The sequence below is a fragment of the Ictidomys tridecemlineatus genome, unplaced genomic scaffold (assembly GCF_052094955.1).
Source record: "Ictidomys tridecemlineatus isolate mIctTri1 unplaced genomic scaffold, mIctTri1.hap1 Scaffold_293, whole genome shotgun sequence".
In the NCBI taxonomy this organism is placed as follows: Eukaryota; Metazoa; Chordata; class Mammalia; order Rodentia; family Sciuridae; genus Ictidomys; species Ictidomys tridecemlineatus.
Genome location: NW_027522372.1, coordinates 6,166 through 150,344, shown reverse-complemented (window position 1 = coordinate 150,344; position 144,179 = coordinate 6,166). Strand labels below are relative to the sequence as shown.

At 35.9% G+C, this 144,179-nt stretch overlaps 1 long non-coding RNA gene, 1 other non-coding gene and 1 pseudogene across 2 annotated transcripts; 2 read left to right on the top strand and 1 right to left on the bottom strand.

Moving 5' to 3' along the window:
• The first annotated feature begins 33,832 nt into the window (after nucleotides 1-33,832).
• LOC144373187 (uncharacterized) lies at nucleotides 33,833-35,849 on the top strand. Its single transcript, XR_013432925.1, has 2 exons — nucleotides 33,833-34,111; nucleotides 35,737-35,849. It is a non-coding gene; the product is annotated as an uncharacterized LOC144373187 (long non-coding RNA).
• A 5,013-nt stretch (nucleotides 35,850-40,862) lies between these two features.
• On the bottom strand, nucleotides 40,863-123,749 carry LOC144373189 (transport and Golgi organization protein 1 homolog; annotated as a pseudogene).
• Nucleotides 72,933-73,039, top strand: LOC144373193 (U6 spliceosomal RNA). The gene has a single exon (XR_013432928.1). It is a non-coding gene; the product is annotated as a U6 spliceosomal RNA (small nuclear RNA).
• Nucleotides 123,750-144,179: the final 20,430 nt, after the last annotated feature.

The following is a 144,179-nucleotide window of genomic DNA, read 5'->3' as shown; positions in this document are numbered from 1 at the left end:
AAATAATAGAAATGTCTTTGGGGGTGGTTAAAAGAGTTGATAATTAAAGTTCACAAAGGATAGTAGATTCCTTATATATTTTTTTGAGAAAAGAAATATACTGTTTATTATTCATCTGAAATATCAGGTGCACTTTTAAAAATTTAAACTCTCTAAACATCTCAATAGCATCTTACCAATTTGGTGGCAGCAAAAGAAACACTAACAAAGACAAATATTTTGAAAAACATTTACAAAAATACATTGCACAAAGTCCTATCTGCATCTTTAAAAATAAATTAATATTCAAATGTCTCCTCCCCAACTCCCAAATTTAGTTTTATATAGGAAATTTGACTTATGTATATAACCTATAATATAGGAAACATCTGTACACATTTCACCCAACCAAGCTGCACAGGAGTAGTTTCCTTATATATTTTTGCACATTGTTGTTATAATCTTTATGAATAAAGATGACTGAGTAACTGGTTTAAATTGATTTTATTTTGTGCTGAAGTATTTCTGTGTTCTAGACTGACAATGAGCTCTTACACACTCTTGATCAGTAATAGCAATAGCAACAAAAATAGCGTGTGGAGCCATTGCCTGGCTTACTGATCTATTCACAGTGTAGAAGTTGGAATATGAAAATTTTCTTTCGTTTCACAAGTCGTGGTTTGAAGAAGCTCTTAATATGCAGTGTGTGTAGTTGACAAGGTTCTGTGTGTTTCACTGTAGGATGTTAATTCATTGAGTGAGAGGATATCTTACAGAGCTTTTCTGTGGGGCCTTCCCCAGTTTAAGCAGACAAAAGTTTTCAGTTTTGCTCAAATTTTGCTGACAGGACTAGTAATTGAGCAGAAGAAGAATCAGCAAACTAGTTTTGCTTGTCTTTTGAAGTTCTGTCCAGGAAACTGGATATTTAGAGAGGATACATTATATTAATTGAAAAAATGTGAAAAGTATAAAACTAAGCTTAATATGAGTGTTTGTGTCAGCTTTATATAGCCTGCAGTACTGAAAATCATATCAAGTACAGTTTAATTTGTCACATAATTCATAATTCTCTGTAACTTTATTGTGTCTTAGGTTAGAACTGAAGAAACAGTGTATAAAATTAAATGAATGAAATAACAAATTATGGTAGGATTTATTTTTCCCCCTAGTGAGCATTGTCTGTGCAATAGAAAATATAAACTGGAATGGCTGGGAAGGAAATGTGTTACATGTTTTCAGACACATTTGCTTTAACATGTGATGTGGTCTAAGTATTGGAATTGTACTGATGGCTGTGTGCATGCACTGAAAAAGTGACTTGGGTGTCTTCATGTTTAGTGCAGTTATTTTAATGGTCTGCTTAATGAAAAAAAAGTTGCTTCTTTTTGCTGATTTATACTGCAACAAGGTGTTATCTTTAAAAAATAGGTGTCTTAAATAATTTTTAGCTTAAAAAATGACCTGCTGTATATCTGGTCCTGTGTCTGTCATTTTGTGGATAACAAGTAAATATAAGACTGTGAAGAGATTGGTTTATTTATTTCAGCAAGGGAAATTTAAAAACAAGGTATATATTGCATATTAAAACACGTGGAAGTGAAAATCAGAGAAGAAATGAGGCATGTCCGAGTTAGAATCAACCAGAGCATCCGTAGTAGCCTGTTATGGCCTGAAGGCAGTGTAGATAGAATCTGTTGTAAAGCTTTGCTTCACCCAGCACCGTGTTCTTACCCTGGTGTGGTAACTGACCTGCCGACCTGACCTGCCTTCATTGCTGAACTGTTCTAACAGATAAGAACACAGGACTTTGGGCTCGCTCCCACCTCTCTCCTTCTCCTCTCCTTTTTTCTTGTGTGGAGAGCCTAGTATCTCCATGGAGCCACACAGGTGGGCCCTGCTGACTCTCCATCCTCCATCTCTCCCTTTCCTACATTCCTGCTGCTCAGAGTGGCCTTATGTAGAAGGTGAGACTTGAGCTGAGCAAAATAAATTTAGAGGAGTGGGAAAATGGAAGGTTGCTGCAGAGAGACTGTGCTCAGAGGCCAGCAGGTGCTGTCCCTGCAGGGGTGCTGGAGAGTCCTGAAATAAAGCCTGGGGAGATAGAAGTGGTGTGTTAGGATTAACGAGGAGTCTCTGGGAGCCACATGTGCGTTACAAGTGCTGCCAGGGATGCAGACATCATGGAACAGCAACAGGATCACTGACACCCTGTGAGGGCTGTGAGGAGACTGTCCAATTACATGACTTGGAAGAACAGCATTTTGTCATAGGAACTGTTTTATTTCTTACCACTGGGTTTGTTTTTAATCTTGTAGACATAGAATTGTCTAATTGACTTTGTTTCATTTTCAAATCAAATACAGTATTTAGGCCAAATTTTTCACCTGAAAGGAAGCTAATCTACATGCAGTTGTGGTGTGCATTTTTCTTAGACTCATTCCCAGTTCCATTTTATGATCTTACATTTGTTTTGTATTTCTTTTATTGCTTCCATCTTTAAACTCTTGTTATTTTGTGTTTTATTGGAGCTAACTTACCTCTTTTCTGAGCAAGAGAACTATAAATAAAATTACCATAACTGTGACATAATGATAATGTCTGTATTTTTATAGTGCCCTAAAATTTATGACAGCACTCATTTTATATTACCTCAGTTAGACTTTTCAGGCAAGCATTATTATGCCCATTTTAGAGTGGAGTAAAATAATGTTCAGATTAAGTGACTTTCCCCAGATCTTATCCTGTAATAAGCACTAAGTATATTGGGAAGTAAGTACAGGCTTTTGGACTAGCTGTTGCCTGGGCTGTATATTGGAGAGTGGAGGAAGGCAGGTTGGGGCATTTCTGTACAGAGCACTGAGTACCCTGCCCTGGTGGAAGAGTTTGCTTTCATTTGCTAGGCAGTAGGGAGTGTTGAAGTCTTTTGTTTTTGTTCTGGACAATGCTGCGACCAAAGCACTTATTCTAAAGTGTTTAACAGCTAGTTAGAGACAAAGAAAATATTAAAGTTTTGAGCTTTGGTTATCCAGAGAAGAATAGTGCTGTGAACAGATAGTTGTAAGGAAGCTGAGAATGGGTGCTTTTGGGGAAGCAAGGTAGGAATTTCATTTTAAATGTGTTGCTTGAGACATGATTGGATGGATCTTACTAGGTTTTAAGTTCCTTGAGAAAATTGAATTTTTTTAGTAAATTAAATGTGATAAGCATATGAGTACTAGCTAGGGAGATATGTGTTCATGCTGCTGCTGCTGTGTGGACTGAGTATTTTAATAAGTTCCAGACATCTTATTTTGACTCTGGTATTGACTTCTACAGTTATTTTTCCCAATAATAAGGTGGTCACAATACCAGTGTAGAAGGGATGCTGTGGGGAGTAGCCAACTGATGGTAGAAGCATTTTTAAAGCACCATAATAGTTCTTCTTACATGAGCACAAGAGTAAAATTAGCAGTTTTATTACTTGTGTTGCTGTAGAAGCTTAGAGGCTGGTGGAGCTTATACATTTCTGCTTGCAGCCAGCAGCCTGGGGAAAGGGGTGCACCCTCTTAGTGCTTTTCTGAAAACTGTGCAGTGTAAGCATTGCTTTGGAACAAATACAAACTCATCCTTGAGTTCAGGCTTTTCCTGCATTTTTAACCTTTTACTGCTTCCCTTATGGAACACAGCTCAATGATTCTGCTAAGGAAATCCCATCACGGACCCACCTCAAATATAGCATTTCTTTGAGCAGGGTTTATTCTTAGAAGATTCCCTAAAACTTCAAGACCTGTTTCAGGAGGGTGACTGTGTATTATTTTGAAGTTTTCTTGGGTCCTTCTTCCTATGCTCCTCCAAGATTGTCCCAATTTGAGACCTGTGACATGGCAGTATACCCACGTTTTGGCCTGGCTGTAATGTTTGGGGGCTCTGCTGTAATGTTTGGGATGTTCTGAGAATCTTTACTTGCACTGACCGCCATCCACCTTCCTGTGGAATGCTGGGTGTGAAAAGGGCACTGGGATTTGAGAGACCTGGGTTCTGTATCATTAATTAGTTGCATAGCTTTGGGACATTTCTCTATGGATTTTAAAAAAATGCATTTGTAAATTAAGGAGCTTGTCACGCTATTTATTTATTTGTTTATTTTATTTTTGGTGGTGCAGGGGATGAACCCAGGGCTTGCTTGCTGCCACTGAACCATATCCCCAGCCCCAGTATCAGACTTCAAGAAAAAGTAGAGCTTTTTTGATTGAAGTCCAGGGTAGGAGCAGGGGCAGTGTCCTTTCTCCACTTTTACATAGTAGCCCTGCCCTTCACAAGATCCTGAGGATACCTGTAGAGCAGGTTTTGAAAACTTTCTTATTTATCTTTTTTTTTGTGTGGGGGAGATGGTACCAGGGATTGAACTCAGGGACACTCAACCACTAAGCCACATCCCCATACTTTTTTATATTTTATTTAGAGATAGGGTCTCACTGAGTTGCTTAGCACCTTGCTTTTGCTGAGGCTGACTTTGAACTCATGATCCTCCTGACTCAGCCTCCCAAGCTACTGGGATTACAGGTGTATACCACCAGGCCCAGCTTTATTGTTTATCTTAAGGTACCTATTTATCCACATTCTATCTCTGCAAATAGCCAATTTTTTCAAGCCTGGATCCTGTCCTAACTCTGAATTTACTTCATTTGTGTTCATTTAGCTAATTCAGCATTTCATTATACATAGCCTTATTTTCTTCTCTGGTTAATTATATAAGTAAATCTTGTCTCAAGAACCTTGAGAGCAGAAACCTGCTTCTAGAGACAGAATAGGCATTTAGGGTTAGGGTTAGGTTGGGTTAGGGTTAGGGTTAGGGTTAGGGTAGTTAGGGTTAGGGTCGTTAGGGTTAGGGTTGTTAGGGTTAGGGTTAGGGTTGTTAGGGTGAGGGTGAGGGTTGTTAGGGTTAGGGTTGTTAGGGTTAGGGTTGTTAGGGTTAGGGTTAGAGTTGGGATTGGGGTTGGAGTGGTTAGGGTTAGGGGGTTAGGATTAGGGGGTTAGGGTTTAGGGTTGGGGTTGGGGTTAGGGTTTGGGGTTTAGGGTTAGGATTAGGGTGAGGGTAGGGTTTAGGGTTTAGGGTTAGGGGTTGGGGTTAGGGTTAGGGTTGGGTTAGGGTTAGGGTTTAGGGTTTTGGGTTAGTGTTGGGGGTTAGGGTTAGGTTTAGGGTTAGGGTTAGGGTTAGGGTTAGCATGTATTATGAATTTATTTCTTTTTATTGGTGAATTTACAGTATTAAATTGTATGGCTGTCTCATGTTTTATGTGCCTATTGACTCATTAGTTGGTTGATATTTGAATTTTGGTTATTATCAATAAAACTGCATTGAACATTCATGTCAATATTTTATGTGGACATATTCTTAATTTCTCTTGAATAAATACCTATAAGTAGAATTGCTGAGTCATATGTTCAGTTTGTAACTTTTTACAGTAGCTGTCAAATTTTCCAAATTGGGTGTACCATTTTATATCTCTACCAGCAGTATGAAGGGGTTTTCTGTTTCTCTGTATAGCAGCATTTATTATTATTTTTTTGATTGTAGCCATTATCAGTATACTTAACTATAGGTTTAATTTACATTTTTCTAATGTCTAATAATGTTGAATGTCTTTTCATATGCTTATTTTTCCCTCTGTAAATCTTGTTTGTGAAATGTCTGTTCAAATCTTTTACCTATTTTTTAAATTGAATTATCTCTTACCTATTGAGTTGTAGGTGTTCTTTACATTTATGTGGTGCTGAGGATCGAACCCAGTGCCTTGTGCATGCTAGGGGAGCACTCCACCACTAAGCCACAACCCCAGCCCTGATTATTAGTATTTAAACAGGAGTTGAAAGCTATACTTTTTTTTTCCTGACAAGAATCCTGCTTAGGGGCTGGGGCTGGAGCTTGGGCTTATTGGTAGAGTACTTGCCTAGCATGTGCAAGGCACTGGGTTCCATCCTCAGCACCACATAAAATAAATACATAAAATAAAAGGTATTGGTTCCAACTACAACTAAAAAAATAACAAAACAAAACTATTTAAAGAAAAAAAAAGAATCCTGCTTAGGTTGATAGCCACACTTAGCAAATTATATGTAGAAATATTAAAATAAAGAAACTATTACACTATAACTTCCCTGAACTCAGGGATGTATAGTTGACATTGTTAAGGGTGTATAGACCATGAATTCCTTTAAGAGTCCACATAGGTCAGCAAGAGTTTAAAAAAAAGAAAGCAAATCCAGAAATAGGACAATGGGCCATATTTATTTGTACCTTCTCCTGCATAAGAATTCATAAAACTGTGAGACTGTGAGTAAGTGAATGACATTTTAGGAAAATATATTGTGTGGTTTCCAGCTTTGGAAGCAAGTAAGTAAATGGATGAAAATTTGACTAACTCTCTTTTTTAATTGCCTTTTTCTAGTTAGCACTTGCTGACATTCCTACTCCTATACCTCAACCAAAATAGCAATCTTATTTTCAAAATCTTTTGCTAGCTTTTTTCTTGCATTTTTTTAGCATATACCATAAAACTCACTATTTTAATGTGTACAGTGAAGTGGTCTTTAATGTATTCACAGTGTGTTATAACCATCACTATTGTAATTCTTAAAAATTTCTCCTACTCCCAGAAGAAACTTCATACCTGGTGTCAATCATTCTAAATTTCTCCATATCCTGGCAACCACTCATCTGCTTTCTTTCTCTATGAATTTACCTTTCCTGGACATTTCATGTAAATGGAATCATATAACATGACCATTTACATCTGACTTCTTTTATATAGCATAATCTTTTTGAAGTTCATTCATACTGTAGCTAGCATATTATCTGAGTTTCATTCCTCTTTATGACTGAATAATATTCTACTGAATATATGTACCATGTTTTGTTCATCCATTAATTGATGGACATTTTGGTTGTATGACTTTTTGATTATTACAAATAATGCTGCTATAAACATTTGTGTACATGTGCTTTGTGCGAACATTTATTTTTAGTTTTTTGGATGTATCCATCTAGGAGTTGATGGAGCATACAATTCCTCTGTATTTAACTATATTAAACTTTTCCACAATGGCTGGCACCAATTTACATTCCCATCAGCAATGCATGAGGGTTCCAGTTTTTTTCCGTACTCTCCCTATGCCTATTATTTTCTTCATCTCTTTTTTTTAAAATTATCTCTATCTGCATGGGTGCTAAGTAATTATTTTATGATTATGATATGCATTTCCCTAATGTCTAATGATATTGAATATTTTTTCATGTGTTTATTGGCCATTTTTATATCTTGTTTAGAAACATGTCTAATCAAATACTGTGTCTAAAATTGGTCTTTTTTTCCCCTCTTTCTTCATAAGAGTAAATTTTTGCCTTTTACTGTCTCAGAAATAGCTTTGGATCTTCACTGTTGAGCTTGGACTAGCATCATAAATTCATCCTGGAAAACTCACTCAAGGCCTACCTGCCATTTTTAGATATGATGATAACTGGGCAAGCAGTATTTTCTGTTTTTGATTGGTGGATGGCTTTTCTTTATTTTCCATTAAAAATGTTTCAAAAGCATATTTTGATGGAGTTATTGTCATGGCTGTAATTTGGATTTGGGCAAATCTTATTGGGAAATTAATTATGACAGAATGATAACGTATCTATGGTTGATACTCTTATTGGTGCTCACTGGAAGTGTTAAAGTAGAATCTAGAAAAAATATTTATTGGTTGTTTATAGAAGAAATTAGTGCATAATAAAGAAAGTTGAATTATGTGCTTTTTGAGATTCTTTGCAGCTTTAAGATTCTGAAATTTGTCCCAGTGAAATGGTATGAAAAGTATCTTATTGCATCATTATTTTGTACAAACTTTTTTTTGTAAAAAGTTTGATTCTCAGGATAATGTAGATTTGCCTTGAAAATGTGGAATTACTTCAAAAAGAGAACGAAGTATTATGTACTTTATTGTTTTTAAGAGATTTAATTTATTTTACTTTGTTGCAGTTGAGATAGTTTGCTTTCAGTTCTTAAAAAAAAATGTTTTCTTACAGATTAGCAAGACATCTACAAAAAAAGGCCCAAGCTCAACACAACAATTCTGAATTCACAGAAGAGCAAAAGGTACCATCAAATAATATCTAGATATATTCAATTCCAAGTTTGTTCCGAGACACTTGGAAAAACAGAAGGATTGGGAATAAGTGCATTCCACCTTAATGCTTAACTCTGAATTTTCATAACTCTTTATGTATCACCTCTCAAAGCAAAAAAGAAAACACACACAAAACCCCCCAAACCAAAAAACAAATGGAAAAAAAATTAGGTCAAGTCAAGAACTTGGCATACAGACCTGTCAGCTAAATAAACATATAAGATTGCAAAATGTTTCACTACTGTTCTTTCTTCCTTGAATTAAAATTTTTGTATGTCAAGTTGATTCCCTGATAGAGATTATGTAAAAGGGGATACTTTAAAGTAACTTATTCTAAAAGAAGAGAAGAAATGGGAAGAAACAACACCCATTTTCTCCTGGCTCAGAGTAAGTAGTGTTAAGTCAATTTTTAATCTTGTAGATAGTGAAAAATATGTGTTAGTCTTCATCTCTTTTTTTTGAATAAATTTTATTTTTATTTATTTATTTATTTATTATTGGTTGTTCAAAACATTACAAAGCTCTTGACATTTCATATTTCATACATTAGATTCAAGTGGGTTATGAACTCCCATTTTTACCCCAAATACAGATTGCAGAATCACATTGGTTACACAGCCACAATTTTACATAATGCCCTATTAGTAACTGTTGTATTCTGCTACCTTTCCTATCCTCTACTATCCCCCTTTTCCTCATCTCTTAAGAAAAGGCAGTGTGAAAACCCTGGTGACCTAATTCAGTCTTATTAATACTTTTCTTTTTTTGCACAAGGGGAAATGGGAGTAATTTTTTGCATAACTTTTTAATTAAACTTAAGCAAGTTTTTAATCCATAGGCCTGTGTTTATTGATTCTTAGTTACAGGAGTTTGGGGAGAAAAAGCCCCCAGAGGGTTAGCCGTATTTCTTGCCCAAATATATTTGTATTTTTAAAATATTTAAAATCTACTTAAAAAAATTATGTTACTACAATTTGAAAGGGTGTTTTTCGTTTTTCCTTAGTAAGTGCTAATATCCACAATAGATTTAAGAGACTTAGGATGTTAGTCCTGGAAAATAATTATCACAAAGGAAATAGCTGATATGCTTAAGGAAAGGAACAAAGACTATACACTATCCCACTTCTGTAAGATTTGTGAAATCTATCTAGGAACTGATTAGGAAGTGATCAGCTGGCATCATTGAATTAAGACTTAAAATATCTAAATCTTGATGAATAGAATCTTAGATATCCAGGTACATAAATTAATAGTTAATAAAGTATGTTATGAATATGAAGACAATAAAAAATGTAAAAAAGTTTTAATGATCCCATATTTTAGTCACCTATTTGCCTTCAATTAGTTAGATTTCTCCAGCATTTGTTGCTCAGGAGTAGAACCTGTGAGCCACATGGCCTGAGATTAAAGTCTTTTGACCTCCTAAAACATTTTAAAATTACAAAACAAACAGGTTAATATCAAAAAATGAACCTTGTTAAGTGATGAGGAAAAAATTAACTTTTTCTTCATTTTCTTTATTATTCTGAGACTAGAGTTGTTGTTGATAATGCTATTGATTCTTTAATTTATAGCTGTCCAGCTTGTCTTTGGTTATAAAGACCCCCAGATCTTGTACTCCAAAAGATCCAGGAGGCTGCAGGACCTAGGGGAGAGAGCTGAGACCTAGAGTCAGAAGACTTAAGTCTTGCATCCTGGCTTTGGCTCTGGGCCTGGTTTTCCTTATATAAGAAATGAGAGATTAGAGAACTCTTAAGTGACTTTAAAAGGTCTTTCCTTCCTAAAACTCCAGTGACCTCTACCTGTGAAGTGGTCTGTACCTCCTCCTTTCCTGGAAGCCTGATTTCTGAGGAACATATTATTTATAATACCTGCCCAGGAGGCATTTCTGGCTGCCAGGTGTAACTGCAGACCATATCTAATTAAATTATATATAATTAAATTATATATAATTAAAATAATATATAATTAAATTATATATAATTAAATCATATCTAGACCTATCACGAAACCAAACTTGATTTAGAATTGGTTGTGGCATATTAGTTTAGAAGAGAATATATACTCATCTCTCTCCCACTTCTCAGCCCTTTGTCTTTTGATTCTCTTCTCTAAGATCTGCAAGGTGCTAGAAAAGGAATAATAATTTATTTAAAGAAGTATAGATCTCTTTTGTAAATTTTTTAAATTGTAGATGGACACTATATCTTTGTTTTATTTATTTTTTTTATGTGGTACTGAGGATCGAGCCCAGTGCCTCACACATGTGAGGCAAGTGTTCAACCACTGAGCTAAAATCCCAGTCCCTATAGATCTCTTATAAATAAAAATTCTTGATTTTAGTAACTGACAGTTAAAATTATCTTGGGATTTATAGCATTTTTTTTCCTACAGAAAACCATAGGCAAAATTGCAACATGCTTGGAATTGCGAAGTGCAGCTTTACAGATAAATGGATTTTTTTAAAGGAATTATTCTAAATTGTTCTGATAAGATATTAGACATTCATGCCCAAAGCAATATTATCTCAGAAGGGTTTATAACAATTGGAATTGATCAGTTGAACTCACACTTAAATGATTTAGTTCATACTTTGTAAACGGTAGAAATAAAAGATATGATTCTAATTTTTTCTGTTTCTATTAGCTTGAATATTCCAAAAATCAGTTTGGAACTTTTCATTTTCTACCTTTAAAACAAGAAATATATTTATTTTAAATATTTTATTCTTGCCATTTAAAAGACATAGGGTGCAGTGAAATCTTTGTAATGAAAAGATATAATATGCATATTTTAAATTTAGTCCACACAGTCCCAGGAAGAATTTAAACTGGAGGACCTGAAGAAGCTAGAACCAAGTAAGTTTTGTTTTATATTTTTTAGTGATATTCCTTTAGGAAGAGAGTTTTATCTGTTGTGAATATTAAGATTGTTTAGCACAGAAAGTTATTGGATTTATTTCTCTTATTTTTTGGTGCTTTTAAAATTCCTACAATATTTGTATTTTTAATTACCATTTGGATTTAATCTTTATTATAGAATATATATGTTGTACTTCATCTAAATATCCAAATTAACCTTTAATTTGTCTTAATGGCTTTAATAAGATTATAATTATTTTGATAAACATTTTCAGTAGAGTCCAGTAGAGAATATAAGGTTACAGTCATTAATGCCCATTCACATTACATGTTATTGAAAACTACAGTCTGAATGTTGGGAATGCATTACAAAGTGTTTTTTTGTTGTCTCCATTTTTTTCCCTTCTTCAAAATTTTAAAAAGTAAACAATTCCTTCAGTTATCTTGTTGGTTAGGATATTCCCAAATAAAGCCTTTCTGCTGTTTCAAATGATTGCTCTCTTAGTCTGCAGTATGGGCAAAGGCACAGTGTGAATAACTGAATGAATGTAAGTTAATGTAGCCTTTTTAAAAAAACTTTTTTAGTTGTAGACAGATACAATACCTTTATTTTATTTATTTGTTTTTATGTGGTGTTGAGGATCGAATCCAGTACCTCACACATGCAAGGCAAATGCTCTGCCAACTGAACTATAACCCAGCTCCTGTACTCTTTTTTTATTGAGATAAGATTGCACATCTCAGTGCATTTATGTGACTAGGGAAGAGTAGATTTTATTTATCCAACTAAGTAAGATTTTTAAGTAGGGAATCATAAAATCAAAGCATTTTCAAACAGAAAGGAGTCTCAGACTTGTGATCACATTCTCTATTGAGGAAAGAAATGAAATGATTTGTTTGTCCTGTTTCACTTCAATCTCCAGTAACTGAGCAGGGCCTAAATCTCAGAACATTTGTCAGTGTATCTCAGTTCACACTAGTGCAATCCTTTTAATGTAAACATGCTTTGAGTAAGAGATAAAATATTAATTTAAGAACTAAAGAGAGCCTTGCACAGTGGCGCATGCCTGTAATCACAGCCGCTCGGGAGGCTGAGGCAGAAGGATATCAAATTCAAAGCCAACCCTAGCAAAGCAAGGCACTAAGCAACTTAGTGAGACCCTGTCTCTAAATAAAATACAAAATAGGGCTGGGGATGTGGCTCAGTGGTCAAGTGCCCCTGAGTTTAATCCCAGTACCCCCTGCCAAAAAAGAACTAAATAGAATGTTCCTATAAATTCCACAAACTGCCAATATCTAATTCATTATAGCAATTCTAACAAAGACATATATTATTGAGATAGCTGAAATGTGATTGTATTGCAGATCCAGGATAGAAAAAGGATTCTCAGAGTATACTGAAGGGGATCTGATTTTCTGTTGTTTGGGTTGGAAAAGAGAAGTTAACAACAACAACAGACAACAACAAAGGAATGCATAGCAGATTTGTTGTGATTCTGGTGGCTTTTCCACAGTTTTAGATGATCATATTTCATTTCTTCAGAACACCATTCTTCTGAATATGGCAAGAATTCTGTCATTTTAATAGTTTTGGTTTCTTTATGTAATCCAGATCATAAAGTTTTGTTTTCTTTGTGGTTCTGGGGATCAAACCCATGACCTCACACATGCTAGGCAAGTATTTCACCACTGAGCTACATCTCCAGCCCTAGATCATAAGAGTTGGAGATGTTATAAGAGACACAACTTATATTCAGAAATAGTTCTTATGCCTATATCCAATGTATATAAGGATACTAATCAATGTAATATTTCTCACAAATTTTGGGGTTTTTTTGTACCTAAAACTTTATTTCTCAAAAGCATTAATAAATACTTTGTATAAGATTGAGATATAATTTATATAAAGCACAATTCACCAATTTAACGTATCATTCAATTTTTTAGTAAATTGGAAGAGTTATGCAGACATCACCACAATCAATTTTAGGACATTTTCATCACCACAAGAAGAAACCCTATTCCCATGAGCAGAGCAGTCATTCACTTCTTGCCATCCCCCTAAAATCCCTTCCAATTCCCAGCCCTAGGAAACCATTAGTTTGATTTCTGTCTATAAATTGTCCTATTGTAGACATTTTGTTTAAATGGACTCATATGATATATGATCTTTTATGACTGGCTATATATAAGATTATTTTGAGAAAAACACATTGATGGCTTTAAATAAAAGATTGCAACAGTTGTTTATATGGTGGTTCTACTGAAAATTATGTTTGTGTGTGAGTGTGTGTGTGTGTGTGTGTGTGTGTGTGTGAGAGAGAGAGAGAGAGAGAGAGAGAGAGAGAAGAGAGAGATGATGCAGGGGATTGAACTAAGGGCTTTGGGCATGTTAGACAAGTGCTTTACCATAAACTATGTCACCAGCCCTCAGTTTTTTATGATAAAAATTATTAGGATTTTGGCTTCTTATTCAGTCACTATTTCCTATTAGTTGTTTGTTTCCAAACAAAATTGAAGAATCTTATAGATACACAGAGTGGCCGTAAAGACTGTGGATGTTTATTTCATATATTTATTATCTCTTCTCTTCCTCTGAGCATACTCAAGTACTTCTATTGCCTCACAAGATCTTTCATTAATTGCCTTTTTTTTTTTTAGAATAGCATCTATATGCTAAGCACTCGAATCCTCTCAGTAACATTCTGCTAAGGACAACACTGACACTAGCTTGTAAATCCCAGGAATGAGTTTTAGGGTCACCTGGATCGGTTCTTTCACTATGCTGTTAGTAATACCTGTAGTGGTGCTGTACTACATTATTCCTAAGTACAGCTCTCCAGTTCAAATTCCTAAGAAATTATTGACCCGTGTATTAGTCAAAGATCAGGTTAAAATCTATTACTTTTTTGGCTTTTTAAAAAAGATTTGAAATAGAAATGGAAAGAGCATTTTGGAGATTCACTTTATTATACTTTATATAATGTTTTTCATTTGTACTTTTCCCTTCTTGATAGTTATCTTTTTAGATGATTTTAATTTGCTGTTGCTTCTCAAAGAAACATAAGTGAGTATTCTGTATTTCAGTAGGGTAGACTCTGTAATTTGGAATTTATCCAAGCAGGGCACTTGTTGTGAGTAAATTATTGAGTTGGAATTAAATATTTTCTACAAATTGGTATTTAGTAATATTTCAGATTAAGTATACTTATTCAAGCTTTCTTTTTAAAACGTTAAGCCTCTTCTAAGGAAAATAGTGAATTCTAACTTTTAATATGTTGAACTTAACTGGTTTCCTTTCTTTTAAAAAAAGTTTTTTTTTTTTTTTTAAATTTAATGCGTGTGTGTTGTGCTGGGGATCGAACCCAGGGCATTTCCCATATAAGGCAAATCCTCTACCACTGAGCTATATCACTAGCTCTTGGCTGGTTTATTAGGCTGATGTATTTTTTACTTGAACATTTTGAAATCTTTTAAATTCTGCTGAAAATACTAAAACTATGATTGTGAAAGTCTGAGCCATTTTTTCTTATGTTAATTGCAGTAATGTACTGCTGCTTACTCAAGCATATCTCCCCACCACCACCCTGCAAAATTCCCTTCTGTTAAGCCACCCTTCAAGGCTTCACAGAAATCCCACCTCTCCCTGAAAGCTTTCTCTGCTTTCTCTATAGAGGCATAATTAAACTCTGCCTCCTCTCCTGTATAGAATCATTTTAACTATCCATTGTCAGATTCTCACGTGTGTTATTTTCACTTGTATTTGTTTTAGTCCTCAAAGAGATTTGAATGAACTCTTCCCCCACCCCAGAGCCTATTGAATGCTTTAAGTGTAGTATGAACTTGGCAAGATTGTGTTGAGTTAAATAGATTTAAATGTTTTGAAGGAATCTTTTCCTATAATTTAAAAAATAACCTTTCAAAATTGAGGCAGCTGCCCATTTTCCTACCACAAAAATGAAACACGTCAGTCACCAAAAGCAAAATGCATTTTGATATTTGCCTGTGTGTCATCTTTTGAGGGTTAGCTTCAGGAGGTTGGTAGGTCTGTGCTCCAAGAGAAAGGCTGGGAGTGCTGAATTTTCCATGGTGGAGTAGCATCAGATGTCTGCCATGTAGTGATCCAAAGTGTGTAAGTCCTACCAAATCAGCCAATGAATCTCCAACCCATGACATGCTTCATACTTATGAAAATGTCTTTTGTAAAATTCAAGCTCCTCTTCAATTCCTCCTAAGACATCATTGCTAGTATTGGTAGAAAGAAAACTCTATGTAAAGTTTAAGCTATTTTAAAAGAACAATAGAATCTGTTATTCCATAGTTGTTGAAAATGTAAACCTATAATACAGTTATAGAAAGTAAAACAGAATTTGTTTTAAAGCTATTTAAATTTGTTCTAAAGCTATTCACATAAATTAAATGTTTCATAGTACTTTAACTTGTAAAAATAATATAACAAAGCTATTATTCTAAAGCAAATACTTCCTCTTCAGAGCTTTGATACCAAAGAAATGAAAATACTATTTAATTATTCTGTTACAATACAAATGCAAGATAACCACTGAGCCACATCCCCAGCCCTATTTTGTATTTTATTTAGAGACAGGGTCTCACTGAGTTGCTTATGCCTCACTTTTGCTGAGGCTGGCTTTGAACTCTTAATCCTCCTAAGCCTCTGGGATTACAGGTGTGCACTACCACACTCAGCCAAGATATTCTTAATAACCAAGATATTTTTCAACTTTTTTGTTTGTTTTTGACGTACTGGGGATTGAACCCAGGGGTGCTCTACCACTGAGCTATATTTCCAGTCCTTTTTATTTTTATTTTTTAAAACATTTTTAGTTGTAGATGGACACAATACCTTTATTTTATTTATTCATTTCATGTAGTGCTAAGGATTGAACCCATTGCCACATGTGCAAGGCAAGCACTCTACCACTGAACTACAACCCCAGCCCTTTTATTGTTTTATTTTTATTTTGAGACAGGGTCTCCCTACGTTGCTTAGGCAGATGAACTTCTAGTCCTCCTGACTCAGGCTTTTGGTACCTGGGATTACAGACACATGCCACCATAACAGGATCAGCTTTTAAAAATTATTGTTATATACATTTTTAATGGTTGATTTTTTTGCTCATTTCATTAAACTCTTATTACAATATGATCATTTCTGTGTGTTTGTTTCTGGTATGAGTGAGACATGATCTTTTTGTTACCTGCTCCCCATTCTTGGTATCTATTCCATTGTTGTGTAAGTGATCAATATTTATTAATATTACTTATTAATATTGAGTTGATTTAATAGTTTAGTAACAATGATCATGCAGAAGTATAGAAAAGATGTTCTTGTATTAAAAAATAAACAGTACTTCTTAGTGAGATAAGAAATATTAGGATTCTAGTCAACTAGATCAAAAAGGTCATGGAGAGAGTGAATGTCCATTTTAGATTTTCCCTTGCCATTTTGTATAAATTTATTTAGGCTGTAATTCTCTCAATAGCCTGTAAAGGAAGTAGCATTCTCATTTTAGAACTGGGGAGATTAGAGTATTTATGTAAATGTTCAAGTTATTGTTGTAATTGTAGGGCTAGGTTTTGGTTTAAACCTTCTACTTTGATCTCCTGCTGCTTCCCCTTTGCTTGTCAGACTTAAGTTCCCACAGTCCTTTCTGTGCCTTGAATAAGGCAAACTGTTTCCTACTTGGAACCTTTGTTGTTGCTCCAGCCTGTTCTTTAATACCTGGGAAGCCTTATGCTAGAGCCACTTATGGATGATTCCTCTCATCTCAGGTCTTGGCTCAAATGTCTTCTTACAGTTTAGTTTTGAAAGGCACCCTGTCTACCTTAGCTACTCTACCAGGTTCTCTCTGCTTTTACACAGCATCCTGCTTGTATCCTTCATACCACTAATCACATCTTACATTATCTTGTTTATTTGTTGGCATATTTATTGTCTACTTTTCCTTAGTAAGGTCTAAGGTCCAAATATGAGTTCTTGATTACTGTGTATCTTTAGCACCTAAAACAGTGATTGGAACATTGTGAGTACTCGGTATGCATTTGTTGAGAAGAAGAAAGAGATAAAGGATGAAGAAGAGCTAAAGGGAGAGAGAATAAGAGTGAGTAATGAGAATCTGGGTACAAGTTTCCAACTTCTTTCTCACTGTATGATTGACTCCTATTGGAATAAGTTATGTAATTACAACCTGTTCTTTTTGAATTTCCTTATTTAGGAACCCAATATGCCATACTCCTTTTAACTGAAATCTGTAAGACTCCAAAATTAAAGTCTGAGTAATTAGAGTAAAAACCATGGGTTGCCCAATTAATAATGCTAAATATTCACCTTGAAATAATTGCAGGTAGTCACTAGGAACCCATAAATTGGGAAATGAAACAATAAATTTCATAAAATACTTTTCCAGATACAGATAGAATTGTAGAACATCTGTCTGTAGGCTTACATGCCAGAAAGTAATCAACCAGGACACAATAGGTGATAGCATTATGTTGTTTGATGACTTCCCTGAGGAGAAAGTCTGCTGTGTGTGTGTGTGTGTATGTGTATGTGTGTGTACACACGTGTAATATATATATATATATATATATATATATATATATATATATATATATATACACAAACACACATATATATATATGCATGTATATATGTGTGCACACATATACAATAAATTTCATCATAAAAGGAATATTGGAATTATAACCTTGCTGCTACAAACCTTACCAGTGTGATAAGTATTGAGGGAAATCTATTTAGGATAAAGAATAAGATGTGATTATCTATTTCTCTTTAATTAGTCATCTTCAGTATCAATCTTTTAATTAAAATACTTCAGGAGAAGAGGTATTCTCTTTCACTGGTACCCCATATCACCTAGGACCGTGTACATTGGAGAACTATTTTATGGTTCATTTTCTATGAGGGCTCTGAGACTTTCCTTGGAGATCTTACAGTACTCTGAAAATACTGGTACCTGCAGTCCACTATGGACATTTTTATTTTGCTAAGACACTCAGTAGTCAATTGCAGAGTCTTAAAATGATAGTGAAGCTCGGAATTTAAAATACATATATTAATGTGTGCTTAATACACTATAAAATATGATTAAAAGTATCAATTTAAGATATAACATATAAGACTAACTAATATATAAGACTTACATGACATGTAAGACTAAGATATAAGACTAATGTTTGTCTATGTCTTTATTCTAGTCCTAAAAAATATTCTCACATATAATAAAGAATTTCCATTTGATGTTCAGCCTAGCCCATTAAGGTAAATAAATAAGCATCCATATTTTGTCTTCTGATTTTATTATCTATTTTATGCCTGTTTTTCAAATATTTCTGTATTTTTTTCCCTATCAAATTTGGTATTGGTGATATGACTGGTAGCAATGAGATGATTGACATTGACATTTATATCAACATCAACCTAATAATCAGCATCTTATCTGGGAAGTTAGTGGCTATGAGGGTTAGCTGGTGTATTAAGTGGAGTAGCTCACTAATTTTTCTGTCCTTTTTTATGTAGGAGAATTTTAGCCCCTGGTGAGGAAGATCATTTGGAATTTGAAGAAGATGAAGAAGAAGGTGGTGCTGGAGCAGGGTCTCCTAATTCTTTTCCTGCTAGAATGCCTGGTGGGTACAAAAAATGTACATTATATAATTCAAGGTCAGGTGTTTGGAACTTACTTTTGTACTTGTTAGTGGCGGGTAAAACATCTACAGGTTTGCCAATCTTAAGCAAATTATCATGGCCATTCTGTTAGTGGTAGCTATCGGTTTATTGTGAAAGTATCTTACTATTTGTGTCAGGGATCCTCAAAACATCCCATGTTTAGTGATTGGCTAGGAATACCCACAGGACTCAGCATATAGCTGTACTCACAGTTGTATTCTTCCCTGAGGAGAAAGTCTGCTGTATGTGTGTGTGTGTGTGTATGTGTATGTGTGTGTACACACGTGTAAATATATATATATATATATATATATATATATATATATATATATACACAAACACACATATATATATATGAGTCATTACAACAAGAAAACACAAGAACAAAATCAGCAAAGGGTAAAGGCACACAGGCAAATTCCAGAGGAAACCAAACTTCTAAGAGTCCTCTCCCAGCAGAGTCAAATATGTATTTGATTCTCTCAACATTCTTTCACACCTGTGAAATGAAAAAATATTGTCTATTGGGGAAGCACTGTAGAGATTCAGTGCACAAGACACTTATTGGGGTTAGCGTGAACCAAAACTACAGACTCCAGGAAGAAAGAAAGTGTTCAGCACAAACCATATTGTTTGCATGGACGGTTTAGGCACAGTGATCTTCTTAACAGGGCATGATGGGAATCCTGCTGAAATCCAGGTTCCCAGATGCTAGCCATAGACCAACATTGTAAGTAGGCTTTCTAGAGTAACTGTTTGCTATGTTAATTCTTTTCTTTATATATCTAGCTGTTCTTTAAATAATCATATATGATTGTGAAACCTGGACCTGGAGGAATAGATACTAAACAGTTGCCCTTAACAGGGAAATAAAGAATACATAGCAAGTCCTTTTTATTTTTGGAAGATCTTGACAAGGTTGTAAAATACCCTATTCAAGCACCCTGAGTAAATTATTTGCCTCTTCTACTTCTATACTTTCTTCTGTTCTTATACAGTGCACAGTTTTTACTTCTGATGAATTAGTTCATTTTTGGAAGTGTAGAAATAGCACTGTACTATGGTGATGCATTTTTTTAAAAGACTCTATGCTTTATGGTATAATTAAATATAATATACATATCATCCAGAAAACTTCATAATTAAAGTCATATTCCAGTAATTTAAATACTCTTTGGTAGAAGACGTTTGAAATATAAACAGTATAGGCTTAGACCAATAAGATACCTGCGCTTATGAGTCTAACATCTGCCAATCAGTAGTTAAGTGACTGTACTTAATTCTTTATAAAAGGAGATGTTGACAATGTCTAATTCATAGGGTTACTATGAAAATTAGGCACCACATACAAATCATTTGGCATTATACTTTTTATTTGCTGGGGTAGTGGTGGCTACTGTATTTTCATTATCACCTATAAATGATGCTAACAGTCCTACACCATAGGATTATTAGAAAAATTACAATCACTATAAAATGTTATTGTTAGTGTTTCTTTGGTACAAGGTAATTATTTCCAATCTGCTTGTCTTTATGAAGAAAGAGCTATATTTTACTTGTTATATTTGTAGGAAATTCAAGATTGCTGAGATGATGAGGTAAATAAATTTGCTAAAATTTTTCTGCATTTTTTATTTCCTTTTCAAACCACATGCTGTAATTGAAATAGATTCCAGTTCTATAAATTTCTGGGTTTGGTTATTTGTTCACTAGTTATACTTCTGTAGCAAACAAGATCTTTAAAGCAGATGATGTAAGTCATGAAATGGACAGGTCTTTATGGGGTTCAGGTTGCTGAGTTGAAAAGAAACTCTGTAAATTAAGTCTATTTGCTATGAAAGATTAAGCCCAAAGTAATTAGATTTTTTTATTCTGATATAGCATTTTGGTATTTTATTTCAGAGATACAGAAAGCTCACTAAACCTTTCTATTCCATGAATTATTTTCCTCAAAGTAAGAAAGAGTACATATAGTTCAATTGGCTATATTTGATTTTTGATCATATTTTCCAGGGCCTGTGTCATTATAAAATTGAAAATGTCATTGAAGGACAATTTGACCTTTAACTTAATTGTAGAATGGGAAAAAAATTGTTATACTGTGGACATCCAAGATTTCATTCGTGATAAGTCTGTTGTGTCTACATTATCATGGCAGGGTGCTTCTAAGAATTATAACATTTTTATTACCTTTATTTTATGTAATTTATATAATTGTAAGTTTGTTGTACTTTTTTTTTTGGTACTGAGGATTTAACACAGGGGTACTTTACCAGTGAGCCACATTCTCAGCCCTTTTTATTTTTTATTTTGAGACAGGATTTTACTTAGTTGCTTAGGGCCTCACTTAGTTGCTGAGATTAGTCTTAAACTTGGGATCCTCCTGCCTCAGCCTCCCAAGTCACCTGGATTCCAGGCTTGTGCTATAGCATCTAGCTTATTGTGATCTTTTTAAAAAAAGATTCATTAAGGTGTCCCTTACATATATAAAAGGCATCTTTTTTAATGTACAGCTTTATAAGTTTTGACAAACACACATGGTAAACACTACTACTGTTAAGCTAATGAGATAAAGTATAATATATGAATATGGTATGATCAAGAGTAGTTTATTCCCATTTAAAATCAAAAATGGATTTTTATCCAACCTTTCTTGAAAAGAATAAAAAATTGTTGAACCTTTCTTTGACATTATTATCATTTTCAAAGCCTTCAATTCTCATAAGACAGTAACTTTTTTGTACTGCTTTAAACACTAACTGGCTTAAGTCCAAATAGTAGTTTAATTTTCTTAAGGTAATCTCAGTAGATTTCATTTAAATAGAGGATAAAAATTTATAACCTATTATTTATTACCTGAAAATTTATTTATCATGTTGAATATTAAAGCTTCTAAATGATAAACCAAAGTAATACAAATTTAAAAAAAATAGCTGGCCAGGATTATATGCTTATAATCCTAGCTACTTGAGAAATTGAGGCAGGAGGATTGCAAGTTTGAGGCCAGTGGGGGCAACTTAGAGAGACTTTGTCTCAAAATAGAAAGAACTAGGGATGTAGCTCAGTGTTAGGGTGCTTGCCTCACCTGTGTGAAGCCCTACATTCATTTCCTAGTACCACATGCACAAATAGCCATGTCACAATTTTAGACAAAATTTAAAAAAACGTTTCTGAGTGACCTAAACATAAGCCTAGCAATCTCAACATTATTCTAGATTTGTATTGGTTATTCATCTTTTATATAGTCTTAGATATGTACAAAAAATGTTTTTTTGAAACTCAAAATGAAGAGTGAATCTTACTTCTTTAATATCAAACCTGTACTTGTTTCTTTCCTGCATAAATATTCAATTCTGAGTTGAACTTGAGAGTTAAGCAAATATGTATTTCATTTTCAGCTAAAGTGCAGTTTTTTTCTTACCCATGCATATAGGAAGTTGAAAACTGCAACAAAATATTCATTGCTGTTCCATGAATATTAGGGCATCCTTATTTCACAGAATTTCAGAATATATTTAGGGTTAAACAGTAAATACCACCAAAGTGTGCAGATAGACTCTGGCTCTCCGAGCACATCCTTTCTCTCAAAGTCTCAAATTCTCAGACTGAGCCAAACAGTCAGAGCCAGAGTCCCTCATCCAGTCATGTACTTATATTGAAAGGAAAGGAAAATACCATTCAATGTTATCTGGTAGTTCTCCTAGCTGTTTTTCAATAGTTTTAAGGCTTGTTAATATTCTATTACTCTCAAGCAGTTTTGAAAGATTTCTTTTTTATAATTTGTTTCTACATGTTTGTTTGTAGTACTGGGGATTGAAGTCAGGGATGCTCTACCACCTAGCTACATCCCCAGCTCTTTGATTTATTTTTTTATTTTGAAACAGGGTTTTGCTAAGTTGCCCACGCTGGCCTCTCTTGCCTTAACTTGCCAAGTTGTTGGGATTACAGGCATGCAGCACTATGTCTGGCTCAGTTTGTTTTGTTTTGTTTGTTTTGTTTTTTAATCCATGAATCTTGTCACTTGAAGTCAAAAGGTTTTCTCCAGAGCTTTGCAGAAATTGGTTCATAGGAAATGTCTATTGAGTAGGCTCTTCATCAAGGCTCTAAGCAACATCTGGCCTGCTTTTTGTTTCTTTTTTTTTTAAAGAGAGAGTGAGAGAGGAGAGAGAGAGAATTTTAATATTTATTTTTCAGTTATTGGCGGACACAACATCTTTGTTTGTATGTGGTGCTGAGGATCGAACCCGGGCCGCAGGCATGCCAGGCAAGCGCGCTACCGCTTGAGCCACATCCCCAGCCCCAGGCCTGCTTTTTCTTGAAAGTCCTCTGGCCACTCAAATTTTTTACCCAACACCTGTAGTAACTCTTCCTTGCATGCTAAATGGCATCTGTGTATGAAGCATATACCCACTGATTCATCTTAGGTTTTGTGAGAGTATTTATTATTTTTTTCCAGATATGATGGTGACACTTAAGAATTCAGCCATTATCCAAATCACATATTTCTGAACACAGAAAAATACATATTTCTAGTACCAGTCAATAAAGAAAATAAAAACAAGAATATACTCATATAACCTATATACAGACAACTTTAATAAAGTATAATTTTTGGCAGACCTAGAAATATTATTGTTTGAATGCTAATGACCGCTAGAATTTTTATCAAACTTTTAATATAATTTCAAAGTGAATAAACTTCTTATGATTTTACTCTTTATCTTGAAAGGTTGGAGCAGTTCCTCAACTACTAATCAGTTACCAACTAAAAGAAATTGTGCATGTGTTTTCATATTTTCACACAATTTGTATGTGTGTACAAATTGCAGATGTGCAGTACAAATTGCAAAAATTTTCTCTTGCTAGATTTTTAAGACCCATTTCATGTTTTATGCCATTTACAAAATGTTATGACCAAATAATGATTTGACAATACCATTATTTTAAATTATGTTAAAATTATCCCAAAATAATAGAAAATATTATTTTATATATATCCTTTTTATTGGATTTTAAAATTACAAAGAAATGTGCACTTAAAAAATGTGTGTGACAGACTTTGAATTGGTAGTATCAAACATCTGAATTTAATTGCAAGTATGATAAATCTAAAACAAAGAAGACATAAATATATAATCACACACATATGATAATGCTTAGTTTACATTTTAGATATCAGGTCCATCTCTGTCCTAAAAGTATGGACAACAAATTTTGTACTCCTTATTCATGACATTTAATTCACCAAGCACCAAGGCAAAATGAAGACTGACTCACCTCTTATTGAAGTAAATGCCTGTGACAAACATTTGTACAATATCATGTAAAAAGCAAATTCAAATCAGTGTTTTAAAAAAAATATAATCTTTGGTAATTTTCTTCTTTTAATGTTCTTACCTAGACAATAATGTACTATTTTGGAACAAAGACTGTCATGCCATTTCCAATTTTGGACTAGAAATTGTCCTTATGGTATGATATGAGATATAAACAATAGAAATTTTTAAAAAGCAAAAATAAAAAGTTGAAAGAAAAGAATGACTTCCTCTTCTGCATGTGAGGACAGGGCCTTAAGGATCCCACTGACCTTCATATCCATGTCACTCCAGACTCATCCTCGGGTTGGTGGTCCTTTTATTGTCTTATTCTCCATGATCTCTATGGCTACACAGAGACTATTGAATGTGAGGCCATCCTACTTGATACTTAGACCTTCATTTTTCTCAGCACCCTCTTGGAACAAAGAAGTTATGGGCGGGGGGGGGTGAGGGGCTTCAGATGTTCTCCCATTGTTTTTCTGTACCTGTTGCAGGTACAGTGGTGTTTCATTGCTCGGTCTGTGTCAGTGCTGTTGGGTGCCCAGCAGAGGCAGAGGCCTTACTTGCACAATTCCCTTTCCTCTCCACAGTGGCAGTGGCTGTAACATTCTTGGCTAGGTCAGATGCTTTTACACAGTTTTTAAAACATTCTTAAGCAAACTTGTCTATGTTTAACAAACAGCCATTTGGGGGATCCATAGCTACCTTCATAAATTGTTTTCCACAGATGAAGCACAATGAAATAGAGCAACTTAAGTTTTTACCCAAGTACCACCTGTTAATAAACAGTTTCCATCAACAAGATGGACTTTTTGGTATCCCCTATTACAGTAGTGTGGTAAAATGGTTCCAAACCTTCCAATTCATTGTCATTATTTTATCAGAGTTGTCTTTAGGTTTAGGCTTAGAATCTTCCTCTCACAGAAAATCACACTGAATTCAGTAATTCCTTCCAACTCTTTTTGACACCAGTGAGAGCATGCTTGCTCTGGTTGGTGCATAAGAGGTGGTTGGGGGCAGATAAGTCAGAAAAAGACGTGCTTTCTGTGTTCAGTACAACTTGGGGCTCACCAGCTACCAATGGCTTCCTTTGTCTTGCAGTAAAAACTGAAAGTGGAATTAACCAAATGAACACAGTCCTGCTGCTCACTGCTATATGAGTGTTAAAGACCTATCATATTGCTATCTGGGCTACTCAGTCTCTGTCCATTCCTGTGAATGTGCACTGCTCAGTGTACAAAGTTCAAATGTTACTATTTTTTAATCAATCCCTTACTTGGGAGTTCTTAGTGACAGCTCAATAACATCCCTGGGATGTTATTGAAAACTTGGTTTGGACAGCTGTAGCCATTTAGAGTTTTCCATATTTAAAAGTATGAGGCACAAATAGTGGCCTCACAAAAATGTCTATATTCTAATCCTGGGAACCTGTGACTGTTATGTTTACATGGCAAAAGGAACTTTGCAGAAGCTTGAGATGGGGAGGTTCTCCTGCAGTTCCTTTTAAGGCTTTAGGGACAATTAAAATAAAAATGTTAAAATGAGACATGATGGTTAAAAGCATGGACTCTGTAGCCAAACTGCTGTGTGATTATGGATAATTTGTTTTTCTATGCCTCACTTTTCACCTCTGAAAAATAGAACTAAACTATTGTTGTGAGGATTAGATGAGAGGAGTAGGATAGTATGTGGCACAACACAAATACTCACAAGTATTAGCTATTTCTTATTTACATAGCAGTTCCATGTGGAAGAACATTTCTTCTGATCTTTGCTCTAGATCTGAGAGCAGATGATCTAGCTGGAATAGCACAGTTTACACTGGATTGTGTGTAGTGATTTCTTTCTTATCCTTGTTAGTCTTCGAATTTTATGAATGTAGTTGACTTGTTCTCATATTACACTATGTAATTGGATATGTTAATTCTTCACTTAGAAATCTTCCTTTTAATGCATTGGCTCAATTTACAACTATCATGGTTCTATCTTTGATGCAAAAACATGCACCCTTTTTCATCTACCTGGGAGCTATAGATGGTATGGTATTATTCTAGTATTTGATCTTCTTTTATGTTTATTATTTCTTCACTCATTGATATAGATTCTCTAGCCATTTGTTTACTAGAGCATGATAACCTCTAGAACTGGAAATTCAGTCATTCATTCAATAAAATATTTCTTCAACAAAGATCTGTTTACTCCTTGTGCATACCACAAAAGGAACAGTTCCCACACCTTTCAGGATGCTTATTGTGTAGTCAGCAAGACAGAGCCAAAAGCACATGATTATGATTAGAGATGTGCACCAATGTCGTAGGTTGGCAAAAAAGAAGGGCTGAGGGAGTTCAATAAATCTGGCCAGATTTAGGACTCACTGAGTATGTAGGAGTTGACCATGTAGAGAGAGCACATCATAGAGCATTCTGAAACACCTTAAATAGGCACCTTTCTATGTAATCTATGATCTTAATCACAGTCAGCTTCCTTCATTATGGAACACAATGTTTGACATTCTACCTTGAATTAAACAAGAAATTCAGACTTGAAATCACTGCCTCCATATTAAATTATCTGAAGCATAATGATTACATTAAACCTTACTGTGTAGTCTCAGGCAAAAAGATTGTTGGTAAGGAATGTAGCATCAGCCCTACCATTTCAACTGAAAGATCTAGATAATGACAGCTTATAAAATTGACTCACCCCAAAGTAACAACAAGTTTAATATCAACTTGGCAAAAAATAATCTTAACATCAAAAAGACTTTTTGAAAGTTGTAAAGCAATCATCTTTTGAATGTCAAAACAGGTAGTAAAGAGGTAATACATAAAAGAGGTAACATTCTTGGGGGTTTTTGGGGGTGGGGTGGGGTGGGTTCTTTTTTGTCTTTTTTAGAACTGGGGTTCGATTCCAGGATTTTGCAAATGCAAGGCAGACACTTTGCCACTGAGCTACATCCCAACCCAACATTCTTAATGTATAAAGAAAAATTTTAATTGTAATAACCAAAGCAGAATACATGAGAGGAACAGACAATATGAGCAAGCGCGTGAGCGTGCACACACACACACACACACACACACACACACACACACATATTTTAAAAATACCCGTTAAACATATAAAAAGATACTCAACTTTATTTTTAATAAAAACATAAATTAAAGCTACTGTTGGAGAGTCTTAGGGGAAATAGATACTTATTAATCACTGGTGGGAATAGAAAAATGGTACAGTTCCTTTGGAGGGGAATTGAGCATTCTCTAACAACATATAAGTACATATTTTTTCCTTAGCAATCCCATTCCTGAGAATTTACTCTGAAGATGCACCCCCAAAATACAGGAAAAAGAGGGGAAAACATATGCATATACACAAGATTCTCTGTTTAGGTGTTTTTTATAATGATAAAAAGTTAGAAATAATGTAACTGCCAAATGAAGATTGACTGAATAAACATAGGATGCTGTGGAAAATAATTCAGAAAATCTCCCTGAACTAATGAGTGATTTTTCAAATTATTGTTAGCAGAATTTATCAAGGTAGTTCACATTAGCAGATTAAGGGGAAAGATTTCCTAAAGTTGTCAACAATGCAGAAAAAGTTTTCAGTTAAATTTGAAATACAGCCTTGATTTTAAACAATTCTTGGCAAAGAACAGAAAAACATCCTTAACTTGATAAAACATGGCTACATGACATTTACAGCCCAAAATCGTTTAATGATGAATTTGAACAAAACAAGATTATCTATTACTTCTTTTCATCAGCATTGTTTTGGAAGCCCTAGCTACTGCACTAGGACAAGAAAATGAAATATAAAAGGGGGGATGTTCTTTATTTGCATATTTATGAATATATAGAGAATATATGCAAAAACCTATTCATAACTCATTAATAAGATAATGAGGTTCCTGGATATAAAATCTGTACAGACAAATCAATTCTATCTCAAACAAGTAATAGTTGCTTAGAAAATGAACTATTATAATATTTATAGTAGTATTAAATAATATCAAGGACCTTATTATAAATTCAACAAAAGAAATATAAGAATTTTATGTAGAAAATAAACCTTTGTTGAAAAAATAAAACAATATCAAAAGAAAATGAAACTGGAGCCATCTTGAAATTAGAGAAAAAGATGGAAGAGTGACTTAATAATTGTTATGGTTTGTGAGATGTTGAATTATACATTCTCTTTTACTTTTTTCATTTCTCTCAATTGAATTGTTTATGAGAATGCATTTTATAAAAACAGTGAAGTCATTATTCTTTTTTTCATTTGTTCATAATAGTTATTCTTGACATTAGATTCATTTGGACTAATTATAAATGCATGGAATATAATTTGCTCCAATTCAGTCCCTTCACCCTCCTCATCCTCCCTCCCACTGTTCCCTTTCATCCACTTTACTGATCTATTTATTTACATTTTTAAAAATTAGTATCTTATAGATATTCAAAATGATGAGTTTCATTATAGTATATTCACATATGTGCATTGGAAAGTTAGTTTGGGTTCATTCCACAGTTTTTCCCTACCCACTCCCCATTCCCTTCTTTTTCTTTTATTGATTTTATTTTTTTTAATACACGACAATGGACAATTCTTATTACACATATAGAGCACAATTTTTTTATCTTTGTATAAAGTATGTTCACGCCAATTCACGTTATTCATGTACTTGGTTTTTTTTTTTTGCATTACAATTCTTATTACACATATATACCACAATTTTTCGTATCTCTCTATATAAAGTAGGTTGACACCCAATTTGTGTCTTCAGAAATGTTCTTTGGATAATGATGTCCATCACATTCATTAGGAGGCTAATCCCCTGCCTCCTTCCTTTCCCTCACTCCCCTCTTCCCTATCTAGAAGCCATCTATTCATCCCATGCTCCTCCTCCCTACCCTATTATGAGTCAGCCTCCTTATATCAGAGAAAACATTTGGCATTTGTTTTGGGGGGATTGACTAACTTCACTTAGCATTATCTTCTCCAATGCCATCCATTTACCTGCAAATGCCATGATTTTATTCTCTTTTAAAAACGTTCATAGTGTATATATGCCACATTTTTTAAAATCCATTCATCCACTTAAGGGCATGTAGGTTGGCTCCACAGTTTAGCTATTGTGAATTGTGCTGCTATAAACATTGATGTGGCTGTGTCCGTGTAGTATGTTGTTTTTAAGTCCTTTGGGTATAGTCCAAGGAGAGGAATAGCTTGGTCAAATGGTGGTTCCATTCCCAGATTTTCAAAGAATCTCCATACTGCTTTCCAGATTGGCTGCACCAATTTGCAGTCCCACCAGCAATGTATGAGTGTGCCTTTTTCCCCACATCCTCTCCAATACTTATTGTTGTTTGTCTTCATAATAGCTGCCAGTCTGACTGGAGTTGTATCTTAGTTTTGATTTGCATTTCTCTGATTGCTAGAGATGTTGAAAATTTTTTCATATATTTGTTGATTGATTGTATATCCTCTTCTGAGAAGTGTTTGTTCAAGTCCTTGGCCCATTTTTTGATTGGGTTACTTGTTTTTTCAGTGCTTAGCTTTTGAGTTCTTTATATACCCTAGAGATTAGTGCTCTATCTGATGTGTGAGGGGTAAAATTTTTCTCCCAGGATGTAGGCTCTCTGTTCACCTCACGGATTGTTTTCTTTTGCTGACAAAAAAACTTTTTAGTTTGAATCCATCCCATTTATTGATTCCTGGTTTTAATTCTTGTGCCATAGGGGTCTTATTAAGGAAGTTGTGGTCTAACCCACATGACGAAGTTTAGGGCCTACTTTTTTCTTCTATTAGATGAAGAGTCTCTGGCTTAATTCCTAGGTCCTTGATCCATTTTGAGTTAAGTTTTGTGCATGGTGAGAGTTATGAGTTTAATTTCATTTTGTTGCGTATGGATTTCCAGTTTTCCCAGCACCATTTGTTGAAAATGCTATCTTTTCTCCAGTGCATGTTTTTGGCACCTTTGTCTAAAATAAGATGATTGTAATTTTGTAGGTTAGTCTCTGTGTCCTCTATTCTGTACCATTGGCCTACCAGTCTGTTTTAGTGCTGAAACCATGCTGTTTTTGTTACTATTTCTGTGTAGTATAGTTTAAGGTCTCATATAGCAATACTCCCTGCTTCACTCTTCCTGCTAAGGATTTCTTTAGCTATTCTTGGTCTCTTATTTTTCCAGATGAATTTCATGATTGCTTTTTCTATTTATATGAGGAATGCCATTGAGATTTTGATTGGAATTGCATTAAATCTATATAGCACTTTTGGTAGTATGGTCATTTTGATAATATTAATTCTGCCTATCCAAGAGCAAGGTCGATCTTTCCAGAAATAGTAAATGAATTCAGCAAAGGAGCAGGATATAAATCAATACCAATAAATCAAAGGCATTTCTGTATATCAGTGACAAAGCCTCTGAGAAGGAAATGAGGAAAACTACTCCATTCACAATAACCTCAAAAAAAATGATACTTGAGAATCAATGAAAGAAGTCAAAGATCTATACAATGAAAACTACAGAACCCTAAAGAGAGAAATCAAAGAATATCTTAGAAGATGGAAAGATCTACACATTCCCTTCTTAAAAGGAGAAAGGGAGGAGGAGGGAGAGAGAGAGGGGGAAGGTGGGCAGGGTCAGATCAGAATATGATAGCCCAAAGGGTGAGGTTTTGGCCTGCTGAGAACTTCTAACTGAAGGAGATTGGAATCCCAAAAGCAACCTCAGCAGCAAAGCCTCTGCTCTCCTCCTGCCCTCCTGTCCATTCACCCTTCTCTCCCAAAGCCAGTCATAAAACCTAGAAAGCGCTCTCTCTCTCTTTCTCTTTCTCTTTCCTTCCCTCCCTGCTATTCCCTTACTGTCCCCCTACCCTCCCTTACCCCTCCCTTACAAACCCTCATTCCAGACAGGACCTGCCTTAGGTCCAGAAGGAAAGAAAGCTATACAGAGAGGCCAAGAAGAATCTGACCAGACAGGGCTTGCTGGGACCCTGGCAGCCTTTTACCATTAGCTCACACCCCCTTTTCCAGTCATTTCTACATGGCCATACATTCTTCATGGAACATAAACAAAAAAACAGGAGTTTTCCCTGGATCTGTAGGTCTTTATTTCTGAAGGCTTTTAGGTCAAATAAAATTCTATTAAATAATTGTTATGATTTTTAAAATGTAAAGATATATACTAGTTCATAAATTAGAAGAAGCAGTTTATAAAGATAGACTCTTTCTGAAACTCATCTGAATTTTTATTGCAGTTCCTGGACCTTTTATACAGCTATAGAATTAAGATACTGTATTAGTGGTAAGAGGATAAACAGTCCGGTAAGACAGAATAGAAAACTCAGAAAGTGATTGCCACATGATTTATGATTGAGGTGGGACTGCAGATCAGTGGTGGAAAATGTCAGTATTTTTAATGAGTAGTGCTGAGACAATTGAGTATTTATGTGAAATTGAATGAAATTAAAGCTCTTACTATACACTGTAGTCAATAATTCTATGTGACATATAGAATTAAGTGTGAATGGCAAAACTATGCTTTCAAGATAATACCTTTATGATTTTGGAGTGGGGTAAGTTTTCTTAAATATGACATAAAAAGCACTGATTGTAAAGGAAGATATTAAGAAATTTGAATATTACTAGCAGTAAGTATTTATCATAATCAGAAGACACCATGGCAGAGAAAAGTCATTCTTAACATTCAAAACTAACACTTGGTGTTAGAAGTTAGCAATGGTTGCTATCTTTTGGAAGAGTGAATTGGATAGGGTGGGGGGAAGGACACTCCCAGGAGGCTGATCATATCTTTCCTAGATCTGATACTAGTTATACAGGTGTATCCACTTTGTGGAAGTTCAGCAAACTGTACTAACAATTTGTGCATTTTAAAATGTATATGCTCTACTTCAACAAAAAGTCTTTATAAAGGAAAACTACTAAGAAGCTATTTGTAAAACATTTGTCCAGCAAAATAATAGAGACCTCCTACAGCTCAATAAGATAGACATCTCAATAGAAAATCGAGCAAAATAATTGAACACACTTCAGAAAAGAGGAAATCATACATTTGATTTATTCTAAAAGGTGCTCAACCTTATTAATCTTCAGAGGAATGCAAATTAAAATGATTGATCTCTTTATACCAAAATTGGCTAACATGAAGAATCTGAGAAAACAGTACCTAGTGAGGATGTGGAGCAATGGGAACACTACTGCACTTGGGCTAGGAATAAAAGTTGGCACAGCCACCTTGGGAAATGGATTGTCATTACATAGTAGGTATGGAGGTAACATGCCAGGTGACTTAGTGATTCCCCTGTTTCAGAAATGGGTGCTTATGGGCACTAGAAGATGTTAGAAGAGTATTTATAATAGCCTGTTAACTATATCCAAACACTTGAAGTAATTCAAATGTCTATCAACACAAGAATGTGTACATAAACTGTAGCATATTTATACAGCCATGTACTACATAATAGAATGAACTTTTCTGCAGAAAAATTCATATATGATATACATACATATGAATATATATGTATATATATAAATATAAATGTATACATATTCACATTTTTCATAAAATTTCAGAAGTGTTTCTTAACTTTCTGAAGTTCATCCCAGATGTCCAGGTACAAGCCCCTCTTCTAAAAGTACCCTCATTTGTCAATCAAAGAAGATGCATAAAAGGTATTATGCATATATTTAATGATATCAGCCTGAGCCCATTTAGGTTTGTTAATGCAACAGTGGAATGCAGCCTCCAGGCCTTCCTATTATTGCATTTGTCTGTATTGTCTTCATATTTGTTTAAATTAGAAAGTAATACATTTTTAACAGCACTGTTGAGGTACAATTTGCATTTCATAACATTTCCCTTCTGTAAGTATAAAATTCATCGATTTTTGACACCTCTATAGAGTTTTGCATCTGCCATCACTATACAAGTTCAGAACATTCCCATCACCTCCCAAAATTTCCTCAAGCCACATTTGCCATCAATCAAATGTGTATTTTCAAATGTAGTGTGTTGATTACTTCATGTATTTCAAATAACTCATCATTAAAAGTAGCATAATACATTGTTGAATAGAAACTTGAAAAACATCAACCAAAATCTTTTGTTAAGTGTATTTTGAGGTTCTGTATACATACTTGATTAAAATCAGCTTATTTGCATCTGTTCTCTATTGGTAGTTTCAAAAAAGGGAACATACTGAACAGTTGATTTCTTCCTTCATATGTTCTTGGTGGGTGAATGTTGTCATGTTGTTCTGGGTGGGTTTTAGTTTTAAAAATTTTAGTTGGTTTTGGAAAAAATGTTCAGTTATACAAATGGCCATTTTATATGTCAGTCTGTATAGTACTAATTTCTGAGGAAATAAATCATACAAAATAGAAGAATAGAAGTTAGACTATGTAGTTAAATTAAAACATAAATATCAAATTGTAAATTATTTTCTTTATTAGGAGTAACTAAAGAGAAGAATGTATTGATCAACTGTGATATTAAATGTCTCAGACTTTAGAACAGTATAACAAGTATTTTAAAAGCTTTTCTTGTCTTTGTTCTACCACTTCATATTAAGATGCTGAATATAATATAGAAGTACATATTGAATATAAATATTATGTGAGCATATTATACTATTATGTATCATTGGGCTTCCTCAAGTGATGTTTTTAACATACTTTTATTATACATACTATATACTATTATTATAGAAATTATTATTTCTGCTTAAAGGTGATTGTATGGTTGGGAAATGCAGATATATTATGTGTAAATTTAAATATTTTTCTAAAAAAGTATAACATCAGATGTTCATGAATTTTGGAAATAAAAATACATAATGCCTAGCTAGTTCCTAAGAGGTAGGCTATATCTTCTGTTTGTCAAAGTATTTACTCTGCATTATTGGTGGAGCTAACTTTTATTGAGGTTTCTCTGTTGCCAGGTACTTTATTACCAAGGTTGCCTTCAGAACCGGGAATGACATTACTCACTATCAGGATTGAGAAAATTGGTCTGAAAGACGCTGGACAGTGCATCGATCCCTATATTACAGTTAGTGTAAAGGGTAAATAACTGGCAAATTGCATTATGTTTTTTCTCATATGGGACAAAGTTTTTGACAGGGGATGATCTTGTATATGTGACAACTTACTTTAATGCATTCTATAATGAGGCAAAATCCTAGAAGAGATCATAACAGAACATAGTTTGAAAGACTTACAAAAAATATTTCCTACTTATACACTCACTTTTGCTTTTGAGTTTGTATAGATTTTTGCTCTTCAGATTCCATCTAAAGTGCAGACTAAACATACACATTGTCCTTAAAAGCAGCTACAGCCTTCAGGATGTAGATTAACAATAGCACCCCTCACCTTCTCCTACCCAGTCTATATTCATTTCTCTCCACAAAGCCCCATGTCCTGTTTTCCCATCTCTCCTGCTTCAACCCTTTCTTCTTCCTGTGCTACTGAGGTATCTACTTAGGTGAGTCCTACAGAGGCAGATGAAAATCAGGGGACAGGGAAGTAGGGTGCGTCCATAACATCCATGCCCTGAAAGCAATCCCGTGGGATGATGATGTGATTAAGGAATAAATTATACCATTTTACAGAAATAACTATAGTTAGTACAAACGGCTTATTTTAATCTATAGTTTTGTACCAAAGGAACAGATTGGTGCTGAAATTAAATGGAGGAACTTTTATCAATTGACCACAAAGAAAAACATTTATTTAAAGAACAGAATCCACAGCACTAATACTGGTACACTTTTAAATTCCGATGTTACCAGTTATCAAATATATAGTATACTGGAAAATATTTACATTGTTTGATAGGCCATTTGTAAAACTGCATACTCATTCAGAAAGTATACTTAAAACACAAAAATATTTAATGATGTTGTAAATGTTAAATTACCTTTGCATATGTTAAACTGAAATATTTTTATGTAAATATTTTTTAATTATTAAATGTACTAAATTGTTTTTGAGCTTTTTGAGACACATAAATGAATAACACATAAACACTGAGGAGTTATTAAATGAGTCCATGTTGCATTTGACTAAACTGAGATTTTAAAACCAGAAAATTAAAACTATATATAACGTACCATCTGGTTGTTGTAAATTCAGGGTATGTTGTAAACAGAATAACCAGAATTTAGATAATATATATGAAAAATTATTCATTAACAAAAGGGTTTTTGTTGGCTGTTCTCATCCATTTTTGGTTCTTACCAGGGAAATTATGATAAGGTTAGGTTTAAAGGCTTTTCTAAATAAGTCATACTTGATCAAAGTTAGAAATTGGTGGCAGAGCTCCATTGTGGCAAATTAAATACTCCAGATTTTTTATTTGCATAGAAAAATATAGTGGGCTATTCCCTAAAAAAACATGTTTGTTCTTTTTACCACTTTACTATGAAGATCAAGTTTTGTCCACTTGGCCATGTAAAGGCTTCCTTGTCCCCTTCATGAGGTCTCCTATCCAGTCTATATTCATTTCTCTCCACATACCCCATGAACTTCAACAACTGTCACATACTTTCTCACACCAAATAGGAATCTCTTAACCTGAGAATCTCCTCTCAGCTCTTTCCATGCCTCTTTAGGAACTGTAACCTTTGCAGTTTCTATATTTTCCGTCTGTATATGTGAATGCTCATAAGCAGAAACTTTTCTCCAGATCTGAATGGCATAGATTTAACTCCTGTGCAAGATACTCCTGTGGCTTCAAGAAAAGAAGATACATATGTTCATTTTAATGTGGACATTGAGCTCCAGAAGCATATTGAAAAATTAACCAAGGTTTGTAATTATCAGTTACTGACTTCTTAAGGACACAGTACTTATCTGGGTTTGTGTTCATAGTGTACGTCACATAGTTATGAATATTGACTTAAAGTCAAATCAATTTTTTTAAAATATGAGAATTAGCAGTTGCATTATCTAGTTGTGTAATAATGTGGTTAAATATTATTTGATAGGGAAGTTTTTCTCATAATACAGAGTTAAGGAAGCAGGTTCCCTAATAATTACCTTAAGTCCTTTTAGGAACCTAATGATTACTTTCTAACAGTTAAATTATTTTTTTTCTTTCAATAAGATGCATTGGGTAAAAAGATACTATAACTGGCAGTTAGTTTGTAAGAATATGGAAAGGACAATCTGGGCGTGGTTGTTTCAGGAGGGAGAGAAATGATATAAGGTAGAATTTTTTTTAAAGGAACTCTTTTAAATTTCTATTCTATCTAATATAGGTGCTTATTGAAACCATTTTTATAGGTACTGCTGAAACTTAAGTAACTTCTGTTTTTCTTGTGGTATTTAATATTTTATATTCTTTGGTAGTTTATGATTCTACCTGTGTACATAACTTACATTCTTGCTATACAATTTTGTTGTACTTTGTAGAATTAAATGATATGGAGAAATGTCACTCAGACATGCTAGTACCAGAGCTTGGAGTGACAGCCACAGTGAGTTATCAACAGTTGTGTCATCAGACTGTTTGACACGTTACTTTGTAAAATCATAGGCTTCTGGTGACACATAAGAAATGTGTGGTCTCTGGCTTATGTTGTTTGTTTTAATTCCTTAGGTGCAGCTATCTTCTTTGAATTCAAACACTACAAGCTTACAAAAAGGTTTACCAGCACCAAATGTTTTGCTTTCATGGAGATGGATGAGATTAAACCTGGGCCAACTGTAATAGAACTGTAAGTGATATACATATAGGATTCATACTGTTCTAATGGTTACTAGTTCATGTTTCTTCTTAGTCCCTCTTATCGAGAATGTAACATTGGAGTAGATCAATCATCAAAGTATTTTAAATCTATTGTGGTTACAGATACAAGAAACCCACTGACTTTAAAAGAAATTGCAGTTATTGACCAAGAAACCACTTTATCTTCATCTACATCAAACTTTGCACAAGGAATGATTCTGACATGAGTAATGTCTAATTTCTGTGAATTTTACCACTCAGTAGAAACCATCATAGCTCTGTGTAGCATATTCATCCTTCAGGAGGCAGGAAGTGAGCCGTACCTATAGGCCAGTGAGTCCATTGCAAAGCTGTACCACAGAACTAAAGTCCAGCACCTCATTGTTATGACTCCTTTGGATACAGGTTTATTGTAGATTTTGAAACTTGTTTTTACTTTCCTATTAATTGTGCAATTAATAGTCTGTTTCCTAATTTACCACTGTTCCTACCCTGCTTCCTGGAACAATACTGCTGTGGTAGGTATGCTCATCTTCAAACTTAATACAGCAATAAGAATGTGCTAGGATTTACACATTTGCTCACTTTTGCTCCAATATGGTCTTTTGATTTGAATTAACTTCAAACTTTTGAATTGAAGTGGGTAGGATAGTACCAGATTGCTTTGAAAGGAAATTGGATCAGTTATGGTCTGTCTTATAGGCTGTTCCTTAGAGCTGGCCTAAATTCACCCTCATCTGATAGTTCTACTTAGAAATAGTGTGCCTTGATCAGATCAATATCCTATATGGGAGTGTTCCCCAGATTGTAGCTGTGATTTTTTTTTCCAGATGACCAGATTGTTTTTCTGAAAGTGAGCACATTTTTAGTCATGTTGATTAGTTGTTCTACATCACATTGCTATTGTTTCTAGGGTTAACATTAATGATTCTAGGGTTAACATTAAAACCATCTCTCTCAGAATAATTACAAATTTTGGGGTGGGTTTACGTCTTCTAAATCATGTCATCTAAAAAATTGAGTCAGATGCTAATGAGATACTTTAGGAACAACTGCTGTTTTTCTGACAACTGATTGTGAAACTTTAAAACCTGCATACCTTGTCTTTATAAAAGTGATGAGTATGCAAAATCTGGAAAGATATTTTATTTTTTTAATATAGGTAGATATGACTGCCATTTATTTCCTATTTAGATATATTGACATTCATATAAAAATATGCAGGTCATTAGCCTATTATAATTTCACTATTTACATTACTTTTAACTTGATGAGACATAAATAAAACTTTCATAGTACACAAGGTGCATGTTTGATACACAGAACATAAAGATTTGTGAGGAGCTTTTTTATGGGTTACATGTAGAACCCACGTATTTTAATATTCACTATTTTAAATGAACAATGCATGAAGGGAATGCAATACTTGGCCTATTTTTAAACCAGTGTAAACCCTAATCATACCATCCGTTTGCTTTTTAAAACAAATAACAGTTGTTTTAGCCCTTGCACTTCAAGAGATCTAGTCTTTAATTTTTCAGTTGTCTGTTAGGTCAGTTTTGTTTACTAGATTCATAAAACTATATGAGCCTGAAAGAATTATCAACCAAATTTAGTCTTTTCTTTCATCTGGATTGGGTTAATTTCACAAGTGCAAAAATAGTTCAGTCTACAGTAGTTCTAGGAAATGAAGAATTTGCCTTAATAAAATGTTCACTCAACTGAAAACTCTGAGTAGTCAAAATTTCCAGACTGTAAACTTCTCAAGAGAAGGGCCTCATCTTCTCCATGTCATGTAAACTTTCCAAGGTGCTTGGCAGCACTCTGTACCCTGTGGAGTACTCAGTACCTTTTTGTTTGATGTTACTGATGTTTGATGTTGCTCCCTTAAAATCTGCTATTAAAATGTAGCAAAACGGATACATTGTTCTTTCTGTTCTCTCATACTATAAAACATGTATATCAAAGTGATAATTTTAAAAAAAACAAACCTTTTTTTTTGGCTGTAGATGGACACAGTACCTTTATATTTATATGTGGTGCTGAGGATCAAACCCAGTGCCTCACATGCATTCCCAGCCCCTCAAAGTGATAATTTATATGAAGAAACATTTAGCATCCTTCACATAAGAATGCTTTTTTTAACCTCTATTTATTTATGTGGTGCTGAGGATTAAACCCAGGGCCTTGCCTGTGCTAGGCAAGTACTCTACCACGGAGCCACAACCCCAGCTTCCACCAAAGAATGGGGTTATATGAAAAAAAAGAGGATGCTTTGTATGAATGTCTTTCATCAGCATTAAACAAACTTAAATTGAACATTGTCATCAGCTTAGCTTTAATTCAGACCTGAATGACCAAACCTCCCCCCCCTAAAAAAAGGTGATTTTATCTTGAAGCAGTTAACACAAAGCAATCTGTATCTCACAAATTAGTTGTTTAAATTTACTTTCTAGTGTGGGAGGGGATGAGTTACTGGACAATAATTACAACTATAGCAATAATACTTTCAGGTTGAAACACTACTGCTTCGCAAATGAAATGATTTTAGTAACTAAATTCAAACACAACTTGCTGGAGAGGACTTCTAAAACTTTTGAGATACAAAAGTATACTTGAATCAAGGGACAGTATGCTCTACACAACCTGTATATGGGCAGCTACCTTGGGCTTTGCTACAGAAGTGGTACAATCAATCAGATGGATGTAAGGAGAGGCAACTATGGGTGGGTTCAGAACTGCTCAGATAAAGTACGTAGAACGCATTATAACTTACTAATAGAATAAATACAAAAAAGGCTTTAGAGGGAAAACTACTGTTGCTTTGAATAAAATAATAAATCTGCCTTTTCTTGAAAATCTATCTTCCTAGCTGACATCACCTTTATTTAAATGCTATTTTAAAATTAGAAGTTAAGTAACTTCAGCATTGCCTTGTGTCCTGTAGAGGTTGAAAGATATATTCAAAATGTGTTTGTGACTTAAATTTTATTTTACATGGTTAAAAATGGCATAAGCTATTATATGGTTTTCCTCTTACACACAGCTGCTGCTTCTAATATTAAATGGAAGTTATGTAGATAGAATTTGAGTCCTTTAGGAAGAATTCATTTTTATTCTGAGTTATCTTCAGTAGTTTAGAGATTTTGTTTCACAGAGATTTTGTTTCACACTGAAGCTTTTGCCCCTATTTTGAGAATACTTAGGGGACATAAAAAAACAATGATATGTTATGTTCTAGGTTTCAACAATCCTATTACTTTCTAGAATTTAAAAGAATGGAAGAATATGGTCTAGCAGTAAACAAAAGTATCAGGCTTTTATAATTTTATTTAAATCTTAAACGTCTTAAAATGTACTGTTAAAATTGCCGTAATTAAAATTACAGTTCTGGAGAGCTAGTTCTTAGAAACATTGTTTTAAAGACAGTAGTTACAGATCCAGGACTTGCTTTAATTGTTTTTTAAATAAAATATGTTTGAGTATCTATCAAAAAAAAAGAATTTAATTCAGCCCGTAGTTGCTGAGTAAAGACATTATAAGCCTTAGAGTTTCATTCATTCTTAGAGGATTATACTTTTCTAATTTTTTTATCATATTCCTTGAAAATCAGTGGGAAGGTATGGGAAAGAGAAGAGTGTGTTGTGTACATTTTTAAAAAGAAATTTCCTTATTTTTTATAGACATAACATACCACCTTATATTTTACTGTTACAATGCAATAATGGCAAAAGCAGTAGCTCTTGCTACTAATGTAAACTCATTCTCAGAAAAGCATTCTCACATGGACAGTGGTTATAAAAAAGTACATGAATGTGCTACAAAAATAGAGCCACAAGACTTCTCACAAGTAAAAGAAATCCTCTGTAGAAGTCCACAGTTGACCAAGGTCCAGCCTCCTTAACAGTGAGCAACAGGGAATATGCTGCCAAGTCACTATCTTCAGTTCAGAGTGCGTTTACATGCTTCCCCAATGGCACAAAATCTCATGACGATCCAATGAATCAACAGACACTTGGGAAATATTAATAAACAATTTTTATGAACTATTACAATAAAGAACTTCAGCAAGAAGCAAAATGATGTTTATGATCTTTGAGTAAACATTTTTAGCCCAACAGTCTCTGCGACCAGATATTGAAAGAGAAAAAAAAAATCAAGCTTATAAAACACCATTTCTCTGTTATCAACTGGAATACACTAATAATAGGATAATGGAAATATATGTTCTTAAAGCATTTCCACAGGAAATGTCCATAATTATGACATTCTAAATCATTTAGCAATTGTATATGCTACATTAACTAAAACAAAGGTATTCCTTATTGCACATTTTTAAATTGGAAGGATACTCTAGCTTAAGTGGGGGATATTTAGGGGGAAAATATTTTGGCTCAAAATGTATACTGCGCCAAGGCAGCTTCATTCTGAAAACATAAACCATTTAAAATAAACTTTTATATTTTGAAGCCAATAATCCAATAATCCTTTAACTCTGACTAAGTGTCAGAGGTTAATTTTATGGGCCCTGTTTTTAAGGCCTGTGAACAGCCCTCACTACTCTTGAGAATTAGGTGGAGTTTCATCTTTAAAGCCTGAAGGCATTAAGTCTTTTGCAGCAGGTGGTGGCCCATAGTCTTGGGGACCATGAGTTGGAGGTGGTAATGGGGCACCAGGAATGAAGTACTCTCTTGGGCCAAATGAGCCTAAAGGTCTAAATGGTGCTGGTGCAGGTCCTGGAAAAAAATCACGAGGGTCAAAAGGCAAATCCCATTTTCCAGGTGTAACACCTGGTGCATATTCTCTGAAGCCTATTGGTGGACGCATACCAGGACCTGGAAAATAAAAAGGAAGTTATGTAAATACCAGAAATTTCTGAACTAGGGTGATTTCAAGTATGTTAATATAGTCTTTAATTTCTCCCAAGCCTAGAACATCAGCTGGTGAACATCCTGACTTGCCAGATGAGGCAAACTGAGATGGAACAAGTTTAGGTTATAGCCTTTGACCAACCAGCCATGAAGCAACATATTAAGGATTTAACATGGCTCTACCTAGCTCCAGGCTTGTCTTTTTTCTTTCCCTACTATATAATTGCAGAATTATTTCTATCTCACAAGAGCTCCATTTATATTTGGAAGTATTACCATGACAAGATGATAGATTATGAAATAAGAAGTTTACTACATCAAAGAAATTTTGATAAAAGGAAATCTCACTATCTATTACTGTATCCATTAAAAATTCATGAAGTATTTCAGCATGGACTTTACACATGCCATCAGAATCAAGGTGCACGCATGCCCTCCTGGAAAAGGCCTTCCACATCCACCTAATTAAACCAGGAACATTTATTAGGTCACTGTTAATTCCTCTTTAACACTTCCCTCTGACTTTTTTCAAGGTAAGGAGGGTTTGACTTTTCCTTTTCTATATTCTATAACCTACTGCTTATGCTTCCATTATGGGTGATTACAAACTTTATGTTATAGGATTTTCATATCTGTGACAAAATTTTAAGTTATGGCATGCGTCTCATCCACCTTTCCATCTATTGCAGTGCATATCAACAGATTTTCAACAAACATCTGCAGAAGTAATATTTCTGGCTTTTCTATATATAGCCCCTTATCCTTGTCTATGAGAGATAGCTATTGCCTATCTCAGTATAAGATTATGTAGTGTCCCATATGTCCCAGAAAACTGGAGGAAAAGTTAAAATGTACTCAGCTTTATCGTTTCATTGTTAAGACCTGAGATAGCAACCAACTGTTTTAGCAAGCAATAGAAGTGGAAGATGAATGTGATTTATAAGTCAATCACTACTTTTCAGATCATCATACCAAATGGTGGAGGAATTGGCCGAGGCCCAAAAGGCCCACCGAGCTGAAGTGGCGGTCCATACCAAATGGGAGGTGGTGGAGGCCGTCCCATCTGGGGTCCCATGAAGGGTACCCCTGAGAAAGGAGGGGGCCCTTTCATAGCCATATGAACCTGCAATTTAAGATTTGAAAGCAGTTAAAAGTTTTAAAATTCCTATGTATTAAGACAAAGTACCAATACCTATAAAAGCTAAAACCCAAAACCTGTCCAGAGAACACCATCAGTGCAACAAAACTCTACCCACCCCTCCTGTGTATTCCCACTGACAGCTTACAGAAGTTGGAAGGATGCCACAAGAGGGAGCAGTTTGTTACTGATTATATCTGCACAGGAAAGGGAAAGGCAAGAGGACTGGCAGGGGTTATTAACAGAGGTGATTTCTGACCAGTATGTCATGCTGTATTCACTACAATCTATTTCAAAGGGAGTCCCCCCATCCCCATCACTTCCCTTTCATCACAATAGCTCATTACTTCCATATTAAGAATGAACAGAATAAAATGAAAAATCCATTCTCTACTCATGTAATAATAGCTACTATTCTACTATATCTTCAGTAAGTCTTTCATATATTATTCAACCTCTGAGATCTTTAAGTAGACTGTCTTGTTTTAAATAAGAGGGAACAAAAGCAAATGGGATATCATAATTTGTTGAAGGCCACACTGCATATTAAAGAACTCAATCCCAGGTTTGCCTCCAAGCCATGCTTTTCCCACCTCTATTCCTCTCTAACAATGGGTCTTTTCTCTCTTTTAAATCTTCTACTACAAAGGGGTTTGGGGTCTTATCTAAGCTGCCCTTAGATTTCTCCAGAGATGTATATTCCTGGAATATATATACACTGGAACTTGAGAAGTATTTTCCATCACAGTGCTATATACACAAATTAGGAAGACAAGCCTTTAATATTTACTTTCATTTACTGTACACCATTTGAGATATTGATTTATCATTTCCTATGAGTAGTTGGTTTGAAACTAAACAATTAAAAATTTATTTTATTATAGAGCTGCAGAAGACCTACTAGATATAATAGCAACACAGTTACAAGAGAATACACTTATGTGAACAAATGAGACCATTTCTTGGGACTGGCTCAAGAGGTCATTTCAGATGATCATTGTTTCATGGAAAATCTGATACCAATCTAATTCAAATCACTCAAAATAGGGTTTGCACAAATGGAGGAATTCTTAAATAACATTCTTCCAAACAAAAATAAAAATGATGAACTATATAATTTATAATGAATTTACTTTGCCTTAGAACATTCAACACAAAACACCATATAAAGTTAGAGTGATAACTTTTCACATTCTGTAGTTCATTATAGTTGTACACACTTAAGCAACATTCCCAAGTTAAAGAGAAAAGTAAGCTCAATATTGCATGCAGTTTAAAGCAAACAAGATCAATGTCATGCTCTGAATATCCTTCCCATAAATGCACAGAATAAAACCCAATTCAGTTCTCAACCTCTAAGTACTTACTCCAACTGGATGCTCAGTCAAAGAAGTAAGGGTGGAGACTGAGGGGGTCTCAGGTTCTTGGGGAACAGTTTGCTTTTTAAAAAACAAATGGGATAGTACAAATAGAACACAAAGAAGGATAAAGCAAAGAGCAAGTACTGTAGGAAAGCTACATGTTCCTGCATGACCACATGATTCACAGTAACTACAGAACTTACCTTGCCCTCATTCGTCACCTTAGCTGGAGAAGAACTTCTGGAGCTGCTGTTCATGTGAGCTGGACCACATCCTGAGTCTGTTAGAGATCAAAGAATGGATTCAGACTATTCTAACATGAAAAGAATGAAAATCCTCCATCCACAATTACAGATTCTTTGAAATTACTTGGTCCCTTTACTAGAGGCAACGGGTTTCCCAGATGCCTCAGAAGACCAGTACGAGGTAAAGGTCCATCCATTGACCTTGGGAAAGAAAGATCAGAGCCCTTGTATGTATTTTTCAGAAGAAATAAACCACTGGTGGACAGGTCAGGGTTCAACAATAACTAGAAAGCAACATGAAAAATGGGTTGCCCAGGGGTTGGTGTCATAGCTCAGTTGTAGAGTGTTTGCCTAGCATGTGTGAGGCACTGGGTTTGATTCTCAGCACACATTTAAAAAATAAATAAAGATATCATGTCCACCTACAATTAAAAATATTTTTAAATGGGTTGCCCAATACGTAAATCACAATTTATGAAGAGACTTAAGTAAAATAAAGAACTGCCTTGGGTTGATAGAACAGGAGATTAATAAGTACTGGTCCTAAACTTTAAGCTATAGACTTAAAGTATGTGTAGGCTGGCTTTTCTTTAGTCTGTATAACCTGACTTCCAATCTTACCAAGACTACAGTCCTATTTAGAATTTGAAATAAGATTCAGTATTTCATGTTGGAAATATGTATGCTACATAAAGTTTAAGGCTACTTTTATAATATTTGGGAAAGGAACACCATAGAGATTTAATTTAAAGATAAAGGTTTACACTTCGCAGTGTAAAATTTAAAAGAAAAAAACAATACAGGGACCTCCAGGAAAAAAAATGCTTTCTATTCTAGAACAGATTTTCCAGAAAACATTCACTAAGATAAAGTAAGAAATTATCTTCTATATATTGTACAGGCCCAAATTCAATGTTTTCATTAGAATATTCAAAAGGGAAAAAAAAAAAACCTTGAAGCAGTTTACTATAAAGCAACATGTGAATGCTCACTAAATCCGTTTCTAGGCATATCTTTTTGATTAAGAGTAGCAGAAGGTGAAGAAGGGGAACATTCTCCACCACTCATGGGGGATGGACCAAAAGAGCCATTATGGCTCAGTGGACCTAAAGACAACAATGCCGTGTTACTACTTTAAGGCAGCCTTCTCCCTGACACCAACCCTCACCTCCTGCTTTAGCAAATCATTCAGATTATTTCATAACCATTACACACAGAAATAAAAAGTAATTTACATACATTCTGCACCAAGAAATAAAATAGCTCCTTTTACAAAGTGCCCCCTACCTCTCTGAGGAGGATTTTGTAAATCTGGTCTTCCCAGCATAGGTTTTACAATCCCGGGTTCATCTTGACGCACTGCGATCTTTTGGGTCATTTCCAATAGTCTTGAATATTGAGAAAGAATGGACTGAATTATGAAACAGCAATCTATAGATAATATCTAGCATAACCTTAAAACACTATAAAACATATAGGAAGATACCAAAATCACATACTTCTGTCTCAAATTAGCAACTTCCCTTTTCTCTTCAGCTATAGCTCTTTCTGCAGAACGAGCTTTGAGCTATTAAAGAGAAAATATTCAAATTCAGTTGCAGTAGGCTATGCACAAAATAAAGAAAAGGGGGAAAAAAATCTTACCCAATTATCATGAGCTTTCTTCTCATGCATAGCAATCTGAAAAAGACAATACATTAAAAAATATGTTTTTAGGGACTCATTATAATAGCCTATAATTGTCTGTATTAGATATCAAGAAATTCTGCAACTACAGGACAGTATTAATTACTACCTGGTTTTTAAACGAGTGCTTGGTTTTCTGTAATGCTTCTTCCATCTCTTCAATTCTCCGCCTAAGAATTACAACAATTGAATAACATTTGAAACATTTCTGACCATTTTCCCTTTATTCCATCAGCTATACTTTTAAAGACTTTATCATACATAAGAAAAACATTTCTATAGTTATATGAATCCAGTGTGATCAAAACTAATACTACAGGCCAGGTGCAATGCCACATGCCAGTAATCCCAATGATTGGGAAGCTGAGGCAGGAGGATCACAAGTTCGAGGTCAGTCTCAGCAATTAAGTGGGAACCTATGCAACTGAGACCCTGTCTCAAAGTAAAAAAAAAAGGTCTAAGGATGTAGCTTAGTAGTAAAGCACCAAAAATAAATAAATAAATAAATAAAATAAAATAAAGACCCAATACTAATAACTTCTTTATCATTTAATTGCTAGAGATTCTGAATGATAAATTATAATTTCCTTAACTGTTCATCAGTGTGTTCTCAAGTAATTCTGCTAGAAATATCTTCCTCCTTAAAACTTTTTTTTCTTTTTTTCAAATTATATCCATAAAAGATTTCCAAGGTCTATCAAATGCCACACTTTTGTGGGTCTTGATACATCACACAGCAAACTGATTTCTTAAAGAATTACTACAACATACAAAACCCCCAGAACTGTTTGCATTGACCAAGTTCCCTATGGTCTTGCCCATTGGGTATAAGTAAATTTTTGTTAACATTTTTCATTTGTAAAGTTGAAATTTATTTTTTCTCCTGTGTGAATTGAATGTATTCATATCCTCTCGTTATTTATACTTCCATGCTATTTTCTTCTATCTACATAATGTAAAAAAAGATTAAAAAAGAAAGCCACCACTAGTTTATTAGACATTGACACCCTCCTTTAGAAACTGAACTCACTTGTAATTTTTAACTTCCTGTACAGCGGAAACCACCTTTTCATCTGCAGCTGACAGCCGCTGCTCTTTTTCTAGTCTCTCATATTCTTCTTGGCTCACTTTCCTAAAATAAAGCCAGTTATCAAATCAAAAGTTTCTTTCTGTGAATATCACTTTTCACAATTCTATAAAATGCTTAGGCACATAAAATAGGAATTCAAACCTGCAATTTCGTAAATCAAACTCTGGCAAATCACTTACATTTTCTAATTTTTCCTCTTAATTCTCTATTTACCAGTAAATAAAATAAATGTGAAAACAACATGTGCCCCAAGGGCAAGTCTCCTGTGTGTAAGATAATAAAAACTCACTTTACTTCAATGTGGAAGATCAGGATTGATAAACCTAACATAATTAAACATATTAGGATAAAGCAAGGGATAATTCTTTTCTCGTTTCTGCCATGGGTAGGACACTAAGTATATCTTTGTCATGGAGGAACTCTTTTCTCAATCCAAGACTGGTACCATAATAAAGATATAGTCAATCAAAGAAAAAATCTTCTAGAATATGTCTTTTAGCTATGCAATTAGCCACAGAACATTTTTCACACTTTAGATATATATTTCAAAAGAATTGCAATTAAGCAAAAAGACAAATCTGCGTTTTGATAATGTCTGTCAACCAGAAAAAGAAGCCAAACTGACCCACCATCAGAGTATTATCTACTGACAAGTTTTAACTCTGATCATGAAACTCAAGATGTTCATCTACTGAGACAAAGGTAGCCACATTTAATGATTTTAAAAATACTATTTTCTGCTATCCTTGTACTACTTTAGCCATAGTTCCAATTCAAAAGATAATTAACTTGAAACTTAATTTTCCATAAATCAGAAGAACTATAGTAAAAAAGGATTATTGATACCAAATAGAAAAAGGGGATTATATATTCTTATATAGCTTCTCATTTAATTCTTCAGCAAGTATTTTATGAGTGGCTATAATATACTAGTTACCTTGTAAGATGCTAAAGAATAAAAGAGCTCACTGTTTCAGGTATAAATGATGCCTAAAGGAATAATAATTTTCCCCACTGGCTTAAGAAGGAATATGGAGAAAACTGAATCTTGAAGGACAGAGAGAATTTTGTTTCCAATTACCAAAGAGTTAGTCTGAGAGCACTAAGAACAATCGAAACATCTTTATAAGAATATAAAATTGTGTTTGAAAGGATACAAGCTAAAAAGGCAGTGAAGATATATGTATGTGGCCAAGATCCATTAGAAAAAAGAATCTCAGAATTACAAGTAAAGCTGGCACTTTAAGGTACTTTTCTCCTAGGTTTACCCACATATTGAAGATAACACAAAGATATAATGAGTCTGAACTAAGCCTTCATCAAATTCCTGGGCTTAGAGGAAAAAAGAAGTGTTTGGGGCTACAAATAAAGGGACCCTTAATAAAAGCCCTAGCCTTTGAGTTTAGATTAGAAAGTACTGCACACTTAAGTGATGAACAGGCAAAAAATCCAAAAGGAACAATACTGAAACATTGAAAAGACAAGTCATTTTTGAATTATCTTAATTGCTGACTAAGTTTGAAGTGACAATCTTACTCAAGTAACCTCAACACTTTTCTATAAGAAGATAACTTCATCTTAGTTCCTCAAATTTCATGTATAATTATCACAACAATGTTAGCCAATCAAAACTGACCAGGCACTCCATAAGACAAAATTCTGTGAGAAAAAATCCCACAGAAAAGGAAACCACCTAATGGGGTTAACCGCACATGTTTTAAAATCACTGTGCTTTATATAGTCAAAAAAGTAAAGTCAAGATTATGAATTTCAGGTCTGGGAATATAGTTTAGTTGGTAGAGTGCTGCCTTGCATGCACAAGGCTCTGAGTTCAAACCCCAGCACCACAAAAGAGGAAAAAAAAGATTATAAATTTTGTCAAAGGATTAGAAGCTATAAAACCGAGAAATAGTTGGGTGTGGTGACCTACATACAGTCGAAGATACTTGGAGGCAGAGGCAGAATGATGAGATTAAAGATAGCTTGGAAAGCAGTAAGACACTAGTCCCTTATGAGAAAGAGCAAGGAGTCTGGGGAGGTAGCTCAATAGTAGAGCACATGGCTCAAGGTCCTGCATTTGAGCTGTAGTACTGAAATAGGACTGGGGTTGTGGCTCAGTGGTGAAGCACGTGCCCCACATGTGTGGGGCACTGGGATCAGTCCTCAACACCACATAAAATAAATAAAATATTGTGTCGGGCTGGGGATGTGGCTCAAGCAGTAAGGCGCTCATCTGGCATGTGTGCAGCCCGGGTTCAATCCTCAGCACCACATACAAACAAAGATGTTGTGTCCGCCAAAAACTAAAAAATAAATATTAAAATTATCTTTCTCTCTCTCTTAAAAAAATCCTATAAAAAATAAAATAAAATATTATGTCCATCTACAACTAAAATAATATTTTAAACCCTGAACTTTTTAAAATCCTAAACTCAATGAATGATTTTAACAACAGATTTGGGAAGTAAAATAAATCCTACCGCTTTTAAGACAGGTCAGAAGAAAATATCCAGAAGAAGTAAATCCAGAATGTAGGAGGCAGGGGAAATCAAATTCTAATATGCATTATTATAATCAGAAGAGAGAATGAGGTAAAATCAACATTTAGAAAAAGACTCGAAAATTCAAGAAATGTTTAATGGTCCCAAGCAACATAACTGCAAGAGGAAAAAGTGGGTGGGGTGGAGAAAACTACACATAGGCACTTCCCAATACAACTGTTAAAAAAAGAGAGAAATGACTACAGGAACTAGGGGAGGGAGATAAGACCAAACAACAATGATAACGGACTCCTTAAAGAAAAAAAATTAAAACAGATGGTAATTAATTGGATATTTTCAAATTGCTAAAACTAAGTAACAGTCAAAATTCAGTAGCCAAAAGAAAGATCCTTTAAAAATGGAAACTGGTTTTAACTCTAATCATGAAGTTCATGTCAACCTAATACAGATTATAAAGGTAGCAATATTTAGTGGATAAAATACTATTCTCTGTTTATCCTTGTACTACTTTGATACACTAATCAAATCTATCATTAAAGGACAATGTTCAAATAGAATGAAAATAATTTCAACTAAGAAACCAACAGTGTAGAATGCAGAACTACAGAAACTTTAAATATGTGTATAAATTGAATGAATGTCTTGTGGAGTTCACAGTATATGAAGTACTAACATACGATGCCACAACAGTTATCTGATTCAGGAGCTACTTAAAGCCCATAAAAACAAGTAATAAACCTATTAATCTATGTCAGGTTTTTATTAAATCCAGAATATATACCAAGGCCTTTAAATTATGAGAAGATGAATAAAATTATAATTATATAATTATAATTCCATTATAATTTATGATTACATCAAGCTTATACAGGTGATGAGGAAAATAATTAAAAATATTTAAACTATTAAAAAGATACAAGGAAGAAAAAAAGAACAGGTCATCAAATAGAAAGCAAATTCTTCATAAACCACAGGCACATATTGACATGGACAGACTTATATTTTAGAAAGTCCACTCAAGCAGCTATAGAGAAAATTACTAAGAATTTGAAAATAAATTATATAAAAATATAAATAATGGAGAATGAAGACAGATGACCTAGGTTAGAAACAGAAAAGATGACACAGGCATGAACTAACATAGTACCTGGGGATGAGAAAAAAAGAGTACAAACCACAGATGATGACTGAATGAATTTTGGAGGAGTTGAGAAAAATAGTGCTACAATTTAACTGCATTACAAAGAAAATTAATTGCCATTTAGGTCATTCATATTACTAGTAGGGACAGAGAAAACAAGTGTTCTTTTGAAAAAAAAGTGATAAAATGAGAAATGTTTCTTTGAAACAGGCCAGGCATTTAGAACTGGCCTGAACAAAAATTTGAGATTCTAAAAAAGTCGCTTGGAGATCACAGAATTTTAGAAAAGTTAATGGAAAGGTTTCAATATTTAATGCATTAATTAGGCAACAGAAATCAAAACACCTAAAAATAGTTAGGTCTATAAGAAGGTCTGTCTTTGCTTTAACAAGATATATATATATATATATATATATATATATATATATATATATATATATATATCTTGTTAATAAATCAGGTGCAAACAAATAAAATCTGACACAAAAAAAACTATTTTTAGAGAATTCAAGTATTTTTTGTGGATTAAAAACTTCAAAGGAACTTCCAAAAAATAACTAGCTCCACACTGAGAAGATTAATATATAAATATATACTACAAACAAGTACTTCTGTAATCGTAACTCCTAAAATCCTTGCCACAGTTCAATTTTTAGTGTGAACATCTGAGATACTCAAGTCCAAAACTTGTACCATCAATAAGTAAACATTATTCCTTTTTGAAGTTTTTATTCTACTAAAACATGTCATTCCAAAACACTCAGTATTTTTAAAGGTCCAGAGTTAGAGATACAAGTTCAAAATATTAGAATTACATAACTGATCACAATGAAAGGAAATTAAAATAAATAGTGGGATCATAGAAAGGGTCTAGATCTTTGAGAGGTATTTCCACATCAGTGACTGTTAATACCAGTTTACCACTTCTTGCCTTCATATGAATTTGACAATTGATTACGATGTCCTCACAGCCTTAGTTTATGGTTCCAACTACCTCAGGACTCTTAAGACTGATGATGGAAAGAAAAATGCAACTTATAGGAAACAAAACACAAAGGAAAAAAGACAAATCTCTACTAGATAAAATTATCTGTTAGTTCACACAATGATAACAATAACAAACAATGGAAATCTTACTTTTTTAGTGCCATCTCATTTTGCTGGTAGAGTTCATTTAAAATCTCCACTTTCTGCCTAAGAGTTTTGCATTCCTCTTCCAGTCCAACTTTAGAAGACCGTAGTGAATTGCAGTCACTTTCTAATTTCTTTATTTGGTCTGTAAAGGATAAAACAGCTTATCTCTATATGTGTACAAGGACTTAAGAACTTGTTTGAGGGAGTAGTGCCAAGAAAAGTAAGAAGCATGAAAGCAAGAAGCCATTCTTTATCTTTCCAATAAATTTTTAAGTCTTTCCAACATGGCAATTTCTTCTCAAGAAGAACCCACCTTCTAGATTACATTTTGTGGACATCGAGGCTCTTAGCTTAAGTTGTAAAAGTTTTAGATCCTCTTCAACTACTGATATTGTAGTTTTTGTCTAAAAATTGCAGAAAAGAGAGGTATTCTTAAAAGTGAGGCACAGGAAGAATTCACAGGTACTATGGGACTCTTACAAAGAACTATACCTGAGAGACATCCATCATCTGCTTAATTTGATCTTTGATCTTCTCGTTCCGATCACCTAAAAAACAAAAGACTTTAGCTTTTTCTTTCCTTACTTTTAACTCTATATTCTCTTAACTTCCCTAAACTAAAGAATGATTGTGTTCAAACACTGGAAGAAAAAAATCAATTAAATAATTATACTGATTAGACTAATGACTTTTAAGAGAATTGCAAGCTTAGATTTAAAAAAAAAAAGAGAGAGGTGAATTTCAGACTGGGGTTGTGGCTCAGTGGTAGAGTGCTCACCTAGCATGTGTGAGGCACTGAGTTTGATCCTCAGCATAAAAATAAATAAAAGTACTGTGTCTGTCTTAAAAAAAAAAGGTGAATTTCTAGTTTGCACAACTAAAATGTTATCTATGCTATTCTTGTAAGATAAAAGCTTTTCTTCTCTCTCAGATCTATCCTCACCTGGGCAATAAGTGTCTTGTTTAGAAAGATTCAATCCTCTATTTTCTCCCTGAATCTACTACCAGGTGTGGTTTGAAATACTTGCTATGTAAGCAATATCCAACTTGGGAGAAAACATCTGGAAATATTTTCCTCATCAGTAAACACTGTTACACTCCCTCTCTAGCTTTCTGATAGTCTCTAGCCTCTGTTCTCACAGCCTTAGTTTATGGTTCCAACTGCCTCCGGACTGACTGTGGACCTTAATACCACAGAGCCATAGAGATGATGAGTATCAAAATCAAGTATCATCTGCATAAGTTAAGAAATAAATTTCTCTTACTGTACAATGTTCAATACTTAGAGGTATAGGATATGACTATTGTAGCTGCAGTGTACTTCCTAGTTTTCAATAGGATAGAAAAAGTCAGTGTTCTTCACATGCCTATTGCTACATTATACCCCAACAACCCACCTCTGCCAATGCAACAGACATATCTATAGATCCAGTGATATGTGTCTACAACCCTGAAGCTTAAGAAGAAATTAAGCCAGCTGAAACGTGGCATCTGTATACTTAATTAAAGACAGGAAAGCAAAAAAGGATTCAACCTCCCTGAGACTGATGTTACCTGCTAACTCTCCATTGGTTAATTCATCTGACTCATCTTGACTTTGATCCTCAGATTCAGATTCACATTGAAACCGATTCAACTGTGTGACGTGATCAGTCAAAGCCTAGAAAAGAAGCAAAAGGTTGGAAGACTCTCGATTTTAATTCAGAAGATTTCAGGAGAATTCATGAGATGAAACATGTATTTGGAGTATAAACTTACATTAATAGTATCATCTTTTTGACTAAGAGCTACTTGTAAATCTTTCTGGGTCTTCTCAAATGATTTCATTTGTTCACTGAGCTCAGCGTGTGATGTACTCCAGTCTTTTACTTCCTGCTGCAACTGAAAAGTCAAAACACATGAATTCCTATGGGTTAGGGAGGGGTTTCTGCACTGGATATATCAGGACTACAAGACTTAGACAAAGAAATAGAGAGCCATACTCCTCGGTGGCCTGCCTCAATCGAGGGGGTTGAGACCTTGGTTAAGGAAGAGGGCAGAGTGGCCCCAACTCTCACAGCTGCAGTAAGAACATCAGAGCTATCAGGAAGTTGACCCTGTTTATTGCATTCCCCAGAAAATTGCTGCCAATTCAAATAATTTATCTCCAGCAGGAATGGCTGGGCACATATGACTGTCTCCTAAATTTAGATTCCTTATCATGTAATCTTCCCTTGGCCGGTGAATCAGTAACTATTCAAAAGAGGATCATAAAATACTTAATTTTCTGGTTTAAAAAGTTTCTTTGAGGCTATGCAAGTTAATAACTGATTGACATTTGATAAGAAAAGCAATAATCCAAAAATCCAAAACAGATGGAGACCATATATATGCACTCAATTTGGGGAGCATTGTTTAAACTTTGCATATCTAGAAAAGGTCCTACATGAAAATTCCTTACCTCAGAAACAGATCCAAGAAAGATACAAGATAATGATATTCACTTCTCTAGTTTACATTATGTATGACATCAAATTTTCTTTACCTGCTCTTTCTCCTTCTTAAGCATGGTATTTTCTTTCTGAAGCTGACAGCATTTCAACTTCACCTTCTCTTCACGAAGCTTAGCTTCAGTAAGGAGAATTTGAAGCTAATGAAAAACACTACAGTTAGTGAATTAATTCCAAAGAAGAAACAAAGTTATACTTTCCCAAACAAGACATCATATAGTTCTCATTTTTTGCACATTTTAGCACACCTCAAATTTTTGGTCCGCAACAAAACTAAGATGTAGTACTAATATCCGTTAGCAATAGTTGGCAGCTTTACCTCTGAAAGTTCAGAAGTATTTACTGAAATGACATCTTTAAGCTTCTCTATAGATTTCTTATTTTCCATTATCTGCCAGGTGAAAACAGAACACAAAATATGCATTAGGATTTCAGTAGAAATACTGATATATATATATGTGTGTGTGTGTGTGTGTGTGTGTGTGTGTGTGTGTTTGTGTACGTACACATACATATATATTAAAAAAGATAAACACAACAAAATTTTTGTCAAGCCATCCCATTACATTTCAGGTAAATGCAGGGGATCCAGCTTTGGACTAAGCAAAAAATCAAGAACTGAAAGAGATGAGGGAAAATGAAGTCATAAATATTTCATGGCATCCACAACCTTACTGTTTATGAGATAACCAGAAAAAAAGTTCAAAGTATAGAAAATCATAATGCAATAAGTAAATAAAATGTTTTAAAGCATAGAAAATTAACTAATTAATTACTGTTTCAAGTAAACCAGTTCAAATTAGTAATTTTTTTTCTAGTGATAGAGAAAAAAATTTCCCAAGATCATTTTTAAAATTTTCTTATCTGAAGTAAAAAATGATAAAATTTAAGGAAGAATAGACTAATCTCACATACAGAAGAATTCCAAAAAAAATTATAAAGATACTTGCTCCTTAAGGAAGTGGACATAAATCTGCAATCTTTGTTTGCAATGCCTGGGATTGAATCCTGGGCCTCATGCATGCTAGGCAAGTGCTCTACCATGAGCTGCATCCTGAGCTTGTAGCTCTTCATACTTTAACTGTGGGCTGTGCATGGTAACTTCCAAAGAATACAATATGAAAAGGATTGGAAAGAATTTTTACAGTGGAGAAATCTGATAAATACTACCTCAGCTAGGTGATCAAGCTTACTTGGGGGTAGGATATTTCAGAACACACTCTCTACCATCTTTTGCAACTTTTATGTAATTACAGAAACTTATAGAAATTGAAAATAAAATATGTAAGTAAAAATTTTTTAAGTTGTTGTATCAGTACTTAAAAGTTCCACAAAATGGGCAGAAGTGGGTTCAACTTCCTTGACTCCTAATCTTACTTTAGTTAACAGCTGGACTAAGTTCAACTTAACCAATTTTACAAAATATTTCAAAAGCCAAATTGCAGTAATACTTAGCAGCAAAACTCTTACCAAGTCCTGATTCTTAGCTTTCTGTTCTCTCTCAGATTCTAACATAACATGAAGACTTTTAGCTCCCTCATCCAGAAGTTCTTTAGCTTTTTCAAGAAGCTTCATTTTATCCTGGAAAAAAAGGTGTCACGATTACTCACTCATTACATTTACTTTTGAGTTTAGAATGTAATTCCCCCCAAAGAAGGGATTTTTACCTTATAATTAGTTGCTTCATCAGAAAGAATCATATTTTGTTTCATGGTCTCTTGGACCTGTTTCTTTGATTCCTTCATCTATGTAAATAAAGCATTCAGAATTAAGATACACAAATTATAGTGCTACCATACAAGTTACTTCCAGACAAATGATCCTTTCCAGAAGAAATCAGTACTTAATACATATGACTGTTTAGAATTTGGGTGATTTGTAGGAAATAATGAAACAAAAATTTTAAAATATGATTTTTAAATTAAAACAGGTAGGAATGATTCAAGCTAGAACCAAGGGAGAAAGAAACAAAAAAATAATTATACCTTCTGTTCATAATTTGACAATTTCTGCATTAGTTCTTCATTTTCTTTCATGAAATTGTTCACCTTTTTGGAAATTTGCTGTTCATTGACTAAAAGGGGGAAATACACAAGATTATTACAATCACTAAATGAAATTCAATTACTCAATCTACTAAAAGCAAAGACATGTTATATGGTACTATGAGGAAATACTTCTTAGCATAACTATTATGCTTTTAAAAAGCAATCTATGCTTATTAGCAATAAGAGTATAAAAATTATTAGAATTTAAGAAAAATATAAGAACAATGATATTTTGCTGGGTGCAGTGGTGCACACCTGTAATCCCAGTGGCTCAGGAGGCTGAGCTAGAAGGATTCCAAGTTCAAAGCCAGCCTCAGCAAGAGCGAGACACTAAGCAACTAAGTGAGACTTGGTCTCTAAATATAGGGGGTTGGCGATGTGGCTCAGTAGAGTGCCCCAGAGTTCAATCCCAGGAACCCCTCCCATCCAAAATGATATTTCAATTTAAGCTTATTTCACAGATGGAAAATACAGTAAAGTGTTGTAGTTTGATATTCCCCCCTTCTCAAAACACTTTCTTTTCCGAAAATGGAATCATTTAATTCTTTGCAAAGAAAAACAGAAATGAAAACATACTGATTCACATTACCATTCTTCAAATTATCTACTCAATTACTTAATGCATGATTAAATCATTAGCATAGAAATACTCTTCAAATGTAATACATCTGCATTACATCAATATTCAAAGTTAATCTGCCCCAAATTAAAACTTATCATCATCTCCCTATCCACAATTTGTTCCTCCTCTTTATCTCCTATCTCAGAGTTGGAACCATCATCATCTACTCTATTATCCATGCTAGCAACCTAGGAATAGTAAAATTTTCAGGAGGTAAAAAAGATAATAGACATTAAAAGTCACTGTATCTACTTCTAACATACATAAAACACACATCAAACACCAATACAAAGGGTTATTACAAGTTTAAGAAACCTAAAAATTTACCTTGATATACTCTATCTTTTACCTAGAAGAGAGAAAAAAGATCAAATTTGATGTCAAACATCTGCTCAATAGAAACAGCATTCCTAAAACAACAGTCAGAATCATAACCAAGTGAGAATTTAATAACATTCTGGTTCAGGATAATAATTTATAGGATTAAAAATAAGTAAAGGTTAACAAGCCTTTTAAATTTAATTGGTAGTGATATTTCATAAATAGCCTCTGACATAAAAACACTAAGATATGTACCTTATTTCACAGCAAAGATGTGTGTATGTGTATGTGTGTGTGTGTGTGTGTGTGTGTGTGTACTCAAAATCATTTACTTGACAATTCTAAATAACCAGGATAAAGTCTAGAAACAATGACTATTCAAAAGAAATCTGAGGAAACAATATTAAATGCATAATCTTTGTACTAAGATATGCCACTTTCACTCACCAGAAAACATCTTAGAACTCCAATTTAAATTTGGCTATTGGCTGAATTTAGAAACTAAGAGGCTACATCATCTTATTTCTGCAAACCACTAAATATATAGCAAGAAATCTGAAAGGAAAGACTGCTTGAAGAAAATGCACAAGCAATAAGAGAAATGACAATTAACATATTCTGGAAAGGACAAAAACAATCGTTTCCAAAAAACAGCAATAAACTACCTGATAATAAAACCTAAGCAGAAATTTTTTTAAAACATCACTAAATTTCTTTGTAACTTAGCATATTACTTGTCCTTTCAAATGTTATAAATGGTGATGGGATATTCAGATGTGTCCACGGATCATCCAGGGGATCTTCGTAACAGGAAATTGCATTCAGAAAACTCCAACACAGAAAAAAATGAACATTTCTTTAATGTCATAGCCTTGCTAACCTTTTACTCAAAATGACAACAGAGGAAAATGGGAAGTAGCATAAAAGCAGTCATCTAAGGTAGGGAGACTAAAGTTTTAAAGTCAAATGCTGAAACTGAGGAGCAACAAGCTAGGAACCACATCCCACATAACCTAGTGAAAAGAGAAACAGGTACCAGGGTTCTTGAAATGAAAGAAACAAGAGAGAGAAATATAAAATGTTTTCATGTTTTTCCCTTCTCTTTATCCTTCTATTTCCTTTTTACTTTTAGCTGAGAAAAAGTTCAATGAGATTAGAAAATTCCTCACAGGAATCCAGGCAAACAATTCTTCTATTTAAGAAGGGAATACTTTTTAAGAGATTTTACACTCAATTGTACAAGGAGAGGAAACTTATCTTAACAATGATATGTCTGAAATAATTAAGAAATCAGAAAAAGAACACTCAGATTTGAAAAGATTTGTATCCAATGTTTTTGGCCTCTTTAACTGTTAGGCTTTTCATATGCAAAGTCCATTTACCTAAAATAATTTTCTTCCAATTATGTTAAATAACTATGAAACAGAATGACCTACAGTACAAACATAAGTATGTATAAGCGCATATATATATATATATGTGTGTATATATATACACACACATATATACACACACACACACACACACACACACACACTTATACATATATGTACACACATACACAGAGATAGACTAATTCTGCTCAGGAAAAAAAAAACCTTAATGAACAAAACATTTAATGGATTTTTGGACAACACATAATCTATACTTCCAAATAAAAAGGTATTTTCTGTACATATGATCAAATCATAAAATCTGGGAAAAATTTATATAAAAGACTGGAAAAATTATATCATCTCCTTTTTCTCATTTTACTGTATTTCTTTGCAGCATTTCCCCCTGTTTGTATGTTTATATTAACATACAGTTCATCAACATTTAAATCTTAGTTTCTGCTTTTTTTCCCACTTCACATTTAATTGTGAGCATTTTCTGTACCTCAAAGCTTTGAAATAAATAAATCTGCCTACTATTCCACTAATCGAACATACAATAACCCCTAAATGAATTATGTTGTGCTAAGTCTTCAATCTAATACACTGTTCCATTGAAAAACATTACCAAAATCTTCAAAGCATAGTTATTTCTTTAAGATAGATTACTAGACATATATGCTACATAAAAGGATATTTATCTAACCTATCCCATCTTTTATCCCACTTTTAAGACTTCTGATACATATGAAACTACTGGTCAGGATGGCTGTAAGAATTACCAGTTCTACCAACTGCACCCACACTAAATTATTTTATAATGTTAGTTTGACTTAAACCACTATTTTGTGTTTTAGCAATTGAAAAAGAAAAAAGGGGGGGGCAGTGACTATATAAAATAATCCTTGTGCTTATGTGCTAAGGTATAAGTAAGTTAATTTACTCACAAGAGCAGTTCTCCAAGAGAAAATGACAAAGGATACAATCCCAAAGAAAACAGTGAATACTACAGGCTTCCATGGTAGTCCATAAAAATCAGGCCCAGGTTGAGTATCATCAGGCAATGTAGTAAACAGCTTAAACAGACAAATTAGAAGAAATGGGAAACCTTAAATTTATAACAAAACAGTCACAAAGAATCAGCAATTCTAAACCAACTTCCTCATCCGAAATCCACCTCCTCAATATTTTCCAATAGCTTCTTCAAGAGAGAGGATACTGGCAGTCTCATATTTTTTGTTCGCTTCCAGTGTTTTCAAGTATAATGAATCTAAATACTTTTTAAAAATATTTATTTATGTATCTTTAGTTTTAGGGTGGACACATTGTTTTGTTTTTATATGGTGCTGAGGATCGAACCCAGTGCCTCATGTATGCTAGGCAAGCGCTCTACTGAACCACAACCCCAGCCCGAATCTAAATACTTTAAATTGAGCATACATTTCCAGTTTGTAACAGGCCCTATATCATCACATTGTCTAACACCTGGCTAGAATCCCTCTGGATCATTCTTTTCTCTTAGATAACCTGGTTTTTATAATTTAAAATATTCATTTAAGACAAAACTTAAATATATGAAAGAACTAATTAATTTTATGGCAACAAATAAAAACAATGACGATATATGTATAAGATTTTAAATCTTACTTCCATTCCACTCTTATATACAGATACGTGACATGTAATTTCAGACAACTCTTGAAAACTGGCTTAGATAAACTTCTCTGAATTTAACATCCTTCTATAAAATTCAGAGCCTAATTTTAAATGGTTGCTCAAAGGCAGTGCAGTAAACACCTGCCTACTCTTCCCTGTTTTCACCGCCCTCTACACGTAATAGGAGATAACTGTCACTTGGGCCCAATTCCCCAGCAGTCTCCTTAGGGAAAAGACCCGTAGTAACATTAGCTGTTTCGATTGTTGGCTGCATTTCAGAACATACCATGAGGTTGTCACCTCTATTCCGTCAAAAAAAAAGTGCAAGTGGGGAAAGCTCAAGTACACTCTCACCGGCCTTGCTTAACCATACAGTCACGTCCTGCCTGCCTTGGGCCTGACACACTCCATTTCTCCGTCGCCACGACAGTCAGTGCACCCACTCCGCCAGAACTCAGCCACCCGACAGGGGTCCCAGGAGCTCTGGGTCCCCCAGGGAAACAGTGACAGAAGGCACAGTGACAGGTACTGAGTCCATGGTGTAGGGACGGCTGAGTGGAAGCGACGCTTCCCTGCAGAACAGCACAGGACCCTCTCTTTCACCGTTTCCTACTTCAGTAGGACCCAGCGCAGGGGGCGGGTACTGGGAGTGAACTTTGCCTTCCTCCACCACAGGCGCTTTCCGCCCAAGGCACGTAAAACCCATCATCAGAGGAAGCCCCTGGGTGGACTGCAGTGAGCAGACAGAGGATGCTGAGGGGCATGGCGGCGAGCGGGAAGAACCAACTGCGGAGCCCAGCGGGGGACAGCGCCAGTAGAGCCAAGCGGAAGAGTCCAAATGAAAGGACTCCAGAAGGAAAGAAGCTCACCTGTCCCCGGAACTGGGAGAGGACCGGCGATTTAGAAGGCCCTGGAGGAAGCCAGGGAAACTAGCAGAAGGGGATTATAGGCAGAGACTAGGAAAAAGGAGAAAGTCAGGCCTCCCAGCCCCTCCCAGAGCAAAACCCTTTTGTCAACGTGTTGAGACACCAGGTACCTACCTGCCCCAAAAGTGCAGACAGAAGAGGAGAAGCTTCTCCTGCTCCCTTCTAAAAGACTACTGCTCGGACTGGGCTTTCCTTCCCTGCTCACTCTAGTCCTGTTACTTTCTCCAATTGTGGATGACACTCTTTTTAAAAAAGCCTAACCCTAAGGAATCATGTCATTATCACCCCACGCCGGTGGCTTCATTTCTGGATGCCACATTTTAAGGTTGCATGACTTGTGGAAAAGAACAGAATCATGAATAGCCCGAAAAGCACGTGCTAAAAATTGAAGAAACTGGGGACATTTAACTTGGGACATTTAACTTGGGGAGAAAATGAACATCTGTGGATCTTTAAAAATCTGTCGTCAAGTTGAATATAGTCAATTCAAAAGAACAAGAATAAGCAGGAAAGCACTGAAAAAGAAGAGCAATGAAGGGTACAGGGAGGGCAGACTATATAATTAATTCATGTACCCTCGTCCAAGCCCAGGAATACATAGAGATTGTGGGACAGAATAGAGAATCCAGAAACAGAACCAACTGGACATTTGGGGTACAATAAAAGTTAGTTTGGGGAAAATAGACTTTCTAATAAGTAGCGTTACCACATGGAAAATTATAAAATTGGATTTTTCTCTACTTATTCAAAAGATAAACTACAAATGGATAAGAAACATGAATGTAAAAATAGAAAATAAACAAGTACTAGAAAATATTAAGTGAAATTTTCTATGTATTATGAGTGGGCAAAACCTGCCTCATTGAAAAAATCTTTCCTGGCTGTATCTAAACCTGCTACACACACACACACACACACACACACACACACACACGCAGTTTGACAATGACAAACTGAGAAAAAATATTTGCAACATATTATTGTCCAAAGAATCATGTTCCTGAAATATAAAGAACATTATAAATAAAATGGCCAGCAAACCTATACAAAAATGGGCTGAAGAAATAAACAGATCTCAGGAAAAGAAATGCAAATAGCTATAACATATGGAAACATGCTCTGCTTAGCTCATAATGAACAAAATACAAATTAAACCACACCAAGACACCATTTCTCACTTGCATTGGCAAGATCCAAACGTTTGACAACATACTCAGTAGGTGAGAGAATGTGGGGGAATACAAATTCTCAGACACTGCTAATAAGTATACAAAATGATACAACCCTTATGAATGAGATTTGGCAACATCTCCCAAAACTGCTTATATATTTACCTATTAACTCAACAATCCCACTTTTTTTTTAACTTTTTCAGTGCTGGGGAAGGGTATCTTGGGCAAGTGCTCTACTGCTGAGCTATAGTCCACCAGCCCTAATTTCTAAAGATACTGGGAATACAACAACAAATGTTTAAAACTTGTATTTACAAAACTATGTTATTCAAGCATTAATTATAACAATACAAGATGGTCACAAAAGGCTGAAACAACCGTCATCAATGAAAGTTGTTGAATAAACCAAAGAAGAAAGAAAATAATTTTAAATACTGCTAAGAGCTGGTTTCCGGAATACATTTTTTAAAAATGAAGTAGAGAAAAATATTTATAGAATACTATTTGTATCTTAGAAAGTGAAAAAAGATGAATATATTATTTCTTATAGCTTTGAGGTAAAACTGACATGCAATAAATTACATGTATTTAAAGTGTGCAATTTGATGAATTTTAACATGAAATTATGAAATCACCATTATAATCAAGATAATATACACATCCTTTACTTCCAAAAATATTCTCATTCTCTAGGTAATTTTGCCCTTTGTCACCCTTCTTTCTTGCCCCCCATTTTCCCATTCCTCCAGCAAAATGTCTTATCTTAATAGATTGCTTTGTATTCCTCAAGTTTTATGTGTATGGGATAATATATTGTATTTTCTATGGCTTCTCCTATTCAGCATAATTTGAGATTCATCTACATCAGTTTATCTATCATCTATTTTTATTGCTGAGTAGCATTTCATTACATGTACATATCACAATTTGTCTATCATCTATTGATAGACATTTGGATTTTTTTCCAGTTTGGGGCTTTTACAAATAAAATAGCCAAGAACACTGATATAAAATTCCTCCTATTGCTATATAACTTATCTTTTCTTTGGAAAAGAATGGTTGGATATGACTGGTGTATGTTTACCTTTTTAAGAAGGTGATTCTACCACTTTATATCCCCACCAGATGTGTACCCATCCAGTTCCTCCATCTCTTCTCCAACCACTCAGCACAATTGTCTTTAATATTAGATATTTAATAAGTGTGTAGTGGTAACTCTTATGCTTCAAAATTGCATTTCCCTGATAATTATGTCAAGCATTTTTAATGTATTTACTATCTGTTTATCTTCTTTGATGAAGTGTTATTTTACAGGACTATATTTTTTTCTAATGCGTTCTAAGAGTTCTTCATATATCCTTGATGCAAGTCTTGATAAATGCTTTACAGTAATTTCCTCCCAGCTTGTGTTTTGTCTATTTCATTGACTTCAAAGTGTATTTTGAATTACAGAGGTTTTAGTTTGATGAATCCCACATTGTCAAATCCTTTTTAATGCTTTTGTTGTCAAATTTAAGAAATCTTTGCCAAACCTAAGTTCAACAAAAATTTTTCTCTTATTTTTTTTCCTAGAGGTTTTGTAGTTTTGAGTTTAATATTTAAGTCTGTGAGTTAATTCAGGTGTCTAATGCAAGGCATGGATCAGTTATTTTGCATATAAATATGCAGTAATTTCAGTACCATTTGCTGAAAAAACTTTCCATTCTCTACTTGTCTTTCCATCTTTGTCAATGACTGTTGCCATATATATTGTGTATCTATCTCTGAATTCTTGGCTCTGTTTCAATATGTTTTGTCTGCAATCCTGATTACTGTAGCTTTAGAATATTTTTTTTTCCTCTTCGTATGGTACTAGGGATTGAACACAGTACCTTGCATATGCTAGGCAAGTCCTCTACCACTGAGCTACATCCCCAGCCCTAGATTAAGTCTTGAAGCCACGTTGCAATCAGCTTGTCATTTTCTACAAAACTCTGCAGGGATTTTGATTGGAATAAGGTTGACTCTGGTGATTAAACTGGGATGAATGGACACCTTAGTCTTCTGACTCATAAATTAGGTATATCTCTCCATTTAGGTTCTCTTTAAATTCTATCAGCAATATTTTATAGTTTTTAATATATACATTTTAGTTTTTGCCACGTTTATGTTTAAATACTTCATATTTTTATTCTATTGTACATGGAAATCTTTAAAATTTCAATTTCTAATTATTCATTGTTAATATATAGAAAATATAATTGCTTTTAGATGTAAATTTTATCTGTCAACCTTACAATAGCTTTTTTCTAGATCATACCAGATTGTATCTATATATATTCATATATATATATGAATATATATAGATACAATCTATATATATTCATATATATATATCCTTTCCAATCTGAGTGCATTTTATTTCTTTTTCTTGCCTTAGTATACTAGCTATTTCCTTACTGCACCCCAGTACAATGCTGAATAGATGTAATGAGAGTAGACATCTCTGGTTTCTGATCTTGGGGAAAAGTATTCAATTATCAACCATTAAGTATGAGGTTAGCTGCATTTTTTCAGAGGATGTTTTAAGCTCCCTTCTATTCCTAGTTTGTTGTTTGTTTTTCTACATCAATAATCAATGCTGAGGGGCTGGGGTTGATACTCAGTGGTAGAGCACTTGCCTAGCATGTGTGAGGCAATGGGTTCAAATCTCAGCACCGCATATAAATAAGTGAATAAAATAAGTGTTAATCAACATCTAAAAAATTTTTTTAAATAATAATCAGGGCTGATTTTTTTTACATGTCGATGCGATTTATTGTCACCTACTTGTACATGCACACAAAATAACAATATAATTTGGCCAATATTACTCCCCAACATTTCCCCCCTCTGCTATATTTTTTAAATGCTTGTTTTGTATCTCTCGAGCTAAACACAAAGATTGTGCTTTTAGGTACATCAATGTGGTAAATTTCATTGATTTTCAAATGTTAAATAAATTTTGGATTCTTGACATAAATCCCCATCATCCGTCTAGTTTTTGTCTATGATGTATTTTCCTTTTACATATTGTTGTATTTGACTTAAATTTTTGTTTAGAATTTCTGTACAGATTCATTGGAGATCCCATGAGAGGTATGTGGTTTTCTTTTCTTATTATATCTTTGTCTTGGTTTGGTGTAGTGATAACACTGGATTCATAGGAGAAATATTTCCTTGCTTTAATATTCTACAAGGGTTTAGTATTAGTACTACTATTAGGAATTAGTATCATTTCTTCCTTACAGGTTTAATTGGATGACCAATAAAGCTATCTTGGTCTTATATTTTTTTCTTTGTAGAAAGGTTTTTACCTATACCTTCAATTTCTTTAATAGTCAACAAGGTTTATGAAATTGTCTGTTTTTCTTGAGTGAACTTTTGCAATTTGTGGCTTAAATAGAATTTCTTCATTTCATCTAAATTGTCAAGTTAATTAACATAAACTGTTCATAATATCCCCATTATCAGTCTAGTATCTGTGAAATCTGTAGTGATATCCCTTCTCTGATTGCGAATATTGGTAACCCGTGTCTCCTCTTTTATTTCCCTCACTAGATGTTGATCAATTTTATTCATCTTAAAGAACTAGCTTTGGGTTTCATTGATTTTCTCTTATTTTCCTTTTTTTAAAATTTTACTGACTTATGGTCTTTATTATATCTTTTTTTCTTGCTTACTTGGAGATTAACTTATTTTTCCTTTTCTAGTTTCTCAATAGTAGGAACTAAGTCAATGACTGGAGACTTATTTTTTAATAAACCTATCTTGGGCCTGGTAGTGCTATAAATTTTCCAATAACACTTTAGTGGCATTGCACAAATGGATATGTTGTTTTCAGTTTTATTCAACTCAAAATATGAATTTCTTCTCTGATTTATTTGACTCAAAAATTATTTAGCAGTGGGGGCTAAGGTTGTAGCTCAGTGGTAAAGTGCTTGCCTCACATGTGTGAGGCACTGGGTTCGATCCCCAACACCACATAAAAATAAATGTACTGTGTTGTTCATTTATACCATATATATATATATATATATATATATATATATATATATATATATATATATATGATAGATAGATACAGATATACATATAGATATAGATAGATAGCAGATAGCAGCCTGGCACTTAAGTTTTCAAATATTTGAGAATTTTCCAGATTTTTCCATTATTGATTTCTCATTTTATTGTGTTCAGAGAATAAGCTTTGCCTGACTTTGAATACTTTTATATTTACTGATAATTTTTTTAAGATCCAGAATATAGTTTATCTTGGTAAATGTTCCATGTGCACTAAGCTCCTTGGGGGTTTTCTATAAATGTCAATTAATTTCAAATGGATGGATTGATTATGTCATTCACACTTTCTACAACCTTACTTTTATTTTTCGTTTTCTGCCAATTGCTGAGGAGAGGATATTGAAATCTCTAAATGTAATCTATAGGATTCATCATTTTCCTCATAATTCTATCAATTTTGATACTTCATGTATTTTGAAGGTCTAATATTAAAAGTACAAGCATTTAGGTTTATTATATAATCTTGACTGATTCGTTTATCATTAGGAAATAACTTTCTTTAGTCCTGATGATATATTTTGCCCCACAACCTCTTTTGGTTTAATGTAGCTACTCCAGATTTCCTTTGACTAGTGTTTAACATGAGATACTTTTTCAATCATTTTAATTTTGACTTCTTTGTGCCTTTCTATTTACAGTGTTATTCCCTTAGACATCTATTTGGGTCTTGCTTCTTTAGGCAATATGACAATCTCTGTTTTTAACTGATGTATTTAGATACTTTCCACTTAATAGGATTACTGCCGTGCATAGGTGTAAGCTTAATATAATCTTCTATTTGTTCCTTCTGTTCTTTCTTCTTTTTCTTTTCTTTCTGTCTTCTTTTGCAGAAATACCACTATCGGTATTTTTAGTGATTCCTCTATTGGCTTATTAAGCTATAACTCTGTTTTCTAATCTTAGTACTTCAGGGTTTAGAATATACATCTTTAATTTGTCACAATCTACCTTCAGATGATACTATATTACTTCACATATTCAATAAGAACGTTACAATAGTTACTACCCTTCTGAGATTTATACTGTTGTCATGTATTTTACTTTACATGTTTTCTAAGTCCCATACTACACTGATATTTGTCTTTAAACAGTCAATGACTTTTTAAAATGTTCAAATAAGAAAAATTATTTTAAATATTTATGCACACAGTCACCATTTTCAGTGTTCTTTACTCCTTTATTCCATTATTTCCATCTGCTGTCTTGGTGCAAGTGTAGGTGAATTCTTTCAGCTTGTATGTCAGTACAAGTCTTCATTTTAGAAAGATATTTCACTGGGCATGATATTATCGGCCAACATTATTACTCTTCAAGTATATTAAAGGTATCACTCCACTATATTCTCTTATGCCTAATTTCTGACAAGAAATCTGATGTCATCCTTAGTTCTTCTCTACATAAATGTCTTCTCTAACTGCTAAGATTGCTCTTTATCACTGGTTTTGAGCAATTTATTTATGATATAATATACCTTGATATAGCTTTATTCATGCTTTTTGTACTCCAGTCCCATTTAATATCTTGGATCTGCAGATGTACAGTTTTCACAAATTTTTGGCCATCATTTCTTAAAATAATTTTCTGAATACCTCTCATAACTCAACTTGAAACTGTCCCACAGCTCACTGATGCTCTGGTTCACTTTTCTTTAACAGAAGAAATTTTCCCTGTTTCATTTGGGGTACTTCTCCTGCTATGTCCTCAAGTTCACTAACAATTTCATCACAATGCTTATTCTGGCATTAATCCCATCCACTGTGTTTATCATATATTTTCAACTCTAGAAGTCTGATTTTCTTAAAATATATCTTCTATATCTCTTTTTACCTTTTTAACACATGAAATATAGTAGTAATGACTTTTTAAAAAATGCCATTACCTCATTCTAACATCTCCGATAGTTCTCAGTTGGCTTTGATTTGATTCTTCTCCTCATCATTGTGGATTGTATTTTTCTTGCTTCTTTGCATGCCTGGTAAGCTTTGATTCGATGCCATACATTATGAATTACTATTCTTAATATTTCGTATACAATTAAATTACTGGAAACAATTTGATTCTCTTGGGTCTGAATATTTGTTAGGTATGACATAAATTGTAATAGTCAGTCCGAGGTAACACCCTTCTGATTATTCTACCCAACTTCCTTAGATAGTTTTTTCCAGGTGCTATTCTGGTCCCTGTGTTTAGACCTGTTCCTTCTAATCACTTAAGATGGTTTCTCTGACTTGCTAAGCAGTTTCATCACACTTATGTGCAGATCAATACCCTGCTGAACACTCAGAGAGCCTTTCACAGATTTCCAGAATTGTCTCTCAATGTAGCAACCTTCTTTTGGTACTCCACCCTGTGAATTCTAGTCACTTTGGTTTTCCTGGAATCTCAGCACCATCTCTCAATTCATGGTATCCTCTGGTTCTGCCTGACTTGCCCTTCTTTGTCATGGCTTGGGAATCTCTTAACATAGTAAAAGCTGGGGCAACTAAAGAGCTCATAGCATTTGTTCTTTATGTTTCCAGAATCATTCTTTGTTGCTTGATCTTCAATGTTACTGGATCTTAAAATTTTATATGTTTGTGGGGTTTTTTTTCATATTTATTTTAGTTGTTTCAGTTGGGAAGGTGAAGCCAGTACCTATATAAAGCTATCATAGCTAGATGTAAAAATCATTTGCTTTTCTTTTTCTTTTTATGGTGCTGGGGATTGAACACATGGCCTCATGTGTGGTAGGCAAGTGCTCTACCACTGAGCTGCATATCCCTTTTCTCATTTGCTTATTTTTTTAATAGCAGAATGCATAATGAAATAAATTTTAAAAGTTAACTATAAAAGAGAGTAATATCAGGGTAGACAGAACTGGGACAAAAGCTAGAGTTCTTTCAAAATCAGGCAGGAGAATCACAAGTTCAAAGCTAGCCTCAGCAACTTAGCAAGTCCCTATGCAACTTAGTGAGAACTATCTCTAAATAAAAAATAAAGAGCCTAGGTATGTGGCTCAGTGGATAGGAGCCCTGGGTTCAATCACCAGTACCAGAAAACAGAAACAACTTATTTTCACAAATTAACTTTGGCTCTTCTAAATATTTAAATAATTGTAAAATAAATAAAAAAATCTTTAAAAATTAACACCTAAATATTGAAAGCAAAAATGAAACAACCTGTGATATCATGTTGGTGACAAACCACAGAAATGAATTATTTCAAACATATCTTAGTGGGATATAGCTTAAAGACAAGAGAATTTCATTTCATTTCAGGAATACATTCCTGAAAGTATTTTAAACAACATAAATATAGTCGTGTGTTGCTTAATAATGGGAATAAATTCTGAGAAACACATCTTAGGCAATTTCAGTGTGTAAACATCATTGAGTATGCTTATACAAACCTAGAAAATATAGCCATTTCCACACGTAGGTATTCATATATGGTATATCATCGCTTTGGGGATAAAAACCTATAAGATATTATTATACTGAATTCTGTAGACAATTGTAACATTGTAAATGTTTATATATCTAAACATATCAAAACACAAAAAAGATTAAAAATACTAGGTGTCAAGAATTTTTTAGCTCCATTATTATGCACTAATGACCAAAATGTCATTAAGTGGCACAAGACTGTAAACGATTATATTTATGTCATTGAAAACTGGAACTCCAACATCAGAGAAAGAAAACACAAATCTAAGATAGATGAAGTGAAGTAAAATCTCTCTAACATCCTGAATTTTCATGGGAATTATCTAAATGACATGATCAAAAATCCCCACATATTTCTGAGCTTTGTTCACTAAAAAGGCTTACAAATGACAGTCAATTTGAGCAATAAGCAATCCTAGTACTTGGAATGTAGCCTCTAAATATCATTTCCTATTGAAAGAAACCAAAGTTCTTTTAGAGAAATAGTTCCTTCCAGGTCTGGACAGGGAATGTTTAAGATGAACTTGGAACATCTCATAGTTCAAAAGCAAGGGAAACAGGTAACAATGACCACTAGGTGGTGGCAAAGGGTCCCAGGAGCCAAGATAAAAAGGCTTCTACAAGGCAAAAGGGGGAGAAATTGAGCATCAGATAAGAAAAATTACTATTCCTAACTGGATTAAACACACCAAATATTTTTAAATGCATGACATCATATTGACTCTTAAATAAAAGTTAAAAAGATTTCAAAAGCCCCTTTGGGTATCATTTGATAATGCTAGAATAATACCTTACTATTCTGAAAAGTGTTTAAATGAAGAAAAGGAATCAAATGTTTATCTCCTGCCTTAACTATACAAACCGAATATCTGTGTAAAGAATAATCAATCATAGCCAGGCGCTGTGGCACACACTTGCAATCCCAGTAGCTTGGGAGGCTGAGGAGGGAAGATAGCAAGTTCAAAGTCAGCCTCAGCAAAAGTGAATTGCTAAAGCAACTCAGTGAGACCCTGTATATAAATAAAATACAAAATAGGGCTGAGGATATGGCTCACTAGCCAAGTGCCCCTGAGTTTAATCCCCAGTACCAAAAAAAAGAAAGAATAATCAATCATAAATTTTTATTTGTATAGGCATCCCAGCCTTTAAATGAAGAAAGAAAAATCCCAGCAATTCAGACCATTGCTATTTTGCAACCTGTAATATATTAGCAAATCTCACCAAGGTCACTGTTGACTAGTAGTCAACATCAAAGGAGAGGACATGCAGATATCAATGCAATATTTCCTATTAAATTTTCATAAAAAACAGAATTGAACCTAAACCTGACTACCAATTTCCAAGAAATATAAAGCAACAGAGAGAGGCTGAGGTTGTTAGCTCAGCACTTGCCTAGAATGCATGGAGCCCGAGGTTCAATCCCCAGCACCACCAAAAAAAAAGGCAATAGAGAAAACAGGTTAAATTGTTGTACCAGGGAGATGTCATTTATTCACTCAAACTACAATATATCCTAGAAGTCCCACAAACATATTTTTTTCAATTATTGCAAAAAGTTACAACAAAAGGAGAAATCAATAGAGAGTAACTTATATGAGACTTGTTCTCCCACTGAAAGCAACCAGAAAGTTGGAATATATATATTGGTACCAGGGATTGAACTCAGGAGCACATGATCACTGAGCCACATCCCCAGTCTCAGCCCCATTTTGTATTTTATTTAGAGACAGGGTCTCACTGAGTTACTTAGCACCTCACTTTTGGCTTTGAACTTGTGATCCTCCTGTCTCAGCCTCCCGAGCCACTAGGATTAAGGCATGTGCCATCATGCCCAGTCAAAAAAGATTTTTAAAGAGCTATTTTTCAGATAGAAAGCCACAAGGAACATGCAACTGTCACCCCTAAGAGCAGGAGAACAAATAGGTGAGCATTCTACCTGGAGGTACCCTCTAGACCTCAGTTTGAAAAGGGGAACACAAATGGGGCACAACAGTCTCACTGAGGAGAGAGAGACCAGAGTTCCAGGAGATTAAGCAGCCAAAAATATGTAGAGAAAACTACCAGAAACATGGGAGCCACAAAGAAAAAGAGTTCCAGAAATCTGCATGGAGGTGGTCTTCAGTCTGGGGCTACATTCTAAGCAGTACCTGTGAGGGCCAAGAACAACTATAAGCTAACCAATCCCACAGTTGGCACTGAGCTGGGAGAAGTCTGGATTCCAGCTAGCCAGAGAGAGTTGACGTACAAAAACAGTATGGTCAACAAGCTCATGAAGAAGTATTTGATCCTGGCATCATGGCACATATCTGTAATCCCAGCAATCAATCCCAGGTTGAGGCAGGAAGATCCCAAGTGTGAGGCTGGCAACTTATCAAGGGCCTAAGGAAGTTAGTGAGACCCTATCTCAAAAGAAAAAAAAAGTTCACTCAATATCATTAATTATCAGGAAATAAACTCACAAAGACATACCCACTAGAATGGCCCAAGTGCTAGTGAAGATGAAGTCAAGTGGAAGTCTCCTAAATTGCTGGTGGAAGTATAAAATGATTGTGGTCATTTTTTAGCATGGCTTGACAGTATCACATAAGACAAAAACATACATTAAACGTAGGAGGCAATTGCACTCCTAGATATGAGTCCACTTATAGTGGCATATATATGAAACAGTACTGTAGGAAAAATGAATCTATAGTTTTAAAAAAAAGTTATCAATGGTTGCCTGGAACAGGTGGTGAAGGCACTCACTGGGAAGGATCCCAAGGAAACCCCTTTTCTAGTGAAAAAAAAACCTGTTCTATATCTTTATTATGGTAGTTTTTACATGGGCATCTACATTTGTTAAAACTCAGAGTGTGCTTGCTTTGGCAGCACATATACTAAAATTGGAACAATACAGAAAAAATCAGCATAGTCCCCGAGCAAGGATGACACCCACATTTGTGAAGTATTCCATAGTTTTGTGGAACCAACCCTTCAGCAGATGAATGGATAAAGAAACTGTGGTACATATATGAAATGGAATATTACTTATAGCATTAAAAGAGAAAAAAATTATGGCATCTGCGGGTGAATGGGAATATCAGGTTAAGGGAAGTAAGCCAATCCCCAAAACCAAAAGCTGTATGTTCTCTCTGAACGTGGATGCTGACCCATAATGGGGGTGAGGTGGGTGGTAAGGGGCATGGAAAGAATGGAGGAACTTTGGGCAAAGGGGAGGTAGGACAGGTGAGGGGGCAGAGGGATAGGAAAGATGGTGGAATGAGATGAACCACATTACCCGAGGTACATGTAGGACTACACGTGTTGTGTACAACTAGGAAAAGTTTTGTTCCATTTATATACAATGAATTGAAATGCATTCTGCTATCATGTATAACCAACTAGAACAAATTTAAAAAACTCACTGATATTGGCTATCAAGGAATTACTGTTAAGTTGGGTGATGGCCCGTGGGTTCATTATACTATTCTCTATGCTTTTCTTTAAAGCTTTTCTAATTAAATTTATTTTTTAACTAGTACATAGAAACAAACATTATAATTATTGAAGTAGGTAACATGACATTTTGATGCATGTATACACTATGTAACGTTTAAATCAGTTAAATATATCTACCTCCTCAAACATCATTTCTTTATGGTAAAACTTTCACAATCTTTTTTTCTAGTATTCTAAAATATACAGTATGTTATGGTTACCTATAGTCCCCTACTATTCTCTCTGCTCTTATTTGAAAGTTTCCATGATAAAAATACTAAAAATAATTTTTAAATTAAGATATAACTTCAAATATTTAAAGGATTTCTATGTAGAAAAGAATTCAATTTTATAGAGGAAATCATGTGGAGGAAAATTTGGAGTCAATACAAGGATGAACTAGACAACAGAAGAACATATAGCCTTGTAAGAGAGTGACTCATGCTAGGAAATACTGGTGTACAGGCCTCATAACTATTCGTCAGGGCCACAGTAAAGAAAATAACAGCAATGAGTGAGAAACTAGACTAACAGCCTTCCAAGGTTTCTTCTAACACTAAGATTCTGCTAAGATTCCATTGATCAATGAATCTGATTGGTGCACATCTCCCAAACACATCAGAGCCTATTACTCTCCAGTCCTATCAGATATCATACTACTTGTTTAAGATTTTACATTGACTTGTTCATAATTTTTGCATATATTTGTTAAGTCCTTTTCTTAAGGCTTTCAAAAATCACAATCATACCTTACACCTGTTAGACTCTTTTAGTCCTTGCACAATGTCCTGTACATACTGGGCCATCAAAATGCCTTTTTGAAATCTCCTTTCAAATCAGTCTCCTAACATTGTGCCTCTTCTTTGCCACTCACGTCTATGTCTTACCTATCACCGTACAATCACTGACCATACCTGCACCACATTCATGTCCCCTGACCTAGACCTAGAGGAGGGCTCTGTGCATACCTAAAAAATATGAATAAAGAGATCCTTCCCATATCATGAGGCTGTTAACTTTCCAAGTGATGCTGATTCATTCTGATAATCAAATTATGACTGTAGAAGACTGCTTTAATCACTGGAAATATAATTATTCTAACTGCCTGGCTCGTACATACCCCTTACCCAGGTGGCTGCCACCATCATGAACAAACATGGAGCCAACTGAAAAATGATTTGTTTCTCCCCACCACATCTTTTCCACCCTGGTGGTCTTTCCTCCCCAGGTATTCATTGTCTTTATACCACCTTCTGACTGTCTACATGAGAATTAGGGCGTGTGTAGGGGTAAAACCCTTCAAAATGCCAGACACCTCACCAGACATTTTACCTTGTCAAATCATTTAATTCTTATGATTGGAGTAAGCATTATCTACATTTTTCAGATGAGGAAAACTTTTTTCAAAAGTTTAGTTATTTGCCCAAACGTCTAAATGATAACCTTGGGATTTGAAACCAGATCTACCTGGCTTCAAAATCTACACATTTTACAAGGAAAACAACAACATCATCTTTCTTACACAAGCCTTGAAATAACACAACCTACAGGAAACAACTTCAGTTGAGGAGGATTACTGTCACAATGGCCCTAGGACCATCTTATCCTCCAACCTCTAAAAGCTTTCTCATTCCTATAATTAAACTCTAAAAGTCCAATATCAACAAATACCAACAGGGGGGAGGTAAGTCCTAAAATGCTTAGATAAGCTTCTAGACAGATTAAATGTCTTGTTTGGATCATGATTTTCTTTAGAAAGATCAGCCTTAAGTGACTCTTTCTAAGAAACAGATCTAACCTAATTCCTTTCATTCTTAAAACTTTCTAAGGATCCCCACTATTAATGGTCTAATGCTACTTTGGCTCATGACTTCCTTTAAGATTTGCTGGCCTCTCCAACAGGCCCATCCCCCTCCAACTTCACACTTTACAACACCAACTATTCACATTCTCCTGCCCTCCCCAAATATCCTTTCTTCATGTTTCCATTTCTCTGAACACATTTCTTCTGACTGCCAGCTTCCCCCACCACCCCAGCCTGTCTAATCAACAACAAACCACATGTCAGACTCCTGTTTGCCCTTTGCCTGTGCTTCAAACACATCTCAACCACTTTCTGACCTTACTGATCACCCTTCCAACCATAATAAATGCATTTATGGACAATAATGTTCTACCATCGAATAAATACCTCTCTTTCTGCCATTATCTTACTGTGTTTCAAGTGAATGCTGTTATCTCCCTGCCAGAATGAAAGGTTCTGAGGGGAAGAACCAAGTTTTTACAGGTATGCCAATGTCCAGCCTTGATAGACAGCAAATCTTCCTCATGTGCTAAACCAAGTAGCCATTAAAGCCACACCCCTATGGCTTTTGTTTCAGGAGCTATCTACTCAAAGGGTCAAGAGTCATTTTCATAAAGACATTTTAAGTTTTTCACTTCATGACCAGAAGCCACTTAAGAACTAATAAATAATCAACATTCTAATTGAAGAAACTATGTCAAACTTACCATCTTAGACAAATAAAGCAAGAATGAATATAACAAGAAAAGTATGTTGTCCAAAAGGGTGGCATCTGATGGCTCTTCGACCTTTATCTCTAGTTGGTTTTCTGTATCAGCAGCATCAACAGGAGTACCTTCTGTTATAAGTAGCTCTAAAATTGAAAGGGGAAATTGCTATTTTATTTTATGCTATAGAATAAGAATTGTCTCTCTTCAGTTTCAATATTCATCGAGTGTTTCACTAAATATCTGAGTCACAGTGCCTGGAATATGTGGCTCTCCTAAAGACAATTAACACAACAGAGAAGAAAACTTCAAAATCCTAATTAGAGCTGTCAAACCCTTCAATTATAAAATGAACAATCTCCAGTCTACTCTCCACTACTTCCATGGCCATACAACTGCTACCAGAACAATAATTACTCAAGGAAAATTTTTACAACCAGAGATATATAGACAGGGTCACATTCAAAAAACATGGATTTAGTGCTGGTGAAACTTTGTGTTTAAAATTTTAGGAAAGCTGAAAGAGAGGGAGTCTTGGTTTGCAGATTTGCAGGTGGAATGGGCCAAGGCTTAACATAGTATCTGGCACCTGGCAGAGATACTCAACAATTATTTATTGAATGGACAGATGACAGCTATTTAAAAAGAACACAGTAGTACCAAGAGAGACTAAAGGGAATTGGGTACAGACCTGCATTGAGGCTCTGTGAATGAGGTAGAATTCCAGTTAGACCTGAGAGCTTGTAGGGGTGGAATTTCAGTATGAGTTACATGAGCCTGGGGTATGTTTGATTAAACAGCAGGAGTCCAGCATGCAGTTATTAAGAAGTTGGACCAGTTGCCTCTAAGGTCTTTCTCAACCCTGAGATTCTATTCACTACTATTTTTTTAAGCTTTTGCCTAATTTTTTTTTTAGTTTTTGATGGACCTTTATTTTATTTATTTGTATGCAGTGCTGAGAATCAAACTCAGTGCCTCATATGTTAGACAAGCACTCTACCACTAAGCTACAACCCCAGGCCCTCCATTCACTATTGGTCTATGAATTTGACTGCTGGTGAAGTCTGCCCCATTGGCTCAGCATCTCAGCACCTGAGACACATTAAATGACATTTGGGAAGATTTTACCTATTAAAGGTCATTGACATCATTTTGTGGTGGAACTTAAAAGGCCAGGGAAATAATTCATTCTTAATTTTGTAAGTCAAGTTTTCCCTATTCTTGAAAGTTTTGGAGCATGAAAATAACAAATCGTAATTGTGCATGATTCATTTTCATAACCTTATAGAGTTAAAGACAGTTCAGAAGTCAGTAGTGTTCATATATAGATGCAATGTCTTCTGGAAAATGGGAGAACTCATATGTTATTCCTTCTCAAATTAACTGAATCCCCCCTTGCTATGAGTTCTCCTACACTCTGTGTGTGCAGATGGTGGGGGGGAGGTTCAGATCAGTGCTGCCAAGCCCTGCACTGGTGCAGGATAATGCTTATAGCTATGCTTACAGACCAGAACCTTTAAAAACACAAAATACAGTAATTATGGCTTCATAGCACCATACTGGATGGATTAAAATAAACAATTAGTCATCATCTAATTTACTGATAAAATGAGAGTGAGCAACACAAAAGTAGAATGCTGTTGATGCCATTATTGGGGATTTTTTTGAAAAATTGTTTCTCATCTCCCACTGGATACTGTGCACTATGATGAAGTATTCGTAAGTGTCAATCTAAAATCGATTGCAGTTCTGTACTGTTTGCTGTAAGTATATAGTATAAAGATCTGGACCATTGACTGCATTTGAAAAAGTTTAATTACCATGTCCAGGAAGCAAGTCAAAACAGGACTTGAGCTATATTATATTCCATTTAGAAGAAAAGGGAAGAAAAACACAGAATTTATGAGACTATGAACAGTGATTATTCAAGCTAACTTGTACTAGGCCAGACTTTCCTGGAAGGCCTGCTAAACACAGATTGTGGGTCCCACCCCTAGAGTTTCTGGTGCTGTTGGTCTGGTTGAAAACTACAGTTTTAGAGCATAAGGCCTTTGAAGAAAAATATTTTAGTTGTAAATGGTTTACACAAGCTAGTCATACCTAAACATTTGCTTTTAGGTGAGTTACAGTCTCTGGCATATTTTTGATTTCTAGTCATCTTTATTCTTGCTTTTCTCTCACTTAAGATATTTTTTTTTTGAACTCACATGTACCTATATCACTCTCTGCTCTATTTCGTACCTTTGGCAACAAATATCCTTGAAAGCCTTCATTATGGTAATGCCTCTACTTTGTAGAGAAAAATTTGCAAGCTTTACCTGGGTCTACTTTCTCAGTATTTGGGATCTGAGACACTTCTGAAACACCCATGTCCTCAGTCACAGGTTGATTCAAGAGGCTGGGCTCTTCAGGATGGTTCATATTAAAATGATGACGCAGGAGGTTTGGCTCTTCATGAAGATTTCTATTAAGACGATTTGTGTTCTCTTTAGGAAAATCATCTTCATGGGGTGGCTGCATCTCTACAAGGGAGAAGAATGCATTGAGCCAGATGGATGACACTATCTACTCCCACTTAAGCCCAATGATCAGCACTCCCCCTCAGCACACAGTTCCAGATACCTCAACACTGCCCTCCATGTCCTGGCATGAGCCCATGAGAACAACTGGGCAAGGATACGGGAGGGTTAATTGTTTCCATCCCATTTAAAGGATGACTGAACTATACAGTCAAATTTATAAAGAAGCCTTTAATCCAAAGTATTTAATCCAAAGTATTTCATAAACAAATACATTTATGATAGAGGCTTCAATAACTTACCTTCCCTTGGCAAACCAACATACACTCACATGAATAAATGTGCAGAAGAGAATTCTGGTCCAGAACAAAAGTGCAAAATGTCTATTCTGCTCAGAAATAACAGGAACTCTTTCATCTACATGTGTGTGCTGGTCTCAATGAGCCAGTATAGAGAAGGGAATTCCATAAGTCTAGCTTGCTTAATGTGCCTTTCAAATATGTTCAAAGTAACCTAGGAGCCAAATGGTGAACCTATCTCCTTCCTGAGCTCAGGACATAGACCAATAGGATCCAGAGCAAAGATTATCTCTTTACAGGTTCATATTCTACCCTGAACATTCACTTGCACTTTGCATTCTTATCCAAAATATATCTGCTTTGATTAAATGTACAACTGTTTTCTTCCCCAAAAAACTTTCCTCCTTTCCCATTTCCATATCACCTCGTTCCTTGTCCATCATGTCTACCCTTTTGGCTGTGGTTTCAGTTTTCTTTAAAATCTTCCAAATTATACTCATTTCTTGTTTGTTTTCTTTGGTTTCTAGATAAGGATTGATTTCTTTTTTCAAAAGTTTATAAGCATCAGTCTTCTCCTGTTCATTTGAGACCTGAGAAATGTTGCTGGTTTTGTTTTTTTCACTTTCTGGCACTTTCAATTTATCTGGTAGTATTTCTTCAAAAAGTTCAAGTGAAGTTTGTTCACCCTGAGCATTATCTGTTTGACTATCTGCATGAGGATGGTTCTTCTGAGCCAAAAATTGTTCCTCAAGATCCACAGTGTTTTCTGAGAATGCACTTTCAATTTGTTGTGAGTTTGCTACTACTGGTTTAGGTTCAGGTTCAACATCCTGGGAGACTTCAGGAAATTGTCCCACTTTTTCTATAGCTTTCTCAGAATCTTCATTTGCAGAATCATATAATTCCAAAAATCCTAGAAGTTCTTCTACGTTATAATTATCAAAATCATCTCCTCCAACATCAAAACAAACAAAATCTTTCTCCTGTAAGGAAAAGAAAACCATTAATGTGTCAATAACAAAGTATCACAAAAGCAAACTCATCCACGCTCCCAAATTCAGGATTGGTTCTAAAGAATCTTTGAGGTCAACCACATTACCCTCCTCCAACCCCCACTGCCTAACTCCATCTATGGCTGAGTAAATCTGTCTTTTTCTAGACTACAGTGTTAGAAAGTCTATTCTTTCTTTCTTTCTTTTTTTAACATGGGTCATATTCTTTAAAAAGCATAATGAGTAAAAATGGTGACAATTTGGTCTCCAACTGCCTGACTCTTGGGTCTCTCTCAATTTGCTCTGAACATAAGTAGGGAAAGGCAAGGTATCACTTATAGGATCCTCCAGCTCTTAATATCTACACCTATGTTTCAGAAATTTAACTCTTAATCATTTGCTGAGGAGAAGCTGGAAGATCCTGCAGCATTGAGAAAAATGAATCAGTTTTAAAGTATCTTACTGAGATACAAGTACATTGGATGGAATAAAGAATGATATTAAGGAGGCTCCTCACATTATTATTACCACAAGAACAAACTGAAAACAAGATTCAACAAGGTATACACCTTTCTCTTCATCAGGGTTTCACAGTCACTAAGATCTCTCTCAAGATTATGTGTATATTATCTAGTCTTCCTTCTTGCTACTAGTAAGCAAATTGATATAAAAGGAGCCATAGTATGAATGGACATGTTTTTAAAAAAATTCCATTCCTAATTAAATCTTCGTAATATTCTGTGGGGGTTCCGGGGGTGGGGGAGGCAGTTCAATGTAGTAGGGATGAGTGATTTCCTCTCCTCATCACATGCATTTCTAAGCCATGAGGGATGCATGTAATGGGAAATACAATGAGAAGGCAGAGTTCAAAACAAATGAGTTCTCTGTAATCAGTGAACTGCTGTCACAGCTTAAATCCCAAGAACTCTCTTTACCAACAATGAAGTCCAACAAGCAACAGAAGTGATTTTATGGCCCCTGAGATTATAAAGAAATTTTAGGAACAGCAACAACAAACAGGATGACTTTATCCATTCAGTCCATCTAATCTAAGAACTGTCCTAGCCTAGCAGTTTGCATATTCTACAGCCACTACAAAGAGCTGCCCAAAGATGTTTCAGTGTTGGTGGGCATCAATTACTATACAATTTAAAACTCTAGAAAATAATCAGCTGAAGTGAGAATTCTAGAACACGAAATCCTTTCAGTCACAAAATCAATTTAAGTCAGAGCACCATACAGGAATGTTGTATAAAGGAAGCAGTTGGGGCCTTAAAAGATCCGAGACTGAACATCACCTGAAATGCTCAGGTCCCCTTTTCCAAATCTATAACATGACTATGATCCCATATATGACTAAGAATAAGAAACCTTTGTAAGTACATATTTCTAGCCTAGTATAAAAGTTAGAGTTTATTAATTTAACCTAAATATACTTAAAATGTCTAATAACTATCCAATGAGTTTTGCCTGTAAAATGAAATTATTTGCCTCTTAGAATATCTGTTTCAATATATTAGACAACTCTCAGATTATAATATAATCACCCTTGAATGCCTTTCAAACTTTTTTTTTTTACAGGTAGTCTGATTTCAAATGAAAATCTGACACACAAATGTTAGATTGCTCCCCAAACACATTATAAAACATTCAGAAGCAGTTAACTGAATATAACTGATGGATTTATAAGGCAGTTTACAATTGAGAACAAAAAAGAAATCCATAACTTACATCTGTTGGAATTTGTAGCTCTTCTTTAGTATGTTCACGAACTACCTTGATGAAATCTTTTGGAAAGTATCCAAACATACTGCCAACCTATAGTGCAAAAGAGACACATATCAAATAAATTCTGTACAAGGAATATAAATAAGAGATTTCTCAGAAGTGGCAGGAAATATACACATAATAGATAGGTATATGGTATAACCAAGAAAGAAAGTTGCTATAACAATTACACTGAGATTATTATTCCAAATAAAAATTAAGTACAGAACTATTAAAGCAACATTTCCAAACACTGAAGTTTTCTTTTTTACATTTAGCTTAATTCTCAACACAGAGCATATAAAGTTAAGACTTCTGAAGTAAATAAAAGATCTGCATAGAAGATTATTGGATACTATATGGTTAAAACTATGTAAATCAAAGCTGGTTATAAATGCAATTCCAAATAACCTCTAGCAAGAATTTACCTGTACATTTTGTAGCATTGCTCATAAACCAATATTTATGTCTTTCTTAACCAATACACAACAGTCATAAAAATTAATAAGTAAAAACAATACAAAAATCTCTAAAATGTATTACCACTATAGCAGATGTATTGATAGTATATGCTTTCCTAGCTTTGTCCAAATCTACTTTTACAAGTACTTGGGGAGTGCTGAGGGCCATTGTCAAGTAGGAATGAAGCTTCAAAATTTCCTTGCCAGCGTACCCCATGTTAAATGGATTTCGCTGTTGACATTACATGTAAGGTGACCTTGCTCAAGGACCAAGGCAGATCCGGGTTTAGAGCTGATCAGGTTTGAGTTAGTATCCCACTCCTTAGGGTGTTCCCGGTTTAAGACATAAGGAGTTTTAGGGAAGCTGGAGGTTGAAGATTATTGCTGCTGGGAGTAGGGCGTGCCTGCAGCCTGAGTTCCCGCTGAGTTCTCCTGGAGAAAAAGTTTTTAGGAGGTGAATTGTTTGGGAGATTGAATTGCCCCCGAACCTGTGTGGAGGCGGTGTGAGTCGGGAATAAAGAATTGCTGTTTGAATCTACAAGGCTGTTAGTGCCTCCTGATTCTGTGCCCAGCCAAGAATGCGGCATTATGGTGGCCCGTACGTGGGATGTCTGAAGCTTGGGGGTAAGTGAATTTGCTCGCTCCTGAAGGAGAGCAAAAAAATGGGTGACCATTTCAAAAAACAATGTGTTCTTGTTTTGATTTATTTTGTTTTCATTTCAAGTGGCCTGTTCCTAGAACTTTCTCAGGCAAACTAAGAAAAATGGTTGACTCAAGGTTTGAAGTTGTTCGCCTCCGAGGAAGAAAAATTGTTAGAGGAAGGAGGTACCCCAGTAAGACCAAGAAAAACTATGGCATATGTTGATACAATACAAAAATGTAGCCCATGGCTTTATAAAGATGAGTTATTAAGTATATCAATGGGACCATTATGGTATCCTGTAGAAGGATTTTTCTTCAACAAGAAAGAGATGACTAGTTCTGTTCACTATACTTGTCTTGGTTTTTACAGACAGCTGATTCATTTACAAAGCTAAAATGTTAAAATATCAACCACTAAATATGAAATCAAGTACTCTTTACTTATTAAGTTTCATAAGGTAATATATTTAAACATTATTTGTGTTTTCATAAATTGGCAAATGGAAAAATGTTTAATATTGCTTTGGTCTGTGTCTTTGCTGAAACAAGGTTACTAAGTGTTAAGATTCTATCATGTGTAATTTATATACAGAGAGTATAAGAAGTTTCAGCTGGGTTTCAATTACAGTATAACAGTAGCTTAAAAAACATGAAAGTATTTCATCTTATTAAAGTGGAGTAATTTTATAAGGGTTGTTTTAGAATGTGAATTTATAAAAAGGGTTAATGGTTAAAAAAGAGATATAAAAAGATTCAAGATGTGGAAATATATTTTAATATAAAAGGTTAAAGGAAAAAGAAATGTTTCTAGTTGAGATAATCTCTGTGTGGTAAAGTGAAAAGTTGTAAAATGCCATTTAAAAAAGATTTTGAGGAAACTAGATTCAATTTAAAAGCTTGAGAAAGGTAGAAAGAAAAAAAATGTATTTGTACATGGCAGATTGAGACAAAGCTTCTTAATGGAGTAAAAAAGAGCCTTTGGTTGAAGAACAGCCATGTAAACTAATATTAAGAATTTAAACAAAATCTAAGCCTCGTTTAAAAGAGTGAAGCTGTAGGTGGTGAAAAAGTACATTTAAAAGTACAGTATAGATGATAAATGAAATGCTTTAAAAGGTTAAATTGAGGGTTGTTGAGATACCTTCATGGCGGGAAAAAAGATTGCTTTACTCATCAAACTATTAAAATGTACTTATTAAACTAAAAAGAGGGAGATGAGATAATCTTTGTTTGGTAAAGTAAAAAGTTATAAAATGCCTAAGTACATTGCAAAAAGCTTTAAAAGGTTAAATTGAAGGTGGTTAAGATGCCTTCATGATGGAGGAAAAAAAATATAACCCATGAAAATGGGAAGATAATAAGATAAAAGATTTAGATAAAGAAGATTAAAAATTTGAAGTGGAAAACTTCAAAAACAGAAGTACAAAAAGGTAAAAAAAAAAGAGAAGATGTAGAAAGATAAAGATATAGGAAGATAAAAAGATGTAGAAAGACAAGAATTTTATACCCACAAAATAGGAAATGAAAGAAAACTAGGAGAGAAGGAAGCAACTAAGGGTAAATATAAAAACCTTAGAAGAAAACTAGAAGATAGAAATAAGATGGAAAATGGTTAAAAATGTCAAGTAAAGGTATTTCAGATAGAAAATACAAAGGGCTAAGACAACTATGGTTTCAAACCACATCTAAAAATTAAAAGGACTAAAGTAATTCTAAAAACTAAGGCAAAATGCTTTTGAAAGACTTAAATTTAAAAGGATCTTAAAGGGGTATATATCCCCCAAGATAAACTTAAAATAACCCTTTTTTTACTCTAAACTTTTAAAATTTGGATTCATCAGGACTTAATGCTGCGGAAAGACATATGTATCCAAAAAATGTACATAAGCCTAAGGTACTTTGGAAAGATATTCTAACAGGACATTGGAAAGCTCCTGACCCAGTGTTTGTCTGGAGTCGGGGTTCTGTTTTTGTGTTTCCACAGGGAGAACAGCAGCCGATTTAGATTCCAGAGACACTAACTAAAACAATTTCTACAGACCAAAAAGAAGATAATTTGACTCAAATCCATAACAGCTGATATACAGAGCTCCAGCTTGGCTATTCTTACATCTGCGACAGTGATTAACCAAGGTGCCTTTTTTCAATATCTATTTTATTATTGCATTTTTCCCACATCATAAAGTTCTATTTTATTTTTTGAGCTCATACAAACCTAGGTTAATGCTTTTCTGATCAGCTTTGTTTTTTGACTGTCTTTTATTTTTTGACTGTGGAGTTTTTAAACATTGTAATGGAGATTTTACCTAGGTAAAGCTACAAGGCTGTTATTATTGTCTTATGTGTTGTATGTTATGAGTGCACTGTTTTGTGTTGCATGTCAGTATGTGTGTATGTCCATATTTTTATATGAGGAGCGCTCATGAAAAAATGGATCCGAATTTTCTTTTTTTTTATTCACGTGATTTAAGTGGTTTAATCTAAATTAGGTAAACAGCTGTTAATGATTGTTTTCAAAGGTGGTGAACAGATCTGTTTGCTTACTATTGTTTTTAAAGGTGATTAACAGATCTGTTTGTTTACTTTCACTTTTCCTTTTCATTATATTTAATAATTCTGTTCAGGATAATGTCTCTTTAACATCATTGCCAGAATTCCCATCTCCATCCCAGTGCCAGTGAAGACTAAGAAAACCAAACTACAGCTTCTATGATAGCTATCACAGTAAACTGTATAAACTGATGCATCAATGAAAATAACTCAACAAGTAATGCTCAATCAAGGACTTGATTTACTTTGGGAGGAAATGGACATATTGATAGATTCTTCCGATTTGAACTGCTTGCAGAACTTGCTTGGACTATATATGAGTTGCATGCATTGTGAACTATCGTCTGGTACAGCGAATTGTGGTACTGCTGGCATATCCTTGCTGATGGTGTCACCAGTGATGCAATTTCCTTGCCAGCGCACCCCATGTTAATTGTGGTAATGCTGGCATCTTTGCTGATGGTGTCACCAGTGACACAATTTTTCCAAAGGAGCCGTCAATTGGCTTGGTGTCGTGGCATTTCTGTATCCTCCTCCCTTCTACTAGTGATGGTCTAAAATTTGGGGGCCAACAGAGGTGAGGCAAGAACCTCACCCCCCACTGGCACCAAGGTTAAATTTGGGGGCCAACAGAGGTGAGGCAAGAACCTCACCCCCCCCACACTGGTGCTTAGGCCTATCCACAAGCATGGCTGAATGCTGGACCGGTAGTCAGTGACGGGTTGATCTGGTTGCAGTGGATTCAACCCAAGACAGGAAACTGACGTCTAAAGGTCAGTTCTCCCATGACGGGTAAGAATCATATGTTGAATTGGACAACCTACCAGGCACGGTCCTTTAGCCACATTGCTTGTTGTTTAATTAATCAGAAGGGGGGAGAAAATTAATGCTGCAGTCTTGGCTGGGCACAGAATCAGGAGGCACTCACAGCCTTGTAGATTCAAACAGCAATTCTTTATTCCCGACTCACACCGCCTCCACACAGGTTCAGGGGCAATCCAATCTCCCAAACAATTCACCTCCTAAAAACTTTTTCTCCAGGAGAACTCAGGCTGCAGGCACGCCCTACTCCCAGCAGCGTAGGAGTAACCCTACTCCTACTCCAACTTCCCTAAAACTCCTTTTGTCTTAAACCGGGAACACCCTAAGGAGTGGGATACTTCCTCAAACCTGATCAGCTCTAAACCCGGATCTGCCTTGGTCCTTGAGCAAGGTCACCTTACATGCAATGTCAACAGCAAAATCCATTTAACATGGGGTACGCTGGCAAGGAAAATTTGAAGCGTCATTCCTACTTGACAATGGCCCTCAGCAGGGGAGAAAATAAAATTACAATATAATGCATATGAAACCACATATCAAGCTTCAGTTTCACCCAAAATAAATCCTCTGCAGAAAAGAACCCCATTTATTTTCAGCACCAACATTTAAATTATATGAAGTTACATAAAGTGTACAAAAGGTATATAAAGTTCCCCTTGAGAAAGACACTCCTATTACGAACTACTGACTAAAAGGAACAGAAGATTCTTGCCAATAATTAAAGGAAACTGATAGGCAAATCAAATGCCCAAAAAAGAAAATTAAATAAGGCATCTTATCACTACCTCTAAAATATCCCCATTCATGAATGTTCTTGTTATATCTAGAAACCATCTGAGAGCCAGTATTAGTGGTAGAATACTGCCATGAAGATTAGATAAGACGGATAAAGTCTGAGACTCTAGAAAACCAACCACATTGCAGAATGAAAACTGAAAACTCAAAAGGAGAATCATTTTGAAAACTAAAGAGTTTTTAATTTCTTAAGTATAACACTTATGACATGAGAGGCGAGTCTGAGGGGAAATACACTTTTCCCTTCTGATGAAAATTCTATTAAGGTTAAATTTGGAAAAGGGAAAGAAACCAGAGATGTATGGAGAAAGGGAACACATTTATCTCTTCTTAATCTGTGTCAAATGAGACCATAGATTATATAAAGCTCCATAATTACACACTGGGTGGTATCCCATTTCTTGTGATATGAAAAAAAAATGATGCAGAATCATGGAGGCTCATGACTGGAAATAATTTTTATATCTAATTTTGCTTCCATACATCATCCCTGCCAAGGTGCTGTTGATTTGATTTGTGGGTGGGGAGCCAAGAACTGCCACAAGAGAACAAATTCTGCATAAGCTACTATCAGAACAAATGTACTTAAGTGCCACTGCCCTGAAAGAAAATATTCAAAAGGAAGATGGATTAGACAGGGGTCCTTTCCTAACTGAGTTTTTCATTTTATAGGGAGCTAAGATAAAACACAACCTGACTGAAGGCAAAGAAGACAAATGAATGCCAGAGGAGCAATGCAAACAAGGTGCCACCGAAACACTCATCAGTCGGCAAAGATCCTTTCTGGCCAGGTGCTGAAAGCAGGGCTCCTCAGGAAGACAGGATGAGTGCTACCACCCAGAATGGCAAGAGTCCTAGGGATGAACAGAGTTAACAGGCTACAATGTGAGAGGAGAAAATGCAAATCAAGCCCATTTATCCAAAAGCTCAAAGAAGGAAAGAAAGACGACTACTACATGAAAAATGCCACTTAGGTACATGGAAAAACAGTTCCAAGTTTAAAGGTTACCAATCCTATTTGGTATACTTGAAAGAAACAATAGATGGTTCTTTATATGGAGTACTGCAACTGGGACTCTGTCTAAATATAAAGTTTGTACCTAGAGGCACCATGTTTCAAGATCATTCCCTAAGAGTCAGAAATGGCAACAAAATGAAACTAGTTTTCCATAGGGATTACTCTTATTTTCTGTCTTATTTTCTGCTGTGTAGTGTTTTATTTAGGGTGAGAACTTTCAAGGATGCAACCCGGAATGTCTCTAAACTGGAACATTCCTACAGTCATCAAAGACCCTTGCTACTATTTTACGTAAACAATCCACATATCACATTTTTTTAAATGAAAAAGACAATACTCATAAGCCACTAGGAGGACACTCCTAGTGAATCTCCCCATTTAAAATATCAAAGCATGATATAAACAATGTCATGTCTTTCATCAGAAGATCCATACAACTGGCTGGAAGTAGAACCCCTGGGGGAACCTTCAGGCATAGAATATAGGAAAAGCAGGAAATGGATGACCCAGAAGTTGCAAAAAAGAAAAAAAGGGGGGAAAAAAAGCACACAATGAACATAGTATTCTGCTTTTTTAGAGTAAAAACAGCACAAATGATTAGGTAAAATACACAAAAAAATCAACTTTAAATATGCATGCCTGAGTTACTATCTCAGACTTAATTTACAGGATTAACTCTAATGTCCATGAATCCTTCCCTTTTGAAGCAACAAAGCTAAGAATTGTCAGGTTTTCACCATGACGACCTTTATGATGTGTAGAGACTTCTGGAACTTGATGTGAGGGGTAGCAACCACAACCAGTTCAGTTCTGTTTCAGAAAGTCTCCTGACTTTCTATGCTGTGCCAGGCCTAAGGTGTGTTAGGAGCACAGGGCCTGGCAAAGAGGTCAGGTTAACTCTACAAAGACCCCAAGAAATCAGTCATTTAAATCTACACTGCTACCCATCAAAAGTAAGAATATAACACCTGTCAAACTTTTACTTACACTTCCGGCCCAAAGTTCTGGTGATACCTCTGCAAGTTTATAGTAGACATATACAGGGTCACCTTTTTTAAAATTAACAAAGCGACAATCTGGTCCTGTGAAATCTTCAACAGCTTCACCTCGATACATTAACACTGTATATGAACATTGAAAAAAGAAAAAACAAACATTAGGATTTGATTTTTCACAGTCCATATTGACTCATCAGGAAATATAAATCCCACTATGAACAAAAATCAAGTTTTTCCAGTACTCTCTGGAATCACTTTTAATTCACCTGCTCAAAGTATCTAAAATCCTTAGAGATTTTATTGCTATAAAATACAATATTCCCTGCAATTAGACGAGGGAAAAGGAAGCTTCTCTATTTTTCTCTGTGCTGAGAAATAAAAAGCAAAGTGGCTACCACCAACCATAGCTGGTTTCAGTGAAACTCTTGGTTCTTGCAGGCCTCAATTTTTTTTCTGTTTCATAATCATAGAAAGCTTCATTTTGCAAATATGTAAATCCAAGTGTAGACATGGACAGGCTTAAGTATGGCTTCATGCAGAGGTAATAGGGAAGAGGTTAGAATATCCAGGAACCCCCAAGGGGTTAATTAACTTGAACTAACTGCTAAAAGACATTACCTTTAAGTGGCTGCAAGTGCTACTATGCAGCTATAAACACTGTCAATTTCATTTGCAGCAGAGTTGCTGTCTCTGGGTTCAGGATCTGGGTAAATAACCAGGAAATATATTTTCTCTGAGCAAATATTGTTGACTATATCCAACATTAAGATTGTTTCAAAACATCCTCATTCGTATTTTTTTAATAAACAAAATCAAAAGTGGGTATCCTATCTGACAAGGAACAAGTTTAACCATGAGAAAAGGTCAGGCAATACCTTCATGCTTAAAATGCAGGACTAGGACCACAATTGATCTAGAAACTGGTAGAAGCAACATTTTTCTTTTGGTTGACCAAATAGACAGTTTCTGATTTAAGATGAAATGGACAATAGATGTATGTAAAAAGCACAAAGAAATGGATATAACACTTTTTCTAAAAGCCAATTAGCAGTAAAATACACAAGAATGTTTGTTTTATAAAAATATATGTCTGAGGAACAAACACAGATTTGGAGAGGGTAACTTGTTTTTTTGAAGCTAAAATAGGACTATTTTCAGAACTGTCAGCATCCTAATTCATATATAATTAAGAGGCCAAGTTGAAGGTGAGAGACACTTTAAGGTGGGGAATTCTCATCACAAGTGGAAATGGCAATGTTTCTCTTGTTCCCCCTTAGGTCATAGAGGATTTACAAATAAGTAATATATTAGGTGACAACATAATGCATACTATGGAGCACCTATTTAGTTCTTTTTTTTTTTTTTTGGAGCACTTATTTGGAAGGCACACAAGGACACCTTACATACACACCTCACTACTTCCTACAACACAACACAGACCCACCTGTTGTTTTTGGTCACATCTGTTTGGACACAGGCCATTTCTCAAGTTATGTTACCCCACTGAACCTAACCAATACCATGTCTTAGTACTGACGAAGCATCAGTGATGAGACTGTCCAGGTATCCCACGTAGGATAGCGCTCAATAGCAAAGAATAGCAAAAATGAAAGAAAATATCATGGCAGCTGCTTTGCTTCTCTGAGTGTTTATTTATTCCAGTCTTAGGGTTACCTCTAGGAACTTCTTAACATATATTGGAGACATCTTTTTTCTTTATTGGAGTGGAACAAACAATTCAAATTACAAAATTTGGTTTTGGTAACACCAATTTAGGCATAAAGAGCTCAATGGTAGACTTCTTGGCCTTTTTAGCATGAATATTTTAAAATATGTTCTGCTTACAATTTATGGACAACACAGTCATCAAGTTGCAAGGTTACTAGAAACCAAGCGGGAGTCCATAAGAAGTATTCTGGGCCAATAAATATATAGAGGAAAGAGGTTCCAACAACACTAGTGACTGAGTCTAAAACTGAATTGGCTTATAAAAATCTTGGAGTATTTTTTATTGTTATTGCAACAAACCTCTTCATCTGAATCTGAATGGCTACATCCTCCCCACTGCCCACCTCCAATCCAGGACTGGGAAGCAATTCTGTCCGCTTCCTGGGCACAGAAGAGGCTGCAGTTCCCAGGTGGCTGGTGCAGATCCTTGGCCTCTTTCAAAAGCAAAAGATTATTGGCCCACCTGCTACCCTACCTCAAATATGAAGGGAGGCTTCTATGCACAGAAATGACAGGATTGAAGCAGAGTCGGGGCCGAGACCTCGGAACACATTGCGTGCCTGGACTCGGTGCTCTTCCCAAGCCTAAACTCTAGTCCCTGTTAAAAGGCAAAACCAGCCCAATCCCCAGTGCAGCAAAAGGACGAAGGGGCCAGTGAGCCTTTCCCAAGGAGCCCCACCATCAGCCTGCCGCGGGAATTAGGGCCACCGAGCCCTGGAGAGCATCTGCCCTGATACTGCACCGGCCCAGGTCCCTGTAGAGGGGGCAGAAAAGCGCTCTGCTACAGCGTGGGCACAACCCCATCACACACTGAAATCCTAGGCGAATCCTGGAAGGGAATAAACTGAGAGCTGTCCCTGGGGAATCGTGTTTCCCAACCCCCGCCTCATTCAGTAGAGAAAAATAAAACGCTGGCAACAAGTGGGAGTTGAAGCCCCCCACAACCCGAGCGGGCTGGCTGGGGCGCCAGCAGAGCCAGAGGGGACACACGCAGGGTCCCGAGGCTCTGTCACTCCTGCTCCCCACCCGTCATCCTGCGACCCCCCTCACCCAGCCCTCCGGGCTGGGGACCGGGAGATTGGAGCCCCATGCGGCCCCAAAGAGCCACAGTGGAGACCCTAGGCTGCCCGCCCGCCTGCACACTCACTGCTGCATTCGTCGTCTGCACAGAGTTTGTGTTTCGACCAGCGCTGGCCGGTGCTCGGGTCCGGTTGGCCCGGCACTCGCCAGTTCGGCCGCAGAACGAACAGCCAGAAGAGCACCATGAACAGCCAGAAGACCAGCACCTGCGCCACAGCCATGTTGTGGTCACCTGGGTGAGCCGGTGGAGTAGGCTGCAGCGGGCGTCTGTGGAGATGGGGCTCAGGGGGCGTGTGGGTAGCCAAGCGAAGAGGGGTGGCGCCAGGGAAGGCTTAAGCCTTTCCCGGGTGACACTTCAGCAGGGATATCTGGGGGTCGGTCCACAGACTCTACTGGAGAACGCACGGAGCTGGAGCTCCGTCCTTCTCTAGTCCAGACCTTCTCCTCAACTGAAGACCTTCTCCTCTAGTCGCTGCCTTGGCAACTAGGTCTCTCCTTCTCGTCCAATCACCTGCCTTTGCTTCTGTGCCCTCACAAGCGACCGTCCACATGATTCTAGTAGTCACCCACCCACCCCCACCCCACCCACCCACCCACCCCCCGCCAACTGGTCCTTTCTGGCTTTCCTCAACGTCTCATTTCTGGTTCATCCTGAACTAACCCACTCCACCATCACTCCCATCCCCCATTCCTGGTCTGGTACCTCCTTTACTGAACTACCAAATCCCACCCCTGACTTGTCACAGCTAGTCTATGGTTCCAGGCTCCCTCCCCTTCAAATTCCTAGAGGTTCCTTGAAGCCCCACCCCAAGATCCTTCTGATTAGGAAAGGGGAAGGTGAATGGAACTGTGAGTGAGGGTGTAAACTGGAGACAGTGGCCTGCTTTTTTTTAAGGCGGGGACAGGTGGGGGCAGAGAGATGGACATTAGTCTTCAGGCTAAGATCTTGAGATTCTTATCTTTATCTGTAAGGGAAGAAATTATTTAATTCAAAAGCATATTTTTACCTCTCATTTTGTGCTACCATTCATGCCAGACGCTGGACAAAGCCCTAGCATGGTGTGGGAGTGGATGAAAATCAAAAGACAAGATATCTGGCCCTGGTCCAAAAAAGTCCACAACTTAGTGGGAACCAACTGACAAAACCGATTGTCAGAGAAGAAAGCTAGTAGCTAACATTTCTTGAATGCTTTCTTTATGTCCAGTTGTTATTCTAAAGGTTTTATACATATCAATTCATTTAATCTTCATAACAATAGTACCTTACAGTAGTAGTAGGTCCTATTCCAATCCTTATTTTAGAGTAAATTGAGGCAGTCACACATCCAGTGAGTAATGGAGCTAAGTATCAAGCCCAAGGAGTAGACTCCTTTTCATCACAACCTATCAACTAACAAGCAATTGTACTTTCTGACAAGAGGAGCAAAATCTGATTTAAATCATAATATAGCTGAATTACTGATATGTACAGTTAAGGGGGGAAAGGCACAAGCTAGCCAGCCCAAGGAAGAGTGTCTGCAATGCTCCCATCCTGGGTGGAGCCATTCTCGTTTGTCTGTGACCAAGGGCTTGTTACTATAGTCTCTGCTAAGGTTATTCATCAACCTCCAACAATGAACCCATCAGTTGTTTTCCAAATTAACTGAATCTTTAAAACTTAGAGAAAAGAATGTAGTCCACCATGTTCATAATGTTAAATAAAGAAAACGATGGGAAAAAAATGTGTGCACAAACATTTGTCTACAGGGCCATGAGAGGTCCCCGTTGGTCCAGTGTACTTCTGCGCTTTCTGGAGAACCAGTGGATCATACAGAGAAACTGTCTATCTGAGTCATTCTTCATTTCTTTTCTACCATGTATTTATTATGTTATAAAATGTATCTAGTAGGCATCTCTAACAACATGTTGAAAACTGAACTCATTTTTCTCTCAAAATCTGCTTTCAGTCTTCCCTATCTCAGAAATAAGAATGACAATTTAATTCCCATTATCCAGGTGCTCAAAGCCCAAAACTTACAAACCATCTTTTCTCTCACATTCCAACTCCAGTCCATTAGACAATATTATGTCTTTATTTTTATAATTTTATTGAGATATAGTTGACCTACAATAAATTGCACATTTAAGGTGTACGATTTGATAAGTTTTGACATGAATATACCCATGAGACTATCACCAAAATCAAAAAAGTATTTCATCCTTCTTTGTAATCCCTCCCCTCTCCTTTTCTGGGCTGTCTCCAAACATCTCCTGTCATCATAGATTGTTTTGCATTTTCTAGAATTTGATATAAATTATAAAGCATTTTATTTATTTATTTTTCTGACTTCCTTCTTTCCAAATAAGCATTTGAAACATGCCCAGAATCTGACCACTCCTCTGCATCTGCTAAGCCAATATACAGGCCAAACCCACATCATAAGTCACCTGAATGATTCCCATAGCCTTCTTCTGTCCTTGCTTCTGCCCTCATTTTCCCCAATATCTATTGTCCTGATGGCAACTAGAGTGATATTCTTAAATATAAATTTGATTGTGTCTCTCTGCTCAAAATCTTCCTATAGCTTCCCATTTCCAAATAAAAGGCAATGACTTTAGCCAGGCCTGGTCGTACTCATCTGTAATCCCAGCAGCTCAGGAGGCTGTCAGGAGGATCCTGAGTTCAAAGCCAGCCTCAGAAATGTAGTGAGTCCCTAAGCAACTCAGTGAGACCCTATCTCTAAATAAAATATTTTAAAAAGGACTGTGGGTGTTGCTCAGTGTTTAAGTGCCCCTGGGGGTTCAATCTCTGGTATCAGGAAAAAAAAAGGAAAAAAAGCCATGACTTTATTATGGATTGCCCTGCCTTATTATGGACTGTTCTTATTCAATGCGACTCCCCTCATCCTCTTCTCCCCATTTCCTAACATTCTTCTCTTGTCTGTTAGTTCCATTTAAATACACCAATCCCACCCCTGCTTCAGAGCATTTACACTTGCAACTTTGCCTCAACCTTAACTGCCCAAATCATCTAACTAGCTAACTACCCCCTCACTTTATCATGTCTCTGTAACAGTGGCATTTCATGTGATAAAGGCTTTTCCTGGCCATCCTACACAAAATAGAGCCTCTTGCCATGACTATCAAGCCCATTACCCTGCCTTTCTTTCTCTTCAGACTTGCCTTACCACTTTAGACTTCTCTTACCACTTGCCTTACATATGTTTATCCACTTGACTGCTCTGACCCAACCTCAAACACAATTTCCAACAGGAGCAGGAAATTAGTTGTTTTGTTCACTACTGTTACATCAGTGACTAGGGAAATGCCTAGAATGTATGAGAGAGTTAACAAATGATTTGTTGGATAAACTCATGGTTCCAATAATATTATAAATATACTACACTATTAACCTAAACACATATATTAACTATTAAGCCTCCATATATAAATAGTACTGAGAGGAAATAAGCTATGAGAACAAGGCATTTAAGGTCCACCTCTCAGCAGCATGCATCCTCAACTCCAGGAATGTACCCCTGAATGTGTTTGTTGAATAAAAACATACTTGTGTGGAGAGTAGTTGTTTGGTTACATAATACTGGAATATTTAAGTAGATCTTTTAAAACTAGTTTTAATTTTTTCTTATTTTTCTTATTATAGAATATGGTATGTTTAGATTTTTTCTTATTGTAGAATAGAAATTAATGATAATTCATTGGTGGAAAAATCAGAAGAGCAAAATGATCTAATTGCATATTACCTTCTTGATATTTACTTTGACTCATAATCAGATATACTTTTATATGCATAGTCAGTGCTTCCAGTTACTGAAGAACTAGCTGCTTAGTTTGTAGAGTTTTCAATACTTTGATTTATTAGTATTATTTTTTAAACTTATTGCCTTAAAGACATATTAACTAGTCTGGTGGATAATGAGAAGAAAATTTCTCAACTGGCCACAATAAGGTAGTGGTAGTTCTTTCTACCAGGATACATACAATTAGTGGATGAATCAGCATTCACTTTTACTCATAGCATTTAAATATGTGGCATTGATGTTTAACATGTTTAATATAAGGTTATATTAAAAACCTTCAGAAAAGGAACAGGATAGAATGTGGTGGTGATTGTTGGCATGGAGATAAATAATCTCAAGTGAATTATTCTTTAATACCTCAAAGGGAATTCTTACGGGGTAAGGGTTGAGTAATTGTTAAAGATAAATGTGACCAGTTTGGGTGGAGGGGACATAAAACTCTAAGATATGAAGGGTTCCTAATGTCAGAGTACAATCTAAATGAGACAAGAAAAACATATCTGAAACAAATAATTGGCAGCATAATAACATATACCATTGGAAATTTGTGAAGGCACTTGCCTAGGAGCATTCAGTAGGCCTACCGCTGCTGTTACCAGGAAGAACCTCATCTATTGTAAATGATGTGCCAGAGAATAGTGTTAAACATTTATGGAAGACTAAATTTCTCCAAGAGGGGCAACAGATTTACCCTCGCATATGAAACATTGGAAAAAAAAGTGGACAAAATACAAACAACAGTTCTCAGATATTAGATAATAAGCAGCATAAGAGTGACCTCTAAGATAAAGTTAGGCATGAGAGATGAGTGCTAGGATTATCCCAATTTACTCCCTGGAAAGAATTTTTCAGGCCACATCCAGAGAAGGGAAACTCAAATAGAAAATCTCCTGAGTTGAAGAGATGGATTTTAAAGTCTGAAAAGACTGATGCAGCTAAAAGTCCCAGAGCAGAATAAAGGAGACAGTAGAGAACTGCAGAGGCAGGGAGAGTGTGTACATGCACTAGCTCTCTAGACATCTATGGAGGGTTCCCCTGAAGTCTGCGGCTATGTAACAGTGGGCTCACATGTAAGGCCAGAGAAAGAACCTTCAGAAAGGAACAGAATGGAAGGTGGTGGTGATTGTTGGCATGCAGATCAATTTTTGTAATCACCAGCTAGAATGGAAAATCTATAATAAAAGGGCATCAAGTAACATAGTAAAAGGGACAAAATAGCCCAAGATTGAAGGTAACTCCTGTCTAGCAGAATCTTAAAAAGATAAAAATGTTTCCAAGATAGTTCAGAAAAAAAGCTGTACACAGCTCAAGAATATTTAAAAGAATGCAAAATGTTTCCAAGATACTTCAGCAAAAAGCTGTACACAGCTCAAGAATATTTAAAAGAATACAAAATATCCAGTACTGAACAAGGTAAATTCACAATGTTTGGAATCCAATAAAAATGTATGAGGCATGCAAAGAGCGAGGAAAATATAACCATGTTGAAAAGAAAATTAATAAAAATGATCACTAATTACACTGTGATAGAGTTATTATACAAGGACATTAATACAGTTGTATACCATATGTTCAAGATGCTATGGAAAAGCATAAGCATGTAAAGGAGAAAAAGAAGATATAAAAATGTCTGAATTAGATAAAATTAGATAAAATCAGATAAAACAATGGCTAAGGTGAAAATTACACTGAATGAGATTAACAGCAGATTCAACATTGAAGAAGTCAATATCAGCAAACTGAATATGCAGTGATAAAGACTCCAAAATCAAACACGGAGAAAGAGACTGAATTGAACAAAGCATCAGTATGCACAGCTTCAACCAGTCCAATATATATGTTATGGTAGTTCCTAAAAGAGGTGGGAAAAACACATTTGAAGAAATAATAAATAAAAATGTTCTATAACTGATGAACACTCAGATTCAAAAAGCTCAATGAATAAGAAAAATGATAAAGATGACACAAATTTACACTAAATGCTTAAAACCAGTGCTAAGAAAAAAATTGAAAAGCATCTACAGAAAACAGATACCATTATGTACAAAGGAGTGAAAGTAAAATGTCAAAATTCATTCAAGAACCATGCAAACCAGAAAAGAGTACATCAACATTTTCAAGTTCTGAAAGAAAAAAAACTGATATCCTAGAATTGCATTCCAAATGAAAATATATTTCAAAATGATATAGTCTTTAATGCAAAAGAATTAAGTTAAGCCCTACCCCACATAAAATTACCTCAAAATGGACCACAGACATAAATGTAAGAATTCAAAATGGACAACACATATATATGTAAGAACCAAAACTAAATGTAAGAAAGCATAGGTAAGTCTTGGGGTAGACAATGACTTTGTATTTAAGACACTAAAGGCCCAAGCACCAAAAGAAAAAATAATAAAGTAATGAACTTCATCAAATTTAAAACTTTTAAAGGCTACCATCGAAGAAAGTGAAAACACAATCATAGAAGAAAACATTTACAATTCATGTAGTTAGAATATAACTACCTAGAATATACAAGCAATTCTTATTGTTCAATATGAAAAGACAAATGGCAAGAAATTAGAATAGACATTTCTCCAAAGAAAATATTCAAAAGCAAATAAGCAAATGAAAGTATACCCAGCACCATTAGGGAAATGTACAACCTCAGTGAGATACTACTTCACATCTATCAAGATGGTTATAATCAAAAAGATAATAATAAGTTGGCAAGGATGTGGATCAATGGGAGCCCTCACACACTACTGGTAGGAATAGACTACAGACCTAAATGTAGCAGCTAAACCTATACAACTTCTGGAAGAAAATATAAAAAGCTGCTTGGCAGAGGCTTTTAAAACTAACTAGCTCTCTCTGCCTCATGCTCTTTTTTCCTCTCTCTCCTCAAAAACTTTGTCTCATGCTGGGCGTGGTGGTGCATACCTGTAATACCAGTGGCTCAAAAGGCTGAGGCAGGGGGATTGCAAGTTCAAAGCCAGCCTCAGCAAAAGTGAGGCACTAAGCAACTCAGTGAGACCCTGTCTCTAAATAAAATACTAAATAGGACTGGGGATGTGGCTCAGTGGTGGTATGACCCTGAGTTCAATCCCCAGTACCAAAAACAACAACAACAACAAACTTTGTCTATTGTATATTCATTGTTATGGAAATGGAAAGGTAAGCTGACAGACTAGGAAAAAGTATTGGCAAAACATATCTCTCTCAAGAGAATGATATCTAGGATATACAAATGATTCTTACAACTTATTAATAAGAAAAATCACCCAATTTGAAAAGATGGGCAGAAGACTTTTTTTCTTCACCAAAGTAGACACAAATATGGTGAATGTGCACATGAAAGGATATCCAACATAAGTTGAAATGTAAATCAAAACTGCAATGTTATTACACATACAGTAGGATGGACAAAATTTAAGACTCATCATAACAAATGTTGACAAAGATGAAGACTATGGTATCTCTCTTAGAACTGCAGACTATAACATGTAGTATAAACAATGGCACAAACTGTTAGAAAACTGTTTGGCAGTTGCTTTAAAAATTAAATCACATCTGTCGAGATATTTACTCCAGAGAAATAAAAGCATACATCCACACTGAGACTTGTGCACAACTATTCATGGTGGTTTTATTTGTAATAGTCAAAAAATCCCCAATGTTGGACTGTGGGAACATGTCTGTCTTACATGCCTCAGAACCCTTATACTCATATTAACCATATAGTAGACATTTGATTACTAACTATTACATGAATGTAGAGATTGATTTTTTTACTGTTAATAGAGCTTCTCTTTTATTAAATATAACAGACAAAAGAAAATCACGTATAGCACAATGAATTATCACAAAGTAAACATATCCACTGAACCCTAACCCAGGTCAAGAAATTGGACATCAAATGCACTTTCATGAGCCCTTTCTCATTGCTCCCCTAATTATTCCCTCCACTCCCCCAGAGTTAGGCACTATTTTAACTTCTAATAACAAGGATTAGTTTTGGCTGTTTTGTTACTTTATACAGTGTAATCATACACATGTGTTCTTTGGTATGTGGCTTTTTTAGCTCCATATGTATTTTTATAAGATTTATCCAAGTTGTTGAATGTGAATGTACTTCTTATTTTCATTGCTTAATAATTTTCCACTGTATAAATATAACCTGGTTTACTTAAAAAAAATCCCCAATGTATATCAATAGGAAAATAGATAATAAATTTTGGAAACATACTTAGCAAGAATAAAGAACTATTGATAATAGCAAAAACAGGGAGATTCTGAATGAAATAAACTAGACAAAAAGTAATATGTATTGAAAATTCTTTTTTTTTTGTACTCCCTAGTACAAATATCCAGGGGTGCTCTACTGCTGAGCTACATCCCCAGCCCTTTTTATTTTATTTATTCATTTATTATTAATTTTTTTTGCTATCAGAGATGAAACTCTTGGGAACTAAACCACTGGGCCACATCCCCAGCCCTCTTTTGTATTTTATTTAGAGATAGGTCCCAATGAGTTACTCAGGGCTTCATTAAGTTGCTAAGGTTGGCTTTGAAATCCCAATTCTCCTGTTTCACAATTCTGAGCCACTGGGATTACAGATGTGTGCCACCATGCCCAGTTTAGTTTTTATTTTGAAACAGAGTCTGGCTCAGTTCCCCAAGTTTACCTCAAACTTGCGATCCTCCAGCCTCAGCCTCCTGAATATCTGGGATTACAGACTCTGCCACCACCTTCCAGCAGATTCAGTTATATTTAAAGGTAGAAAGTTATAAACCAGGTGAATCCTAGTAAAGGTCTTAGTAGAAAAATAAAATAATAGCACTATGCTTGGTCACAATATGGTAAGTCAGAAAATGACAAGAAATATCCATTTTCTGTGAGGTTGACCAGAACAGTATCATTTCTCAATGGATTTCAAAGGGTCTCCTTCCTTCTTTCCCCCCCGCCCGCCCACCTTTCTTTCTTTCCTTCCTTCCCGCCCTCCCTTCCTTCCTTCCTTCCTTCCTTCCTGAGTTTTGGCGTGTGTGTGTGTATGTGTGTGTGTGTGTACATCATCCTCTGTGCCAATGTAAGAGATTTAGGCAATGGATCAACCTTTACACCTGTGCCAAAGGACCCCAATCTTGGATCTATCTCCAAGGGTGGAGGTGACTCTAGATCCTCATTATACTCTCGAGAATGGGAACTCCTAAATTATAAACAGGTCTTTCTTGGTAACACCAGTTTCTTCCTTGGTAAAAGTTACTGTAGTGGGAGGGTGGCAAGGGCCCTACCCTGCCACAAAATAAATACTAAAATGTATTTTGGTACAAATTGTAAACACTAAAGAGTTAAAAGTAAGAGATGAGTCTTGGGATTTGAGCTAGACCTGGATGAGTACATAGGATTCAGATTCTAAAAAGAGAATAAAAGGCAAGTGAATTAAACAGCATAAAAGACTCAGCAGAAAAAAGTATGTTTAAAGGACAGTAAGGACACCTCATTTTGCTAAGAGGAAAGGATTCTATAAAGGATGACATATTTGTGTGCTTAGGTCAGATTATGAAATTCCTTGAAAATCAAGCATAAGGATTTAGACTTAATAGAATAAAAATGCATAAAATATTTATTGGACTTTAAGTAAAGGGATCATATAACTTAAGTGGAATTTAAACAAGTATCTTGTCCTTAAATCCAGGGAAGATGGAGGTTTAGGCTGGGCATGATGAGTAGGGCACAATTAAAAAGTCATGTCGAACTGTACTGTACTAATGGAAGTGAGTCATATACAAGGCAAGGTCTTCTGCCAGCATCTACTGTTTGTCTAGCCCTGACAAATATTATTCCACTTTCAACTGTACAAAGAAAGAAACTCAAACATCTGAAATTGCCACTAATATATGGCATGTATATGAGTTCCTGTTTCTGGTTCTGCCTAATTTACCTTGGCATTCTTTTCACGGAGGTCAAATATTTGGTGTGTTGAAATAAATGCAGAACAGACATTGGTGACTTGTGGCCTGCACATCTCAATTTCCACAGTGCACTGTTGGGCTTTATCCATTTAGTTTTCAGAAATATAAATTACTTCCTTACCAGAACAACAGCAGAAGTAAGGAATACAGCCAAAAGGATTGTAGTCAGAAGTCTAATTGTGTGACTATAGGCAAATCATTAACTTTTCTGAGTCTCAGATATTTCATCTATACAAATATGGGTCAAAGTTAAAATTTTATAATTCATTTTTAAAGAAGAAATAGAGATAATATATGAAAGATTGCCCATTTATGTGGTTTAAATAATTAAACAGCAAAATCCTGGCGGTTACAGCCAATATAGACAATTGACAAAGCAACAAAAGTCTTGGCAATAAATGCTTTCATTACTAAGGAGACATTTTTAGATAGTTCCTACTCTGGAAACTGTTCTCTTCTCACTGAAACAAAGTAAGGCTGATAACATCCTCCCAAAGTGTGCTTGGAAGATCACAAGCACCTCTTGGAGGAGACAGGGAGAGTGGAGGAGAAAATATGTTCTTCCGGATAACATATAGTCTACCAGAGCATACACCGAAGCAAAGCAAACCCTCCTGAATCTTCAGCATTTTAACTGATGCATGCAGTATAAAATTAGAAACAGGACCATAAACACTATTATGAAGACTGTACTCAGTGGGGGACACTGAACAAACATATATGGGAAAGTAAGTTCTCTGTGATTAGTATGAAAGCTCAGTCTTACCCAAATCCACATGAAATTTGAAATGGTTTGGAATACATAAGAAGATCAGTGAATGACATCAAACCCAAATGATGAAATAGAGAATCTGAACATGATCTTTCTCTTATTTCTCACTGATCCCTTAGAACCACCAATAGAAATATAATATTAACTCTACATGTAAATTAAATTTTCTAGAAGTCATATTTTAAAAAATAAGACAGATGAGCTTCATTTAATAACACATTTTACATAATTCAATATATTTAAAATGTCATCCTTTTAACTTGTAATCAAAATAAAAATATAACTGTTATTTTACATTCTTCATAATAAGTCTTTGATATCTGACTTATGGCACATCTCAGTTCAAACTGGGCACATTTAAAGACAGTCGCAGCATAAGAAAGTAGGTATTGTAAATTAACACCAGGCCATATCATATACTTGCACTTATTTTAAAGAAAAGCCACATTTAATAGTATGTTTTAGGTTTTAAAATATTTTTGGCCAACCTCTCTTGGTACTTACGCAGAAGTGAGAAAAGATGATTGAAGGTATCTCAACATCCCTCTTTTTTTTTCACTCAGAGGTTAAGATTTCTGTTGCAATAGCTAGGGATTGCATTGTCATTTTAGATGAATCTCAAGTCTATAATCAAAAAGTATAAGTCATCATTAGGTTCCTATACTTGTCATTCTTTTATTATTTTTCATTGTTATCTTAAATATATTTACTTCTTGACAAACATAAAGAAATAAAGAATTATATTTAAATGGATAATAAAAAAATTTGACTGCATAAAATCCCTTTTCGTTTTAGGTAGACCTACTGGTACAAACAAGTCACCTGGGTGGTCTATTTTTCTTTGGTAACAGGGATTGAACTCAAGGGCTCTAGACCACTGAGTCACATCTCCAGCCCTATTTTGTATTTTATTTAGAGATAAGGTCTCACTGAATTGTTTAGGGCCTTACTTTTGCTGAAGCTGGCTTTGAACTCATGATCCTCCTGCCTCAGCCTCCAGAGCCACTGGGATTACAGGCATGCAGCACTGCACCTGGCACCTGCTCTGTTCTCTTACTTAACTGCAACTGTGTTTTCCTTGGTAGATTACTTCTTTGCACCAGGGTTTCTTGATAGAACTCTATTGGTACTTTGGTTTGGACTGTTCCTACTAGCTGAAGGTTATATACTATCTATGGGCCTGGCCAAAAAATGTTAGTAGTTTCCTCAGTGATGGTGAAACAACAACAAAATGCCCCCAGGCATTTCTAAACTTCTCTTGATAAGACTAGTATTACTCTCCCAGTTTGAGAGTCACTTGCAGAGTTAGTTAAACTCTGATCAATTAACAAAGCACCTTTAGTTGTAAGTATCCTATATTTTGTAGTTTGCAAGTATTCTGTATTTTGTAATTTCTCTTATCAGCTAAAAAGAAAGAAGTATAAAATCAACATTTAAGGCCGGGCTTCATGATGCGCACTGTAATCCCAGTGGCTCTGGAGGCTGAGGCAGGAGGATATTGAGTTCAAAGTCACCCTCAGCAATTTAGCAAGGCCTTAAGTAATTTATGGATTTCCTACGTCAAAATAAAAAAATATATAAAAAAAGGGCTGGTGATGTGGATCAGTGGTTAAGCACCTAGATTCAATCCCCTGTGCCCATCCTCCACAAATCAACATTTTAAAAACCAGAATCACTAAAACATCAAAGAAACTCAAGGTCCTTGTAAACACAACTGACTTTGCTTCAAAGGATTTTTGCTTTTTGTTTTCCACTTCAAGTTAACACTACCTTTAAAAAAAAATCACATTTTTTAATTTATTTTTTCTGACCTCTAAGAGGGATCTTACATTATTCTACTTCCCTTTCCAAGACTATTCCCTCTTTTGCACTGTGTAATCTTGAATTTAAATCTGAATTAGTTGCATTGATTTTCCCTTGTGTTAATAGTCAAATTATGATACAATTTGAATTATTGAAATGCATATGGAGGGGTTTCTTTTCTTATTTTTAATGAAAACTCATATCTTTAAAATTAGCACCTAGGGGACTATAGATGGAGACTTAATATGTAGAGTCATCAACATGATAATTGTAATTAAATAAACACAAATCAGTTCATGATAGCTGATTTCATTTACTATTATAATCAGCTTTCTCCTGTATAAAACAGCACAATTAGTCCTAAATTGACATTCACTAATTGTATATTAGAGTTTCAAGGAAAACAATGAAGAGTTAGTGACTATCATAATGATTGAGATGTGTTTTGACATGAGTAATTATTATTATTTTTAAGATGGGGGTCTTGCTATTTTGCCTAACCTGATCTCCAACTCCTGGACTTAAGCAATCCTCCTGGTTTGGCCTTCTGAGTAGTTAGGACTACAAGTCACCATACCAGCCCAGTAATTATTGTTTAGTAGATCTCTTTTTGGACACTAAAATCACTACTAATATGATTGTATATGTTTGAAATTGGTTTTATGAGCAACATACAGATGTGATGCAATTCCCATCAAAATACCCACAAATTAGTGTGAATATACTTTGTATACAAAGAGAAATATGAAAAATTGTGCTCTATATATGTAATATAAATTGTAATGCATTCTGTTGTCATATATAAATTTAAAATAATAATAATAATAATAAATGTCATTTTTCCAGACCTAGAAAAAACAGTCCTGAAATCCATTTGGAAGAATAAAATATTCAGAATAGCCAAAACAATTCTAATTCAATAAGCAAGCTGGAGGCATCATCACAATACCTGACTTCAAATTATACTACAAAGCTATTGAAATAACCACTGCATGGCTCTGTCATAAAACCAGATACATAGACCAATGGGAAAGAAGAGAGGACACAGAAAAAGATCCAACACAGTTAACAGTCATCTGATTCTTGACAAAGATGCCAAAAATATATTGGGAGAAAAGACATGCTTTAAACAAATGGTGCCAGGAAAATTGGTTATCTATATGTAGACAAATAAGACTAGACCCTGTACAAACTTGAAAGAGATCAAAAGCCCAGGAATTAGACCAGAAACTATGCAAATCCTTGGAAGAAAATATAGGTTTGAGACTCCAGCATATAGGTACAGGCAATGACTTTCTTATTAGAACTCCTAAAGCTCAGAAAATAATGACAAAAGTTAATAAACAGAATGGCATCAAATTAAAAAGCTTCTGCACAGCAAAGGAAACAATTAGTAACATGAAGAAAGAACCTACGGAATGGGAGAAAATATATTTGCTAACTACTCTTTTTTTAAAAAAAAAGAGAGAGAGACAATTTTTTAATATTTATTTTTTAGTTTTCGGCGGACACAACATCTTTGTTTGTATGTGGTGCTGAGGGTTGAACCTGCACTGCATGCATGCCAGGCGAGCGTGCTACCGCTTGAGCCACATGCCCAGCCCTGCTAACTACTCTTTGACACAGGATTAATATCCAGACTATATAAGAAACTTTAAAAAACTTAATACCAAAACCTCAAATAACCTAGCTTAATTGGGCAAATGAATTAAACAGATTCTTCTCAAAAGAAGAAATAAGAATGGACAACAAATCTATGAAAATGTTCAACATCATTAGCAATTAGGGAAATGCAAATCAAAACTACAGTGAGCTTTCATCTCACTCTACTCAGAATAGCAGCCACCAAGAATATGAATAATATGGGGCTGGGGTTGTGGCTCAACAGCAGATTGCTGGGGCTGGGGATGTGGCTCAGGTGGTAGCGCGCCCGTCTGGCATGCGCGCGGCCCAGGTTCGATCCTCAGCACCACAAACAAACAAAGATGTTGTGTCTGCCGAAAACTAAGAAATAAAAAAAAAAATGTTAAAATTCTCTCTCTCTCTCTCTCTCTCTCTCTCTCCCCCCCCCCGCCCTTTAAAAAAAAAACAGCAGATTGCTTGTCTAGCACGTTCGAGGCCCTGGGTTTGATCCTCAGCACCACATTAAAAATAAATACATAAAAATAAAGGTATTGTGTCCAACTACTTAAAAAAAAGAATATGAACAATAATAAATGCTAGAGAAAATGTGGAGAAGAAGGGACACTTTTTTCTCTGTTGATAGGATTGTAAATGAATATAACCACTATTGAAATCAGTATGGAGGTTCCTCAAAAGACTAGGCAGGAAACCACCATATAACCCAGCTATACAACTAATCAATGTTTATCCTAAAGAATTAAAGTCATAATACTAGAGTAGTAATGCATACCCATGTTTATAGCAGCACAATTCACAGTTGCCAAACTATGGAACCAAACTAGGTGCTTATCAAGGATGAATAAATAAAGAAAATGTGGCATATACACACAATGGAGCTTTATTCAGCCATAAAGATGAATTATGTCATTTGCTGGAAAACAGATGAAACTTGAGAACATTCTGTTACACAAAATAAGCTAAGCTCATAAGATCAAGGGAGCATATGTTTTCTCTCGGATGTGGAAGCAAGAGAGGAAAAAGGAAAAGAAAGTGAAAATCAAAAGGAGATCAGTAGATTGTAGCAAAGGGACCAGGAGATGGAGGAGTGAAGGGAAAATACTAGGGAATGATATAGGCCAAACTGGAGTGTTATATTGTGCATGTGGAAATATGTAACAACAAATACTGCCATGATTTACAACTATAATGTATCAACAAAAAAATGGAGAAAATAAAAGAAAGCAAACAAAAGAACAGAATTGCTTTCATGTATGCATGTATGTATGTATGTATACAGCCTAGCCAAACATCTATTGTGAGCATAAACATTAATACTCTGGAACAGTGATGATCCTGACACTGTTTTTTTTTTAATTGTTCTCTTTATTCCTTTTTTCCCTCCCTCCCTCCCTTCCTTCCTTCCTTCTTTCATTCTTTCCCCCCTCTCTCTCTCTCTCCCTCCCTCACTCTCCTCTCTCTTCTCTCCCCTCCCTCCCCCCTCTCTCTCTCTTATTTCCCAGGCTGGCCTAAACTCCTAGGCTCAAGTAATCTTCCTGCCTCAGCTTTCTGAGTAGTTGTGACTGTTGGAGCACACCACGATGTCCAACAATAACACTTGCTTTTGTAAACAAAGTTTTATTAGAACACAGAAACTTATTTACCCACAGTCTAGGCTGTTTTGTGCTACACTGGCACTTGAGTGGCAATGAAGACTTGCCTACAAAGTCTAATATATTTATTATCAGTCTCTTTTCAGGAAAAGTTTGTTGACCCCTGATTAGATTATAGATTAAAGTCAGCAGAATAAATACATAAACATTTCTTTTCTTATGACTAAAATTGGCTGTATGAAATGAGATAAATGATCTATTAAATGCCAAGATAAAAGTCTCTTCCCTATAGAAAGTGTGTATTCAGGACTAGAAATCTTGGCACTGTGTCATGTCAAATGTAGGAAAAAACCTGGCAGTTCATTTTGATGAGACTTAATAAATTTCTTTTCCAGGGCATTTTGAGGTTTATCTAAACTTTGTAGATAATACAGGGAAGAACATTTTAATCTGCAAATAGATTATGTTCATTATTAGTTTGTAATCATTTCACAACTATCATATAATATTAAAGCATCATAAGAGACTGCCTATCATAATAGAAACTTTTATGACTCTAGCCATTAACATGTATTTTTCTAGTTATTGTAGACTCATACTTTTAAGCTAGTGCTATTAGTAAAATATATGATTATTTAATTCTGATTGCCTTACTAATTTTGACCAGTTTATTTTTCAGATATCCATTTTGGGGTTTACTCTTTCAATTAATTTTTCGTTCCATGGACAATGAAATTGTTGTTGAGTATATAAGATGTTGCAGTTTCTATGTAAGTTGACCTAAGTGTCTACCACTATTGATTGGCAAAGATATAAGTAAGTTAGTATTTTTACTTGAAACTGTTATAGATCTAATGTACTTGATTTGTTTTCCTGACACAAAAGAGTATAAAACTAGAAAAACTAAACATTTTCAGGTATTAATTTCAGACATGACTGTAGGCCTGCTGCACAAAACACAATTAGGGAGATGAAGCTCAAGTAAGATGGTGGTCATACTGAGTTAAGGAGAAAATTATCAAAGTGCAAGATTATCATAGTGGTTGGAATTTTGTGGACAAGAATGTCTGAGCTATTTATGGTGGGTGCAATGTAATTATGTGTGTGTTAGAGAGAGAATACTAAAAGCCTGGAGGAAATTCATTTTTGATATGAATGTACCAGATGAGACTCTTTAAGGCTTAGCAGAGTTTGACTACTATAAAGGAGACTGAAGATGATGCTAAATGGCAATGTTGGAAGAAATGGTTTCCAGCAGAGTCAGGTTGCAGCAGCTTCATTAATATATCAGGTACTTAATTAAGAGTTCAGGAATAAACCTTAGCAAAAAGAACCACACACAAAAGAGTAAAGGAAAAATGGTAGACCTAAATTTGAAATCAAAATTGATACATGCTGAAAATGTATGTGGCAGCCAGAAAGAAAAAAGGAAAAGAAAGGTGTGTGTGTGTGAAAGGAATCTGACGACAATCAAAGGGAGATCAGTAGAATAGAGGAAAGGGATCAGGGGAGAGAGGAAAGCAGGCAAAAGAGAAATACTCGAGAATGATATTGGCTAAGTTTTATCACTATATTGTACATATGTATGAAAACATAACAACAAATCCCACCATTATGTACAAGTATAATGCACCATGAAATATGGAAATAAAGAAAAATACCAAACCTAGTGAGGTGAGGTGGAATATGCTTATAATCCCAGTGACTCAGGTAGATGAAGCAAGAGGATCACGAGCTCAAAGCCAGCCTTAGTAAATCGAGGTGCTAAAGCAGCTCAGCAAGACCCTGTCTCTCAATAAAATACAAAACAGGTCTGGGGATGTGGCTCAGTAATTGAGTACCCTGAGTTCAATCTCTGTTACCAAATAATAATAATAATAATAATAATAATAATAATAATAATAATAATAATAATACCAAATCTAATATGATCAAAACAATTCACCAGTAATTAGCCTGCATGACACATAAAACAGAATATCCTTTATAGGAAGACAATATAATCCAGACTTCCTATGATGTATCATCTATAAATGACCAGAATATAATTTAAATTTTTTTTTTTTTTGGTACCAGGGATTGAACCCAGGGGTGCTTAACCATTGAGCCACAACCTCAGCCCTTTTTTGCATTTTATTTAGATATAGGCTCTCATTGAGTTGCTAAGTGCATCCCTTAGTTGCTGAGGCTAGCTTTGAACTCTTTTTTTTTTTAACAATTTCAATTTTTAATAATGGAAACATTTTGCTATTCCAGAAAAAATTTCAGGGGAGAAAAATCTTCCCTATAAAAATAAACTCATCAAAATTATAAATATTATAACTTTTTTACTTCTGCAATTTAAAATGCTCCCCTGCAATACCACCCCTTCATATAACACCTTTCCTGTACCATCACATTTTGAAGAGAAAACAGTATTACAGCAAAGCTCAGTTTTAATTTAACGTAACATTTGTAAAATGACTTTTTAAAATCTTTGGCCTTCAGAGCCCTTATTCTTATTTTACAACATTAAAAATGCTGCTGTAGTAACCAGTGTTTGGGAGAGAATATCACTCTTCTAGAACCATGAACAGACAGAATTTTAATACAGTAACTTCCAAATTGTAACTTGTAGTGCACATGACAGGGAGGTTTGGATAAACACAGAGGAGAATATGCCTATTTCAGACAATCTACTTCAAGTAAAAAAAAAAAAAAAAGAATTCACAGATACCCATCAGCTACTACTTCAGGTTCTAACAGTGTCATGAATCTGAGAAACAAATGCTTCACAAACTATAAATTTACTGGGATGAGTAATTAAAAGACCAGGTGGTTGATAACAGTATATTCAAACCCAATCCACAGTCTGAATAGAAAAACCAGTATTAAAATCATGAAGGCATTCCCTGAACAACAAAGGCCAAATGTTGGGTGACAATGTCACTAAAACCTCATTGACGCACTAAAAAGAAGTTACATGCAAAATTAAACAATGTGTGCCATGCATAATTTATTAGCTTTGAACTCTTGATCCTCCTGCCTTAGCCTCCTGAGTCGATGGGATTATAGGCATGTAGAATATCATTAAATTTTGCCAGAATGCAAAGAAGATAGAAAAATGAGAACCACAAGAGAAAATGTCACATATAAAAAAAGTTCCGTGAACTGACAGGATTAGCAGAAAAAAAATTTAAAAAGTTTTTATAACTAATTTCAAGGAATTAAAGAAAAGCTTAATCATAATGAATAAGTAGATATGGGTGTCAACATATAAATGAAAATTTTTTTAAAAAAGAAATAAAAAGTATAGTATTTGAAATGAAAAATTCATGAAACAAATCTATCATCAGATTATATAGTGCAAAAACAGCAAAAAGTTAACTTGGAGATAGACCAATAAAAATTATCTGGTCTAAAAATCAGAAAGAAAAAAAATAGAGACTTGGTTACTATCAGGACAAAGTGACCTAACATACATATAATTAGATTTCTAGAAGAATAGAGGCATAAATTGTACAGAAAAAATATTTAAGACAATGATGGCTAAAATTATCTCAAATTAACAAAAAAGATGTTAACAGATTTAGGAAACTCAGTGAATACTAAAGTTAGTTACAAAGCAAATCACATCTAGATGCATCAGAGTCAACTGTAAATAATCAATTAGGAGGAAAAAGGTCTTGAAGGCAATTAGAAAAAAGTGGTGTGTTACGCATAGGTAAAAATGACTAAAATGATAGCTGACTTCTTATCAGAAATGAGAGATTTAAGTTAACGGAAAGGTTTAAGGTGCTAGAAGACAAAAACTGCTAATCCAGGATAAGTACTCTTCAAAACTGAAAGCAGAATAGACATTTTCAAATAAATAAAAAGTAAGAAAATTCAATACCAATAGATCTCTACTATTAACAATGCTAAAAGAACCTCTTCAGGATAAAAGGAGATGATCCATCAGGTAGAAACAGATGCACTGTGTGTTTTAGTTTACTGTGTAATAAACTTAATGTTTTAAAATAAAAATTCTTTGTTATTTCTCCTTATTCTATGATTTGGCTTTACGTAACCTGATGGGTCCTTTGTCTAGGTATTTATTAGTGCTTATGTGGTTTCCTTTAGCAGGGATTGTTTAACCAAAGGTAGAACTGACAAAATAGCTTTGTTTACATGTCTGCTAGCTCAACTGGTTGGGTCAGGCTTATCTCCTCAAATGCTTTTAGTCATTCAGTCATTCTAAAATTTTTTATTTGTTGATTAGATTTCTAGAGGATAAAAGTAGAAGGTATATACCTTCCCAAGGTGTTAGGTCTAGGATTGGCATGGCATCACTTTCACCAAAAATATATTTTGTTCATTAAAACAAGACAAAAGACCAGCCCAGACTCAGTGGGTGGGAAAATAGATATTACTTCATAATGAGAGAAGCAACATGATACAGGAATGTGGAGAATTTGGGGTAGATATTTTTAAAGACAATGCACCATAAACAGAAATGAAAAGTAGTAGAAATACTAAAATGTAGGTAAATATAAAAGGCAATATGTATACATATTTATTCTTTTAATTTCTTGGAAACATGACTAAGGTAAAAAACATAGGGTATACAGCTGTAATATGTATGACGACAAAGCACAAAGGACTTGGGGAGATGTGAGAAAGTATCACAATTTAAATTATGAAAACTGTGATAAATTAAAGAATGCATTTCATAATTTCTGGAAACATTGCTAAAACAATAATGTAAAGCAATAAAGCTAAACGCTAATGGATAAATTAAATAAAATTTAATTTTTATTTAATGTAATTTTATTTAATTACATTAAATAAAAATATGAATAGAACGAAAACAAGAAATAGATAAAAATACATCATGAATAGTAAGCCAAGAAGAATGTAGAGGCTATACTAACATCAGATGAATTTAATTCAAGATAAAGAGTTTTATAAGAGATAAGAAAGACATTTCATAATACCATAATGTGTTTTTAAGAACACAGAAACATGACACCATACAACCAAACATTTATATGCCCCAAATATATGAAAGCTGACAAAACTGAAGAGACAAATCTATACTTTGAATTTTTAACACCCTTTTAACAACTGATAGTAACACTATAAAAAAAAATCACTAATGATACACAAGAGTCTGAACCACCTTAACCTTATTGACATTGACTGACAATGCCCAACAACTCCAGAATATATATTCTTTTCTAGTCCTCATGGAAACTTGCAAGATAGGTTATATTCTTGGCAAAAAATTTTAAATATTGAATTTCAGTTTTTTTGCTGATCACAGTAGAAATAAATGGGGTATTCTTTAATAAAACTGGTCATTAAATAAAAGCCCTACAAATCATCAATAAACAGTGTTTTAGTTATCTATTGTTATATTTTTAAAAATTCCAAAATTTAGTGGCTTTAAAAAATAACCATTTGCCGGGAGTGGTGGTGCACACCTGTAATTCCAGTGGCTCAGGAGGCTGAGGTAGGAGGATCGAGAGTTCAAAGCCAGCCTCAGTAATGGCGAGGCACTAAGCAACTCAGTGACACCCTGTCTCTAAATAAAATACAAAATAGGGCTAGGGATGTGGCTCAGTGGTCGAGAGCCTCAGAGTTCAATCTCCACTACCAAACAAACAACCATTTTATTTCTCATAATTTTGTAAGTCAAGACTTTAACCAAGGTTCTGCTCCAGTGTCACCTAGGCTCACCCATACAGCACACGCCTGATTTAGACTACAAGGTCTGAGATGGCTTTGTATGTCCGGAACTAAGGTGCTGACTGTTGGCTTTATGTAGTCTCCCTTTCCATGTGGTCTTTCATATGTCAGGGGCTTTCTTCAAATGGACTCTCCCTCCAGCAAGATAGCCTGGGCTTCTTTACAGTGTGGCACAGGGTACCACAGAGAAGAAAAAATGAGTGTGTGCCTTTAAAGGATACAGTCAGTCCTTCCTCAAGTCTCAATCTTGGGTAGGATCTTGGTCCATGCATTTTGGGGTAATTTATAGTTGGATGACATTTTAATCTACATTACTATGTGAAATGTCTTTGTTTTCATGATTTCATTTTTGCTACATTGTTTCTTTTCCATACAATTAACTACAATATAGGATAATCTATTGATGATAATGTCTCTTCAATTGGTTGTGTGAAGCTTGCTCTATAATAATTTATATAGAAAAAACTTATGGGAATAATATTCTCTAAATGACAATTTCCTGATTTAAAAACATATAATTTGTAGCCAGTACAATAGTGCATGCCTATAATCCTAGCTACTCAGGAGGTTGACAAGTAGGAGAATGGTAAGTTTGAGGAGAGCCTGGGCAACTTGGTGAGACTCTGTCTCAAGAAAAATAAAAACAAAACAAACATTAATGACTGCAGATGTAGCTCAGTGGTAGAGCACTCCTCAGTTCAATCCTCAGTGCTGGGGGTTAAAAAAGGTCATTCATCACCATACTAAGACACTCCTTAGAGAAAAGTAATTGCAAGAACATTGTTCTCCTTCCTTGAGATATGTTTTTTTTTTTCTAGATTGGAATCTAGAAAGCCTTTTGTGTGCTTTGTGCTCTCATTATTGTTATGTGGCTTTTTAAATCTTGTTCATGCCATTAAATGTAATATCAGATTTTGGGGGTTTTTTGGTGGTGCTGGGGATTGAACCCAGAGCCTTGTGCGTGTGAGGCAAGTACTCTTCCAACTAAGCTATATCCCCAGCCCCAGTGGATTTTTTTTTTGGAGGGGAATCTCTTCTCAACACATTTTGTGCCAGATTGTACTTGAGAAAGGGAAGTGATATGTACAGCATGGAACGATATTAGTTTCTGATTTTCCCACTTTTTAAAATCTTTTTAAAAAAATATATATTTTTAATTCTAATTTGTTATATATGACAGCAGAATGCACTATAATTCATATTACACATATGGTACACAATTTTTCATATCTCTGGTTGTATACAGAGTCACATCAGTTGTGTCTTTTTTGAAGAGAGAGAGAGAGAGGGGGGGGGAGAGGGAGAGGGAGAGGGAGAGGGAGGGAGGAAGGGGAGAGAGAGATTTTTAAATATTTATTTTTTAGTTCTCGGCGGACACAACATCTTTTTTTGTATGTGGTGTTGAGCATCGAACCCGGGCTGCATGCATGCCAGGCAAGCGCGCTACTGCTTGAGCCACATCCCCAGCCCCTAGTTGTGTCTTTATATGTGTACTTAGGGTAATGATGGTAATCTCATTCCACTGTCTTTTCTATCTACTATTTAGATGTATTTGAGAACTTTAAGAAAAATCAGAAATACTCTTTCCTATTTTCATGAAATCATGAATTTTTAGCCATATAAAATCTGTCCTGATGGGTTTTGGTTATATTTTTATACCTCATGAAAAGAGAAGAAATGTTTGCCAGGACAAGCCTCCAAACTGGAAGCTAATAGCCATGTTATCTTGTGTGCTTTCTTCCTCCACATCATCACTTAGGTTTGAGTGAGGCCAAGAACTAATGACACAAAGAACAGAAGGAACTTTTCTTGTGATTACTGTATATTGTTTAAAGACAGCAAATAATCAACTATTTGTAGCATTTTGAAAAATCCACATATAAATTTATACTAGACTTTAAAATTTCTTCTTTGATACTCTGGTTCTACTCAAATGGTCCACTCTCAGAGGGGAAATTCAGAGAATCCTGGGAGAGTCATTATTTCTGAAGTCATAGTTATGAACAAAATCCTTTCTTGCAAAGACTTTCAAGCTGCCTCCCTTTAGCTTTCACTCATTAGTGCTGGTTGATACCTGATGGTATTTAAAAAAAAAATCTGATCCTTATCTCACACATCCCTCTCACAAATATTGTAGAAGTACATTGTGATCCCACGAATCTTTGTCCATGGCCATCTTTCCCAGAATTCCCCAACTGTCTCTCATTTCACAGGGTTTAATCAACCTCCTTCCATCCTATTTCATATAAAGTAATCAACATTCCTTATAAAAGCTGACAGCACTTGGGTCCCCAGAACAATCCTTGTTGAGAAGGAAAAAAAGAAATTCATGACCAAATAGTAGAGAAGGCAGCCGAGTCACTTAAAAGCTAAAATTGTAATAAAAGAGAAAAGAATGATCAAGGAACCAATTAAAAGACTATTCATGTATTTTTCTCCTAAGAACCATCAGCCATGCTTCCATTTGCACAGGACGTTGGAAAGCGAAGCAAAATCCAAAGGACCACCAGGAAAAGTAACATCTTACTCCCCTAGTCCAGCTGCTGACCCCTCTCCACAATCTCTATTTGCAATGGAAATCTTACACCTTCTGGATGAGACCAAATGATGTAAATCGCTGGCCAAACAAATGAAAAGGCAGCAGCCTATTGTTAGTTCCTGGTTCACTTCCATTAACCAGTACCGGCTCAAGGGGCGGGCAACTCCATTTCCACCTTCAAAGGAGGAGTTGGGCGGGGCTAGGTTTTGCGCATGCTCCCAAGGCAGGTTTCTGGGCATGCTCACCTTACCATATAACTGTGCTTTTTAAAAAACTTGGCATTAAAGACAAAGCAACCTTACTTTATACTTAATTGTGAATGGGCTGCTCTAACTACTCCTCTTTCATATTCATTTGTTATTTTTAACCATGCTTTATGTCTTCACTCTGTTTCGAAGAGGCAGCTGGAGCCCACAGGTCTAGACCCTCATCTGGGTCCTGCCAGAGGAACCATCTACCACAAAGAGAATCAAGACAGTCATCGAAGACAACATTCCAAATTTTTATCCAAGTAGAGAATCCAACAGTTAAACTGTCTGCAAAAATGTAATTTTTTTTGTAGGTAGACTGAGATATATAATTATCTTTCTGAAAACACTGCAATTTTATTTTGTTCTAGTAAATAAAGTCAATCTAGATGAGTACAGAAAAGGGTGGAAACTTGGTACTAAGGTAATCAAATACAACTTAAAAATATGACCACACACATCTATTTTTTCTCTCACCCAAAACAGCTAAAGGACAATACACAGATTTCTAAAAAGATATATGAGGCAATGGTAGATGAAACAGTGCACGAATTCTTTGAAAGATAAAAAGTGGATAAGAAGAGGACAACAGATTCAAAAGAGCTGTGGAACCAAAACACTGGTATCTAGCTGGGGCTGACTGCAGGAACTGAAACCCTTTCAGTTCTCCAAAAACTCAGATGCACAAGCACAGGCACCACAGTATGGAGGAACTGAGAGGATCCGCACACCAAACACCAAGAGCACCATGTGCCCTCAGCTCCCTGTCTTTCCAATTTAAACCACCAATTTCACTGTAATGGTATAGGACTCGTCTTAGGATACAATGAGTTGTCCAGTGAAATCTTCAAATCTGACTCCCCCAGTGCAAAAGCTGGCTTGCCAACCAGTGCTGTTGGCATGAGGCCCAAAGGCCACCCACCTGTTCACAACAGAGCTGCCTGTCAGCTTTGGGGAATTTCACCAGCACGATGATCAGAGGACACCAGATGTTTCAGATAAACTGCTAACAAGAACGAGAGACTCCAAAACAAAACTTTTAAAAAGAGGAGGAAGAAGGAAAAGCAAATAGAGGAAAAAGAGATAATACAGTGGGCAGGGTAACACTTTCTGAAAAGATATAATATATATCCTCCCTGAGATATATTTTAAAAAGCTATAATAAATGTCCTCGGGGAGGATATTATATCCTTGAAATGGGAATAGGATACGATTAAAACAACAAGCTGAGAACAAGAAAAAGTTCTTGAAGAATATAAATTCCTTTTAAGAAGGGAATGTGTTGATCTTTCCATCTTCTAAGATCTTCTTTGGTTTCTCTCTTTAGGGTTCTGTAGTTTTCATTGTATAGATCTTTGACTTCTTTCATTGATTCTCAAGTATCATTTTTTTTTTTAGGTTATTGTGAATGGAGTAGTTTTCCTTCCTTCTCAGAGGCTTTGTCACTGATATACAGAAATACCTTTGATTTATGGGTATTGATTTATATCCTGCTCCTTTGCTGAATTCATTTACTATTTCTGGAAAGATTGACCTTGTTCTTGGATAGGCAGAATTAATATTATCAAAATGACCATACTACCAAAAGCGCTATATAGATTTAATGCAATTCCAATCAAAATCTCAATGGCATTCCTCATATAAATAGAAAAAGCAATCATGAAATTCATCTGGAAAAATAAGAGACCAAGAATAGCTAAAGAAATCCTTAGCAGGAAGAGTGAAGCAGGGAGTATAGCTCTATGAGACCTTAAACTATACTACACAGAAATAGTAACAAAAACAGCATGGTTTCAGCACTAAAACAGACTGGTAGACCAATGGTACAGAATAGAGGACACAGAGACTAACCCACAAAATTACAATCATCTTATTTTAGACAAAGGTGCCAAAAACATGCACTGGAGAAAAGATAGCATTTTCAACAAATGGTGCTGGGAAAACTGGAAATCCGTATGCTACAAAATGAAATTAAACTCATAACTCTCACCATGCACAAAACTTAACTCAAAATGAATCAAGGACCTAGGAATTAAGCCAGAGACTCTTCGTCTAATAGAAGAAAAAAGTAGGCCCTAAACTTCATCATGTGGGTTAGGCCACAACTTCCTTAATAAGACCCCAATGGCAAAAGAATTAAAACCAGGAATCAATAAATGGGATGGATTCAAACTAAAAAGTTTTTTTGTCAGCAAAAGAAAACAATCCGTGAGGTGAACAGAGAGCCTACATCCTGGGAGAAAATTTTTACCCCTCACACATCAGATATAGCACTAATCTCTAGGGTATATAAAAAACCTCAAAAGCTAAACACCAAAAAAAAAATAACCCAATCAATAAATGGGCCAAGGACCTGAACAGACACTTCTCAGAAGATAATATACAATCAGTCAACAAATACATGAAAAAATGTTCATCATTACTAGCTATTAGAGAAATGCAAATCAAAACCACTCTAAGATTTCATCTCACTCGTCAGAATGGCAGCTATTATGGATACAAACCACAATAAGTGTTGGCGAGGATGTGGGAGAAAAAGGCACTCATACACTGCTAATAGGACTGCAAATTGGTGCAGCCAATATGGAAAGCAGTATGGAGATTACTTGGAAAATTGAGAATGGAACCACCATCTGACCCAGCTGTCCATATCCTCAATCTATATCCAAAGGACTTAAAAACAGTATACTACAGGACACAGATGCATCAATGTTTACAGCAGCACAATTCACAATAGCTAAACTGTGGGACCAACCTAGATGCCCTTCAATAGATGAATGGATTAAAAACTGTGGGGGGTGTGTGTGTATGTGTGTGTGTATGTATACACACACATACACACACACACACATACAATGGAATATTACTCAGCAATAGAAGAAAATAAAATCATGGCATTTGCAGGTAAATGGATGGAGTTAGAAAAGATAATGCTAAGTTAGCCAATCCCAAAAAACCAAATGCTGAATGTTTTATTTGATATAAGGAGGCTGATTCATAGTGGGATAGAGTGGGAGATGGGAGGAACAACAAGCTCTAGATAGGGCAGAGGGGTTGGAGGGGAAGGGAGGAGGCATGAGGTTATTAATGATGGTGGAATGTGATAATTATTATCCAAAGTAAAGGTTTGAATACAGGAACTGGGTGTGAATATACTGTGTATGCAATCAGAGATATGAAAAATTGTGCTCTATATGTATAAGAATTATAATGCTTTCTGCTGTCATATATGAATAAAAATTTTTAAAAAAGGTCAGTAAAACCCTCTCACACCAGCCCATATTGACTCCCTCTTGCTGATACAGGAGAACAGTCATTTTAAAAATAATCATGAGGAAAAAAAAAAACCTTTCAAGTCTGAAATTCAAATATTTCAGAACAGAAAATGGACAAAAACATAAATATTGGGGCTAGGGTTGTAGTTCAGTGGCAGAGTGCTTACTCAGCATGTGTGAGGCACTGGGCTCGATCCTTAGCCACCACATTAAAAAAAATAAAATAAGGGCATGCTGTCTATCTACAACTATATATATATATATATATATATATATATATATAGAGAGAGAGAGAGAGAGAGAGAGAGAGAGAGAGAAGGGGGGGGACACCAAATTTGAGAAAAAAGAAAAAGGAAGACAAAATGATCTCCTACACCTCATGGGTCTTTTTTTTTAATATGTATTTTTTTAGTTGAAGTTGGACACAATGCCTTTATTTTTACTTTTGTTTTTATGTGGTGCTGAGGATTGAACCCAGGCCCTTGCACGTGCGAGGTGAGTGCTCTACCGCTGAGCCACCACCCCAGCCCCCCACCTCATGGGTCTTAAACGACCTGAAGCACATGACATAGTCAGTACTGTTGATGAACACAATAAATGTCCATAAATATCAGTTGCAATTTAAAAAACATTCTACTATTGAGAAGAGGAATCACTGTGCAAAGCACCACCATAAAGATAGGAGGTTTACCAAATAAACTCCAGAGAAGATGTCTGCATCAAGGGAGAAAAGGTTCAAATTTAATCCTTGAGACTGACAGGACCATAAACATTAATATCATCACTTGGATTCAAAGTCCAGCTTCAAGGGAACAAGGATTACTCTGGTAGTTCTTGGACCAGGAAGCCTTAAGAATGTCATCAGATGACTACAGGGCTGGGTAGGAAAGAAAGGTCCCAGAGCAGGACACAGGACTTCCCGTGGGGACGCATTTCACTCACACCCTACCTTGAGGTGATGAAGTCACTGGCTCACCTAACCCCAACTCACTTCCTTCCTCCTGTTCTCTGATCCCTCCTCCAGCTGCAGGCAGGGCATCAGAGGCCCACTGGCTATTCTCTGTCTCTCCCAGGATGGACTCCAGGTCTACCTCCTCCAGGGTGCTCCCCTCAGAGGACAGCAGTTTATCCAAGCCAAATTTCAGTATGTCACTCAACTTGAATGAAGAAAACGAGAGATCCAGTTAGTTCTCATGAAAACACAGATGAGGATGTGTGACTTGCTAAGTGTCTAAATGATACCAGGTAATTCTTTCCCTGATGGACTTTCTTCTCTTCCATCACAAATGACACCTGCCAGGCTGTTTTGAAGTTGGATGAGGAATAAGCAGAGAGGTGATAAATGATGATCAGAGATGTTGACTTTGACAATTATTTACAATACCAAAAAAAATTTGGGCCTCCAATTTTTTTGAGGAGTGGGGGCAGATAAAATGATTCCAGCATCTTCTATAGCACTTCTCACCAGCATTTTTTACAGGCACTTCCAGCAGTCCTGAGAGAACTCAGAGAACCTGTTGGCTACCTTCTTACCTCTCCCACTGCCAAACTCTTATAAAGAGAAGGTGCCACTGAATACCTCATCTCACCATGAGCTGCCACCTGTCCTTGCCAAGCCGCTTTGCTACTACAGTGGTTTATGGGACCCACTTTGGCAAAACCATAACCACCCTGATCACCAGACCCAAAAGCCCTTTCTCAATTTCAATCTCCCTGGATAGTCCTGTGGCACTCCCCATCCTGCCCTCTTGCTCCCCCTAGGGGATATACTCAGCCTACTTCCTATGGCTACAGGAACCAGAATCTTAGATAGTGTTACCTGGCTTTCATTTGCTACTTGCAACTCTCCACCTCCCTAAATACTATCTCTTAGGAATTCTGAACCAATTGGGATCCACATCATGGGACTTCATTTTCATTTTGCCCTTTTAGATTTGGTTAATTATCTCTAGATTGCCTATTCTGTAACTTAGAAACTTTAGCTTGAAAATACCCGAGATGAAAACTATGACAAAAACTAAGCAAAACCATACCTGTTATATTTATATTTAACTTTGGTGTACATATATATAACCAAGCCATTTGGCTTTGGCATTTAGTACCCAAAACAGAAGAAAGCCAAGTATTTATGATGAGGCTCAGTCCATACTGGGACCCTTCCCTCTTCCACTCCTTGGACTATGTCTCCTGGCTTCCCTCGCTAATGCTCACTCACAACATGTCTTTAAGGAACTACCCATTTTTTAAATGAAAACCACTTTATTATAGTAACTAAGAGCATGTAGTTGGAAGTTAAAGAGTGCTCGGATTAGAGTCATGAATCTGATGTTTGGAAAATTTCTTAAGATGGAGGTAAAGACAACATCTATCTCATTTTTTTGTTATTCTTCTTCTAAAACAACTGGAAAAAGTGCACGTCACACAATGCTTAGCACACAGTAAGCATTCAATAAGTGTTCACCGCATCTTTATCTGTTCTCTGTTTCTGTTGTGTTCTCCTTCTAAAACAAGGAACCTGCTTTCCTTTTTCAGGACTTCACTGCTCTATACTGCTTAGATTTATCAAACCAGAACCACGTCTTTTACTATTAGATTCTTTTAATAACTTAAAAAAATGTCCTGCTGTATTTTGAGACAAGGCAGTGAGTTATCACCCTTGTTCCTGGCAACCATAAATAACTCACAGTCTGGTGGGGAGGAAAGAATCAAGACAGAACCAGAGTGTGATTTCTTGCCATGGCTTGGGCAGGAAGTCCCACCGAGGTCCTCTCCACCAGCCCATAGTTTGTACTGGCCCCAGGATCTGGTCCCATGGCAGAGTTTTTGCCTGTGCATTTCACAATGATGTGCTAGCAGCCAATGCCACAGGGAAACCCCTGACTGAATGCCTGGAGCTCCCTCCACTGGGGAAGCATCTCCTCTAACTCCTGACGCCTGTGCCTTCACAACAGCCCATGATGAGCTCCTCTCCCAAGGTCCTGTGAAGAAGTATATTTAGACACCTACAGTGTACACGCACCTCTCTCTCAAGCTTTCACCTTCCATTTGAAATTGCCTCTTCAATAGTGTGAAAATAAAATGCACAGCCTGCCCTGCCACCATGACAGATGAGCATGCAGAAGACTCAAAACACAAAAGGCCAAAGACTCCAGTTACTCTCTAAGATAAACTAAAGTCAAGCAAACAAACAAAACCTAGGGTTCTTCTTTCGAGTTCTAGTACCCCCAAATCTGTGACCCTTTCCTGCAGGTGAGTGACTCCCTAACAAAAACAGCACCTTTCCTGTCTGCAATGCTGATGTGTAAAGATACAGATGTGAGAAAACTGCCATTTTTAAACTCATGCTTGGGCTAGTTGTAAATTTGATGATTCTGCTTGTAATACTGTGTAATTTTTTCCCTTTCATATACCTCTTGAATTTTTTGTTTGATAAGCTGATCCTTTTAAAGCCTGGTTTTTCTTGCAAATTTTTCTAATTCCTTTATTTTCTGAGTCTCCCTCTAACAATAATGTATATTGATTTTTACTACAAATTCTGTTGACTAAAGCCTACATTATCTTCATCTTTCTAATTTCTATCCCTGTCTTCCTACTTTCTACTCTCATCTTTCAGGCTTAAAGACTTAAAGCCATCTTGGAACTTGCTCTCTCACACTGCCTGCCTCAAAACAATAGCCAACTCCTGTCATTTCTCTGCAGTTTCCTACAGCAGACTTTCCCACAGCTACTACCTTTTCTCAGACATTTATTACTCTCTTCATGCTTGAATCATACTAGATACTAGGGGTTGATCTCTCTGCATCTAATCCCTCAGAAGGACTTTGGGTATATTATAATATAGGTTCAATTTTATCTCAAAGGCTGCTGCTAAGGAATAACTCTAAACCTCCTACCAAAAGAGAGCTCTCTAGGATATTCTAAGCCAGCAATTGACTCCCATCTAATTTTTCCTTCTTCAACAAATTAACTCTAGTGCTTTCATCCCTATATCCTATGGCATAATTTTGAATTCCTAATCTTGTTCACTCATCTCTGAGTATGGAATGAGTACTGTAAGTCACTACTCAAAGCGTCTGGGATTAAGGAGGAGCTATGGAACTAATCATCACTGATTAAAAAAAAAAAGGAAGAAAAAAAAAGAACTTAAACAAATTCTCTCTGAGGTAACTCGTGGCACACTCATCTTTAGAAGGCATAAAGAGATTAGATCCTTGATGTTCAGTTACATGCTCAAAGTCATACATCCAGTAAGGGATAAGATGTGAATTTCAATCCAAGTTAGATGGTTCAAAGCGTATTCTCTTTATTCTATTTTCTCTGCCTTTAAATGCCACCCTCATTTTTAGCTTGTATGGCACCTTGCATGTAGTTAGGTACTGAGAGGGTAAGAATTAGGCCAATGAAAAAAATGTGTAATTTGCAACAATGGGTGGTTAATGCTGGTCCTTTTTATTTGCATTCTCATCCAAAGATAGTACTGGTTATAAATCATGAGACTCTAAAAGGAACACATTTTACCTGGAGGTCAGGATCAGCCAAAGGTTTCTGGGCTCCCAGAGTAAAATGGTCTCTTTCTATGATCGTGTTGGTGAGCTGCAGTTTGGAGGCTGCTTTCCTATAAACTATTTCTTCCACAGTGTCTCGGCCAATCAGCCGGATCACTTTCACAGCCCTGTACGGGAGTCAAATGAGAGCAGTGTTAGAAGTCTGCAAAGCTGGGGAAAAAAGCATGCCAGGAAAATACACCCAAAAGGAAGCAAAACCAAATGCCACATTCAGGAAACAATGAAAAGGACACTGCTCATTGGGACCTGAGCATTTGTTAGAGAAATCTGGCCTCAACTTCTTCCTGAACTTTTTCCCAAAACAGAAAGAGAAAGGAAGATGAAGTGACCACTATTGGGCCTTCATCTGTAGCCAGGATAACCCCTGGCAGGCATGTTACCTCAAGTCAAAGGGTAGCTGAACACAACTTTGTTTCCTCTTTGTGATACTGGGAACCCAACCCAGGAGAGCTTTACCATGAAGTTATAATCCTAGCCTTAAAAAAAAAAAAAGTTTTGAGACAGGGTTTAGGTAAGTTGCAAGGTTGGCTTTAAACTTGATCTTCCTGCTTGAGTCTCCCATGCTGATAATGATTACAGGCATGTGCACCCACTGGCTTTAACTTCATTTTTAAACTGAATTAGGATCTAACGTGAGAAACATGAACTAAATAAATTCTAAGTTTCTTCTAATCATTTTGGAATTTAACTGTTCTTTTCAACAAAGTGAGTCTGAACTGATCATGGGACCACTGATCCCCCAACATTGCTCTACAAGCCAGCAGCACAACGGGGTTCAAACCCAGTGGACTCTAACTCCAACGTGGCACTGTTGTCAGCACTACACGGTCCACCTTCCTCCCCAATCCACAGCTGCAAGCCAACAGAGCAGAAAGGTGCCAATGACTAACTCACTCACTTGTTCTGGCCAATTCAGTGAGCTCTGGCAGCTGCCCGAAAGTCATTTTGAGGATTAAAATCACTGTCAGAAAAAATAACAGTATCTTCTGCTTTTAAGTTCATGCCAACTCCACCTGAAAACCATACAAAAAATGAGCATGATCAGCAACACACAAATAAGGAACTAGAAAACACACAAGGCAGGACTGGGTCCTACTGAAAATCTGAAATCAGTCCAACTGACTGGTTTCATCCTTCAAACTGAAATTTCTGCCCCAAACTTCAGGTTTTGACCACCCTACAGTGGTCAAAAGTGCTACCTCACCTTTCATTGCATGAACTGGGAAAATTTAATTATCAAATATAACAGAATGAGAGGTAAGCAGAAGAAAAGGATGCTTAAGTTAATTGCATTAAGACATTTAATATTTGTTTGAAAACCTTGATTGGATTTTGCTTCAAACAGTCTGTGAATAAGGACACAAGTTCTTTCAGAAAACAGCTCCAAAAATAAGAGGTCTGGGGGCTGCAGTTGTAGCTCATACAATATGATAGGTCCTAGCTTAAGTAAGTTCTCTCGACTTTGTGATCTTTCATCCAATTTTAAAAAAATTACAGAAATATCTTAGATGCCAAGGGCAAGGGTGGGAAAAAACAGAAGGTGTTAGACTCTAAGGGGGAAAGGGGTAGATTCTCGACTTTCTTCAAAGGAATTCTCAAGAAATTTTATTCTAAGAAGAAACTAGGAAGAAAGGAGAAAAAGGCACAGGTGGAAAACAGTTTGATTTTTTTTTCCTGAAAGGGTAGGTGTATCGGGAAGCCTATGGGCACACAGTTTCAGGGAAGGGAAGAACCAGTCTCACATCATACCATGGGAAGACGCTGAGAGCTAAGGTTCTAGAAGGAAACTAGAGAGTTCCCACTGGTCTTTGACTAGGTTCTGAACACACACCCATTTTCTTCTTATTTTTCCATTAAAATGGTGAAATGTTTCATTTGTAAATGGCAAACACAGTAAAATGTTTGCTTTGGCATATGAGGGAAGAAAACTTCATTTGACAAAGAAAAGAAAATACTTTCAAAATGCTTTGAGATTTAATTAGCAAGTGACCTCACTCAGCACAGCACAGTCATTTGTCAGAAGCTTCCCTGGCTGTCCTTCCCCACCCCATCGCCACCCCTCCAATGCACACACTCTGTGTTATAGTGTGTTTTATGTTACCGAAAGGGCTCTTATATATAAATGTTTCCTTTCAAATACAAATAACTCTGACATGGTTACAGATGTTTAGTTTCCAATTAGCAGTAACCCTACACTCAAGAATGCCCCTCCTTTTGCTCCTGACCTTTTGCAAATGATGATTTCCCAAAGGAATCTGGCATCCATACAGGAGAAAGAATGGAAAGTGGGAAAAGTGCCAGAACTTTCTGCTTTCAGATACCCTATACTAGGGTACTCTCTAAACCCCATAACCAGGTTAAAAAGCAAAACAGAACTGCTCAAAAGGTAATGTAATTGCCAAAGAAGAAAGAAGCCATTTTTTAAAGTAATATTTAATTAAATGACATTAATTATAAAGCAATGATTAAATGTAATTTCAAATTTCCTTCTAGTACAAATTGTTTAAATGGAAGGTTAGATGATAGTTGGATTTACATATATATATATATACACTAAGCAAAAACACATTTCCAGGTTACCATTTTGCAAGCTATTGAGAGGAGGGAGCTGGAGTAGTGAGAAAATTTAGAACCTGTGACTACCAGGATAAAAAATTGGAACATCTGGGTTTTCACTCTGCTTTGGACACTGAGTTTTTTGAGTTGGCAAGTCCCAGTAACCTCTGAGTCTCAGTCCAGTTGAGAGGCGTGCAGTAATCTACATCCAGCCCTTTGATGTGCTCTCCAGGAAGCGCTCCAAGAAGGTACTTTGGAAACACAAAGTTGTTTCGATGCACTGTGCCCATGGCTTGCCAAGTGCTCACACTGCTGAACTGCTGGCCTCTAGGTAGCCCCAAAGAGAGATTTAAAATCATGGGGTAATTCTACACTGTTTTAAAAAGATATGATAATAAACTGATGACATGAAGACAAACAGGTTCTTTCTTTGTCCTCTATTAACAATGATGAAGAAGAGTTTCCAGCCTCTGTTTGTGCTGCACTGCTGGGGGTTGAACTCAGGACCTCACACCTGCCAGGCAAGTGCCACTGAGCTATATCCCCTGCCCATCTACAGCCTTTCTGAAAAAAAGAATACCCTCCATCTCCCAGACTCCACTTCTTCTGTAAAGTAAAGCAAACAAATTGAGGTCTTGAAGGTCTTATAAACTTTTATCATTGTCTGAAAATCATTTCCTCAATAGCCCTGTGTGTACTCTAAGACCGTTCTGGGCATCTACAAAGCCTACAAGACATGCAGATACTAATGCCTTTCAACTTCTAGTCTCTCACTCCAATAAATTCATTCCATGTTCACTTTATGTATTTATTTAAGATGTGGTTTTGCTATGTTGCCCAGTTTGGCCTTGACCTTCTGGGCTCAAGTGATCCTCTTGCCTCTAGCTGGGAACACAGGCCTGTGCAACCACACCTGGCCCAATGTTCATTTTAATCACATATTTGTTATCCTGGCATTGTGTGACAAGAAAAATGATGTATTTTTAATTACAATACTTGTATTCTGCAATTGTATAGTTCTTGGCAGTTTATGAGATGCCTGTATACCTGTAATCTCTTTACTATTCAACATTCCTGTAGGACAAGAGGGAGTTAACAGGTGAAAAATAAGATAAAACTCAGGAAGGTTAGGTAGACCCCCTGCCAGGATGTGTAAGCAGCAGTGACCAGGACAGAATTGTGATCCATGGCTCCAAGGGAGAGTTCCTTGGCTACCCTAAGCTGTTGTTCACAACAGGAAGTTAAGGAAGCATAAAAGTATCTACCAGATATAAAAACACACGCTCATGCCAGGGGCAGTGGCACTCATCTATAATCCCAGCAGCTTGGGAGGCTGAGGCAGGAGGATCCAAGTTCAAAGCCAGCCTCATCAACAGCAAGGGACTAAGCAACTCAGTGAGACCCTGTCTCTAAATAAAATACAAAATAGGGCTGGGGATGTGACTCAGTGGTCGAGTGCCCCTGAGTTCAATCCACCTTCCCAAACACATACACACACATTCATTTACAAGAATATGGAAAATCTCCAAATAAGTTCAGTTTTTTATAAACATTTTCAGGATTATGAAAACACACTGGAGCCTAATATAAACTATGGACTTCCTCAAAAGAGAGACTTATGAACATGTATATGTACACACACACACACACACACACACACACACACACACACATACACACACACACACACACACACACACACTTTCCCATATAGTTTATCCAGGTCAAGAATCCCCAGATTCTTTGGCACACACTGGATGGCCACACAGTGTGGCAGTCAGGTGTGTGCTCTATTTCATGTGATGTAAAAATGGAATTAGGACACTGCTCACGGGGAACCACTAGCTCAGGGAATACATGCTGGTCACAAATCTGTGGTACCCACAGAGACACACATGCTATGGAGAAGGATAACAAAGGGAAGTGGGAGAGAGAGTTGGAATGGCTTTCTGGAGGAGAGAGTACCAAGGTATATATCATCCTTCCAACCTTTGTACCTAACACTTCAGATACCAGGCAAGTTTAGAATGCAGTATTCTGAGCACAGGAGAACTATTCTGCCGAGACCATTCTAATTTCCCCTTTCACAGGGCGCAGCGGAGTACTTATAAGGTGTTTCCCCTGGTACATTCACCCTTTGAATTGTTCCTTTCCTAAAGAATTCAAAGGTTAAGTGGCTGCAGAGCACCAAAAGTGTTTCTGCCCACCCAACCTATAGGGAGATCCGCTAAGTACCCACAGCAACCTCAGTCTTTGAAAGTCTTAGTTGGTTTCAGGCTCTAGCCAATATCCTCTTCGACTCTTCCTCACTAACATAATTATTAATGCTCCCCTGGTTCCTCCTTAATCCAAGACCCTACCTCCAGTGCTGAGCTTTGATTTTTAGGCTATACTCTCTATATAGTAGAGGTCCCCAAAGTTCAGATGATGATGGACAGGAGCCCCGACTTAATCAAAGTTAGCACTTTGGGAGCTGAGCTGAGTTCAAATAAGCTGTGTCTGACTACCCTCACGATACCTACTGAGGGAATTCAAGAATGCCTGACCATTAATATTTCTCATATGGTATGGCTGCCTGGTTTTGGAAAATGGTCACCCACTGGCAACCCACAATTGGGATTACCCTTTTGCTGAAGGTAGGGTAAGACTAAGCAGCCTCCTGGTCATACTGCTCATTTTGGTTTTTGTTTGTTTTTTAAAAAAACTTTCTTCCTATATTTATTTTGTCAAGCCAACTACCATTTAATCTGTAATTCCCTGAACACTTGCAATGAATGTCCTTTCACCCTTGCATCCTTGGGAAACATCTCATCTGAACTCTGCTAAGGAATGACCTCAGAGTCAATCACTGTGCAGGTACTGCACTTGAACAGTTGGCTTTCAGAGCAGGGGAGGACTCATCTGCCTTTCCCACAGTATCCCTCGGGCCATCATGTCTACTAGAATGAAATGATCTTGAGAGCAGAAACAGGATCTTCATAGAGCACACAGGAAAGGAGTCAAGAACATGTTCTGGAATCCAGCAGACCTAAGTTTAAATCCAAGTCCTACCACTTACTACTGTGTGACCCTGTACAAGCGAGTAAACTTTCTAAATTCTTCATATACCACATAGGGCCTTGTAAAAATTAAATGAGATAAAGCATGTAAAACACAATGCCTATCAGACAGTGATCAAAAAGTGGTAGCTATTATCAAATCTAGTAAGGGGAATAATGTGAAAACTTAAAACCTCCATTAACATATATACACTCTCTCTATTTTTCTCCAGTGTTCTGTCTCAACAACTGTCCAGGAAACAGCCCTGCCTGTACCAAAGAGGCTCTTCATGCTTACTACACCTACCCTTCTCCCTCCTCACCAAATGAGCTGCAACAAGGGGCAGGAAGCTGGGGTTTCTTTGGCACCTACTGACTATTCTCTGGGTTTAGAGTCCAAATCTATTTTCTGTTGATTCTGGTGATATTCCACCAGACTTCTTTTTCATGTGGTTTAAATCTTGTATTGAGGAAAGCATGTGCTTTTAAAAGCCTGTGTATATACATATACATGTATAAAAAAGAGAAATACTAAAAAAAAATAAGTTTGTATCTAGTGAATGTGAAAAGGCAGTCATTCTCTGTGTTTTGGTACTATTAACCATGTTGCAATTCCGGGCATCCCTAAAACCATTCTCTGCATTCTTGGAGAATACAGCAATGGTCAAGGTTGCCAGATTCTCTACTTGTCCTTCCTAGACCCATTTTCAAGTCATCAAAAGATCTACCACCACCTGAACTAATTGCTCCTTTCCTGTAACTCAAAAAAGTTGCATTTACTGTAATTGTGCACTCTGCACAGCTCATGAATTTCCTTATTTAAATATATTTCTTAGAAAAGCAGTGGGTTCAGGACTTTTCAAGTTTGATTTTCTAAAGTCCTTCATTTGGGTATTAAGGGGAAAGTAAGAACAGTAGAGAGTACTGAGCTAAAAACTGTACATCTCCAGAAGTCTGGGTGGAAAGCCTTCTAGATCTAACAAACAAAATAAAGCAAAAATTATTATGCTTTTGGGGCTGGGATTGTGTCTCAGTGGTAGAGCTCTTGCCTAGCACAGGCGGGACCTGGGTTCAATCCCCAGCACCACATAAAAATAAAGGCATTGTGTTGTGTCCATCTACACCTAAAAAAATAAATATTAAAAAACAAAACAAAACAAAAAAAAACCTATTATGCTTTTGAGGTAGAATGTTTAGTGTAAATCTCTGGACCTACCAAGTAGCTCAAAAGCAATACTGCTCTTTAAAAATTAAGACTCTTCATCATGTTAAAACCTTTCTAAAGTATACTTTTATGGCAGTGACATTTTATGCTGACAATAATAAGCCATGATAGAATATTTTAAAACTTCAGTGCATGACCAATTGGGACAAGCTAAACAGCAGCCTGGGCCTTAGCAGATGCATGATTTTGAGGCCACCTTCACTCTGGCTCTCAGTTACCAAGGCTTTTGTCCAGGCTGATCTGCCACAGAATATAAATTCTAGGCTATGAAAATGGGAGCTGCCAGGAGCTGGGGAGTGGTTTCCATCACCTTGATATATCTCTCTCTTTTTTAAAAATTAATTAATTTATTTTAATTGGATATATATGACAGAAGAATGCATTTGGATTCATTGTACACAATTGCAACACAACTTCACATTTCTATGGTTATACATAATGTAGCAAGAACTGGGCACAGCACTCAGCCACATAATGTGGCAAGGACACAAGGTCACAGAGATAATGGCTGCTAGCATTCATGCCATTCCTTTTAGTACAAGAAGATAAAGTAAGGGAATTTTTCCACCAAAGAAAGGGAAAGGTTTACAGTGTGGTAGTTATTTTTAAAAGCTTTTGGAAGAATGTGCTTTAATTATTTAGAATTACAGCCAGGGGTTGGGGGTGTAGCTCAGGAGGTAGAGCACTTGCCTAGTATGTGCAAGGCCATGGGTTTAATCCCCAGTATGGGGGCTGGATAAAAAGCCACAAAACAGAATTACAACCAGGTATAGTGAAACATACCTGTAATCCTATCTATTCAGGAGAATTATGCAGGAGGATAGCAAATTCAAGAGCAGCTGAGGGAACATAGAGAAACCTGTCTCAAGCTCAGTGGAAGAGCACTTGCCTAGTATGCCAAGGCTCTGGTTTCAATCCCCAGTACCCACTCCACACACAGAAAATCAGAATTACTAATATTCCTTCTCCTCCTTCTTCTTCCTTTTTCTTTGTGCAGAATTGGGAATTGAACCCAGGGGCACTCTACCACTGAGCTGCATCCCCAACACTTTTTGTTGTGTTGTTATTGTTGTTTTGCAGTAAGGGAGATTGAACCCAGGTGTGTCTTACCTCTGAGCTACTACCCTGCTCCTTTTTACTTTATATTTTGAGACAAGATCTCACCAAATAGCCCAGGTTGGCCTCGTACTTGTGAACTTCCCACCTCAACCTCCAGAGATCCTGAGATTATAGGCATGTGCCTAGCATGATGCCCACTGTGTCAAATATTTCTTAAATAAATGAAAGGATGCATGATTTCTGTATATTAATCCCTTATTACTTATTCTTATCAAAACAGAGATGAAGTATGAAAATTATGTTTCATTTAAATTTTTCATCATTTTTTGCCTAGACAACAACAAATGCAATTTTGAAAATAAATCCATTGGTTATCATGGGGTGATACTTTTAAGTATTTTATCCCACTTTTATACTCAGATAAACCCTATACAACAAGTAAACAACATTATATAAATATATGTTGGTTTTTCACTTTAGTGGGAACATGTACAAAATGATGAGTCCAAATAAAACATAACCACAACCAAATAAAAGGCCTTATACTGATTGCTTTCTGTCATGACTGTGGATGTGGAATCCTTTACAAGCAATTTAGCCCACTAATTCCAATGGTTAGAATTCGTATTTGCAGACCCCATTCACAATGAATTGACAGCCTAAATATGTTTTCTACCAATCCAATTAGTCTTCAACAAAACAAAGCCTTACAGCTTTATAAAGTACTACCTTTTAAAAGGCAAATCAGTCACAGGACTTTGAGCCAAAGGCATCCACCAAATTGTAATCTTTCTTCAAAATATAGAACCCATATCATACTGGGCTAGGTTCCACAAAGGATTTGGCAATGTCCCCTGCTGTCCTCTATCATCATTGATCACTTCAGGTCAAATTACCCTTCAGTCACTTGAAGTATCATATTTATTTAGAGAGAAGTTCAAAATGCCTGAATAAAAATCTTTAATATTTTTAATGACAAGCAAAGATAAACATAGGTCAGAATCTTCATGGGCTTAGGAAAAAATAATAAGTCATCAGCTTTAAGGGACTATTTTGGTCATGTGAAACCTTCTCATGAAGCAGAAACACATGGTTCACTTTGTGTCTCTTTTAAGTGAGATTACTTTTGAAAGATCCTAAAATTAAAATATTAGTATCTAACAATGTAGCCAGAGGCAAGTTACATAATGTCCTCTCATATTCCCTTCTGTAAAAGGTTATTTTAGGAGAAGTGATCTCTACAGTTTCCTTCAATAACAAGATCCTATAAATCAATGGGCATTTAAACAGTCCAGGCAGATGGCTATCTTTTTTTTTTTTATTCTCACATATCTTCATGGTCTCTCTTGACTTGTTCCATTGCTTAATCTCATAATAATATTGATGCTGATAATAAAAATTTTATGCCTAACACTAACCATACTCAATCTCCTTATAGTTGGAGCCAACATCCTCCAGTTTGGGCAATCTGTGGAGTTGGAGAACAAATGACCAGTGTTTTCTACATACAGGAAAACCTTTCATTAGCTCTACTGGAATCCTGTCATTAAAGCACCCCTGACTCTTCCCATCCAAGGGCCACAACAACCCAAGTCCTTTAATCACAGAAAACCTCCTCTCTAGAATCTAGTTAATTATTTTACCTCTACAGAGAGTTGAATTAATCTGTCCAATACCATCAGCAAAAACAATGATTGGTGCTACTGCTGGATGAGAGAAATTTGAGAATTTCTTTTAATATGATTGCTCTGTAGAGATTGCAATTGTTTTTGCTGAAGTTAATTAATGCCCCGAATGACCTTCCTCATATTTCGTAGCAACACTTCAAGCTAAAATCAGAAAGAATGACTTTTTAAAAATCATAAAGTACAGGAAAAGTCTTGAAAAATCCCAAGAAATTGCACTTTTTTTTTTGCCTGGAAAAAATAGCACAAAAAAGCAAGGGATACTAAGATGTTAGCAAGAGACCCATCCCAGGGAAGATATCTTCTCTCAAATGAAAACTTCAGTTAGGTAAACTGAGTCATACTTCTGCATGCCTACAGTATCCCAAATAGACTACAGCCAGCCCTTTTTAAAATAAGTCCAGGGAAAGTTTTACATCCTCCTTTGGTTGACCCATGCCCATGTTTAGACTGCCACAGTCAAAAAGTACTTCCTTCTGTGTAAGTAGACTCCTTCTTGCTATAATTTAATTTTGTTTTTCTGGTTCTACATGCCAGAGAAATAAATGAATCTATGCCTAAAAGACTTGGTCCCAGAATACACTCAAAATAACAAAACAAACAACTCAGTTAAAAAAAATGGGTCAGGGGCTGGGGATGTGGCTCAAGCGGTAGCATGCTCACCTGGCATGCGTGCGGCCCGGGTTCAATCCTCAGCACCACATACCAACAAAGATGTTGTGTCCACCGAGAACTGAAAAATAAATAGTAAAAATTCTCTCTCTCTCTCTCCTCTCTCACTCTCTCTTTAAAAAAATGGGTCAAAGCTCTGAACAGACACTTCAACAAAGAAGATATATGGATGGCACATAAACACATGTAAAAGATGCTCAAGATCCCCAGTTGTTTGGGAAGTTCAAATTAATACCCCAAGTAGACATAACTACATACTCACTAGAAAGGCTAAAATGAAAAACATCGAGCACACGAAGTGTTGGCTAGGACATGGAACAACTGGAACTCTCATACTCTGTTGGTGGGAATGTAAAATAATACAATCACCTTGGAAAACAAATTGTTCAATTTCTTAAAAAGTTAAACATACACCAACCATATAGTTCACCCATTCCGCTTCTGTATGTTTACTCTAGAGAAATGAAAGCACGTCTAGAATATGACTTGTACATGAAATCTTGATAGCAACTCATTTATAATGGTCCCAAATTGGATACAAGATAAATGTCTAAAATGGTTGAGTACATAAATAAACAGTTGAGTACATAAATAAATATATGGTAGATCAATATGATGGAATTCTATTTGATGATAAAAAGGAAAAAAATTCATGGGTACGTGTAACAAATGGCTGAATCTCAAAATAATTAGGCTGAGTGAAAAAGTCAGACAAAATAGAATGCGTACTGTATGATTTAATTTACATGAAATACAAAGAAGTGCAAATTAACTTAGAGTGACAGAACCTGGAACAGCCAATGCCAGCAATGGAGTGGCTGTGTAAGGACTACAAAGGGTGAAGGATATGTTCACTATCTTGACGATGGTGATGGTTTTAGGTTGTATATAAACTTATCAAACTATACATTTTAAACATGTGCAGTGTATGTCAGACCTCACTGAAACTGTTCTTAAAGAAAATCCTATCATATCCACTAGAAAAGTTGAGGTATAATCCTGTCTTCTTTTCTCTTCTCTTCCTCTAGCCCTATCTCTGGAACATCCTGTCTTCTCTCCCTCAGATTAAACAAGTCCAGTTATTTCTTTTAAACTTTTCCAACCAGAATTAACTTTTCCTTGTGCTCTCTTAAAAAATCAAATCAATAAATACTTAAGTCCTAATAATCACATAAGAACTAAAAACCAAAAATGTTTTTAGGACAATGTTCTGAAGCTTCCACATGCTCTCTTCTAGACAATCTCAGAGAGATTAAGTAACTTGCCCAAGCTCATAAAGGAAGTGAGTGAACAAGCTGGATTCAAAGTCAGGTGCCTCTAACTCAAAAGCCTACACTAGGAGCTGGGGTTGTGGCTTAGCGGTAGAGCGCCCGCCTAGTACATGTGAGGCCCTGGTTTCCATCCTTAGCACCACACAAAAATAAATAAATAAAATAAAGGTATTATGTACAACTAAAGAAAGAAAGAAAAAAAAAGCCTACACTAATATTGAAACTGATGCACTCCAATTCTAAGTCATTTTTACCATCAAAGAATTGAGCAATAATATATATTAAAAGAAATTCAGCTGTATTACTTTTAAGTGTACATACAACTCAAATTATTCAACCAAGAGATGCCAAATCTGATGGACCGTCTTCAATAAACTAATCTGCATTTGGTGGTACAATTTTCCATGTGAGCTATTAAGGTAAAACAGATTTTCTCTTCTTCTTGAGTAGATTAAACCAGTTTTATATATTAAATACCCCCCAAAGTTGCCTTTTCCATAGCAAAAAGGTAACTTTGATTCAAACCAGTTTGAATCATCCCAAATTCTGAAAAAAACAAGCCAAATCAGTGACTGTCCTCACTGGATATAGTCCAAATGAATGCACAATGGAAACAGCTGTGCAAAGTCCAAAGATGAAACAAAAATGAGCACACACACGTACCCTGCCACTAATTTAAAATGTACTAGTGTTACAAGTATACAGTTTCAGTGGTGGTGTTATCTTTGTTCAGAAGCATGGTACATTATTGTAAAGCTGAAGCTATCTAGCATTTAATTAGGTTACTAATTATGGGGAGACTCATATTACCTTCAAGTCTTTTCCTGGATTGTGACCATGCCTTAATGTATTAATTTCATGATGACTATATTTTAAGATGGGGCACATTTAAATGCAGAGTACTGGTCACATTCTCCAAAATGTCCACATGATAAGATTTTAGCTATGTATAGTTTGAGACATTTATTAGAAAAAAATCACTGTTAATGTTCACTCCTAATTTTCATAGTCAAGAGATATTTTACATTGCATTTTAAGTATAAGTTAGCATTTCACAGTCTTCACCCAAAGTATACAAATATCAACAGAAACAAAAAAATCATTAAGTGACATTCTGTATTTCCATTTGTGTCCAATCAACTAATAAATTCAGCCTTAATGCACTATCATCTTACTCCCTAGCTCTCCTTTATGCCTATCAGAAATAAAATAAAGTCAGTGTAAAATGTATGAGTCATTATTCTTCAGTCATGCCAAAGCCATAACCTTTAACCTAAGATTACAAATAAAGTGCTATGTGTGAAATTCAATACTGTTTAACTTTGGGGTGTTGAGGTCTAATAAATATAACATTTCGGAAGAAAATTAAAACATTCTGGATCAATTCCATTCATTTTCATGATTTCCTCAGTAGATTTCTACGGCTTTGACTAAGCTTGCTAGTGTGCAGATCTGGGATAAACTGATGAAGTTTGGCATCATTTAGTTTATAATCTGTATCACCAGTTAGTACAAGGCACAGAAATGTTCATTCCCCTATGCACTTCAAAGTACTTCATTTATTATCTAAACAGTTATTCTGACAAAACCATTAGTCAAGAAGAAAGTAAAGATATATTATTTTTTAAACGATGCAACTTTCACACCAGACTCCTTTAACCACCCGTGCTATTTCTGGCAAAGTTTTTATTTCCTAAAGAATACATCCCCTGTCGCCATTCCAATTTTTTCTTGCCTATGAAAAGGCCAGGGCTTGTTTTTAATTAGTTTTCACTCAAAGTGAGCTTTTATATATTTCAAGATTTACCTTAACTTTTCCCTAAGTCCCTCATTTTTCTAGCCTCTTCTAAGGAAATACTAAATTTAAATATGAGCAAGCGCCTGCAAAAATCAAATTGACTTTATCAGCTAACTTCAAGTGATGACAGCAATGAACCAGAAGACATGCACACAAGGTAAAAACAAGACACTTTACATTGGAGCTCTGAGCGAGGGCTTTTGGAGTTAATAAGTACTAAGTTTCATGATTTAGAATGAGGTATATTCTCTTATTCGCTTTTTCTTTCTTTTATTCTTCAAATTCGTACTGCAGGTATATTACCAGATAACATGCTTGTAGGATTTTGTCTTATGAAAAACACAATGTTCTGGTCTTCAGAAGCCCACATCACCAGTGAGCTGAGAGGGTGGGTTGAATTATGTCCATAGTCTTGTTAGCAAAGATGGGTTGGGCTGCAGACCAAACCGAATAAAACAACATGAGGTCAGATATGAACTTGTTTAGTAAAGAAACATAACTTTGTCAACCATTTTAGCCATTTTTAGGAATACAGTTCAGTGGCATCAAGTATATTTACTAAAACTACCAAGTAGTATTACTTTAGATTCAACTGGACTCCAGCCTCAATGTCTGGATATACAGTCAATCACTGCTTGATGCTCATGGCTTCACAGAGATAAATGCCATTCTATTTCCAGGTAACCTCATCAATATTCAGAGCCAGAGCTCAATCAGCACAGTATAGTTGTCTACTGAGGTGAGGAATAGGCTGCCCAAACCAAGCATTTGTCTATTTCCTTCCAGATGAAGATAGAAACTTTGATCTTCTCTTCCTTGCCATTAAGCAAAGAAGGAACCCACTATTTCCTGACCTTTGGGAGTTTTGCAAACTTCAGACTGCAGTTCAGAACACAGACAAGAAACTGTCCAAGAAAAACATGCCCCAAATGAACAGGATATAAACAAAGCTGTAATGAGGTAATTAATGGTAGGGATTTGACTCCCCTCACTTTGCTTCTCTGATAACAATCTGGCATTTTATCAGCATCCTCTTTATCTGGAAGGATTCACTATGTTCTGCTGCCTGGAACTATTCTGGGAGGGGACAAAGACATGCTTTCATCTTGGAAAGGAAATGGAACTACATCTAGAAGGGGTAAGGAAGAGTCAAAGCCGTAAAAAGACCTCCAAGTCTTTGTTTGACAGAAGGGAGAAGTAAATGGAAAATAGGATGCCCTGTTTCCCTGAAAGCATAGAAGCAAGTTCTAATGGGAAAGAAGTCACAGAGTCCTCAGCCAGGCCACAAGAGTGATGACTGTGCTTCCCGCCTTCGTTCCAATTCTGCACCTTCTCCCCATAGTCATCTAATTATCTTTCTTTGAAAACCAAAGAAACTTAAACTAATTTATATCATGGCATAAGTGACTATAATAACATAAAAGTCATTTACCTCCCACTGTGATGTCCATTTTCTTAGAAGGGATGAAATCCAAATACTAAAAGAATAAAAGTCTACCTGGGTCTTTAAGACCTGGCTTAAGATGAAGGCTGCATTTGAGATATCTGGGTGGGGAGAGGGCACTGCCTAAGATTTCTCAAGTCATTTCACACAGGTTGTTACTACATTGGGCAGGGTGTGTGATAAAGCTGGCCCTGGTCAATGACTAGAGTGGGTTTGATCTGGCCCCTCCAATGGTTTCACTTCTAAGAGAAAAGGGAACGCTATGGGAGAATTAATTTATAGTAAAGAATGACGCCTTGTTTCCCCTCCAAAACATGGCCTCTCCACTTAAATCTCACAACAAGCAGCCATGGATTGGTTATGGAAGAACTTGGGAAAAATAGGGCTTTGAATTCCCTATCCTATTTAGGCCTCAGGAATATTTATTCAAGGTTGAGCCAGGGTATCTGGCCAATTCCAAACCCACAGCCTGGGGTTTCTAAATCAGAGTGTGGATTGCCCAGTGACACTAGTTCCCTTCTGTCAGGCTGAGTAGCAATCCTGTGGAGTCACCTATGTTCATACTCAGGGCCCTGGTGACAATTCACAGTGCTTCAGGTAAGGAGTAGGGCATAAAGAAGTGGCTCTGCTGGCTGGCTTTCAATAGGGAGTTCTATCAGGACATGGTATTCTAAGGCTGCCACTTTAGAGATGTGTTCAACCAGGTAGCAGAATGCTGATCCTTCTCTAGTCTTTCTCCTATGTCCAGTTTCAATCTCTTATGAATTAAATTCTTAAATATCTTAAATCATGTAGTTTTTAAAAAAAGGTTAAAGAAAATAATTGTATTATATTAATTATATAATACTGAAGCTTAGCAAGAAAACCTGTTTCTCTTCACTAGATTTATACAAGTTATAGTAAGTATAAATGAATTCTACTTCACCGAAATGGAGCTGCACCTTCAACTCTCATTTCACAGGAAAGAAGGAATCTTTGTGGGAAAATAAATAAATAAGTAGCCCGGCAAGAACCAAACCAATACTACTCACCCATCACCCACAGAGACAGCTCAAGGGACTCCCTAGATTCATGTTTGAAAATAGTTTCCAGCCACTGCTTTGAAAATTATTTCTTTTCTGTGTGACACATCCTTCAGTAACAATTCAGTTTTTCCTTGGCTACCTAGATATATTTCCATAGTTTGTGCCAAAACAGATGACTTCTTCCTGTACAGTTCTAATAATCAAAAAAGAGCAGATTTATTTGTAGAGCAGCACCTTTCATACAAATATATACTTTATTAATGCTCTCACTTTATATACTGAGCAGGAAAATCTCACTACTGGGGTCATGCCTAATTTTCATTCTAAGGCTGAACTAAAGTTTCCCTATGGGGGCTGGGGTAGTGGCTCAGTAGTAGAGTGCTTGCCTAGTGTGAGGCCCTGGGTTTGATCCTCAGCACCACATAAAAACAAAAGCATTGTTTCCATCTACAACTATATATATACATACACACACACACACACACATACACACACACACACACACACACACGATATTTATATAGAAATATAAAGTTTTCCTATGTGTCTAAGAGTTTTCATCTACAGCTGAGAGAAATCTTTGATTTCTTGTAGCTGGTAGTCGGGGCACAAATGGCCTAGCCAAGTGTTCTCCCTGCTGCCAAAAGCCTCAGAGGAGCCTACCTCGCCCTCAGTGTGCCCTCACCTCAAGTTGGTGAAGGAGGGAAGTGGGACTAAGCACAAGGAAAACTCAAAACTAAGGAACCAAAGGAGGTTTTAACCACTTCATAGACCTTATGGTCAGCCAAATGCTCCTGTTATGTATCTGTCAGAGAAGTTCCCCAAAGTTACTACATGCAATTTGGAGTAACATTAGTAATTTAAACACATCACTGATTCAGATTTGAGTTTTTCCAAATCAGTTCAGAATTACCATATATGAAAACATAGGTAATTTTATAAATTTTCATTGAAAGCCTTGTGATTCTATTTTCTAAGAGAATAAAAACAGGGATGATCAGAAAGGTTACTGTATGTGAAAGTACTTTATAAATTTCAAATTCTACATAAATTTTTGTTACTATTGCTTTTTTCTTTCCTTTTAGCAACTCTGGAGATTCTCAAAAATTATGTAAGATTTCAACAGTGGAAACTTAACATGACACACTGAAGACAGATAGGAAACATTTTTTAATGGTTTAAAAGGTATGCATAAATAGCAACCCACAAATAATCTCATTAAGATTTTATGCTTCTTAGCCTCAAGTTACATTTTCTATTTACTAAGACACTTATAACTGCAATGACCCATGATTTCCTATACTAAGGAAATTTTCTTTTGTAAGAAATTCTCAGAACTTCAGTTAAGCCAGTTTTATTTAGCAACCTGTCAAAACCACTTGGACCTAACTGCAACTTTTTCTTTTTTTTCTGTGGATTTCAGATTAGAAAAAGAGACCACTGCCAATGCAATGCCCAAGGGGGCAAGTGTTTCAAGAAAGAAAAGTCTAAATATTTGTTATTCAAAACCACAGGTTAACTCTGGCACGTGGAGAACTAGCTTGTCTTACATCACAGAGCATCATGGGTAGCTAGTGGAAGGACTTGCTATGGGGTGAGGAGTTAGGATAGCCAAGACAATGGAAGATGGGTTCTGGAGTCAGATCACCTGGATTCAAATCCATGCCTTATCACTTACCAGCAGACTGAGGTAGGGCATATTTCTAAATTTTCTTCTGCCCAGCCTTTGCCCTCCCTCAGTAATAATAACAATGATAATAAGCTCACAGTGACTTTTGTGATGATTAAATGAGTTAGTATGTGTAAGGTTCTAAAACAGTGCCTGGCCCATGGTAAACATTTGCTAATTGTTATCATTAATCACTAATTAGGATGAAAAAAATCAGAGTACAAAAGATAGGGACAAGAAGTATCACAGCACATCATGACAGAACCCTGGGTCTGACTCAACACTGCATTTTTCTAGTGCCTGACACTTTGATGTTCCCAAAAAATATCTGTTGAGTGAGTGACTCATAGTCCCTGACTCCTTCCACAGTCATTTTTTCACTGTGGACACATTAAATTTATTCCTTCTGGACTCTGGAGTGTCATCTTTTTTTTTTATCTCCAAAGAAAGTTACCAATGCCTGCCACTTGCTACCTCAAACTGATGATAATCAATATAAGAAAAAAAAATCATTTCACACTCCCTAAAGGGCTTTGGGAAGAAAGTGATATATATATTTTTAAAGACAAATGTTCCTTTGTTATTGAGTAGGCAGAAGGGCTGGGCGTGTAGCTCAGTGGTGGAGTGCCCCTGAGAGGTACAGTGCCTAGCAGGCATCAGGTCTGGGTTCCATTCCCAGCACTAGAGGGACAAAAAAATGAAGAAGAGAAAGAAGAAGGAGGAGGAAGAGAAGAAAGAGAATAAAAGAAAAGAAAACCGAGCAAGCATGAGCAGTCAGTTACGGTGGAGAAGCCTCTGTGAGTCCAGATTCCATCATTTTCTTTGGAGAAAGGAACTTCTGCCAGGTGGATGGAGTGTGATGTCAGGCATTACATGTGACGAGGAGAGGACTGGATGTTCAGCCCTCAGTGTGCCAAGGTAACTGAAACTGCTAACTTATGGGTGCCTGTGGCACAGGCAGAAGAAGCTGTCCAATAGGTGGTACATCACTATAACCCCAGTGATTTGGGAGACTGAGGTAATAGGATTTCAAGTTTGAGGCCAGCCTCAGCAACTTTGTAAGATCCTAAGCAACTCAGTGAGATCCTGTCTCAAAAAATAAATAAATAAATAAAAGGGCTGGGGATGTGGTTCAGTGGTAGAGTACCCCTGGTTTAATTCCCAGTTGGTGGGGGGCAGGGGGGGTGGGCAAGCTTCATTTGATTCTATGAGTTCCAGATCTAGAATTGACTTATCAGTGTAGGTGTGTGGCAACTCCAGAGTGCATAAGATCGAAAAAGAAGTGGGCTGAGGGCAGGACAAAGAGGTGCATCAATGTCTGAAAGGCAACAAGAGGAAGCAGAAAGAAGTGGCCAGAGAAGGTCACTGAGGAAAGAGTATCATATGAAAGGAAGTTTGCAATAGTGTCAACTCCAGATACAAACCAAAAAAGATGACTGCAAAGCATCCAATGGCTTTTTTAACTAGGAGGTCACTACAATTTCGCCTTTCTAGATACAGTTTCAGCGCAGTGGTAGAAGGAGTTGGCTGCAGTAGTCTGAGGAATGATTAGGAGGGGAGGAAGTAGGAGCCTATGAACACAAAACTTTTTCTAACATCTGACCACAGAAGATGGACTGCAGACCTCTCTTCTCTTTCAAACAAGAGATGAGACCCAGGATGTTAGACAAGGGCACAGAACAGGCCCTCAGTAAATATATTTAATGGTGATGAAGAATTGTCACAAATTCAAGTGATATGAGAACACATGGTGAAACAAATGCTTATTAATGCTGACCTATGACCATTTACTCTTTTCTCTCTTTCATGAGAGGGGCCCATCCAATTTCATATATATTTTACATATTTTCAATTCATGTAGTCATGCAATAGTGCAAACATTCTCCAATGCCAATAAATAAACTTCTTGATCATAAACATAAAAAAGAGAACATATACTATAAAAAAGAGGATGTCTGTAACTGGCTTGGAGGGAGACAAGCAGCGGAATGTCTCAATGTTCCAGGTGAGTGAGAAAAATAAGCTAAGGAGGAACAAGCAAAAGCATGCAGGTCACAATGCATCTAGTCCAGCCAATGTGACTAATGAAGCTTGTTTTAACTAAATTATAAATGAAGGAGTCCCTGCTTAGCTGAGGTTTTGCTTTCTGCAATTTCAGTTACCCATGGCCCAAAAATACCACATGGAAAATTCCAGGAATAAACAATTGATACGTTTTAGTTTGTGTACCATTTTGAATAGCATGAATAAATTTCATTCGACCCTGCTCTGTTCCACCAGAGACGTGAGTCAGCCATTTGTGCAGCATATCCACAATATAGATGCTACCCACCTGTGAACAGCCAGCCACCTCACTTATCAGACTGACCATGGCAGTAATGAGTGCTTGTGTTCAAGTCATAACAACAGTGATGCTTGAAATTCAGATATGCCCAAGATAAGATGATTCCTAAAAAGTAGAAGTTCTCAACTTAATAAGGAAAGAGAATAATCAGGTTGGTGGTAAGATTTATGATAAGAACAAATGAAGTAGTCCCTGTGAAACTGTAAAGAGAGAAAAAAGAAATTCATGCTAGTTTTTCTGCCACAATTCAAGTTACAGCTATAGTGTGTGGTATTATAGTAACAAACATAGTACACGTAGGATCTGGTACTTTATAGTTTCAGGCACCAGTGGGGGTTTTGAACCCCTGAGAATGAGGTTGGGCAGGAGGGTGTACTATAGTCTAGCAAGGGTCAAGACTCAGAAGCAGAGTAGAAAAAAACTATGCCAGTCAGGGAAAGATAACCAAAACATACTATAATGTTATTTTTCCATGTCTTCATTTGAAGCCTACTATAATTAATCTTTGCCTGCCTATTTATTCCCTAATTCATATCTGTTTGAAAAGAAAAATATACATATATACTTCTGGACTTAAAATGATCCCTACTACATAGGATAAAAAAACTGCATATTGTCAGCATTTGGAACTTGGTACTGTGAAATCCTTAAGTTAGAATTTAAAATGCCTGCTGAGCACCTTGTCTACTATTTTTGAGAAAATATTTATGGCCAAGAAAATGACAGTTTCTTTTGGAAAAATATTGCTA